The sequence below is a fragment of the Coptis chinensis genome, chromosome 8 (genome assembly GCF_015680905.1).
Source record: "Coptis chinensis isolate HL-2020 chromosome 8, ASM1568090v1, whole genome shotgun sequence".
NCBI classification, from domain to species: Eukaryota; Viridiplantae; Streptophyta; class Magnoliopsida; order Ranunculales; family Ranunculaceae; genus Coptis; species Coptis chinensis.
This window is the reverse complement of record NC_141463.1, coordinates 24610127-24745809: the sequence shown is the minus strand read 5'-3', so window position 1 is coordinate 24745809 and position 135683 is coordinate 24610127. Positions and strand designations below refer to the sequence as shown.

At 38.7% G+C, this 135683-nt stretch overlaps 3 protein-coding genes, 1 long non-coding RNA gene and 3 pseudogenes across 4 annotated transcripts; 6 read left to right on the top strand and 1 right to left on the bottom strand.

The window, feature by feature from the left end:
* The first annotated feature begins 23698 nt into the window (after positions 1-23698).
* LOC147480715 (APO protein 3, mitochondrial pseudogene) lies at positions 23699-24742 on the top strand (annotated as a pseudogene).
* Positions 24743-31994: 7252 nt separating this feature from the next.
* Positions 31995-32937, top strand: LOC147480714 (3-isopropylmalate dehydratase small subunit 1 pseudogene; annotated as a pseudogene).
* Positions 32938-36318: 3381 nt separating this feature from the next.
* Positions 36319-36822, top strand: LOC147480713 (uncharacterized). The gene has a single exon (XM_086578732.1). It carries the CDS (start codon positions 36319-36321, stop codon positions 36820-36822), a length of 504 nt encoding a protein of 167 aa, XP_086434858.1.
* A 79-nt stretch (positions 36823-36901) lies between these two features.
* On the top strand, positions 36902-38077 carry LOC147480712 (uncharacterized). The gene has a single exon (XM_086578731.1). It carries the CDS (start codon positions 36902-36904, stop codon positions 38075-38077), a length of 1176 nt encoding a protein of 391 aa, XP_086434857.1.
* Positions 38078-51929: 13852 nt separating this feature from the next.
* Positions 51930-52023, bottom strand: LOC147480711 (small nucleolar RNA R71; annotated as a pseudogene).
* Positions 52024-68497: 16474 nt separating this feature from the next.
* On the top strand, positions 68498-76738 carry LOC147480710 (protein disulfide isomerase-like 2-3). Its single transcript, XM_086576483.1, has 9 exons — positions 68498-68720; positions 68815-68973; positions 71420-71533; positions 73417-73574; positions 74259-74358; positions 74840-75016; positions 75110-75255; positions 76055-76201; positions 76358-76738. Exons 1-9 carry the CDS (start codon positions 68577-68579, stop codon positions 76530-76532), a joined length of 1320 nt encoding a protein of 439 aa, XP_086432609.1. The 5' UTR covers positions 68498-68576; the 3' UTR covers positions 76533-76738.
* Positions 76739-132618: 55880 nt separating this feature from the next.
* Positions 132619-133629, top strand: LOC147480709 (uncharacterized). Its single transcript, XR_015205042.1, has 3 exons — positions 132619-132898; positions 132990-133019; positions 133516-133629. It is a non-coding gene; the product is annotated as an uncharacterized LOC147480709 (long non-coding RNA).
* Positions 133630-135683: the final 2054 nt, after the last annotated feature.

Genomic DNA, 135683 nt, shown 5'->3' with positions numbered 1-135683 from the left:
CTCTCCCTCCGACGACTCTTCGCCCTCTAGATCTACCGAGGTGGCTTCTCCACCTCCAGTGGCCGTCACGGCGGCCCCCTCTACTTCTGGCCGTTTCCTTGCCCCTTTATTGCCGCCTTCTAGATATCGTAGGCCTAACTTAAGTGCGATTAGGGCTGCCTACGGTATTCCGGCCGGCATTTTTATTGTAACACGTGCCGTCCGTCACCCACTATCCCCACTTAGTGCCTCCGCGGCCCGGGTGTCTAGTTGTGACAGTAGGTCAGATCGTCGCCGGGCTGCGGCTCCCCCTCACCGTACTGGATGTGGAAGTGTGCAATCATTTCAACATCCCTCCCTGCCAAGGCATCGGCAACTTCTGGAGAATCATGTATGCCGCGAACTACTAACGGAGACGGTGACCCCGGATAACTTGCCGTGACCTTATCTCCCAATATTTTCTAAAGAAAAGTACCAAGGATGTGGGTATAGGATACCAATCCTTCTGTGTCCGCCCCCAAAAGAAAACGTTCTTACTCCGTGTCACCACCTCGGACAAACAGTGGCACCACTACCCACTGTACGTTTCCGGTGACTTCCTGCCTGCAGACCTCCCGGCAGGAGTAACACTCAACCACCTCGTTTTCCAATCTAGTGGTGAGTTTCATCCTCGTCCTTTCTTCTTTCGGCCTTTGGTCCGCTGACTAACCTTAGATTCTTGTTTGTGTTTCTTCGCAGGTTGGCGATCTGATTCCAAATCCCGCGTATACTCTGGCTACCTCTGTCCCATCTTCGACAGACTCCGCGATCTCGGTATTGCTCAAGCTGAACGCCTGAACGTTAACCCCTCTACTGGTACCCCTTTGTTGGAAGTTCCTCAACTCCGCGACTTCCTGGGTTTTTCTGCCCCTTTTTATCGTCCGCCTCCTCCGAAGGAACGTAGACCCAGAGCCTCGCCACCCCACAAAAACCGTTCCCGGTCTCACCATCGCCGCCGCCGACCTATTCGAAGATCACGTTCCACATCCACCGCCCCGTCATCTCTTGCTCCCCCTCAGGCTTCCTACCGTGCCATCTCTACTTGGGAAGATCAATTCACCCCTCCACAGTCCCCCTCCGCGAACATGGATCTCTCACAGATGAAGTTGTTTGATAGTGATGAGGACGAAGTAACCGAAGTCTCTCCCCCTATCGCTGCGGCCATTCCTGCTGATGGGCCGCCGACCAAGCGTCAGAGGACGGTAGGGTCCGAAGATCCCGTTCCCGCCGCCCGTGTGACCGAAGAAGATGCTCCCCCTCCTATCCCCCAGCGGCCAGGGAAAGAGGTTGCCCCTCCTGCCGACTTTGTCCCGGTTTTCAAGGTACGCCACCGCAGAGTCAATGTGGAGGATTCGGCTCTTGAGAACCCCGCTGTGGCGTCCTCCATCTTTTGCGGCTCCCACCTGCCAAAGGACCGGGCTTACGCTGATGCCGGTACCTTTGAACACCATCGTACTTCTCTGTATACAAACTGGGAGAAGGTTTTTTTTTTTTGACACCCTTGTCTCGCATTGCTTAGGTGAGCCTGAACATGTCGTATATGATCCGCGGCTTGTTCAGTGCCCGGTCTAAGGTAGATTCCTTGGAGAGAGAGATCAGTGGTCCTGACGGTCTGCGCGCTACTTGTGCACGACTTCAACAACAGCTAGACGCCGCCGACCTGGCAAAAACTCGAGCTCAGGATGAATTGAGAATCGCCGAGAACACCCATCAGAATTATATGGACTCAGTCAATGACCGCCTGAGCCAGCAACGCGCCTCTCTCCTCCAGCAGCACCAACGAGATACTGCGGCTCTTAAAGATCAGCACCAGGCAGATATGACTTCCCTCCAGGTCCATTACCGGTCCTTGGCGGACAAGAGAGTGGCCCGAAAGATCCGAGAGGAGCATTCAAGGCTTCTCCAGGAAGGCCGTCTCCTACCTGAGGTGCCGTCGATCCCCGCTGATGAAGATATGGGCACCGTGGGGGAGATGGGTACCGCGGTGGAAACCAGACCGGAAGGATCGGCTGGCGCTGGGGATGTTGTTGAAGATTTAGAAGAAAACCGGGAGGCTGTTGACGAAGCCCCTGCGGAGGCCGCTGCCTCTCCCGCTGATGATGCCGCTGATGTCTCCACTGAAGAGTCCCCTGTTGGCGATTTAGGCGATACCACCTTGGATGCACATTTGACTACTCCGTGAACTCGAACTTGCTTTATTTGTGTTTGTATCTGTTTCTGTATGTTTCAGTTGTGGCGTCCTTGACGTTTTTGAATACTGTTTAATTCCCTCCTTATGCAAGGAGTTTTGATTAAAATTGTAACTTTGTTGACATTGTGGCCTCCTACTGGTGGTACCCTATTTTCACATGTCATGTTTAACTCAAATGTTCGCCATCTCTATCATTGCGTGTATTCGATTCTAACTCTCCCCCCGCTCTCTCCACGGCCGGTGGGCCAACTAGGGCATTGCCTTGCCCCTATGTTTGATTCGGACCTCATGTCCGCGAAGGGCTCTCCCCCCGCTCTCTGTGACCGGCAAGCCGGATGGGGCATTGCCTTGCCCCTAAGTTTGATTCGGACCTCATGTCCGCGAAGGGCTCTCCCCCCTCGCTCTCTGTGACCGGCAGGCCGGCCGGGGCATTGCCTTGCCCCTAATTTTGATTCGGACCTCATGTCGCGAAGGGGCTCTCCCCGCTCGCGCGGACCCGGCGGGCCGGCGGGGCATTGCCTTGCCCCTAAGTTTGATTCGGTCATTTGTTAGGGGCTTCTCAAAAGTGCGGGCATTGTCTTATATAATATGTACATTTGTTAGCCTCAAAACGCCCCTTATATATGTGCGGACCCACGTTGCGGACCCGTTTTTCGGACATGAAATTTTTTCAACATTCTTACATTCCAAGGCCTCTCTATCTGTTTTCCATCCTCAGTCTGCAGTCGGTATGTTCCGGCTCCTCCAACACCCACCACTAAGTACGGCCCTTCCCAATTGGGTCCCAACTTTCCTTCGTTCGCCTTTTTAGTGCTTGCAGTGACTCGTCGGAGAACCCAATCGCCGGTCTGGAACCTGCGGATCCGCAGTCGGTTGCCATACTGTCTCCGCAGATGACGGTGATATTCCTCTAGCCTAATGCGTGCATTGTCTCGTCTCTCCTCCGCTAAGTTCAGGTCGCGAGCCAATATGCCCCAGTTCATCCCACTGTCCACTGCATTTGTGCGTGTAGTGGTTGCCATCATTTCTGAAGGGATCACGGCCTCGATACCATATGCCAATGAGAACGGCGTCTCCTTTGTGGTCGTCCGTGGTGTAGTGCGGTATGCCCATAGCACCTAACTTAGTTCATCAGCCCATGCCCCCTTGCGACCTTCCAGCTTTCTTTTAAGGTTGTTCATGATCGTCTTGTTCGATGATTCGGCCTGGCCATTCCCCTCCGGGTTGTATGGGGCCGAGAATCCCTGTTTCACATTATACGTCTGCAAGAATTCCCTCACTTTTGACCCCGTGAACTGCGTTCCGTTGTCTGCGACGATGGTGTGTGGCAACCCAAATCTACAGATAATGTTTTCCCACAAAAATTTGATCACTGCTCCTCCTTGACTTGCTGCAAGGCTACGACCTCCACCCACTTTGTGAAATAATCCGTCGCCCGCCAAAGATGAACCTTCTTTCCCCTTCGCCATTGGTAATGGACCCACTATATCCATGGCCCACATGGCAAATGGCCCGCAATTTGGACCGCGTTATGTAGCGGTTCTGGCGGCGCAAATATTAGCTAAAGCAAACCGGCCGACACTTCCCACATTTCTTAGCAAATTTCAGCGTCTCTCTCTTCATATGAGGCCGAAGTACCCTGCGTCAACAATCGGTGTGCCGTTGTTACGCCCCCGAATGGCTCCACGATCCGGCATGAAGCTGCCGGGACTTCTTGTGCTAAACTTGGTCCCAGGCATCTTAGCAGCGGTCCATCGAAGTTCTTTCGATACATTTCTCCCTCTACCAGAATATATCTGCGCGCCGTTTGCTCTAACCTCCTTCTTTCCTTTTCGTCTACCACCTCTTCTCCCTCCAAGAAATGTTTGATAGGGCTCATCCATCCCCTTTCCCCCTCCGCAGCTTGACATACTTCGACCTTTTTTTCAATGCTGGACCTCTCTAATTTCTTGATTCTTAAGGTTCTTTCCTCTGCTCCGGGCATTGCGGCCGCGACATAGGCAAGGGCGTCGGCATGCCGATTCTCCCCGCGGCCCAAATGTATGAATCTGATTTTTCCGAACTCGGCTGCTCTGCGATGCACCACTTCTAAATACTCTGCCATCCGAGCACACCTAGCAACGAATCCACCGTTCACTTGACATACTACTAGGTTGGAATCGAATAGGCAGTTAACTTCGCCCGACTCTAATTCCGCGCCATTTCCAACCCCGCGATCCACGGCTTCATACTCCGACTCATTATTAGTAGCCGCGAACCCAAGCCTCATGGACAACTCGATTCGGTCATTGTCGGGGGTAACCAACACCACGCCAATTCCATTTTGCCAGCGTCATTTGGCGGACCGATCGCGAACACTCTCCATCCGTTCCTTTTATCCGGGGATCCATCCCATCCGGTTCTCCTTCCAGTTCGGGCTCCATGAGCATCTCTTCCCCCCGTGGGGTCTTCTGCGGGAAATCTGCTAGAAACTCCGCTACCGCCTGAGCCTTCTCTGCGGTTCTCACTTGATATTGTATTCCATAGGAACTCAACATTACCGCCCATTTGAGCATTCTTCCAGATTTCTCCGCCCTCAGAGCCTGCTTGAGAGGCAAGTTTGTCACCACCACCACGGAATGTGCCTCAAAGTCACGGTTTCAACCGGCCGAGAATATCGGTGCGTTAAGGCATACTTTTTCCACTTTGTTTGTATCGTGTTTCCGATCCAAAGTGGTGTTTTTGCTTTGGAAGTACACCGGTCTTTCGACCTTGTCCACCACTCGAACGAGGACTGAGCTTACCGCATATTCGGACACTCCTAGATATAAGTATAACTTCTCCCCGGGTTCTGGCCGCGACAGCAAAGGCGCCCTTCCCAGGTACCTCTTCAACTCCTGAAACGCCTCTTCGCACTCGGTCGTCCACACAAAGTCTGGCGTCCTTCTCAACAACCTATATGGACCCTGCATTTGTTTCCAGACGACTTGGATATGAATCGATTCAAGGCCGCGACCCGTCCCGCCAGCCTCTGTACTTCCTTAACACCCGGGGTGACGGCATCTCTATTAGTGCCCGTATTTGATCGGGATTAGCTTCTATTCCTCGGTGGGTCACAATATAACCCAGAAACTTCCCGGTAGTGACCCCGAATGTGCACTTCTCGGGATTCAGCTTCAAATTATGTGCCCGCAATATGCCAAACGCGTCTCTTTCAACCCTCTATATGCTCTTCTTCCGACATGCTTTTCTACCATGTCATCGATGTATACCTCAATACCCCTTCCGCATTTTGCTCGCGCAAACATCTTCTCTCGGTCATTTAAACGAAGCCGGCATTCTTCAAACCAAATGGCATTCTTGTGTAAAGCAATATGTTCCCCCACTATAAACGCGAGGTCTTTTCTTGATCCGGTCCATACATCGCGACTTGGTTGTACCCCATCGAAGGCGTCCATAAAAAGAGAAAATTTTGAACCCCGCCGTCCGATCTACTAGCTCATCCACCAGCGGCGCATGGGGTAACCGTCCTTAGGGGCACTTTCGAGTTGACGTCCGTAAAGTCTACACACATCGCGGACTTTCCCATTCTTCTTTGGTACCGCGACTATGTTGGATAGCCGGTCAGAGAACTCAACTTCCGAATTATGCTGCTCTTTTTAGCCTCGCGACCTCATCAGCGGATCTCTTCTGCGATATCTCGGCCTAACATTGCGCATTTTCTGTTTCCACGGGCCTGGCGCCCTCCCTCATGTGGTGGTGACAAGCAAACTTCGGGGGTCCAACCACGTGCGGATCTCTTCGATTGTCCAAACAAAGACGCCCTTATTCTCTCGAGAGGAACCGCACCAATTTATCTTTCCCTCTTTTCGACAAATTGACCCTATCGATGTAACTTTTTCTTCTTCCCGGCTCCTATATTTTCGACTTCGATCTCATCCGGGTTTTTGTCTCCACCGGTGCCTCGGCCTCCTCTTACCAGCGGAGGCACAATCGTAATTGCTATGCCTGTCTTTTCTTTGGTTTCGAGGTCTCCCCCTCGTCCCCCCGAATCATCCTTTTCACCGTTCCTTGATGGCTATTCCGCGCTGTCACCTGGTCTCCGCGGACTTCATGCATCCCCGTCGGGGTGGGGAATCTAATTACCTGATAGTAGGTGGAAGGTACCGCTTTCATCTGATGGATCCATCGCCTGCCGAGGATGGCATTGTACTGCGAGTTCGCGTCCACAACCTTGAATCGTGAGAACACCGTCACGGGTCCTGTCGTCACCGGCAATAGAAGTTCTCCCAGTGGCTCGGTCATACTCCCATTGAACCCGTACAAGTTAGTCCGGGATGGCCTCAGTTGTTTCCGGCCTATCTTCATTTCTTCCATCGTTCCCACGAACAACAAATCCACCGCACTGCCGCAATCAATCAAGACCCTTTTCACCATATAATTTCCCATGGCCACCGTGATCACCAGCGCATCTTCATGTGGGACATCCACCCCTTTCAAGTCGGCGTCTGTAAACACGATGCTTCCTTTATTGGCCGCGGGCCATGGTACTGGCCGCGAGTACCCTACCTCCTCATTAACTTGTTGGATGCTAGCTGTCCGCCATATTCGATCCCGATGCGCATTGTGGCTCAAGATTTCCCCATTGAATATGACATTTATTGTCCCCAGAATTCGCCCCGGGCTTGGCAGTCGCTCCGCTTTCTCTTTCCCCTTAGTAAACTCCTTAAGCATCCCTCTCCCAATCATCTTCTGTACCATCCACTTGAGGGCGTAACATTCATTCGTTTCATGGTTCTCAGTATCGATGATATACCACAATCTGGTTTGCCGGTATTTCGTTGGGCTTGCTCCGCGGTCCTTCGTAGCCTTTTAAATCTTGTATCAACGGCAACAGTTCCTCCAACGGCCTGTCCACGGGTATCGGATCCACTTCTCGATACGGTTTCCGTTCTCTATATTCTCTCCGGCCTTCGACTCCACTCCTTTCTGACCGTGCAATGACACCCCCGCGTCCACCACTCTCCCTACCTGCCGACTCATACCTTCCGCGGTCCTTGCTTCGCTCTAAAGCCAGCACAGCTTTCCCTGTCTTCCTTGTCTCTTTCTGCAATGTGTCTTCATACCGTATATACTTCTCTACCCTCGGGTACAAGTCTTGTAATGGCGTGATCTCGTTCTTAGCCACCGATTCGTGCACTCGTTCGCCGCAGCCCCTCTCAAAGGCAATCACCGCAGATCCTCTCGCCCAAGTTCTCCACCTTCAAAGGTTTCGCCTTAAATCTGCACAAGAATTCCCTCATCGACTCAGCGGTCCTCGTCTTACATTGAACGGGGCCGCTATGTCCACCACCCTCCTTTTTGGTGTATGAAGTGATCCACGAAGGCTTGCTCCATCTCCGAAAGTTGTGTATACTCTTACCGGGCAACCTATAATACCGATCTCGAGGCCCCCCTTTAAGCTTCTTGCCGGGAACATCATGCACCGCAATCCGTCGCACTGGGTTCCCGCCACGGCCGGCATTTCTTTGCCGAAAGTGGTGGATGTGGTCCATTTGGGTCTCCCGTCCCATCATTACCTCTCAAACCTAAATTTTGGTTGAACCGCTTTTGGGACCTCCGCCTTCCAAAGCTGCGTCCGCCAATGGGTTTGCGGTTCAACCCGCCACCACCGGTTTTGCCGTCCGGATGTACCTTTTGCTTGCTCCCGGCTTGCTTTCGGATCGTTGGCAATCATCTCCTTCACTGTTCCCTAGTGAGCCCCGGCACCCCATTCTCCCCTCATTGGTTTCTCCTTCCTTCCTCTCACCGCGTTCCGACATCTCCTTTTTCGACTCCTCTACGGTTTCCCTCTCTCTTCGTAACTCCTCGTTCTCTTCCCTCAACTTCGCTACCTCCTCTCTTAATTGTCTCGTTTCTTCCGAAGACGAAGCCGCTGTCTCTTCCGCCCTGTGTTCTCCCCCATCATCTCCTACCGATTCAGCCACCTCCTCTCTGACCGGTGCTTTCCTCGGTCGCCCCACACCTCTCTTTGCTTTCATTGCCATATCCTCTACTGTTTAACTCTCTTTCGCTTCCCCACAGACGGCGCCAAATGTAAGAACACTATATACTACCCCCAACCTTCAATGTCCTCCAACCTCACCTCCTCTCCACTTCCTCCTTTCTTTTCTTCCCCTTCTTTTTCCTCTACACTGTTTCTTTTTATACTGCCCCTCTTCTTTTCCTACCCCTTGATCTCCTCTCATCCTTTGGTCCATCTTAGCGCATCTGTCTCTTAGGGTTCCGCGGACTAGCTGTCATGCCACCTGTTCTTCCTCTGTTAAGTTGTCTCCTATAGGACTTTGACCGCTCTGTCCCCACATGCTTCAGTACGGCCTACCCACTTTTGCAGAGCTGCGGCCCACATCCGGTGCTTCCTGCCTTCCCTTTCTTATACTACCTCGAGCCTGATCCTGTACACTCGACTCTGCCGCTTGTCCTACTTCGGTCCCCCTATTCCCATCTAACCTCTACTCCCTCATTCCGCCATGGCCGTTTGCATCGGTTCGTCGTCCAGCAATCTTCGTAATCACGAATCCTACCACTACAATATATATAACAAAATAACAAAATATATTATTATATTTTTATATATAACAAAATATAACAAATAACAAAATAACAAATAACAAATATAACAAAATATATATAACAAAATAACAAAATATATTATATATATATAACAAAATAACAAAAAAATAACAAAATATATTATATATATAACAAAATAACAAATAAAATAACAAAATATATTATATATATAACAAAATAACAAATAAAATAACAAATATATATATATATATATATATATATATATATATATATATTTTTTTTTTTATTATTATTATTTTTTTTCTCACAACATCTTATTGATTTGTTTACGTTATTTCATATGATCCCAACTTTCTCTTTTTGTCTTTCTTGAATAGTCTTCACACAAACTTGAACTTCAATTGATTTATTTAACTAAAAATTGCAAATAGAGAGAGAATGTAGAATAATTATACACCAAATAAAACAAATATAGAAAGAAATAGAGATTATAGGGAAAAACCATAAAAGGCAAAAATATGATATATGTAAGATTGAATTGTTGGCGTTATATATACTTGATTATTTGTTATAGGGTGATGAAGAACTTTAATAAGTTATGGAAGCGTGCTACTTTTTGTTAGAGAAGGCAAGGGAACCGAAGGAGTTTAAGTGTTTAACACTACTTTAACAAATAAAAATTGTTACATCTTTTTTAATTTTTTTTTCTCACAACATCTTATTGATTTGTATACATTATTTCATATGATCCCAGCTTTTTCTTTTTTCTTTCTTGAATAGTCTTCGCAAAAAGTTGAAACTTTAATAGATTTATTTAACAAATAATTGCAAATAGAGAGAGAGAGAGAATGCAGAATAATTTTACACCAAATAATACAAATATAGAAAGAAAAGATATTATAGGGAAAAACTATAGAAGACAAAAAAAATGATATAGGTAAGATTGAATTGTTGATGTTATACTTAATTATTTATTATGGGGTGATGAAGAACTTTAATTAGTTATGGAGGTGTGCTATTTTCTGTTGGAGAAGGCGAGGGAACCGAAGGAGTTTAAGTGTTTAACACTACTTTAACAAATAAAAATTGTTATATCTTTTTTATTTTTTTTCTCACACATGTTATTGATTTGTTTACGTTATTTCATATGATCCAAACTTTATCTTTTTTCTTTCTTGAATAGTCTTCGCACAAATTTGAAACTTCAATAGATTTATTTAACAAAGAATTGCGAATATAGAGAGAGAGAATGCAGAATAATTATACACCAAATAAAACAAATATTGAGAGAGAGAGAGCGAGATTATAGAGAAAAATCATATAGAAGGCAAAAAAATGATATATGTAAGATTGAATTGTTGGCGTATATATACTTGATTATTTGTCATGGGGTGATGAAGAACTTTAATTAGTATTGAAGTGTGTTATTTTTTTGTTAGAGAAGGCAAGGGAACTGAAGGAGTTTAAGTGTTTAACACTACTTTAACGTGATTTTATGGTTTCCAATTTGCCAATATAAAAACGTTTATCCAACAGTGAAAAATAAATGAAAAACAATAGTGGGTTTTGGTTTTAATTTTTTTCTTTATTTCCCCACTAATAAATCAAGAGTGCTGTATTGGGCGCCACTCATATTAGATCGGGCAGCCTCCGCCCAAGCCCAAACAACAAAGCCCAAACAATAAAGCCCAATACACACCCCCCCCCCACCAAATCGAAACCGGCAACAACCTACCATTACCGGCCGTCTCTTTCGCCCAAACCCTTCGAAACCCTAACCCCAAATTCGAATTTCAAATCTCCAACAAATCTCCAACAATTCGAGTGCTCCAAAACTTGATAGCTCAGAAATCTATTTCGTAAGCAATCCTAATCATTGTGTTGTACAGTTCTCAAGTAAAGGCGATCAAGGCGGTCCAATCTCGAAATAACAGGTACAGTTGATGAACAAAATTGCTGGTTGTCTTGTTCCATGATGGCCAAAAAATGTGCCCTTTGTTGATCTTGGTTTGTGGTCTAATTCGGACCCGATCAACAAAGTTGTTTTGAACTCGCAGGTATCCGTGCGTAGAAAGCAAATAAAGAGGAAGAGTTGAGGCAGGTTAAGGGATAGAAGGCATTAGACACTCTCTATCAAATAAAGAGTGTTGATTATACTGAAGAATTGATAGAGACGAACTACCAAACATCTGCGGAGGAATCGTCTTTGTGCCCATCTACAGAGGTACTTGTTGAATTTCTCCAAAAGCATTGTGTGCCCAACTATGGACTTGAGTGTCGTAATTTTTCTTTATTATCTGAGTTCAATTATATGAAACCATCGTGTTTAGCTGGTACAACGCAACTAATTGTCGCTGCAAAATGAAGATAAAGTTTGTTTATGGAGTAAAACTATAAGGAAGAAAATGTAAGAAGAGATAACAGGAAAAATTCAATAGTTAGTTAAACTGGTATTATAGCATGACATGTTCACTTATAGGATCTGTTGTGTCTTTTATTGATTGTGTGTATTCTAGGCTTCCATCTTTGTTGATATGTATTTGGGTTTCCTCGAATTTCCAAATATTGTTTGACACGGCAAGTCGGCAACAGTGTGGACTGAATAAGTTACGTTCTTTTTAGTTGAACGCATTTGGCCATTGGTGTAGGTGCATGTCATGCTAGTTCCATCTGCATTCAGAATGTGGATTAATGGCTTGAGTCATTGTTGTTTCATTATTGTTTACCTTGGAATAAAAACCTTGTTATATTGATTACTTGATGATTAATGGTGGAGAGCTAGAGATATTCAGTTGCTGAGTTATCTCGTGTTTTTGTTGTGAGGGTTAGTTGGGTATTATGTTTAGGACGTCATTGCTCTCTTTCTACTTGGTTGGTCGATAGCTAAGACAGATTGGGGTGGCTAGGAGGTTTTTCCTCATCAGCCCCGTCTCTAATTACTTTCACCATTTTGCTAGTGTAGTAAAACTGTACAGGTGTCAGGTGGCTAGAAGGTTCTTGCTCTTGAAAGCTCCTTCTCTTATTTACTTACTACATTGCCACCATTTTGAGCCCTTGCTTTCGTGTTGTGTCGGTTTTAGAAACTTATTCAGGAATTCCTTTTGGATAGTAGTCTTGCATGAGCATGAACACCTACTTAGTTTCACTTTCGGTCACGTAAGTCGGGGAGAGTTGAATTTTGGATGATGCTCTTTGGAGTAGTGAGTAAATATAACCTCCGTTAAAAAGTGCAAAGATCTTTATGCATGAATGACAAAGCGTTTTGCTATTCCATCAAATGCTTCGGTCAAAAATAGAATCAGTATATCATTGTCTTCAAGAATGACGAAGCAGAGGAGTATGTCAAGCTTGAATAAAAATTGTAAAATGAACTAGGTAAAAAGAGGTCGAGATTGTTGTGGTTCACTTGAGTATCGCTTGTAGAGATTAATGGTAAAAGAAAATAGTAAGTGTATTATGAAGTGTTCAAGCTTGGTGGAAAGTGTGTAATAATAGCTTACGTTTTTAGGTTGTTAATATAATTAAGTGATAGCTTCACTATTTGAAGAAATAACTATTTGTAAATTTGTACAAACAACCAATAAGATAAATTAAAAGGCTTGCCTTCATATCGGAGTGATGTAAGCCGTTGAAGGGCATTTCCTTGAAGCCTTAATGGAGATTCATAAGCTTTGCCTTCTCGCAAGTCATGGTGTAAGCCTCCTCTTGCCTTCTAAATAGTTGTGCATTCAATTAAATTTCGACAATACTTGATGGTACTTTCGGTTTTCAGAGGTATTAACTATTAACTCACCTATTAAGGAACAGTTTACAACCGCAATTATGTAATCGGTTCTCTCGGTTATGCATCCTTGTACACGGACACGCACCTTAGTTTCAATTCTTGATTGTGTGACATCTAAACTCTCGGGCAACTGGTTTCTACTCGACGGATCATTTGCGTGAAAGGCGGTTTGCACTGGGGTTGGGACTTGGGAGTTTGGGACATGGGGTTGGCCAATGCTAGCTTTCGGAATGCAAGTCTCGTTGAAATGTGAGGTCCTAGCCCGCCCAAACAAAGAAGAATAACCTCTGTATGGATTCAAATCCTTTTACCAACCTTAATAGTTGAAATGGAAAACTACCCTCAAAACCACAAATGAAGTAAAAACAAAGAAAGGTTATATTCATCCGATTGCGATTTGGATGTCCGATTTGTTTTCCTAAATCACGGTGTTGGACATCGAACTTGATTTTGTTACAATTCTTGGAAAATGACTTGTTTTCTTCTTTTTGAGTTTTCTTTTTTACGGTAATCAAGGATCACAATAAACTTCGTTTGTTCTGAAAATACAAATTCAGATTCAATTGTAAATTAGTTTTCGAAGCAATGTAAAATCAGATCTCATTGGAATCTAATTTTTGGTGCATTTCGATTTAAGATTGGCCCCAAGCTAAATATTTTTGTGGTATGGTTAGAACTTAGAAGAGGGTGACAATGTGTCATAGCATCAAGGTAATGCTGTTATCTGAGGCTTTCTCTTTTGAGGATCAATACATTAGGGTTATGTATCATAGATCAAAGACTACTTTTCGGATAGGTGACAAGCGAAATACATTAGGGTTATTCTCTTCTTTTGTCTGCTTCTTTATTTCTTATTTCCTTGTTTCTGTTTCTGGTGTAATCTACATGTTTGAGTTTGAGTTATATGTGCGGATAATGAATTTAGGGGGAAAGGTGCTAGTGGTTGGACTTTGCTAGGATTCTTAGTATTGCTAAATTAAGCCATCCTTGGTGATTTTGGTTTGCAAAAATTCAAGCCCAAGAACTTATTCGACTTTCTATGTAAAGAAACCTTTTTCTTTGATCATGAATGATGAATATGAAGTTACTACTTGGGGGAAAGCTACTTTGATCATGAATGATGTTATAAGAGAAGATACTTTTACCATTTTATGATTAGTGTTTCAGACATTACATTTACTCACCTTTCATAACGCTTATGTTCTTGAGTCTTGGCTAATGAGTAATGACCTTGATCACATGCGGCTTTTACAGTACTTGCTTAAGGTGCGGATCTGGGGAACAAACCTGAAGCGGTAAAGCATTATAGGTGAGAAGCTCTTTCTTTGGTTATCAAATTTTTCTTGAATGTACAATCAAGGTGGTTTTTTTGGGTGGTTTCCCCTATATTTGACGAGGGACAGTCAAGTTCATTTTGTTGTAGAGAGAGTCTAGTTATTTTGTTGTAATACTTGATGTACATAAATGGCGGTTCATACAGAAACAGTCTTATATATATATACATTTTGCACTGTCGTGTAAAAGTTAGGTTATATATACATATGGTTGTTGGAAGGATGTCATTATTGATTTCCAGGTTATGACAGGTTTTAAGTATACGAAATGTTGACCAAACAAAGGAAACTCTGCCCAAAATTCGATAGAATTTGGATAGCGTAACGCCTCATTCTATTTCTTCATATATACTTGGAGTTATCATAGCAAGCTTATAAGTCTATTAGTTTTACGACTGAGATGATCTCTTTTTTCTAGTGGTTTTCTTTGTACATTGTTTATTTAAATATGGTTTACTAATACTTGTTTTATTTTTCTTTGTAGCGATGGGTCCTCGATCAAAGAATGTGAAGAATGTAGCGAAAACTACATTAAAGGGTGTTAAGAAATTGTTTGGTGGCGGTTCCTCTAGCGGTGATGCAGTTGGAAGAAAAAGACATAGAGGGTGACGGCTTAACGGCATCAGCGCGTAGAGGGGACCATTTGGAAAAAGAGGTTCTTGAGGTTCCTGAGGTTGATTCGTTTAGTGAAGATAGTGTAGATAGTGTAGATAGTGATACTAATGTAGGTTTAGATGTAGGTTTAGACAAAGGGAAGAGTATAGTAGAAGAGGAGAGTGAGAGTGAGGAGGAGGATGAGCAGGATGATGATGTTGAAGAATATGTGGTAGAAGACGTACCACCAGTGGAAGAAGCACCTCCGGTATTGAATTTCGTAAGAAAATCCAATGATGATTTGGAGTTTCAAAAAGGTGTGTATGGGGGAGGCCCGTATGAGTCAGAGTTGTTGTATGACTATGCGGTGCATGTCGCTCGCGATGTTTGGGAGAGAAGGGTAATATTTTGTTTTTCTTGTGTACTTTGATTTTCTTTTACAAAATATTTTGTTTCGTTCATATATATCTAATGCGTGCTTTCGGTTGTTTCACGAGGATCGTGGGCGTTGAAGTGTGTTTCACACTTAGCGGGTTATCCCAATGGAATTTCAAAAATGAATGTGAAAGGTCTCCGAGATTTGCCGATGCGATTGAGAAGGATCGGGTTGTTTGATCTCGTGGAAGGTTATCACGAGCATATGGATCCACCATTGATCTCGGCGTTTGTGGAGAGATGGCATCCGGAGACCAACACCTTCCATATGCCGGTTGGGGAGATGATCGTGACTTTGGACGATGTTGTCCAAATGTGGAGTCACAGATTAGAGGAAGAGCGGTGTAAGGGACGATGAAATTTGAACTTACAACAATCGATAAATCTCTTACATCTTGGTGCGGGGCTCCCTATTGATTTGATTAGGGGAGGAGATGGAAGCTAGCAAGTTCACTTCAAAAGTAAGGCTAGAATTCATCCGGAAGCATTTTGCGAACAAGATTCATGATAGCCCTATATGTGACGTATTGGAATGTGGTAGAAGGCCTCGAAGTTTCCAGGGATGTTCAACGGATCGTTAGAGCTTTTTATTCATTTTTTCTTTGGATGTGCCGCTTTTATCGACAAGTCTGGGACCGGAGTGCCTATATGTTATCCGAGGCCGTTGTTGAAATTCAGTGAGATAGAAGAGTATGCATGGGGGTGCAAAGCAATTTTGGCGTTTTTTTATATAGAGGTCTCTCGCCACATGTAATGCGAAAGGTGAAAGGGTTACAGGCTATATGACTCTTCTACGAGGGTAAAATTTGAGTATTTTAGAGTTTATTTTTTTTTTTTTAATGTTAATTTTATTACTCTATCAATATGTTAACTATTTGTGTGTATATCTAGGCATGGATCTATGAGTATTTTTCGGTATTCATGGACAGTCCCAAATTTCAACTATATCTCGCCTCACCCGCGTGCTCATAGACACATCCCGCTCCACACTATTACGATAATAACGATGCATTGCAGTTTTATCGGCGATAATTGATGATTTGAATGAGTTCAATGTAAGTATTAAATTCAATGACAATTTGGTATTTAAGTTTGTTTATATTTATTTTTAGTAATTGATCATTAGAGTTGTTAATGACACATTTGATTTTGTTTCAGGGTTGTTTGGCATCCCTACAAAAATATCGAGAGATACAAACCCGATCGATGACATTGCATTTTTGAGGGATTGCTATGTTTTTCAACATTGTCGAGCTTTACTGCCGCAAAAGGTGGTGCGTCGGTTGGGTCACGTGCAACTTGTACCTAAAGATCCTCCAATGCCAAATTGGAGAACAAGAACTCGGCGGGGGACGGGTATGAGGTGATTTGGACCAATATTGGGCCACTTTTATCGAGTCGTCGGCAGAATCACGTGATCCAACTCGCAACCGAGGACCTATTTCATCTTATCCATGGAGTGTCATCAAAACTACATGACTTGGTATGCGAGGAATTCTCATGTAGTTTTGGTGAATCCCGAGCTTCTTCCTATTCATCCCTCCCCGGAGACACTTGCCTAACCGTTCACCGATTGTAAGTATTGTGATTTTTAATTGAGTTTTTCTAACCGCGTGATTTTTGCATTCGATTGGTAACTTATCTTGATTTTTCTTTTTTAAATTAACGGCGTCATCGATGAAACCAGTCGTTTGCTAGAGAGAGGTCCGCAATCATTTGGGAATGATATGCCAGAGGAAGCAAGGTCCTCCTTCGAACAGGCGTACAACTTGACTAGGTGCAAGTACATTGGTGGGCACTATAGTTGATTTGTTTCAGTTTAGGGTTTGTAACTTTGTAGTTTAGTTTGATGGATGTAATTCATACATTGATGGATATGATGTTTGCATGAATGTTTGAATGGAATTTAATGTTTAGGGTTAGGGTTTAATGTTTGAATGTAATTTGTTTCAGTTTAAGGTTTAATGTATGAATGGAATTTTATGTATGGATGAATGTTTGATATCTGATGTTTGAATGGAAAAGTGGAATTTGATGAATGAGAGTGTTTGATATTTGATGTTTAAATGGAAAAGTGGAATTTGATGAATATGAAAGTGTTGTAAAAACAAAACGAATTTTGAAAAATTTTGCTTCCAAACGACCCAGCCGCATCGTTTGGCATAAAGGCCAAACGACCTCAGCAGATCGTTTTGTATCAAAGCCAAACGACCATGGCAGATCGGTCTCTTTTAATCTCAAACGACCCACGAAGATCGTTTGTTCTAAAGGCCAAACGACATGACCATATCGTTTGGTCTAAAGGACAAACGACATGACTACATCGTTTGGTCTAAAGGCCAAACGACATGGCCACATCGTTTGCCCTTTAGACCAAACGATCCGGGGGTCGCTTTTGTATATAAAGCCAAACGACTTCACGTGTAGTTTCGGTCATTATTGACAACATACTTAACGTTATTTCAAATCACTTTCGATTGAGGTCGAATCAACTAGTCGATCACTCGATTGCCATCCGAATCAACTTAGTCGATCATTCGATTTCAAAATCACTCGATTGACGTCCGAATCAACTTAGTCGATCGCTCTATTTCCAAATCACTCGATTGCCGTCCGAATCAACTTAATCGATCACTCGATTTCCAAATCAAATAAAATAAAAGCCCTAATATTATTTCCAAATAACAAAAAATAAAATAAAATTACATTTGTTCCAAATTACATCAAAATATCAAATTACATCAATATATCACTTAGTCGATCGCCGATTTCAAAATCACACTCGATTGCCGTCCGAATCAACTTAGTCGATTACTCGATTTCCAAATCAAATAAAATAAAAGCCCTAACATTGATAACATAAAAATCAAATCAAATTACACTTGTTCCAAATTACATCAAAATACAAATTACATCAAAATATCATATCGACAACATTACAAACAACTTAGTCGATAACATGTAATCGTTGGTCTTCAACGAGCTCATTTTCCCATATTAAATTGGGAATGTTCAATGCCATAAATTGCAATTGCCTTCTTGTCCAAGGCCAAATTCCAACTTTCAGCAATATCATATCGAGCTCTAAGCCATTGGCGACATCGAGGAACCGGACAATCTTCAACAAGTTCAACATTGACAAAATGATTTCCACCAACATGTGCGCTTACCCAACACTTGGGTCACTCTCAGGATTTGCTTGGGTTCTCAGTGGCATGAGAAGGAGCTAACCGACGAGCTCCTAAATGCATAAGGACAACATTAAATCTTGAAGCAAATAAGTATCCAAAGAAAAGGCATGCTCATCCACTTATTTAAGGGTGCGAACCTTCTTCATGTAGGATTTCCTTCATCGAATAAAAAAACCTCACTTTGATTGTACAAAGTACAATAAAGGGGAGGTTGTCGAGAAGCTTCTTCGACAACTCCTTCTCATCTGTGGCCATTCTTTTGACTTCTTCCTAATGCAATGCAGAAAGCTCTATAACCGCGCCGTTTGCCATCGCCAACGTGGTCATGGACTCTAACAATGTATTTATGCATTTCTTCGGGGAATATCCAACCCGTAATCCTTAGGACCCTTCGCCTTTTCCAAAGTCTAAGCCATCTCTCACATTTCGTGGTGCGGACCGTTTTTGAGAGAAGGCTTATTTCGTGGTGTGGTTGTTTTTGGTGTTTTGGGAGAAGGTTTATTTCTTGGTGTGGTTGTTTTGGTGTTTTGGAGAAGGCTTATTTGTTGGTGTGGTGTGGATGTTTTGGGTTAGTAGTTTTGGAGAAGACTTCTTTCTTGGTGTAGTGTGGATGTTTTGGGGTGGGCGTAATGTTTGGTTGTGACGGAGACCCACTCTTCATGGTCACGTTGAGAATGTTCAAAATGAGATGGATCTCGCTTTGAAGAGTTATCATCTCCGGTTTGAAGCTTTCTCGCGCTGCAGCTACCTTTTCGGCCGACCTTTGGTTTTGCTTCCTCACGCGCGTTACTAGCCCATACTTTTCGGTACGGCAATCTCCATAAGCTTCCTAATCATAACCCCGCTCTTCTTCGTAAAACCATTGCAAACCTATTCATGAACAAGTCCATCGAAGGTGCAACATCGGGACCAACACCCACCGACACATTGGGAGAGAAGCGGACAATGTTTTCCAAAAGGGGTCGAGATATCAAAGGGATGGACCGCTCTTGCTCTTCAAACTCAATTAATTTATGAGCACATGGCAGTCCATGGCTCAGGCGTAAATAGCACCAACACCTTATCTCTCCATCTTTTAACACGCTTTTACGCTGGTATCTATTTCTTCAAATAACAAGTCTAAACACTTCGCGTGGAGACAAGGCCTCCGAAGTTCACTTAAACAAAGGAATCCGGTGGTGGTGCCGAAGTTACAATCATACTTCTCTCAAAGGTAGCTCTAATTTTGGACATCGGATCTCTAGAATCGGGTGGATTAAGCTAAACATACTCAAAAAAATCATGACAGTTTGCATTTCCTAGTACACGCTTCACCGAAAGCATGAGACCCTTCAACTCTTATTGGTCGTTGTACTCCCAAAGTGAATGTGTTGGTCGGTCCAATAACATACTTAATCGATCCCCGTGAGGAAACCAAGTCTCGCAAATAACAAACAAAATCGAGTACTCAACCCCGTAATATTTTTCCAAAGCATCCCATCTACGCTTTGGAAAATAACCTCTCGCCTTCGATTTGACTACGTTGTTCCACGAGAACGGGCCTTTCTACAAGTTCTCAGTAGTTGGAAAAATATCGTAACATTTTGAAAGGACGAAGTAGCGATATGCCATCTACATAGATGCTTGTAAAGCGTTAGGAAAAACTCGTCACGCCGCAAGGCACATCATCGTATAAGGCTAAGTCCTGTCGCCGACACCGATCACAGATGGACTTATGTCACCAAGCAAGCCACTAAAATGATGCAGGGCCCACTCATAGTAGATCGTTGTTTCATAATCGAAGCAAAGACGACACACGGTGAAAGATTTCCATGTTGAAGTCACCCCAACAAACCGCATGCGAAAAGGCCACCGACACCGTTAGTTTTGTAGGTAGCGCCTAACATGAAAAACTGTTGGAAAAGTCCGAGCCAACTTAACACCTTCCTCGATGGGCCCATAACAATCCCGTTATCTCCTCGGTATTCTCATCCCGTCTCAACTCCTCAAAATAATGTTCTTTTGCTAACAACTCACGCAATCTCTCAGAATTGTGTGAGACCGCTCATATCCAATTTCCTCACCCGCGCCTTGCGGTGTAGACTTGGGATATACTAGAGATGTTATCATGATACCTATTCTTGATGGAATCCAATATTTGTTTAGGTTTTATTCCACACTTACTCATCTCGACAAATACTTTCGAACTCGAACGGTTAGTCGAGTAGCAAATGCATGTCCTTCAAGGGTCTTCGCCAATGGATGGTTGTGAACACCATTGAAGCGACAATTTTCCAACTATATCGTGCCGCTGGTTGGAAAATACCTTTTAACTTAAATGGACATCCCGATTTCTTGGTTCCCCGACCTTCTCTTATTAGCCTTCTCTTCCTTCCTTCTTGTGTGACCGATACACACCCGAAGCACTTCGCAAGCCAAATTCAATCTTGCTACTTTCGGTTTCCTTTGGCACACTCCGACTTTTCAATGACCACAACAACATTAACTTGTATTCCTCTAGCGGTTGCCCAATCGATTGCCTCGCTCGCGTGTATGAAAGACCTAAACACAAAAAAACAACAACTATTATTAATACACTAATAAAATTATATTTAGAAAATTAAAAAAAAAAAATGAAATCAATGCCTACTCAATCATACCTCTTCAGAGTAAAAATTTCTGTTGTATCACTTAAAATCGGTTGACAATCCACATCATTCGAGTTTGCAGAAGATCGGTTCGAATATAGCGGCAAAAGAATTCTACATATAGAAGAATAAAACAAGAGTCTCAAACAATGCATTTAGTTTTAGTAGTTTCAAAGAGTCCAAACGACCCAGCCATGTAGTTCTATAGTGTAATGAAACGACCTGGCCATGTAGTTCTGTAGTGTAATGAAACGACCCAGCCATGTCGTTCCGTAGTGTTCTCAAACTACACCGCCATGTCGTTCAGAAGTGTTCTCAAACTATAGGCCCATGTCGTTTGATAGTGTTACCAAAACCCACCATGTTGTTTGGGCTCGGGTTTTGCATTCATTCATTTTGCATCCATTCATTCATTCATTCAATCAATCAAGTGTTTTGTATTTATTTTAATCAAGTGTTACCTCATTATTTAGGTTTGCATTTTGTCGTCGACGATTTCGAATTTCATTTGCTTTCGACTTGTCGATCTTCAAATTCTTCACCTTGACCTTCAACATTTTGTTCCACTTCTTCACTTTCAACATATCTTCTATTTTCTCCTTCTCTAATTTGTTGTTCTTCTCTAATTTGTTGTTGTACATCAAACATTACCTCAAATACTTCTTCTTCATCTTCATGTTCCATTTAGAGAAACTTGAGTGTGTAGAGAAACTTGAGTATGTAGAGAAACTTGAGTATGTAGAGAAACTTGAGTATTCTATGTAAACCCTAAACTCTAAACTGAGTGAATGAGTATTCTATATATATTTGAAATTTTGATATATTTCGAATAATTGAGTGAAATATATTTGTAAACCCCCCAAACTAGTTTATTATTTACAATTGAATAAAAAAAATGGAAAATAACAAGTTTAGATATAAAACAGATTATTATTTTAGATTTGGATAATTTAGTGAAATATGTTTGAAATTAATTTTTTTTTATGTCCAGATTTAAATTTGTAAACCCTAAACCCTAAACCCAAACCCCAAACCCCCAAACTAGATTATGATTCAAAATTTGAAAAGAAAATAAAAATAATAAGTTTATAAATAAAACAAATTATTATTTTGAATAATTAAGTAAAATTTGTTAGCATTTAAATTTGTAAACAACTCTAAACCCTAAACCCTAAATCTCAACCTAGTTTATGATTCACAATTTTAAAAATAAAATAAAAAATAACAAGTTTAGATATAAAACAAATTATTATTTCAAATAATTAAGTGAAATATGTTGGTATACTAAATTTCTAAACCTTGAACTCTGAAATCTAAACCCCAAACTAGTTTATGATTCACAATTGAAAAATAATAATAATAACAAGTTTAGATATAAAACAAATTATTATTTTATATTTTATAGCATGTTTGATTACATGTTTTAACTTGGTTATAAAGATACTATGTCATAACAGGATAAAGAGTGTAGAGTGCATGTAGTTTTATTGATGTAATTGTGTTGTTTCTAACCCAATTTTTAAATCGGATTTCAATTTTTCTAATTCAATTGAAATCGTTTGAGTGCATTTAGAATCGCTTTGAGTGCGTGTCCATCGCCGTTTGAGTGTACACTCAAACACGCGACCAAGTCGCTTTGAGTGTATACTCAAATTACATGTCCAAGTCGTTTGAGTGTATACTCAAAAACTACATGGACAAGTCGTTTGAGTGTTACTCACACTAACACACAAACTACGCCGCCATATCGTCGGCCATGTCGTTTTGAGTGTACACTCAAACTACGCCGCCATGTAGTTTGAGTGTACTCAAACTCGGCCATGTCGTTTGAGTGTATACTCAAACTACATGAACCTCGTTTGAGTGTTACTCACACTAACACTCAAACTACGCGCCATGTAGTTTGAGTGTACACTCAAACTACGCGGTCATGTAGTTTGAGTATACACTCAAACGACATGATGATCGTAGTTTGAGTGTACACTCAAACGACATGGCCGCCAGAAGTTTGAGTGTTAGTGTGAGTAACACTGAAACTACGCCGCCATGTCGTTTGACTATACACTCAAAACGACAGTTTGAGGTACACTCAAACGACATGGCAGCGTAGTTTGAGTGTACACTCAAACTACATGGCCGCCAGAAGTTTGTTGTTAGTGTGAGTAACACTCAAACGACTTGTCCATATCGTTTGAGTATACACTCAAACGACTTGGCCATCTAGTTTGAGTGTAACTCAAACTCAAAGTAACACTCAAACGACATGGTCATGTCGATGCGAGTGTACACTCAAACGACTATGAAGTCGTTTGTTTTTCACCGAAACGACATGGTCAGTGTTTTCGCTTACACTCAAACGACATGGTCATGTCGCTTTGAGTAAAACGTAAAAGTCGTTTGAATCACGAGCCTTGAGGGTTCGTTTTGGCAATACCGGTTGGAATTGCTGAATTGGCTTGGGCTTTGGGCTTTATGGCAAATTTGTAATATGGCAAATTTGTAAAATTTCTTTTTTTTTGAGGGGTTGCCCAATCCAATTTGATGAGTGCCCAATGGAATCAGCTAAATCAATAGTGGAGTAGTGGACAATGACTGGATTATATTGTGGGGGGCCCTTTGGGCTACGGGCCCTAAGCGGAGGCCTACTTTGCTATAAGGTTGAGCCGGCCCTGCGTAAATTGGATTGTCTTGGCAGGTTCTCCTACTGAAACCTCGAAGAACTGCATTGCAGTTTTGTAGGACATTAGTTTGAAAAAACAACTTTTCCCTCTGCCTATTTGATTGATGCATAGAAGGGTAGTTTCACAAATTTTCCGATTTAAACATAACTCTTCATTTCTTGCATTCAAGACAACTCTAACACTAGATGCAGATGGAGTGTTTGATCCTCTATAATCGATGTGCCAAAACCCTAGCAAAAGAAAAAATCGACAGAAACCCTATCCAACCCCATGAAATTTTTGATTCAAGAGCAAAAGAGGAAAGAGAAGCCGTGAAGTCCGAACCTTGTAAGATTCTTTTGAAAACGCTAAAAAATGGTTTGCTCGTTCCGAACTTGTCCAAGTAGCTCAACAAGTTTACCGAAAGCAAGAGAATCGCCCTCCACGGCCTTTCAAAGCTTGTTGACATCATAATCCCCGGCCAAACGCGTTGCAGATTTTGTTCAAGTTCACATTGGGAATGTAGGTCATGAAATAAGGACTTGTAGCGGTCCTAAAAGCGGATTTAGAAGTGCCGTTCATGTTTGGAAGAAAGGAAGAATTGAGGATGTAATCTTCTTTCCAGAATCGTTTTCACCTCTTCGATCGAGTTGGAAAGCCTCGAATACTACATGACTAAAGATCTAGGGTTCCTAGAATTCCAGCAGGTGGTAGAGCTATGTATTCAAGCCGGTGTGAATCTTAAAGATTATCACACAAAAAAAGAAACTAAACCCGCTCTACTCTATGGAGGGAAGGATTGTAGATTTTGAATCTGATATGAAAAGTGTAGATTGTCGGTTAGAGTCTAACAAAGACAAAGAACAAGAAGAAGATGTAGGTGAAGTTGATGATGACTAAGAAGATAATCTATTAATTGCGAAAGCAAGGTATTGAAATTTTGGTTTGAGATGAGGTCGAGCTAAGAAACCGATGGATAAGTATCAAGTCAGACTTGTGGTTACCGGCCCGTGAGGTTCAAGTAGGGCCAAAGGGGCATAAGGTAAGAATGTGTAGAGCTTCAAAGCACAGCCTCAGAATGGAATGCATGCTTGGCAAGAAGCTACTTTAGATGATTTTATTGGACCTAATTATGTGTGGCATGTTAGGGATGATGTGAGACTAAGTCCAAATGGTTTGTTGGTAAATGAGCTTTAAGAGGTATTATGGCAAGGCACCCCGCTGTGGTGGAGTTGTGTGTGTGCAGGCGGTGCACCCTGTTCTCGATGAGTATAGGAGTATGATGAGATTAGATGTGGTTCCTCCTGCCCCGATGAAGTTGATCTTGTTGCTTGATTCCAAGTTTCTTTTTAATGTGAAATATTAGTATCTTTTAGACAAAGGTAATTTAGTGAAATTTAATAGTCGCATTTTCCAACAGATTGTTGTGAATATTTTGGCCTAGTAAACATCTTGTTCTCGATGTTCTGCTTATCTATATATATATATATATATATATATATATATATATATATAAATATATATATATACACATTTAAAAGCTCATTTTCCTTTCCAATTGCCTTTTTAGTTCTATTGTTTCGACTATCTATTATGGATTTGGCTTAATTTTGAATGACTGCTTGAAGTGAAGTCGAATCTGGATCAAGTCAAATTTCTGAATCCTCTTTTAGTTTTGATGCAATCTCTTGCAAACTCGAATCCTCAAATCAGGTAACTTTTTTCTAATGGTTTTTGTACAAGAGTTAAGCGAGAACGTAAACCCTTCCAGATTTACAATAGTCAAAAGGCCCACTGAAGTTTCTCTTTCAGAGGATCCCCACATACCTTTGGTGAGTCACACAACTTAGAAAATGTTAATTTATTCTGCGCAAGTTAATAGGTGGGTCATTCTATATTGGCATTACAAAACATGTTTGTCATATATCATTTTGGTATTATGTTGGGTTAACAAAGTGAGTCAAATCAATATGGTCTCAGGTCATGGCGTAACGTGAGATTTGTATGTAGAAGTGCACACTTATGCATTTGGATATTGTGAAATATGATTACTTTTTATAATATGAACTGCTTTAGAACATAAAGAATACAAAAGTTTCCGGTTATATCTTATAGTAATGGAAAAGTAGGGACTTAAAATGTTTAACCATACCTCTTTCTTGAAATATTGGATTGATTTCTTATCGAGCATTTCTCATTTAATTTGTCAATGCAAACTTATGGTCTTGGTGATGCATATGTTCTTATGTATCTCTTCTAAATGTCTCAGTTATCATGGGAACAACGGACAAACCTTGAATTGCAGGGGCATGAGTTTGATAGAAATATAGGTGAGGGAGATATTACTGAACCTTTTATTTGACACTTTATACACATTATTTCTTCATTATTCTTGGTGCAATAGTGAAAGACTTCTAACTTTTTTTCTTTCATTTTTATTGGTGTCATTTTTTATTTCTTTTGAAATTTCTGAATACCATTTGTCATAATGTGCTTCTGTAAGTTTGTTTTCTCTCAATTATACTTTTAAAAGCTAATATTAGATTTGGTTTTATAACCATTTCATACATGGTGATATTAAGTTCATTGTATGTAATTGAGTTCAAGATATGGGTTTTAAAATTGTGTATTGTAGATTGGTGACTGCTATTGACTTCTCGGATAATGCCAAGTCGCTAACCAAAATTATAAGGATCCTATACATTGACAAGTGTCGGCTAGAAGGTATGCAAGAAAATTTTCAAGTTTCTTTCATTATAAGTTGTTTTTTTGAAGATTTTTTGATTGTTGGCCTACCTTAATGTAGATGATTAGGTAAGACAGAGAAAACGATATTGATTGTGCATGACACATTAGCTTAGCATGAAATACAGTTAAATGACATGAAGCACCTTGCATAAAAACTAAATCAAATAGAACATCATATAGAGTGGATCATATAGACAACCCATGCAAGAACAACTCAACATATCCCCAACACCTTATGTTTTTGTGTGCTTAAATGGGACTTGGCCTTTTGCGTTATGGGATCTACCAGGGCACTCCCTGTGGTTTATAGCAATTCATTTTCCATTAAGAACCTCTACCCTATTTTTTGGGTCTAATGACTCTAAGGTAAGGTTTCTTGTATTTTTAGCACATCTCAAAAGAACTTTGTGCATTGCCATCTTTATATTCCTATTTGGCCCATATAACTTTTGAACTGGGTTGACATAAGTTAAAGGTTGTGTGCTCCAGGACATGGAATACTCAGTGGACTATTATTTTTCACTCCATTGATAGTAAATATTCAGGTTAGATTGTATTCAAATTTGTTAGATTTATGATTTATCAATTCAAATTTTATTATATGGATGGTATTATTGGATTGTATAACGAACTCAGATCAGCTAATAGGGATTACACATTGATGTAGGTGCTTTATCATGCAACCATGGCGAAAAAGAGGAAAATGCAACTGAAGTGGTGAGATATGGAATGGTGGATGAAATGAAGGCAACTGTCAATACACCTGAGACATAGAGTGCGCCATTGTGAACGACAAAAGTGGAGAAGATGAGATGGAGCTAATTAAATATTTGCCCGAGGGATTAAGAAGGGACATCAAGCGATATCTATGCTTGGATTTAATCAAGAAGGTAACACAAATTACTGTGCTTTGATGTAGCAGTTGGTTTTGAAGTTTGTTACACATTGTTGAATTGTTTCCTACTCCATGCAGAATGTTGTAGGGGTTCTTGATGTTTGAACTTTTTATTTACGTGGCAGTCTCTCAAACTTACAAGTGCATCTGGCCGCCATCATAGTGATAGCTATAAAATAGGATATCTCCTTCACTCTATTGTTTCAAAAGATTCTTCTCTCAGCATATTTTTAGTCAAGCATTTCTATAACAGAAAATGTCTTAACTAGAGATGGAAGCCATGGATCCTTCTAAAAACATCTAAACCAGCACCCATGGCCTCAATATTAACTTTCTGCAAATAAATTGTCACGGTTGAAGCTTTCTGAGGATAACTTGCTTTCATGTTAAATTTATGTACATACTTAAAGCTTGAGTTTTGTTTTAACCATCGGTTCGTATTGATTCTAATCGAGTTATTGTGTGGATTTTGCCTCCATACGTTGATGATTGTATACTGATATATAATTAGAAGACCAATAAATTAAAATTAATTGTAAGCATTCAATATTGTCGTCAACTATGTATGTAGTATGTGTAATGCGCTGATTGAATTGTGTGTCATGTGTCTTTTATCTTTTTTGGGTATCATGTGAAATTGGTTTTACATGTTCTCTGAATTGGATATTGAATACCCTATAGCTATTATGTCTATCGAGTAGACACCATATAGCAATGCACAATATACATAAGTGGGTATTGTTGTAAAAGAAATAAGGTCTACATTGTTTTGAAGTAAATAGTATTTTATGGGGTTGTGCTACATGTAGAACTACTTGGAAGCCAGAAGGGCACAAGAATCTGTCTTAGAATGGTATATATAACTAGGGACTATCTATGGAGTTCGATTGAGTTGTCTAGAGAATTATAGGGTAATGAATTGACAATTGGATTTGTGACTTTAGGGATTTGGGATGATAAGAGTGAGGATTTGTGGATTGATCATCTATAACAAACCATGTGCTTATTATAAGAAGCGCTTGGGAACCTATTCAATTACATACTCATGCAATGGAGGCCCTACGAGATAATAGGAAGCATCAGGTGACATTGTTAGGGATACAATCGCTTGGAATTTGGGTCTTTTTGGTCCTGTATATATCATTTTGGGTAGCTTAGATCTCAAACATAAATCATACACTGTTGTTGGAAGCACTTTCAGAGACCAAATACCTATATATTAATGTGTCTAAGAAACACATAGATAATCCGTTCTAAACACTTGCAACTGACCACTACATCTTCTTCTCGAAGGAGCTGAAATATTTAGATTGGGACAACTCAAAGAAGTTATAATCACAGATGGCATATGGAATGACCTCATTAACTAATGACTAATTTAAGGTAGTTATTATATCATTTTGTAGATCACATGAATTACTACATCTTGTTTGAACTTTTGTATAATCACAAGCTCATCCAAAGTTGAAGCCTGCTTACTAAATCAACCAAAGGTAGACAAGTGAATAAGGACAACTAATTTCTTCCCTCCTTCAGGCAACTAACTTGTTATTTTTGCATTTTATCTCAACAAAAACATTAGCTGTTAAGTTTGCTTCAATTAACCATTAGGGTTATCTGATAGTTTTGTTTTTCCAAAGGACTGAAGACATTGATTTCAATGGGCACTAATAGTAAATTAAGTATCTATTTGCCTTATTTTACAGACCACACTCCAAATATTTGTCTTTGATGGTCTTCAAATATTAATCCCTGAGAGGCTTTTCTTGTGTGTTTTGGGAAAATGGGTATTTAAGACAATCTTGATTGATTTAGATACTACGCGAATCTATTGCCATTATGTTTGTTAGTTGTTCATGTAAATTAGCTGACTATATATGCTTTAATATCAAAAGCATTGTCATTGTTTAAGGCTCTAATTTCTAACGTTAATTAGTACATTAGACTACCAAGAGTTAACAATAAAATCTCAAGCTAATAAAAAAATGGCAGGTAATTCTGAGATATTAGCAGAAAATCCGAACTTTTGTTTATTAGGATTTAGGAAACCAGTGGATATATTTGACGTGCGAACTTACAGGTTATAATGCCCTCAGGCTTACCTTCGATGCCAAATGTAGATCACGAAGAGAACCAGGTGCTACATTCTTGATAAGATTCTGTGTCTGAAAGCATTGTTCAGGTAACCTTTTGGTGTAGTTATTCTCTCTTTAAACTTTTCATAGTGGTCACTTTGTTTTTTATCCTATTAACTCCTTGTTTTTTTATTGCATTAGGTGCTCAAAAATTGAAATCAGGAAGACTACAACAGCTGTCAAGCCCATGTCCGAGAAAAAGATTAAGAATATACAGAGGTATGCATATCTTTTGAAACTAAAATTGTGTGCACCATTTAATTCAATTAATCGCAATGGGCCTTTGTACATTTCTCCATCCACCACTTCTCACACTTTCCAAACAGCAACCAAGTGTCCTATCCTAATACAAATGCAGGTACAATAGATCAAATATCCTATACCAATAAGAAAGAGGATTGATATAGATTATAGAAAAAACCAAAATGCATAATTCCGAAACTCACATTTATTATAAATTCGAAAAAAACATAAAAAATAAAATAAAACTCTATAAACATGAAAAATGGGGTTTCTCATGGCTCCAACCGAGTAAAGTCTCAATTTACTCTCCAACTCTCATCTAAACGAGTTCATTCTCGTTTAGTCAGAGTCCATGAACAATTTGCAAATTAAGGTTTGATTGAGCGTAATGTGTTCTGATCCTTGATGACTTTTTTGCTCGATTGGTTTAGTTAGTTCAAAGCGGTGAATGCCTTTTTTTTAACATTTGGTTGTTACCAAGGTTGAATTTATTAAACATTAGGCTTGAAGAGCCAAAATATTATTGCATCGCCTTTTTATATTACAATAATGAACCTCTACTTCTACTATCTTTCTTTATTTACAAAAATAGTTGATATACTGCATGGATATAAACTTATGAGAAAAAAAAAACATGTTGATGGAAAACCAAGTGATTCCCGATTTTATAATTGTAAGGGCGTTAACATTGATGATAAAGAGAACGTAAGAGTCGTAGACACAACACTTGATTTAATATGTGAGATACTGCGTGAGACAGTTTGTTGTTACCATAGACAATTTGCAGGGATTGGGATTTTAGAATTTAGAATTTTTGATATGTTGCTTGCAGGTGTGACACCAAAACTGGAGGGAAATCCTAAGGGTGTCACTTATCTGTTGGAGTTTGTATGATTTCTAAAAGAATTCACTAGAGGGAGGGGCTCCAAACATTCCATTAACTGGGTGATGAACGTAATAAATTCTGCTTTTTTCAGTTAAGGTTTATGTTATGCTCTATTTCGGTTAGCAGTTGGCTTTTATTAAGATTTTATGCATTTGAATTGAGTGAATATATATGCTAGGAGATGGCGTATTAGCTTAACCAGTCAGAATTTGTTTTTACCAATGCACATAATAAATTTAATTTGAGTTCTGCTGAAGTAGGAGTGAGTTACAAAAAAGAATGTTCTGAACGTGTCAATTTCATTAGTTTCCTATGCCGGGTTCTCAATATTTTTGTTGACACATGTTTACATGAAGTTGTTAGATGTCTTTCAATATTTCCGACTGTAATGCAACTATGATATCGATGCTGCATTTTAAATTGTCTACAATTATGTGGAATGCTTTAACAAAAAACATGACGTTCCAATAGTTAATTACATTCTATGTATAGTGCTGGTTTTTTTCCTATATCTTCTCCATCCATTGCTTCTTCCATGAGGACCATTCACCTGTATTTATAATTGGTCATTTAAAACTTAATGTATCCTACTTCTTTTCCCGTTTTTTCTTTTTTTCCCCAATAATTATTGAAAAATGTACTATATAGCTGAAGTTAAGCCTTTTGGTGTCACTGTATAAATCACATTCCAAAATTTTCGATGTTAATAATTTGTGGATATGAAATCTCGTGATGTATTGATGTGGAATCATTCCAGTAAGAGATAGCTTAGTGTTTTCCTTTTCTACTTTTCATTTAGGACAACAATGAAATATGCTTGTTGGCTGCGGAAATTTGAAACTGAATGATATAAGCCTCTCCTTTGAATCCATATGAAGCTGCATCCAATCTATGAGCTGCACTCATTCTTGCATTTCTCACTATCATTGCAATTGCCTTACAATGTGTTAGTATTGTTTACTTTTTACGTAAATCTGATTTGGAACTTATTTTAAATGCTCCTAGTCTCTGTCTCTGTCTCCCGATCTGGATCTTTAGCTCAATGGAAGAGCACTTGAGTGTGGAAGTACAACTCAAGAGATGGTGGTTCAAATCCAATAAGTTCCTGTTTTGATAATGTGAAGCTTTCTCAAACATCTGCACTTTCATTTTAAAAATTGTCAAAACTTTGTCATAACAACAATGGTTTTATTTTTGTTATTTTTGATTGGGCTAGCTTTACACCACAAGTTTTCTCTGATTGCATATTAATGTTTGATTGCTTTTCTGAAAATTACAATTTTCTAAGTTTATGCTTTGTTGATTTGTTAATAGTCAGCACAGAATTGAAACTAGGGCAAAAGCATGTGAAATTCTTCTAATATTTTGTTACTCGATATTATTATGCACTGTATTTTCAGTTCAATTGTTGAATCAAAGGAGTTACGAAAATTCAATTCAATATTGAGTTCGATCGATTCCACCTACCATATGCTGATATGCTAATGTATAGGTGTAATAGGTACTAAAACTTTTGTGTAGCAGTTTTGGTAAGCTTTAGAGACTATGCTTAAAAGTTAAGAGCGTTGTGGTACATATTCTTCAGCATGCCTTTCCTTTTTTCTTATATTTCCACACGCCCTGTTGATAAAGTGTGGGGCAATGTATTCGATGCATATTGGGCATGTATTCTGTTTTTCTTTTTTCGTTTGTCTAAACGAAGCTAACATTGGTCCTTGAGCATTGCCTTATACTGACTTTTTTCAAAAGGTTTGCAGACAGTGAAAGAAAAGTTCATTCGTTGTCTGAAGCGATCAATCAATGGCAGCTACTTCAGCTTCAGTTTTCAATCCAGCATTAACTTCAAATAAGCACCCGAAAGAGCCATCGCATGTTGCGTTTATATCAAATCTTAGAATGTCCACTTCATGTTTAACCAAGTTTCAACTCAAACACCTCTCTCCCTCCTCAATCCCATCACAATCCCCACGAAACCCTATTTGTCCCGCCGCCAACCCAACATGTTCTCCGTCCGCAACCACTGCTACCACCTTCCATGGTCTCTGCTATGTCCTTGGTGATAACATCGATACTGATCAAATCATCCCTGCGGAGCACCTAACTCTGGTCCCTTCCAAACCTGATGAATATCGCAAGCTTGGATCTCATGCCCTCATTGGTCTTCCCTCTACTTATGAAACTCGATTCATTGAAACAGGTGAAGTCCAATCTAAATACTCTATAATCATTGGAGGAGAGAATTTTGGCTGTGGGTCATCGAGGGAACATGGCCCTGTTGCACTTGGTGCTGCAGGGGTCAAGGCGGTTGTGGCGGAGTCTTATGCAAGGATATTCTTTAGGAATTCAGTTGCGACTGGTGAAGTCTACCCATTGGAATCGAGAGGGGGAGGTTGTGTGATGAGTGTTCTAATCGGGTGATGTTGTTCTTGTTGAGCTTTGCGGAAAACCTTCTGATTAATCATACTACTGGAAAGGAATATAAGTTGAAGCCCATCGGAGATGCAGGGTCTATTATTGATGCTGGTGGGATTTTCGCTTATGCTAGGAAGACTGGGATGATTTCTTCTGCAGCACCTTCTTAAGGTTTTACTAAAGCCCATTGCTTTGGTTTCTATGGATGTTTACTAATGAGCATGAAAAATATTGGGTTCTGTTAGTTGCTCATTTTGGTGTTGTTCAGTTGTTCTTTGTTGCTCTTTTTAAGCTTTTGTTTACAGACTTCAAGGGTCTTGCTTTTTGTAATACTAAGTGTCTTTCATCTCAAAATACAATTTGTTTGTGTTTTTGTATTTTTGGATTAGATGCATAATAAATGCATTAGTTTGTATTTGTTCTGCCTATGCATTTTTCGGATTACAATTTCTTTGTCTATATATGTTCTGCATGTGCATGTATTGTTTCTTCACATTCTTGCCTCTTCTTTTGGATACTTGGGCTACATATATAAATTATTTCAAGTTTGGGGGATGCAGCTCTTAGTCTGTTACTGTTCTGTTGAATATATCAAGAGTCTATCAAGAGTGTATCAAGAGTTGTGATAAGGATAGATCATTCTCTCTAAATTTTGGAGAGATCAAGACAAATAGCCGTTGGATGGAGAAATTCCTTCTCGAGATCGAGGTTGTTGCATGGCCCACAACTGACAAACCACACCAAACCGTATGATTATGTCATCCAACGGCCGATATAAAGTGCGCACTAAATTTAGAGAGAATGATCTCTCATTATCATTTGCATATATCAAAATATATTGCCTTAAGTTATAAACATTGTTTAATGGTGGAAACATTGTTTAATGGTGGAGCAACAAATATACAGATTTTCATTCGATAATATAGAGTAGTTGGAGGTAAAATTAACTCAACTAAGGAGTGCACATGGGAAATAGAAAACTCAATTAGGTGAAGTAGTGAATATGTTAATCATTAGGTGAAGTGTCACCCTGTTTCTATTGTGATTCTCTTTGTAATCTTTAACCTGAGTGAAGTTGCTTAACTATGCTTTTTGGAATAGAAGTCAATGGGAGCTTAGTATCTCTCCCCATGATGAGTGCAATTCCCTTTCCCTACCGGCCTACCGCCGTACCATACAAAAATCAGATTATGTCCGAGTTGATGGAGTGTTGGAAGCCTTTGTCAAAGAACACGGCTCAGCTAATCCTGCAACTGTCTGTTTTAGTCAATATTTGAACCATACAAACATTTGCTAAAATGACTCCTCTTCCTTGGGATCATAATCATGTGTGAATTTTGAATTCGTATATTTATCTAACCATTTTGTATCTTTTTTTAAGAGTTTCGTTGTTGGTTCCAGATTTGGGACGTACTTCCCATGCTCTCCTAAGTTGGGAAGACTTGTGCTACTCTTATGAGGAAGGAGGACTTGGAATAAGAAACGTGGCAACTGCAAATCATGCGGCAAACCTTTGTCATATTTGGAATCTGATTAGCAACAAGAGTACCTTATGGGTGCAATGGATTCAGAAAAACAAGATTAAAGGGAGGACCTTCTGGCACATCCCAATTCCTAATGAGTGCTCCTGGAGCTGGCGCAATATTTCGAAAGATAGGATGCCAAGTTCATTGCTTCTCATGTTATAGGCAATGGGCAAAGCACTAGTCTTTGGTATGCCCCTGGCATCCTGCTGGTATTCTTAAAGACCAGTTTCCACTTGCTTTGATTCATGACTCTGAATGCGGACTTAATGCAAAAGTAGGAAACCTTACAGAGGATGGGTGTTGGAATATACCACGGCAGTTGCAAGTGAATTGTCCAGACTTGGCTGCTCAAATAGAAGAGGATGTTCAGTTGGGCTCGGGTGATGATGAGGTGGTATGAACGGTTTCATTACGAGGAGATTACCAATTAAAGGATACATATGAAGGCATTAGAAACACAAAGCAACCAGTGACTTGGCATACCATGGTGTGGTTCAGTAATAAGATTCCACGGTTGTCTTTCATCAGTTGGCTAGCATTGAAAGGAAAGCTGAAGACGCTGCACAGAATGAAATAATGGAAAGTGGTTCAGTCTGAATTGTGTTCTTTGCAATCATGGGGTGGAAACAGAAGAATATTTGTTCTTCCATTTTGTTTTCTCACAATATGTCTGGCAAGGTTTGATAGCTAGAGCTGGCTACAACAAACAGAGGAAGCAATCATGGCAGAAAGAGTTGGATTGGGTACAGGCTAAGAGCAAGGGGAAAGGAGGAAATCAGGATGCCTTGAGACCGATACTTACAGGTTTCAATGTTTCATATACTGGACATGGAGGGAACGAAACACAAGGATATTCCATAATAAATTCGCTACTGCAGCACAAGTGTTGGATCTGATAATGAAAGATGTCAAGACCAAAATACACTCAATCAAAATCAAAATGGATCGGAGGAGGGCCCCGAGAGAGCAAGGTTCAGGTCTATATGGAATAAAGACACAGAAGTAGACCTGAAATCCCAATTAAGTGTAAATGGCAAATGGTGAAAGAGGGAATGTTTGTTCTTAATACTGACGACAGTGTAGAAGGTACAAGGGGACAATGGGCAGCAGTTCTAAGAGACAGTAATGGCATTGTAGTTGCCACAACACATGGAGTTTCTGATTATAACTCAATAGCACTGGTTGAGATGCAAGGCCTAGAACTCGGACTCAAGCTAGCATTACTTCATGACATTAGGAGAGTGACAGTGCAAACAAATTCAGCGAATGTAGTATCTTTCGTACAGCAGGAAAAGTACCCATGGCAAGGCAAGTGTAGCGACCTAATTTATGATGGCCGACGGTCCGGCGGGTGATGGATTCAGAAAGAGGACATGCAGTGGGGTGAGAAGCATTTTATTAGGGCCGCGGACATAGGAGTCAAGTATGAAGGCTGAGAACCGAGGACTGACAGTGTAGAGCCGCAACTTGAAGGGATAGCTGACCTAGAATTGTACCATCAGGAAATGTGCCCAGCAGGAGCACGGGAAAAACCCTGGGGTCGTACGGGAACCCTCCACGCGGCAATCAATGGACCGAGAGATGGAGGGACAGGTGGATGGCCTAAAAGAGAGATGAGGGATTATAAATAGAACAGGAGAAGAGGATAGGAGGATAGGTCACAACATTTGGCGCCGTCTGTGGAGACAGAGAGTGGAAAATAGTGAGATGGCAAAAAAAAGAAGAGTGGGTCGACCAAAAAAGACGACGGTCGCCGAGATGGATGTGGAATCAGTAAGGAGTGAAAGGGAGGAGCAAGGTAGGGAAGAGACAGTAATGTCAGAGGCGGAGGAAACAAGGTTGTTGCATGAGGAGATAGCGAGGTTGAGAGAAGAAAATGAGGGGTTAAGGAGAGAGAAAGAGACAATAGAGGAGTCGGAAAGTCGGAAAGGGAGGTGTCGAGAGCAGAGAGAGAGGAGGAAGGGGGAACAGATGCGGAAGAACAGACGGTGGTGGGGCTCACCAAGGAGCAAGTCAGAGAAATGATCGCCAGCAATCTGAAGGCTAGTCTGGAATAGGCCAAGGGCATGGGAGGTGCGGCGAGTCAGGTGGTGGCAGGGTTGAACCGCAACCCACTGGCGGACTCGATCTGGAAGTCGGAGGTGGCGAAGAGGTTCAACCAGCCAAGGTTTGAGAGGTACGATGGGACTGGGGACCCCGCTGACCACATTCATCACTTCCGGCAGCAGATGCCATTGTGGCAGGAGCCGCGGTATGACGGGCTGAGATGTATGATGTTCCCGGCAAGCTTAAAAGGGGGAGCATCTGACTGGTATTACAGATTACCTTCTAAGAGTATTAATAACTTTCAGGAGTTGGAGCAGGCATTCATTGATCATTTTATACACCAGAAGAAGTGTGTTGTGGACATCGCGGCCTTGTTCAACGTAAGGCAGAGGTCCGCTGAATCGGTAAGGGACTTCTTGTGTAGATTCAAAGTGGAGACCTTGAAAGTGGAGAATCTGGACGAAAGGACGGTGGTGATAGCTTTCGAGAGAGGATTGCGTGCGCCCGGGAGCAAGGGTACATGAGTCGGTAGCCAAGAATGAGATTGCAACATTATAGGATCTGTACCCGAGGGTGGAAAAGTACATCAGGTACGAAGACACCATGCAGAAGGAGGTGAGAAGGCCAGAGAAGGCGGTGTTATCGCTGGAAAAGGGCGAGGGGTGTCGGCGATATGGGTCCTCGGACAAAGGGGGCAGCGGATACCGAGGATATTCGTCGCGGCCCAAGAGGAGCAGAGAAGAGGCTAGGAGGGAGAGTCTAGACAGAAAGCCCTATCGCGAGGTAGAGCAAGTGCCACTGAACAAGTTGTTGAGCAAGATACTACCGTTGATTCAAAATTTGCAGGGGTATGAGGGTCCGCGAACCAAACCAGTGGAGGTACAAGGCAAACCCTATTGTGCCTATCATCAAATACACAACCATGAGATGGACGGCTGCTATGCGTTAAGATGGTTGATTCAGAGGATGATAGGAAAGGGGTTGTTGAAGGAGTTTATAACAGAAGAAGAGAAGGTAGAGCAAGCACCGACCCAGGGGAGGATATTGGGGACGATCAACGTGATCTTCAGTGGAGAGGTATTGAGCCACAATGCACACCGAGACAGAATACGGCGGGCGGCGAGCATACAACAGGTCCATGAATCAGCAGGGCATTCGCGGGCGACCTCCTGGTCCACGAATGGAAGGGGAAGTATAATGTTCACCGATGCGGACCTTCAGGCCATCGATTCCCCGCATGAGGACGCGCTGGTGATCACAGTGGCGATGGGAAATTACATGATAAAGAGGGTGTTAGTGGACTGCGGCAGTGCAGTAGATTTATTGTTTAGAGGGACAATGGAAGAAATGAAGATAGAAAGGAAGCAGTTGAGACCCTCACCAACAAATTTGTATGGGTTCAACGGAAGCATGACAGAACCTTTAGGGGAGCTTCTGCTCCCAGTGATAACGGGACCCGTTACAGTGTTCTCGAGATTCAAGGTGGTGGACGCCGACTCGCAATACAATGCCATCCTGGGAAGGAGGTGGATTCACGAGATGAAAGCAGTTCCCTCTACCTACTACCAAGTGATTCGATTCCCTACCCCTATCGGGGTATATGAGGTTCAATGGGGATCGGTGTCGCCTAAAAAAACGATCCACCGAGTGATTGAAGAGATTGATCTGCAGATCAGAGGAAGAGACTTCGCGTTCCAGGAAGAGGCATGCATAGCAATTACAGTGCACCGTTGGGGAGAGGTCGGCGGAGTTAACAAAAGGACCGAAGACCTTGGATGAGATAGAGGTAGTGAATTTGGGGGAAGGCGACGAGGAGAAGTTCACATCAGTGGGGTCCAGTTTGTCTGAGGAATGGAAGGTTAAGTTAGTACAGTTTTTGTCTGACAATAAAGATGTGTTTGCGTGGACGATTGAGGAGGTCACCGGATTAGACCCAGAATTCGCATGCCATAGGTTATATATGAGGGAAGACGCTAAGCCAGTAAGACAGAAGATGCGAGGAATTAGACTGAAGTACGCCGAAGGAATTCGCGAGGAGGTCGCGAGGTTGAAGGTTGCAGGTATAATACAAGAGGTGTCGTTTACCGACTGGTTGTCAAATGTGGTCGCGGTGCCTAAGAAGAATGGCAAGGTACGTATGTGCGTCGACTTCACTGACGTGAATTCAGAATGTCCCAAGGACAGCTACCCCATGTCGAGAGTAGACGAGCTGGTGGATAGAACTGCAGGGTTTAAAGTGTTTTCCTTAATGGACGCATCAATGGGATATAACTAGGTTGCCATGTATGGGCCAGATCAGGAGAAGACAGCCTTCATGGTGGAAGGCGGTACATATTGTTATACGAGAATGCCGTTTGGATTGAAGAACGTCGGGGCCACATTTCATCGGCTAGGGGAGAAAATGTTTGAAAGCAAGATTCGAAAGGGGATTGAGATTTACATAGATGATATGGTGGAGAAGAGCATGTCGGAGGAAGAACATTTAGAGGGTTTGAAAGAGACGTTCAATATACTGCGGTCGTACAATTTAAAGCTTAACCCAGAGAAGTGTACGTTTGGCGTTACTATGGGGAAGTTTATGGGATACATAGTTACTTACTGGGGAATAGAGGCCAATCCCGAGCAGATAAGAGCCCTAGTGGAGATGTCGTCGCCTCAGGACGTCAAAGAGGTGCAGAGACTTGCAGGAATGGTCGCGGCTTTGAATAGGTTCATCTCAAAGTCATCAGATAAGTGTAGGCCGTTGTATCGGTTGCTGAGAAACACTCTGGATTTCGAATGGACTGCGGAATGCGAGGAGGCGTTCCAGGAGTTGAAGAGTTATCTAGGTAAGGCTCCTCTGCTGTCGCGACCGGAACAAGGAGAAAAATTATACTTGTATTTAGAGGTCACAGAGTATGCCATTAGCTCAGTACTAGTCAGAATTGTGGGTAAGTTAGAAAAGCCGGTGTACTTCCAAAGTAAAACACTGCTGGATGCCGAGACCCGGTATAGCAGAGTCGAAAAAGATGCCTTGGCATTGGTGTTCTCTGCCTTGAAGTTGAAACCATACTTTGAAGCACACTCTGTAGTGGTGGTGACAAATCTGCCTTTAAAGCAAGCATTGAAAGCAGAAAAGTCTGGGAGGATGCTGAAATGGGCAGTAATGTTGAGTTCTTACGAGATACAATATCATATCAGAATAGCGGAGAAGGCGCAGGCGGTGGCAGAATTCTTAGCAGAGTTTCCAACGGAGGATCCCACCTGGGGAGAAGAGATGATCATGGAGTCGGAAAAAATCATTGAACAGGACTGGTTGGACCCCTGGGATCGAAGAAATGGGTGGAGAGTGTTCGCTGACGGGTCAGCCACAGACACTTGCAGTGGGATAGGAGTGGTGTTGGTCACGCCAGAGAACAACAGAATGGAGTTAACCATCCCCGCGGCATCCAATAATGAAGCAGAGTATGAGGCGGTAATAGCGGGCATAAGAATGGCAGAGGATGTGGGGTAAAAGAACTGATAGTGTATTCGGACTCGAATTTGGTAGTGTGCCAGGCAAACGGGGGGGTTTGCCGCGCGATGCCCGCGGATGGTAAAATATTTGAAAGTGCTGCAAAAGAGGGCCACCAGGTTTGCAAAGATCAAGTTCATACATTTGGGTCGCGGCGAGAACAAACATGCCGATGCCCTAGCATACGTGGCTGCCACAATTCCTGAGTCTGAAGAGAGAGTGATAAACGTAAAGCGATTGGAGAAACCTAGTACAGAGGAAGTGGAAGAGGAAGGGGCTGAGATATGTTAGGCGGAGGAGGAAGAGGGGGGTTGGATTAAGCCCATCAAGAGTTTTTTGTCTGGGGACGTGGTGAAAGATAAAAAGGAGAAAAAGAGATTGGAGCAGACTTTTCGGAGGTAGGTACTGATAGAAGGGGAGCTGTATCGAAAGAATTTTAACGGGCCTTTGTTGAAGTGTCTCGGGCCGAAGTTAGCCCTAGAGGTGCTGGCGGAGTTACATGGGGGAGACTGTGGAAGTTACTCAGCGGGCAGAACAACGACGCATAGATTGATAATGCTAGGCTACTTTTGGCCACACATGAAGAGGGATGCCGTGAACTACGCTAAGCGATGTGAAAAGTGTCAGAAATTTGCTCAGATGATCTTTGCGCCAGCGGAACCACTACATAGTGTGTCTAGTCCGTGGCCTTTCGCAATGTGGGCAATGGATATAGTGGGTCCGCTGCCCATGGCTATCGGCAAAATGAGATTCATGTTGGCGGTCACAGATTATTTCACCAAGTGGATCGAGGCAGTGGCCCTACAACAGGTCAAGGAAGCTCAAGTGATAAAGTTCTTGTAGGAGAATATCATCTGTAGATTTGGGTTGCCATATATTATCATAGCGGACAATGGAGCCCAGTTCACCGGATCCAAAGTGCAGGCGTTTTTACAAGCATACAAGGTGAAGCAGGGGTTCTCAGCTCCGTACAATCCAGAAGGCAACCGGCAGGCAGAATCTTCTAACAAGACCATTATGAACAATCTCAAAAGGAAGCTAGAGGATAAGAAAGGCGTGTGGGCAGATGAATTGAGTCATGTTCTCTGGGCATACAGGCAACGTCTCGAACGTCAACCGGGGAAACTCCCTTCTCTTTAGCTTACGGAGTCGAGGCCGTGATTCCCTCGGAAATGGTGGCAGCCACAACGCGGACAAGAGCGGTGGAAACAGGACTGAATGAGAGCATACTGGCAGTGGATATGACTTTAGCAGAAGAGAGAAGAGACGCGGCGCGAATCAGACTAGAGGAATATCACCGCGGCCTTCAGAGACGTTATAACAAGGGAGTCAAGCCGCGACAGTTCAGAGTAGGGGATGCCGTGCTGCGACGAGTGACACACAGTACCAAGAGAGAGAATGACGGAAAGCTGGGACCGAACTAGGAGGGGCCCTATACAGTGGTCGACGTAGGAGGAGCTGGTACTTACAAGCTGCGAACAGCAGAGGGAAAAGTGCTAGAAAAGCCATGGAATGTGAGAATGTTAAAAAATTCTATGCTTGAATGTAATGAAAGTCCGTGAAGCGACATTAATAATCGGAGCTGTTTGTAAATATATAATACAATGGCACTTTTGGGGAGTAAATTTCGCCCTTACGCATAAATGTAACAGTCAGGCTAAACATGGTTTGAGGGAAAGAGATGCCCAAGGACGAGAGGTCCACCTCAAATTAGAGCCGCGGATCCGGGAGAGCCATCCGCGGAAGAAAGGCATACGCTGCACCCGGGGGCAAAGAGAGAAGCCCAGCGGTTGGCGAAGCCACTCCAAAAGAGAGGTCGCGGTGGGGATGAGCCCTTCGCGGACAAACTGCTCAAATCGTGTCCACGGCAGGTTGAGCTACCCCGATGGACCTCATAGTCTATGAGTGCCTGTGAAGTGAAATGAGATATTCACGAGTGAGAGGCTTGGGTCACACATGGGGGCAAGAAGAGAGAAGGCCCCAGTGTAGAGACTGACAAAGGGAGAGAGAGTAGAGATGGAAAGGGATGAATAGCAGCATTTCAGTCAAAACAATAACTAAAGCCAAGGGATCATACATATAATGTGGGGGAGTGAAACAGTTCCTAACCAAACAAACACACAAGTAAAAAAGAAAAGAAAAAATAATAACAATGGCACACTTAGTCGGAAAAGTTAGTTACAAGACAGCTAGTAAAATGACAGATAGCCAACATGGGGGCTAATCTAAGTTCGCAACAAGTCTTGGCCGAGGGTGCATGGTCGAGAGCACTCGAGGACATGGCCCGGGAGGTGGCCTCACAAATAGGGTCTTCGGGCGCCAGCAGATCGAGAGTGGCAACATCAACCGAAATCGAAAAAATCACCGGTCCATGGCAATTGGGATCGTGACAACTGGATCTTCTGACATGGGAGAGGGAGGTTTTTCTTGGAGGAGTCGGCCTTCTTTGATTAAACGTGCATGTTTGTCAGCGAGCTTCTTGGCCACACACTTGTCGGCTTAAGCTTTGAAGCTTATCCGCAGCTGCTCCATTTCTTGAGTGTGTTGCAGAAGGAGAGCGGCAGTATTCTCAGTGTGTTGGAGGACAAAAGCTTCCCGCTGCTTGCTCAAACGGTCATTCACTCCGTCCATAAAGTCCTGGTGGTAAGCTTCGGCAGTCCTTAATTCATCTTCAGCTCGAAGTTTGGCCATGTTCGCGGCTGCGAGATCAGCTTGAAGGCGTGCACAGGTGGTCCTTAGTCCATTGGGACCACCGACCTCCTTCTCTAAAGATTCCACAGTACCCAGGGAAAAGAAGAGGTCGCGGATCATGTAGGACATGTCCAAGCTCACCTAGCAACGAAGAAGCAGTCAGAACAATGGATAAAGCAGAGAGTGGAAGGTGTGGAAAGAGGGACATACCTTCTCCCAGCCGACATAGAGGGAGGTGCGATGCTGTTCAATGGTCCTAGTATCTGCATAAGCCAGGTCGCGGGGGAGATAGGAACCATAGAACATGGCTGAGGCCACAACAGGGTTTTCCAGAGCAGAGTCCTCCACATTGACAGAACGGCCGCGCACCTTGAAGGTGGGGAGGAAAATTTCCGGAGCCGCAGACCCGGGGAGAGATCGAGCAGTTTCCTTGCCAGGGCGCTGCATCTGGGAAGAGGGGTGAGGAGCCGCGGAAAGTCTTGCGGGAGGAGAGGATCTGCTGCGCTTGTGTGGGGGCTCTTCAGACGAGAGATCCGTGGACGTAGGGGGGGGAGCTGAGGCCGGGACAGCTTGAGAGTTGGGGACTTCAGTTACTTCATCGTCAGAGTCACTGTCGAATAACTTAATCTTGGAGACATCCATGGGGGAAGGCGGGGAGTCGATAGGAGGGGAAGTTGGAGGAACATATTGATCTTCCCAGTTAGCGAGGGAGAGGAAGGAAGAGGGTGTATATCGGCAGGACTGAGAAGGAAGGTGGGCAGTGGATTTTTTGACTATCTCCGCTAGAGCACGAGCCTTGGCCTGAGACTTGGTGGTTTTGCGAGTGAAGCCGCGACTACGAGGCTTACTCTTGGGAGGATGGGACGCGGATGGTGGAGGAGGTGAAGGCCGAGGCTTTTGTTCTTTGGGGGGAGGTGGACGATAGAATGGAGCAGAGTATTTACCCAAAGTATGCAGAGCGGGGTCTGTCAGTAAGGGGGTTCCGTGGGAGGAATCTATGCCGAGAACTTCAGCTTGAGAAGAGCCCAGGTTGTGGCTTTGTTCAAAGACCGCGGACTTCACACCGGTGTAAAAGTGAGATTTCGAGTCGGTCCTCCAACCTGCGCATAATAGAGAAATAAAGATAAAGAGTGAGTCCACCGCACAATCGATATAAGAAAGAGATGTAGTAAATCGAACTCACCGCGAGGCAGGAAGGTGAGATGATTGAGAGTCACTTCAGATGGAACATCCGCAGACAAGAAATTACCGGAGACGTACAGGGGGTAATGGTGCCAAGTTTTGTCTGAGGTGGTGAGTTTGAGGACGAAAGACTATTTACCAGGACGGACACAGAAGGAGTGATATCCAACGCTCACGTCTTTGGTGCTTTTGCGTATATAGTAGTGAGAAATTATGTCGCGGAGAACTATTCGGGGCTCCTGGTGGAGGTTGTAATGGTTTGCGGCATACATGATACGCCAAAAATTGCCTATACCCTGGCGGGGGGAATGTTGAAGTGGTTACATACTTCGACATCTAGTAGAAACAGCGGTGGCAACGAGACATCTAGGTCTGGGGGGAACCAAATGGGGGAAGTAAGTCACGTCAGGCACGTGCTCAAGGAGGATGTCGTCAGGTATACCATAGCCAACCCTAATCGCTTCTAGGTTAGGTCGACGGGAGCGTGGGGGAGGCGGCGGAAGTTTGAAAGGCCGCCTAGTGGTGGAGGGGGCCACGGTGGGATCAGACGGAGGAGAAGACGCCTCCGCATATGACTGCGAGAAAGTCGGACCCTCTGATTGGGAATCCGACATGGGGAGAGAGCTAAGGAAGATGAACAATTCACGAAAAGAAATGCAAAAGAGAAGAGGAAAGATTACCAACTTGATGCGTCAACCCAACAGCAAGAGCAAGCAAGGTATATAGAGAGGAAAGGTGAGAAGAAAACAAGAAAGGGGAAAGGGTTGAATGTAAAGAGGAAAGAGAGTAGTGTAGGAAGAAAGTAGGAAGTTCAAAAATGGCGTCTGGTGAGAAAGAAGAAGAAGAGTGAGGAATAAATGAGAAGGAGAGAGGGAGCGAGTGGAACTTGATGTGTGAAGGGGGTAAAAGGGGAGCGGAAACCAAGGAGCCGTCAGTTGAACCAGAGGATGCGTGACACATGGAGGAGCGGGAAACGAGGCGATCCGAACCAAGCACGCGTGGGACACATGTGCCAATAATAAGAAACCATGAAATAGAAGCCAAGAGAAAAAGCTGGCAAAATGGGTTCTCGAGCCCATGAACATTCAGGAGGTTCGCGGACTCGAGAGGGGGCATTGTAGCGACCCTATTTATGATGGCCGACGGTCCGGCGGGTGATGGATCCAGAAAGAGGACATGCAGTGGGGTGAGAAGCATTCTATTAAGGCCGCGGACATAGGAGTCAAGTATGAAGGCTGAGAACCGAGGAGTGACAGTGTAGAGCCGCGACTTGAAGGGATAGCTGACCTGGAATTGTACCATCAGGACACGTGCCCAGCAGGAGCACGGGAAAACCCTGGGGTCGTACGAGAACCCTCCACGCGGCAATCAATGGACCGAGAGATGGAGGGACAGGTGGATGGCCTAAGAGAGAGATGAGGGATTATAAATAGAACAGGAGAGGAGGATAGGTCACAACATCAAGCAGATGTTCAAGAGAATACAACATATGAGGAAGAGACTGGAACACTTCTCTATCATTCACATTTATAGAGAAACTAATAGACTCGCTGATGCGCTAGCAGCTAACTGTCCTAATGTTAGGTTTATTGAAACTATACCTCGCTTCTTCTTAGAGGATATCAAAAAAATTGTATATGAAGATGTTAGGGGGTGTGAGTATGTAAGAATCTAACAAGATCTATTTTTTTATTAATAAAAAGGGGTAGGGACCCTATAACAACCTCGCTTACCAACAAAAAAAAAAGGATTAAAGCGTAGTTGCAACTTTTTTTAAAAAAAATTTAAGCTAGGGTTAGGTGGACCCCTACCTGCATTAATCAACCAAATTGTACATATATGATACCCGCTACATCCTCCTCAACAAGATTATATAATTCTCTATCTAGAGGAGGACCAACATGCAAAATATCAATACCATGGTCCTGCAAGATGATCAGCGACTCTTGGTCTCCCGATATACATGAGCAAAATTACAGCTTTTAAATTTGGTCGAAATTTTTAAGATGTGTGTTAACACATCAAGACAGTTCCATGGTGGATTCGCCAGTTTAGTTATTATTTGGATTGCTAGAAGTGAGTCTGTAGCCACATCTACATTCTCGAAGCCCATCTCCATCCATCTGCACGGCCCAACCTCTATAGCTTTCAGTTCCTGGAATAGAACTAACCGCTCGCCCCCACTACCAGAAAACGCTGCCAGAACTTTGCCCTTTATGTTCATGATTGCTCCACCATGTCCTGTACCCTCTCCTGTTAGTGACCCATCAGTATTCAGCTTAACTCGTTCTTGTTTTGTTTAGTCACCCAACTCGAGCCCCTGCAGAATTTCAGAATAGACGACCATTCTCTGTTGGAATTTCTGCAATCAGTAACTATACCCAAAATATGCTTGATTCCATTGATGATCTCACGAGAATACGTGCAGTCAAAGTAGAGGTGATTAGAGAACTCCCTACTTTGCTGACACAAACAACAAGAGGAGTGAGAGAGTATCTTCTTTTGCACTAACCTGTCTTGGGTGGACAAACTATTGGAGAACAGTTGCCAATAAGTAAAGGAATGCCGAGGGATTACCAGTCGGCCCCATACCAGTCTCTGCCATTTTACTTTTTCCCTTTGTCTTCTCAAAGCTTGATATGCACTGTTTGAAGTGAAGGAACCACTGTGATGAGGAAGCCACACCACTCGGTCTCTATCGAGGTGTAGATTAATTAGTGTGCGCAAGATATCTTCTCTGAGGTTGTGACACTGCAAATCTTTCACTATTATATCCCATTCTCCACTTGTCAAGAGTTCCTTCACTGTCGCATTGGGAGGTAGCTGAATTTCTGCTACTGCTTGAGCATTGTTAATTAATGGACTACTACTACACCAAATGTCATGCCAAAGCAGCGTCTTCGCCATTTGAGATAGAGTATCTAATCAACTCTCTTGCTTCTTTCCAGCACTTCAAGATGTTTCTCCATGACCATGAGTAGTCAGCTGGAATCGGCATGGTCCACAAGTATTTATTTCTCATCTGATTCTCCCAAATCCAGTTGACCCAGACACTGCTATCTTGAACAACAACCCACAATGAGCACCCTTATTCTATGTTTCCATATTCATCATGCCTAAACCACCCTCCTCCTTAGTTTTGCATATAGTGCTCAAACTTGCTTGATGCACACATCTCTTAGCTTCTGTCCCACTCCAAAGGAAAGTGGTACATATCTTCTCCACTTGTTCAAGGACCGTTAATGGCAGAATGAAAGTTCGAGCCCAATAGATGTTTGGAGAGCTCAAAACCGACATAATCAATTGTAATCTACCTACATGGGATAAAAGTTTAGTTTTCCAATCCTTGATTCTACATGTTATCTTCTCAATCAAAGGTTGACATTCTTTGATACCCAGATGATTAGAAAATAGTGGGAGGCCGAGATATCTCACTGGCGGTTTCACAAATTCCAGACCCAGTAACTGAGCCAATATTGTTGCTTCTTGATGCTCCATGGCACCCGTCATGATTGTAGTCTTTTGAGAGTTGATTTTAAAGCCAATCGCTTCACTGAAGATCTGTAAGCAATCCCTGAAAGCTACAATAGAGCTTACTTCCCCTTTGCAGAAAATAAGGACATCATCAGCGAAGGCCAAGTGCGTCAACAAAGTCCTCTTGCATTTAGAATGGTAGCACATGAGTTTTGAAGCAATACTCTCCCTGATTACAATACCCAGAATTTCCATGAAAATCACAAATAGATAAGGGGACATGGGGTCACCCTGTCTCAACCCTCTTCCTCCAGCAAAAAACCCTTCAGGAGACCCATTCACCAAGACAGAATAGAATGGTGAGCTGATACACATATGAATCAATCGGCGTATCTTCGGGGGGAATCCAAATCTCTCAAGTAAGTAGAGAATAGATTGCCAACTGACCGTATCATATGCCTTCCTAATATCTAGTTTAATAGAACATCTGGGAGTACCATGTATTCTATTATACCCTCTCAACACTTCATGCGCCATGAGTATGTTGTCTTGTATAGATCTACCTAGTATGAAAGCAGACTGGTTCTCATGAACAAGGTCAGAAATCACCAGTTGCATTCTAGTAGTGATTACTTTGGAAACACACTTGTATATCGTGTTGCACAGTGCTATGGGTCGAAAATCTTCCACTTTTGAAGGATTGCTCACCTTTGGAATGGGCACAGGAAAGTTGCATTTATACCCCGCGACATCTTGAAGTTACTGAAAACATTTTGGACTGCATTTATGACATCGTCTCCCATTGTTTCCCAGCACTGTTTGAAGAAGAATGGATTAAACCCATCTGGTCCAGGCACTTTGTTATTCTCCATATAAAAAATTACCTTTCTTATCTTTGCACCCGTTACCTCGGCATCTAGAACATCACACAAAGTCGCTTCAATAGTATTCCAAACTTTCAAGTCCATGAAGAACTCTCTTTCCCTAAATGGTGATCTTTGCGATTGCCCAACATCCCGGTGAAGTAATCAACAATGATCCTGCCGCCACTTACGCCGTCCATGGATTTGTCTCCCCATTTTCATTGACAATAGTCCATATACCTTTCTTAGCTATTTTTTCCTTTAATGAATTGAAAAAATAGCTTGTGCATCCTAATAAGCCATCTATCATCCATTTTTCCTCGATTGGTCCATATCTATCGCTTTATGCTCTTGCAAGATTGATATATTTCTGCATGGCCTCCCTTTCTGCCTCTCCTAACATGGCATCATCAGACTTGTTTTGGAGCAAAATTTGAGCATCTTGAAGGTTCTACCTTGCTACATTTACTCTCTCATGTAAGTTGGAGAAGTTTCTCCGTGCCCATGGTCGAATCCTTTCCTTTAGTATCTTGAGTTTCTGCATCAAGTTGTACATCGGATTATTAAAGATTTATGTTGCCCAGACTTCCTCTAGCATAGTCTTAAACTCTGTCTGATAAACCCAAAAATTGCGAAATCTTAAAGGAGTGGGTTTTTTGGAGAAGTCGTTCCAAGTTAGGGTGTGTTTGGAAGTTTTCCTGTGGAATTGGAATTGAAAATATAATTCCAAGACTTACAATTTCAAGTAGTTAAAATTCCTTAAATTGGAATTCCTATGTTTGGTTGCACAACGGAATTCATTTCCAAATTCCACATAATATCAAATCAACTGTTTGGCCACTCAAAATTTCCAAACCAAAGTTGATATTCAAAAAAAAAATGTACTCTAAACCAACAGGTCTACAGACCAAATTTATTATAAACTTTATTTTTGAATGTTTAAACCTCCTCTTAAAAGTAGTATTCTAAACATTGAGATGCATCATCAACCATTCTTTCTTAAAATCATCCGGAAGCCCATAAAAGACGTGTTCCTTAGTCTTATCAGTTGCAAGCAAATCAACAATTCGTAGTGTTAGAGAACGATCAAAATCTAGAACTTTATTAACTTCTTGGCATAACTTGTTCACATCAACAGTGGGAAGACATGCACGTGAATTGGTCTCTACCATAAACTTCAATGTATCAGTCATGGAAGTCATAACTGCGGCAATGGCATCACCTGTGCGAACCTTTTTATTTGCAGATTGTTTCTCATCCGAACCTCTTTTCAATTGCTTGTCACTTCCTTCATTTTCGCCATTAATGTCCTCATGGCCATCATTCTCATTGCTGCCATTGTTTTCAACTTCTTCTCTTGCTTTATTAAGTTCTCCTCCTGTGTTAGTGATAAGAGCCCAAAACTGTAGTTTAACCTTGTAACAGTCAGACTATTAGACCAATTATGTGAGTAATAATTAAGAGTTAACACTGATTACGTGTTTTTATGCATTTCAGGCTTCAAAGTCCATTATGTACAGAAATGTGCCACTTTAGCGAGATAAAGGAGCAAAGGTCGGTTACTAAGGAGTTCCGTGATTAAAGTCCAAGATTCGAGAAGACAAACCTTTCTAAAGCCCGGTCAAAAGTTGAAAAGTCGACGCTGGGCGTAAATGAAAGACACAAAGTCGTGAGAACTTCCGGAGGCCGTATCTTTGGACTCAGACCTCGGAATAGGGCCTACCTTATGTCAAAACGAACGGCTCGGAAAGAGATTTCCAATGGTCCAAGCCTTGACCCAATCAGAGGAGCAAAAGTGGACGAAAAGTCTGCTGAAGACAACTGCAGCTGAAGAGGCCTTTCTGGACTGAAAGAATTGGGTTTTGGGCCTGATTCTCTGGCCCAAAACATGGCTCCAAGCCCATGCACGATTTTTGGATCTGAAAGTATAAAAACCAAAGCTTAGCTCTTTGTTAATGGTAGAAAGTTGGTAGAAAATTAGGGGTAGATAATTAGGTTAGAAAATAAATGTAGCTTAGTATAGAAAGTAGCCATTAGAATAGCTTCCAGATCTAGATTGATTGTTTTTAATTAAGTTTAGTTTCAAATCCAATTCTGGTTTTAGATTAAACTCCAGAATCAATTGTTCTTAATTAGTTTGATAAATAAAATAGCTATTTGTCAATTTCGATTCTTGTCATTTACATTTGTGTTAGATCTGATTTCATTTATTACTTGTATTCAATTCTTAGTTATTAATTAGATTTTAATTATTGTTTAATTTAGATTAGTAAATTTCAATTCTTTATATTATGTTTAGTTTTAATTTAATCCGAAATGATTGCGTAATGATTCTCGGCTAAACCTCCATTAGAGGGGGTTGAGAAGCCTTGATGAAAGCTTGATTCCGATTATCGTAGAGTCGTCGTAATTTCCTTTCAACTCTAGAAACAATTAGTTCACCATGAGAATGGGTTTAGTCGTTCACATGCTAGTTATGAATTGGTAGGAATACCATGTGTAATTAGGGATTAGGAAGAACCAATTGTTCTGCGAAGCAGTTCAATTCGGATTACGACGATTAAATTCGATTAATAGGATTAAGTCGAGTTAAGGTGGAATCAATCCCCCTCTAACTCCTTATCATAGATAAACGTAGCATTCCCATAGTTGTTCTAATAATCGACTAGTTGCATCTTGTGGGTAGTTGCATCGTAGTCTAGTTGCCTTTTCGTAAATCTCTCATTAGACCTTGAGTAGAGTAATTATACTAGGAAACATAACGTGCGGAAGGACTAGGAGTGGAACGAACTTCCTACTCAACTATGTTCAATAGAATTGAGAGTAGAACAAATCTTTGATAAGCAATATAGGCACGTAAGAGTAGTTTTAGTTTACTTACGTTTTGAGTTCATCGTTCATTTCGTAGGTAAACTATCAATTTTTACATTTATCAAATGGCGCCGCTGCCATCTTAGTTTCACTTTCGCATTGTTTTCGTAGTGTAAGTACTTTTCTTAAAGTCCCATTTCACCCACCCACCCCCTGGTTTGATTCATCTTTGTGGTTTTCGATTCAGCGTTGAAAAGTTAGGAAAAAACTACACCGAAGCGATCCAGGCCTATCTGGCGCCTTTTACCATAAACTGGAACACCGAGCGACCAGCCCTATGTGGGGCGACGCGCTATGATGAGACCAGCGCCTTTGCTAATTTTTCCGGAATTCTACAGTTTTGACTCGAACTTTGATTTTTCAAGTTTTTCAGTGTTCTAACTTGTTATAAACACTGAACCCGCGTAAGCAAGACGCTATTCATAAGCGAAGCAAGGACGCAATCAGGTATTCCTTTCTTCCACACCTCGCATCTCCTGTTAGAGGTTTATACTAGTATATCAGAATTGTTTGGAGTGTTGATGTGTTTAGCTAAGTTTGGTCTTAGCCTTGTATGAGGTTAAGGTCTGGCCGAACAAAAACACCGAACGTAATTGCACAACAACGTCAACAAACAAGTCTATCTAGTATACCACCCACTACACCTCTAGCTAATATTTCACACACACACCACCGATATAATGATCGAAGAAAGAGAGACTCCTCTCTCCTCGACTTCTACAAAGCCTTGGCGATAGCCCCAAATCTTGCATCGTTCTAGCAGACCCTGTGGGGATTTCGAATCCCCCAAATATTTTTAATTTGTTACCCGTTTTTCATGGATTAGACCATGAAAAACCTTATCAGCACATGCGTAGGATTGAACAAGTCCTAACAACATTCCACCATCCTACGGTTGGTGTGGAACAAATTAAACTAAGGGTATTCCCTTTCACCTTAGCCCGATAAAGGCGTCTTGTTAGCGCCCAAGCCTAATTACGTGGACTCGTGGGCTAAACTTGTTGACTATTTATGGAACATTTTTACCCACCCCTAAAGACGGATGAGATGCTTTCCAAGATTCATTTCTTTCGACAAAATCCTCATGAAACATTTTCAGAGGCTTGGAATCGTTTCACCGATCTCCTTATAGAGTGTCCACATCATAACTTAGCAAAGACACGTTAGTTAGGTGCCTTTTTCAAAGGACTTCTACACCACCATAAAGAAGTCCTAGACATAATGAATGGGGTAGTTTCTTAAGCAAAGGAGCCTCGGAGGCTTATAAATTTTTAGAGGATCAAACTAAAGCGAAATAACAACTGGGGGTAGTGACGATTACTCCATTTCCTCCGCTTAGTTCTTCTTCAATAGTTAAGGCTACCAAGTATGTTTGAGGTTAAATCAGATCTCGAGCTTAAAACTCTAATTGAATCCCTCACAAAAAGGTAGAGGCCATTTTACGTACAACAAAAGCCTATCCCGTCATGAGCGTAAATTCAAATCCATGTAGTTTCTGTTGGAGCCCCGAAAGCATCCGACTCCAATCGTCGCCCTATTGCCTATGAACGGGCTTGTTCCATTAATAGTGAACCTAAGCCCCTTGGAGACAAAATCCCAACTTCGGTTGGAGAAATAACCAACACGTCACACCTCCGTGGTACAATAATCAATATGTTAGGCCAACACAAAATTTTAACCAAGCTCCACCCACGACAAGGGCGTGGTCGAGGGGTAATTTTAATAATTATAACAACCAAGTGCAACCTCGACAAGGTCAAGCACAAAGTCAAGGTAGTTATAATAATTATAATGCTAATAGAGGTATCGTTAGGTAAATAATAATTATCAAAATCCACCCATAAATAATTCGCGAAATAGTTCCAAATCCACCACCCCGCGGACTACTACACCCACACAACCGGATCGTCTTGACACCTTCATACAAGTGAGCCAAAAAACTTTTCCAAACCATGGCTCAATCTAACGGCAATTTCTACAATCCGTTACTAATTTAACCCACCAGTTGGCTCAAGATAAAGCCCAACCCAAAGGTGTGTTTCCAAGTCACGAAATACCTAATCCTAAAACAACAAACTTAGCCTTTGAAGTAACCGATAATACTAGTAATGAATATGAAAATATAGGTGAGCTAAATGCCATCACCACTCTCCGTTCTGGCAGAGTGGTTGATAACAAAGTAACTATGCCTATAGTTACCCCACCAGTTGCCCCTACACCTGCTATTTTACAAGATACCGAAATAGAAACTGAAGAGCCTACCACTGTAGAGGTACCCGATTCATAACACAACCTAAGAAACGAGGAAGCCCGCGTTTAAACATCCGTGTGATACCATTGCTAAATATAGACAGAAACCACCGTTTACACAAAAAGTAGCCATGTTAACTAGGGATACTAATTATGAGGAGATTAGGGACGTTTTCAAGAATCTAACTATAAACCTTCCCTTCCTCGAAGCTATTAAAAAGCTACCACACCATGCTAAGTTTCTTAAGGAGTTGTGTACTACTAGGCGTAAGACCAATATACCAAAAGACGCCTTTTTAACAAAACAATTCCCAACTCTATCTGAACATAATGGAATTGTTAAGTACAAGGACCCTGGTCGTCCTACTGTACAATGCACCTTAGGAGATTCCTATACGACGACCACGTTATTAGACACGGGGGCTAGTGTTAACTTACTCCCGTTTTATTTGTATAGACAAATAGGTCTAGGCGAGATGCAACCCACTAAAATGGCGTTGCAATTAGTCGATCGGTTTATTAAGTATCCTAAGGGTGTCGTCGAAAATGTTCGGTAAAAGTTCAGGGATTTTTACTATCAGGCTGATTTTGTCATCATCATCGATATCGAAGTCGATTAGCGACTCTGTCCCGATAATTTTAGAGGCGTCATTTCACGGCAACGCCAATGCGCTCATTAATTGCCGCGATGGTTCAATGTCTTTTGGCCATCTTTACGTTGAAGTCAATGTTTTAAAACAAAGACACGGTTACCCGATTCGATCTATGGATGGAGAGGTTAGCATGATCGAGAGCTTTGCTCGAGATTATTTCAACAACACGTTCCACGATAATCATATGCCCAAATTTCTTTCCTTTGGAAGTTCGGACTCAACATTTCCATCCCTTCACTAGTCGATACACATATTACGGATGAGGAGGATGAGATAGATGACTTTCTCAAAGATGTAGAGGACTATCATAGTAACGAGGATATGACCAATCTAGATGAGCAATTCGATGAGTTTCTTAGAGCGGTGATAATTCACCCTATCAAGAACTACTTTCCACAACATCCACCTCGACTTCCCTCCTTCCACCCCTTTCAAAGGAATCTCGAAGTTTGCACTTTCGAGCCTTTAGTTTCTTCTGTGCTTCATAATTTTTTGAATCCACCTAGTAAACAAATACTTCAGAAGACAAAAGCGGTTGACACCTTCATTTTCAGACTGGAGACATTCCCTACCTACACTATGAATGAGTTTTGTGCTAAACCCACATCCTCATTTTTTTCATGTTTTCCTTCTACAACTTACCCATATCGACCATATTCTCCACAACCATTCACTCTTCTACACTTATTCACTAGGACACCCTCTCGTTCAAAAATGAAAAAAAAGGTGCATGCTAGGTTAAGTAATAGGGTTATCCGACTTCGCTTTCATTTTACTAGGTTGCGTCATAGGAAATCTTGGTGCTTGATTGTGTTTGAATATGTTTTCTGTAATATTTATTTATGGAATGATCCACAACTATTTTGGTTGTTGATATATGATAAACTGCATGTTCATACATATGTTTAGATAAAGTCTCGAGTATCTGACTATAAACGACTCAACTTTTGTGTTTGGTGCATTTCCTTTCATTTCCATATATTGGCGAGTGCACCATTAAGGTAACCGGGCCCTCCCTACGAGTGTGTGGCTGTAAGTACCGGATCCTAAATCCACGTTTAACATAATTCACGTTTTCCACTCTTGCATGTTTTTCTTGGATTTTTGAGTCATGTTTCTCTATGGGGTGAATTATGTCTTTCTTGCTCATTGTTTTTCCTTAAAAAAGTAAAAAAATATTAAATAATAAACATAGTAAAGTAGGAAGTCTCGGGAATCTGACTTTAAAAGACCCACTGCTAAAAACAAATTTTCTAAGCTTCGTTGTAAAAAATTTGTTTGGGGGTGGGGTGTTCGTGTTTCCGTCCTATAATGTTTATGTCCCATTACAGTTGCCTAGGCCGTTTAATTGTATTACGATCCGGGTTGACATAATCCATGAATTTAGAGTTCAATTGTTCGCATAACGTACGTCATGCACGCACTTCAAGGCGTTTTCCACTATCTTATATGTCATCCACGGTCGGAATAGAGTGTTTTATGGATCATTAGATTGGAAATTCTCTCCTGATCATTTCCATATCTCATTCACGAAAATCGGACTGGTAACGAAGTGGCAATTTTGATTTGAAGTTTCGCGAAAAAATCGAAAAATTCACAAATTTCGATTTGGGGCCCAACCCAACCACCAGCGCCTGAGCGGCGACTCTTTCTTTACCTTAGCCCAACAGTCGCGATCATCTTCTCAAAACCACCATTAACGCCACCAAAGCTCCAAAAACCTAAAACAAAATAAAATTAAAAAGAAAACGAAATTTACCCACGCCCACAATCCAAGACCCAACCCAAATCTACTCCAACCGCACCGCCAACAACCTCCACCAATTTACATCAACAAAAACCACAAGAAATCAAAATAAAATAAAAAATTTTGGTGCTGCCGCGCCACCACACCACCACCACCATCGTTCTTTTTAGTGAGGTGTCCCTCATTGCTTCCCCCTACCTTCTACAAACCTCAAACCGTATTCAAACTTCCAATGGCTCAACAACGCCGAATTTTACCAGAGCAAGCTTTTACTGGCGACCACTTCGCGCCGTTTTACGGTGACGAAATGATCAGTCAAGACTGGAATAGCTTGTGGTACTCGACTGAAGCCTATTACCACGAAGACTTAGTCCGACGGTTCTACAATACGAGGGAGTTAGAAGGGACTAGGATTTTTGTTGTGGTGGCGAAGAGGGGAAGGAAGTGACTACTGGGTTGTTGGCGGAGATTCTAGGCATTCCGCCTAGAATCCATCTGGATGTCACGTTGCAGGAGTCCCAATATAATGGGGTAGAGCCATTGATGAGCGTGGATAAGATTCTGAGAGGGAACTACAATCGCGAGATCGCATTGTGTTCGCCGAACATCCCCTTAGAACCAAACCACCGGGCGCAGCTTCGGTGGATTGGTCGAACGATCTGGGGAAGGAGAAGTGCGGCGACATCGGTCCGAATCTGCCTCCACATTTTATGGATACTCCAGAGCGAAGTACGAAGTTCGTATCTTGGAGTTTTGCTTAGCATGATTAGGGGAGCAGGGGAAGTCATTTGCACCTCTCCATGTGTTGATAACCAAGATCATCTTTGAAGTTGAGAAGCGGCATTTCAGCGTTTGATAGGTCTTACATCACCCTACACCGAAATCCTCGCATCTATAAGGAGTGTATCCAACGAGTTTGGAGGTTACCTGAGGATAGGGTAGAGGACGAGGAGTATGATGACAATGAGAATGTCGAGGAGGATGGGGGAAACGAGAATGCCTCAGAGGATGAGGAGGACTTGACTTGTTTTGATGCGGATGCCTTGGAGAGGTGCTGGTCAGACGCAGAACGCATGGCTGTGATTCATCGTGGCATGCGTTCGCTCAACACTATCTGCGAAGACCTCCGGACTCGACAGGCAACTATCCATCATAACTTTGAAATCCGATCCCAACGAGAGGACGAGCGGTGGGAACAGATGAGGGCCGAGCTAGAAGCCCAGCGCCAATTCCGGGCTGACATGCTTGCACGATTCCCACCTCACGGGGATTCTCCTTCTGAGGACACACCATCGAGGCACGAGCGTCGTCGCCGAAGGACGGATGGTGCTGGCCCATCGGGAGCTCAGGATCCATCTCCTGAGCGTGTGCCCTCCACTACCAGTACAGGAGTGATTAGGGATAGTATCGTTTGATTTTCTATGTTTATTTGTAGTTTCATTATTGTCATTTATTTTAATGTAAGTTTTATTTCCGTAATTTGAATTTTGTAGCGAAATGTACTTTGAATGAAAATTTTAATATAATGTGGTTATTTTCATTATGCGTGGTTGTTTAATATTGATCCCACCTTCCCAAATTGTTTGGGGGTGGTTTTATCTATTCCAGCATGATTTTTATATGACCCTCGTGTTAGAATTTATTGCGGAGTCAAGGTGAAGATATGGCCGTTTAGGCATATATATGAATAAGTATCATGGTAGGATGAAATCTCGATAAAATTGGTAGATTCTATCCTAAATTCAACCTAAAAGATACTAGGTTTGTTTTAGAATCAAGAAAATGAGTTGTTTACGTTTTCGGGTTTGGAAATTTTGGTATTTCCGGAAACTGCCGTAAAAACTTTTTGGCAACTTTCGGATCCGTTTTAGCAACTTAAAACCTATATAAACTTCATACATTCTACACTCACAACTCACAATACACCTAACCTCCATCACTCACCCTTCACTCCCACGAATCTCACGTTTCATCTCATTTTCCGAGTTTCAGCAACTCCGAGCGCACTCGCGCCCTACAGGAGCGCACTTGCGCTCTGCAATTTTTTCAGTTTTTGTCAGAGCGCACTCGCGTCCAAGGTGAGCACGATCCGCGCTCAAACGCTGGATTTCCAATACTTCAGAGCGCACTCGCGCCCTGCCTTCCGTGGACCAGAAAAATTTCCGTTTTCTGCGGGTAGTTTCCGGATCATTCGCAGCTATTCCAAAGCGTAATTTTGAGATGACATCTCCAACATTGATACCAGAACAGTCTTTCGAAGATTTGTTCCAAAGCACTACTTATGGTGCTTGGTTTCGCGAGGCGATCACATATGCTGGCTGGGAGCCGCTTATGGTAAGCCCTGATGCACTTTATTCTCCAACACTAGCATCTTATTTTTATGATAACTGCATTTTCTTTGAAAGACCAGATGGAGAACAAGTGTTCTCCATCAACATTGATAATGAACCAATGGAAATTACGGGGTTCTTGCTAGCATTTGTTCTTGGACTTGCTGCATTTGAAATACAAGACCCATGGTGTTATTGGGTAGATAATATGTATGTCTACACTTTACGAAGTTTTGCATGAGTTGTATGGCGGGCATTTTCGCGATCGAGGACCAAGGGGAATAGAGCGTCGCTTTGGTAGCTTTGTCCATGAACATAGGAACTGTTATGTTTTGGATCATGCTAAACATTTTAGGGAATGGTGTTTTTCTTCTGTGAATGATGCCACTTGCAGCGTTTTCCTTGCTTTAGCCACGGGACATATGTGTCATGACCTTCCACGAACCTTGATGTCTAGTTTAGCTCGATCCCATAGCATGAGGCATAAGTACCTTCTTATGCCTGTTCTGATTTCCCGTATTATGCTATGTTTCTTTCCTGTTTTTTGTTCACGTTTCACGGATTGGATTACGGTCGACACTGTACGACCCACCAATAGTATTATTCGATCTTTCCGTGCAATAATAGATGATAAATGGCGGGAAGCCTGGCAAATTATCATGGCATGGCAGGACGCAAAGGAACCTCACTTCTTTATGGAAGAAGAGGATGAGGAAGATGATGAGTAATGCGGGAGATAAGGTAAGTTTTCATTCTAGTTAGTGTCTGCTTATGTCCCAAGCAATTTTATTCTTGTTAACCCCATAATGGGTAGAACTCGTATAGAGTTGCGTCTGTTTGTGTTCCTATATTAGTACGTTCTAACTTTGTTTTGCAGATGTTCCTGAATTCCACGCGCTTCAATAGTATTTTTCCTACCCTCTTTATTTAAATGCTTTGAGGACAAAGCATACTTCTTGTTTGGGGGGGGGCATAGAAACACGTGTAATTAAGGCATCTGTTAGGATATAGATATGAATTTGTTTCTAGTTAAAATTTCAAAAATTCAAAAATATAAATAAATAAGTTATGCTATACACTTAGGAATAGTGGTATTGTTTTCTTTCTCTATGCTCTTAACAATCTAGAAATCTCACATAGCTTTTGCATCAGAATAATTTTTAGAAACTTAGGTTAATATGTAGGTAATAATCTTTGCATCTATCTATAAATATATTACATGAGTATCGATGATTGTTAAGGTAATAATCTTTGCATCTATCTATAAATATATTACATGAGTATCGATGATTGTTAGCAGTAAGTTTCTGAAATCTAGGCTAGAGTACTTATTCTACAAATCCTGTGAGAATATAGCCTAAAAGCCTTATATGATGAAATGAAACATTTGAGAAATGACATAAGGGAGAAGTAAAATCGGATAGAGAAATCACACGTCCACTTGCTTGATCACTATGCCATATCCTAAAGCGAGAATTTAGGCCCTCTTTGGATCGATATAGCCAGAAATTCAAACCTATGAATTATTTTTAAGCTAGTTAAGCCCCTCTGAGCCTTTCTTTAGCCTTTCATAAACCACAAATCTTTACCCTGTTACAAAACAAAACAAAATATAAAAAAAAAATCAACCTACCCAATTTAGATAAGTCCGAGAATAGAATGAGGAAGAAAGAAGAAAGAAAAACACATTGTAAACAAAAAGTTAGTTAATTGCTTGAGAAAATAAAGAAAAGAAGTTTCCATCCAAAGAAAAGAAAAATATAAATATAAATAAAATAAAAACTCCAAAAATAAAATAAAAGGGAGTCAAAAGCCAAAGAAAAGAAAAAAAGAAAAAGAAAAAAAAAAAGAAAAAAAAAAAAAAATATATATATATATATATATATATATATATATATATATATATATATATATATATATATATATATATGGCTAAGGATGGAAACAAAGTATAGAAGCAAAAGAAAATAACAAGGTTTTCTCTAAGTTACATAATATGAAGACTCTATTATCTCAGACTTGTTTTTTTTTGAATATCCATTTCCTTCCTTCTTAAACCATCTCCTAATCCCCGCAACACCTAATAAAGACCTCTAGCTCAATTAGGAATAGGTTAGTGTGATAGTAAGTGGCAAATGTGTTTGATCGACTCCGGCTTCCTTGTTGTCATTGAGATTGTAAGGTAAAGTGTGCCCACTGCACACTGGAGTAGTAAAACTTGAGTGGAAAAATCAGAGTGTTGTATCTTGACTATTATTGTGAGAACCTACTTAAGGACGCTATTCCGAGTTTCAGAAACGAACCTGCTAGACATTTCATAGTATTACTCATTATATATATGTTTATTGTAGATGATTGATTATTATGCATATATTAGCTTAGGGTTCGACTTGATTACTCTATATGCATTGCTAGTGAGAGGTATAGTGAATTTAGAGCATGAATAAGGAAACAATAGTTTTATTTCCTAGTCGTTATAGTATAGATGAAGTTTATGAGTACCTTCACTGGAAAACTCTCACGAGGCTATAACTCGTCCACTAGGGAATTCCTAGTGGTTTAAGGTCTTGTTCCATATGGTCAATGCAATCTCACTCAGCGAAACGAGAGTAGATAGAACTCCATTTTTTGGTTACTTATTCTAATTTCTCATCTTTGCTTGAGGACAAGCAAAATGCTGTTTGGGGGTGGTTTGATAAGAGCCAAAAACTGTAGTTTTAAACCAGAATGTGATCGGACTATTAGACCAATTATGTGAGTAATAATTAAGAGTTAACACTGATTACGTGTTTTTATGCATTTCAGGCTTCAAAGTCCATTATGTGCAGAAATGTGCCACTTTAGCGAGATAAAGGAGCAAGGGTCGGTTACTAAGGAGTTCCGTGATTAAAGGCTAAGATTCGAGAAGACAAAGCCTTTCTAAAAAGCCAAAAGCCGAAAAGTCGACGGGCGTAAACTTGACACACAAAGTCGTGAGAACTTTCGAAGGCCATATCTTTGGACTCAGACCTCAGAATGGGGCATACCTTATGTCAAAACGACTGGCTCGGAAAGAGCTTTCCAATGGTCCAAGCCTTGACCCAATCAGAGGAGCAAAAGTGGACAAAAAGTCTGCTGCAGCCAACTGCAGCTGAAGAGGCCTTTTTGGACTGAAAGAATTGGGTTTTGGGCCTGATTCTCTGGCCCAAAACATGGCTCCAAGCCCATGCACGATTTTTGGATCTGAAAGTATAAAAACCAAAGCTTAGCTATTTGTTAATAGTAGAAAGTTGGTAGAAAATTAGGGGTAGATAATTAGGTTAGAAAATAAAGGTAGCTTAGTATAGAAAGTAGCCATTAGAATAGCTTCCAGATTTAGATTGATTGTTTTTAATTAAGTTTAGTTTCAAATCCAATTCTGGTTTTAGATTAAACTCCAGAATCAATTGTTCTTAATTAGTTTGATAAATAAAATAGCTATTTGTCAATTTCGATTCTTGTCATTTACATTTGTGTTAGATCTGATTTCATTTATTACTTGTATTCAATTCTTAGTTATTAATTAGATTTTAATTATTGTTTAATTTAGATTAGTAAATTTCAATTCTTTATATTATGTTTAGTTTTAATTTAATCGGAAATGATTGCGTAATGTTTTCGGCTAAACCTCCATTAGAGGGGTTGAGAAGCCTTGATGAAAGCTTGATTCGATTATATCGTAGAAGTCGTCGTAATTTCCTTTCCACTCTAGAAACGATTAGTTCACCATGAGAATGGGTTTAATCGTTCACATGCTAGTTATGAATTGGTAGGAATACCATGTGTAATTAGGGATTAGGAAGAACCAATTGTTCTCAAAGCGATTCAATTCGGATTACTGACGATTAAATCCGTTAATAGATTAAGTCGAGTTAAGGTGGAATCAATCCCCCTCTAACTCCTTATCATAGAATCAACGTAGCATTCCCATAGTTGTTCTAATAATCGACTAGTTGCATCTTGTGGGTAGTTGCATCGTAGTCTAGTTGCCTTTTCGTAAATCTCTTATTAGACCTTGAGTAGAGTAATTATACTAGGAAACATAACGTGCGGAAGGACTAGGAGTGGAATGAACTTCCTACTCAACTATGTTCAATAGAATTGAAAGTAGAACAAATCTTTGATAAGCAATATAGGCACGTAAGAGTAGTTTTAGTTTACTTACGTTTTGAGTTCATCGTTCGTTTCGTAGGTAAACTATCAATTTTTACATTTATCAGTTAGCGCCAACTCCTTTTGCATTATTCTTTTGCATTATTCTTCCCAACAATAATTGCTAACTCATCATAGTTTGTGAGAGGCTTATACCTAAACCCTTTGGCATCGGGATGTGACTACAAATTATTTAACCAATATTTAAGAAAAAACACCTTGACAATAAAAGGCAAATTTATATTACTAAAAAAATTACCTTAACATAGTTCTCCCAAACATCATCCCTCACCACAATCATCTTGCGATTGTCATCCCACTCGAATCCTGATTGGTCTTGAAGCTCAGTCACGATATTAAAATTCTTAGTCCAAGTCTTTAAGCGAGCTTGAACATTATTCTTTGTCACTACTTTTCCACATTTTTCTTTGATGGCATCAATAGTTACAGTCCAAACAACAGGCTTCCAACCTTGTTCAGATATGTTTCCCTTTTGAACTTGGTCAAGAAACGTCTCAGTTAATACACGATCCATCTCAATTGTCCAAACCACATAGTTTCCTTTTGCTTTGGTGCTTTTTGGTTGTTCAGGTAATTAATTGTTCTCCATTTCTAACAGTTCAGAAGTTACATACAAAAATTATCATTGAGTTCCCATGCAACATGATGCAAATGCTTATTAATTAGAAATATAAAGAATACATAAATTCAATCCAAGAAACATTGCAACAAACCAAACATAGACTAGAAAATAAAACATTTTCAAGTAGAAAAACTATAAGACTAAGTCATTTAACGATTTCAATTCTCAAGTAGAAAAGCTATAAGACTAAGTCATCTAACGATTTCTCAATGCCATATAGTCAGCAAACATTTGTTGTGCCATCTGGTCCCTCATTACATTCCAATCATCATTGCCATAACGAATTTCAGTGATCAACTCATTTGTCTTTGGCCCTAAGATTTCCAACTCAATATCAACCTTAGCTAATAAAGGATCATCTGGATCTATGGTCATTATATAATTGTGAACAACACAACAAACAAGCACAATATTCACTTGCATCTCAAAACTATAAAATGGATCACTTCTTAGTATCGCCCATCGTTTTTTTATCAATCCAAATGTCCTTTCGATCACATTGCGTAGCGATGAATGCCTATGATTGAATAGTTCCTTAAAATTTTGTGGTCTTCTGCCTCCCCTCCATTCATTGAGATGGTAGCGAACACCACGATACGGGGCAAGAAATCCAGAGGCATTGGCATATCCCGCATCCACAAGGTAATAGTTACCTATTTAAAATGACAACACTTCATTAGTCGATCTATTTCTAATCAATATGTATATTGTCTTTTAATAGCAATTGGTAAAGAACATACCAATTGGAACAGGAAGTGGATCCTGCCTCCGTAATGCAGATTGTAGTACTCTACTATTTGCCGCAGATCCTTCCCAACCGGCTAAAACGTATGTGAACTTCATGTCCATTGTACATGCACCTAAGACATTTTGTGAAATTTGTTTCTTCCTATTACGATAAGCTCCTTGTTCTGCAAGTGGGACTTTTGCAGGGACATAAGTTCCATCTAGTGCACCCATGCAATCCTAATATCCCGTGTTGAAAAGTTTTAGATGAATAGGAACAAAACTTTTTGTTCCCACAAACAACACATATTTAAAAAATATAAATTTACCTTAAAATATGTAAATCTTGGATTCTCGGCAATTTGTGGATATGGAAGTCCCCTAGGTCGTCTAACAAGATACTTATACACACGTATTATTGCATTCAAAACTCGCTTAAAATGACTATGAACAACTTCCCCAGAACGATTAAAACCAAATTTCACTACTCGATTTCTTACATCATGTACAATGGTATGTAAAAAATATGCAATCTGTTCCTCTAGAGAGACAAACTTTGAATCTTGTATTCCTCCTTTTCGATTCAAAAAATCACACAAACTAAGAAATTGGGTTTTATTCATCCGTAACATGTTGCGACAATCGTTATCATTCCCATTAGTCAGCTTATTCATAAACTTCTCTCTTTCAATATCAAGATTGGATGTAGGAAATTTATCTATATATGTATCGTGGTACCATCCTATAGCACACAACGTTGTAGCCACACATGTAGCTACAACATCCATACTCTCATCGTCAGTATCGTATGTATGATCTTCCATCTATATTATAAGCATCAAATTATTCATCAATGCATACATGCAAAGAAAATGCATAAAAACATTTACTTAATAAGCATTGCAACAGTAAGCCATCGACTATGCTAGCTGCACTTATTTACTTTCCACTTGATTACGACACCCCCATTTTTGTTCCAATACATGATGGAGCTTGGCCATCAGATTTTTCCTCATTATGGTATAAGGAAGGACATGACACCACCAAAAAGTGATTCACAGTAATCTCACTGTCTCAAGAACTTCTCCTTGGATTATAAAATGGCAGCAGAGCAATTTGTTGACATTTTTAACATGAAGAGGCCCAACAATTACTTTGAGTTATGCCATCCAATTTGTACCTTCTTAAATTTAAAATAATAATAATAATGTGGAACTGTTTTTTTTTTTTTTTTTTTTTTTTGCATGAAACTAGTTGTTCTTTAAGTTACCATTATGAATAGACAAAACAAATAATGCTTTAGGCTTGTGCTAGTTGATCTTAATTAGCTGATTGGGCAAGTTATTTGATAGAGGTCTAGAAGATGTCTATTCGTCATAATGTCTAGATCAGTAGATAAAAAGGTTAAATGGGACATCTGATTTGAATTAGTATGTAGGATAAGAGATGTGTGATTGTTCTACCTAAATGAATGAAATGGTTATTTCATGACACTATTAGGAATGCATTTGATGCTTGTCATAACTAACTATATCGGTTGTACATCTCTAGTGTCTTAATAGCCAGTCAGGTGATCTCATCCTGAATAAAATGGTGAGTTCGTTCATCTTTACATGTCAAGAATTTCAATGAAGTTACTTTTACTTGTTTATTGGTCATGTTCATTTAAGATGATTCCATATTAAACCTTATGTTCAAAACAGTAAGCTATTAATACATAATCAAGAGAACTAGAAATTTAATATAAAGCATAAAAAGTAGAAAGAAAAAAGATACGAATTATAGAACTGTGCAAACAACAACAACAAGAATAATGAGGGATGAGAGATGAGAGATGAAACACCAACATAAACAAGTGAGAGAGTGCACACCTTGGACGAGTTGCAGAGAAAAAATGGACGAGTTTTCGACTAGTGTTGGTAGAGAGATCGAGTGGGATGTACGAGAGGTTTTAAAGAAGTAGAAAATATATCTTACTTGATAATTTTTCACCCGCAAGGAATTGTGGAATACGGAAATCTCAAGTTTCTGCCCTCATAGAAATTTGCGATTCCTTTATTTTGGGGTTTTGGAGTTTCCATTCTAGCGCACAAAAGGTTGCCAAACGAGATAACTCCTAATTCTTGGAAATATATTCTGAATTCTCCCCTTAAATCTAGCATTCCAAACACACCCTTAGCAGCATTGGAGAGTGATCAGAGACCCCTTGAGGTAAAAAATCAGCTATAGCTTGTGGATAACGAGTTAGCCACAAATTATTAACTAGGCATCTATCTATCCTCGACATAACTCTGGATGTTCCAATATATTTATTCCACCAAGTATAAAAGAATCTAGTATACTTGATGTCCGAAAGCCCCGCATTCTGTAAACATATATTAAAATCAGCCGCTTCATTCGGATGCATTGGTTCTCCACCTAATCTTTCGTTTGTAGTCAGTATGTTATTGAAATCCCCTGTTACACACCATGGCTTATGTACCGATCTTTGAATGACTAACACCTCTTTCCACAACTTTATCCTTTCTTGTAGAGAATTACTCGCATATACCACATTGAGTAAGAAATCTTCTGCCTCTGGAAGATAGGTAACCCTACAATGTATAAACTGTTATGAATCTGTTAAATGGACTACTTTAACAACATACGGATCCCAACAAACCTAAATTCTGCCTGACTGACTCTTGCCATAGTTGTTAGTATGCTCCCAGGAAGGGCAGCAAATTTTTCTTATGAGATCATACTTCGGATACTTAACTTTCGTTTCCAGTAAACCAAAGATACACAACTTCTTATCTACCCTCACCTTATTGATTTCCTTTGCTTTTAATAAGTCATTAGCTCCCCTCACATTCCAAATACAAATAGGACCTATCATTTAGAACTTAGGATGTTTGTTTTTTGAACCCTTGTGTCGCCCCCTTGCTCTTTTTTCCTTTCCACTTGATTCATTCGTTTTCTTTCCTTGATTCTTTGTCTCAATTCCATTCCTTGGAGTAGCCAGAGATTGTAGATCAGCCAGTGGAATATTGTTCATATCCTTAAAGTAGAGGGTTCCATCCTCTGATGGCTCCTCGACAGATAAATCCCCATTTCTAGTAGTTTCAAGGAGATTATTATACTCATTATGCTCTAATTCATAGTGCATTAAAGGGTTCGAGTTAGTCTGCATATCATCACTCTGCCTGCATGGTTGCAACTTTGTTCCAAGTTAAAAGAAGTAAATTGCAATTGTGCTTTGGTGAAAAAGAATAAAATATGGTTGTGCTATGTATAAGCAATTGAAGTCTTGGCATGGAGGGAAAATTGATCCAAGTATATGTGGTTTAACTTGTTCTAAAATTGATCTCAAGCTTCCCTTTACTGTTGAGTGGTCTCTAAGTTTTTCATCTTTTCACTTATTAATCTCTTGGATGTTGTTGCACTTTATATTTGTTTGGCATTGCTTTGATGTGATGATCAAAGTCATTCTATAGAAATTTCAGAGTTGATATGATAGGGAACAAGGGTTTAGAACGAGATTTCCTCAAATATCTATCTATCTATCTATCTATCTATCTATATATCTATATATATATATATATATATATATATATATATATATATATATATATATATATATATATATATATATACAAAATTGACATACAAAATTGACATACTAAATTGACATACGCAATCCTACATATCTACATAATGAACTAAAAACTGATTTTCTGAGGATGTGATCTCTACAACATGGAGATCACCTCCACAAAAAAATCAGCTCCTTTGAACATTTATAACCCTACCAAAAATTGAGTTCAAATTAGAAATTTATCTGACAGTCCAGAATTTTAACACTCTTTTGACAATACTAGACATATCCGATTAAGGTGATTTTTTGTGGAGATACTATCCATAGTAGGTAAGTCATCTCTACAAAAAATCAGCCCTTAGTTCAATATGCAAATCTATTTTTGGAATGCGTATGTCAATTTTGTATGTCGACGTAGCGAGCCCTATATATATCTCCACAAAAGAGGTATATATATATATATATATACTAGAAAATAGACCCGTGCATATGCACCGGCTCTTTTAAAAATTTGTTCAACAATCATAACAAATCGTGATTCCTGTTTTCATCGCTAACCTATTTTAATTTCCTAACAAATTGTTTTAATCAAGTCTTAAAAATCCATTTTAATTTCTTAACAAATTGTTTTAATTATGTTTTAAAAACCCGTGTTTTTTAATTGGGGGAGGGATACCATTTTAATTTGGAAATAAAGAGTTTTTATGCTACTATTTGAGTTTTGGTTTTAAAAAGAAAGGAGATTCCCGTTTGAAGTTGGATTCTAAAAGGAAAAGAGTTTCCTGTTTTAAATTAACTATTAAGTTGATGACGTGGAATTTTAATAGAGCTCGAAAAATACCCCTTGTGGGAGCTTTAACATTAAGACTATACCGCGCATACACCGAGCTCTTTTAAAAACATTTAGATTTTTTTTGTTAGAATGGGTAAGAGAACTCTCTAAGAGCATTTGCAATGCGAGTGATGAGGGGAAGTGATAAGTATCACCTACTTTCCTCTAAAAGTGCCGCGGCAATCTTTGGGTGATAAACTTCGGTGATAGTTTTCCGAAGTTCAAAACAAGGTGAAACCTTCCACCGAAGTTTAAACGACTTGTTAACCCGGACGGGATGTTGGATTCCGTCTCGTGTTTTTAAAAAAAATGGGTTTTTTTTTTGGACGGGATGTTAGATTCGCCTCGCATGATTTTTCGGTTTTTTTCGATTTTTTTAAAACGGGATGTTTTCCGAAAGTTTTTTTTTTTTAGACGAATCCAACATGGGATATTTTTTATCACCTTTGAGAACTCTCTACCGGGTTGGTGATGGGGGGTGAAAACCGGTGATAGAGGGGTGAAAACTATCACTTGCATTGCAAATCTACCCAAAAAAATAAAAAAAGATTCAAATGCTCACCCCAGCCCGTCAATATTTCTATGTCAGGCCTCTAGCGGGGAAAAGGGCCATGACACATAAATGTAGCACACGTGTCCTCTTCTCATTCGCTATGGTACGTGTAAATCTATAAACAACGTTCCCGTGGAATAATATAATAACCCGAAACGAAAGTAAGAGCTAAAACAAGTAGAAAGAAAAAGAGAAGAAATAGATCAGAAAATCGAGAAGGAGAATGTTGTTGTTAATAAAAAGATCACAAAAAAAAGTGTTAATCATTTCAACACTAATATCACTGTGTCTAATTCACCACGTCACTGCACTTTACGGACCGTCATCACCCGTACTTCAATTAAACCCAACCAATTTCAAGTCCAAGGTATGTATGTATCCAATTTTTTTTTTTTTTTTTTTTTTTTTTTTTTTTTCAAAATTAGAATTCAAATGTTGTCGGGGTTTTTTGTGATGGGCAGGTATTAAATTCAAATGGTGTAGTTTTGGTTGAATTTTTTGCACCGTGGTGTGGACACTGTAAAGCATTGACACCTATATGGGAAAAAGCAGCTACTGTATTGAAAGGTGTTGCTACTGTAGCTGCTCTTGATGCTGATGCTCATCAATCTCTTGCTCAGGTTTTAATATTATTCTTTTTGTTGTTAAATGAAAGAGTTTATTAGTATTTTAATATGATTTTGAACATAAGATAAGCGACAAACTAGGTATAGCAAGTTGAAGGTGGGGATTAAACCCAAAATCTTGGACCAGTAGGCCACTGAACACATTCATATGTATAAGAGAATAAGAACAAACTTAAAATTTAACATCTAAGAGACAATGTGTCTTATGAAGAACACTGAACGTCCTTTAGACCTTCCCATGATGGATCTACTCACCCGTGTTTCCTTGATATCTCAATTTTTCAATGCAGGCTTTCATTCATACAGATCATGACCAAGAAAGCAATATTAGTGCAAATAGGAAAGATTTTCATACTCGACTTTGATGAATAAATCAAAGTTTTCCCTCTCGACCGTCAAAAGTTTTAGAAATCACGTTCAATGTCAACACTACGCGAGCGGAGTGCCTGGAAACTTAATGGTTTGTTGAATCGTGAAGTGTAATGGACATGCCATTCTCTTTTGTAATTTCAAAGAGTATCTTAGGATCTCAGTATTTTTGGTTACTAAGACCAAATGTCTGATCCAGGTTATGTTACCCTCCCATTTTGGTTATGGTCTTATTTTCCCCAACTGCAAACACTGCAGTTTGCAAAATGTAGGTAACATAATTTTTATGCTAAGGAAGACTGCTGAAAGTATGTTTTCAGTACATTATCACTTCTCCCGTTACCCATGGGCCATGACCATGAGTACCACCACCCTAGATGTTTTCCCAAAGGGATTTTCCTATATATCAAACTCGGATTGTGTCCGAATCACACCAATAAATAATCCCAACAATATACTGGCATATTGACCCATTTGTCAACAACGCTGTTTTCTTGACTGAAATTACAAAAGGGATCCCATTACAAAAACATCTCCTATATTCACTCGGGGTTGTGAACAATAAAGAGACCACATTACTTATCAATCATTTGTCCTATTGGCAGGAAAACATCTACTCAAGTTATTTGAGAATGTACATTAAACAGACTTAATACATTTCTGTAAATCTCACACAGCCACTGCGATATCTGCCAAAAATTAGGGATATTATATTAATTATATTATTGTATTATGCCTCAATCCAGTATGTAAACTCAAGTTACAGATAGAAACCTCCTCAACAAGTTTGACACCAAAAAGAGCCAACACAATCTTGTTCCTCTTTCCTCCTTTACCTATCTCTGTCTCTTTCTCTCTCCTATTATGCAAATTTTAAAAGGAAATCTAAAGAAATCTAAATCTAAAGTGGCCCCAAATCTATATTTAAAAAAGATAAATGTTTAATTGAATTAACTATTTCTTCTCTCTGAGCACAATTTCAAACACAATTCCCATTCCTCAAACGCTACCACATACTAGTTTGAAACTGGGGATCCAATAAACTGTGCCCGAGAGAAAAAAGAGTAAATTCAATTAAATTTTAGTCTTTTTAAATATAGATTTGGGGCCAATTTTAGATTTAGATTAGATTTCTTTTAGATTTTCTTTGGAGAGAGTCCGGAAGATATGGCAGTGGTTGTGTGAGATTTACAGACGTGTCTTAAATCCTTTTAATGTATGTTCTCAAATAACTTGAGTAGATACTTTCCTACCACCAGGACAATTGGTTGATAAGTAATGTGGTCTCTTTATTGTTCCCAACCCCAAGTGAACCCCTAGTGAACATGACAGATTTTTTTTGTAATGGGACCCCTATTGTAGTTTCGGTCAAGAAAACAACGTTGTTGACAAATAGGTCAATGTGGCAGTATATTGGTGTGATTCGGACACAATCCGAGTTTGATATATAAGAAAGTCCTTTTGGGAAAACATCTAGAGTAGTGGTATTCATGGGTAAAGGGAGAAGTGATAATGTAATGAAAAACATACTTTCAGCGGTCTTCCTTAGCAACTCAATTACGTTACCTACATTTTGCAAACTGTGTGGTTGAAACTTCTTACTTCTTGCATGTATTCTCCTGTTATCTACTTCAGACAAAACCGTATATGGAACACTATTTAACGAAAAGTTTTCAAAATCTAAAAGATTGAAGTTGGCGTTGTTATTTTAATTTTTTTAATAATATTTATAGTAAAAAAATCTTGAAAATCAAAGTTAAAGGAATTTTTAACTTTCGCAAGAACATTGATTTTCAGCAAGTCTCGTCATCTGAACAAATCCGATGGTTCGTATGATTTATGGGAATATATTGGTGGTAAATCCATATTCTTAAAATTAAGACTTGTTTAAGAAGTTAATTTTTTATAAATCAATTAAATACACTACAAATGTTGAATGGATATGAAATGAAGAAAAAAGGAATCTTTAATCTTGACGTGTCGTGTGCCAAGTTTGAATCTTAGTTATCTGTCTTACTTCTTATTTATTTTTACTCTTACTCTGTTACCAATATTCATGTTATTTATACAGGAGTACGGAATCAAAGGCTTTCCCACAATAAAGGTGTTTGCACCGGGTAAGCCTCCAGTGGACTATCAAGGAGCAAGGGATGTCAAACCTATTGCTGAATTTGCACTCCAACAGGTTTAACTTGAGATATGCTTTTAATTTTTGAAACAGTACTTCATTTACCAGAATTCTTTTTTCCATTATTTCTATAATTGCTTCTTGTATCACTATCTAGGTGTATTCTTTTGAAAGGTATCTATATAATAAGGAAATAAAATTTTGGTAGGAAATGGGCAAAATTATAAGCAAAAGTTTGTATGCCAAGATGTACTCTGAATTCCTCAATGGCAAAAACAGAAAACATTGCATTTCTGAATTATCTAGAACTTTGAAACTGAAAGACACATGTTTTAAATCTAAATTGCTAAAACTTTGAGTGGCGTAACCTTTTGATTGGCAAATCTGCTTAACGGTATAGATGTATAGTTGGTATGGCAGAAAACAATTACTTGAGATCTCTCAAACAATATAATTGGGATTAATAGAAGAGTATTGATTTTTATATTAATAATTTGGTGAAAACATGTCCAGGGTGTGTATGACACAATTTTTTCGTTATACTTTTTATGTCAAAACTTGTTATCTCCTCTGCTTTCTTAAATAAATTGGTAACTTGAAACGGTTTTTCCCAGATATTTCTTGTGATCTACACTGCAAGACACGTGCTATGCATGTATCAAGGCTTGTGTTAACATGTTAGAAAGTGCAAGATTGACATGTTAAAACGCATGGTTACACACTTGCAGATATTACTGAGGCGAGTCATGAATGAAGGTTGTTAACATGCATTAAAATTCTGATGCCCTGAGGGTTTTGGGTGTTTGCACATATATTATTGAGGCTAGCCAGGAAGAACAGAATGTCGCTAGTTATGAACATCAATTAAAATTACGATGCTTTGAGGTTTAGTTAATTAGTTCTAAATCAAATACTTCAAAGACCTGAAGATCGATCTATGCTTAGCAGCAAGGCCTTTTAAGGAAAACCACGCACTTCATTAGGTGTTGGTATGTGGTTAAGTTGGGACATCACTGTTGGTAGAGTGCGTTGTCACAAATATTTACACAGCCTGACTATTTACTGAGTTAAACATGAAAAACTCTTTTTACTTATAACAAGCTAGTACTACACTACTACGTACTTTAAAAATGCCACTGATCCTACCACTTTACATTAGACTACCTACATCTCTTGCCCGAGTCCCTAGACATTCTTAGACTTTCATAATTCCCTTATTTTTTAGTTAAAGAAAAATACAGCGCACAATTTTTTTAAAATGAAGCTTTTCTACGGACATTAATCTCATGATGGTCTCAGTATTCAATTGGGAAAAGTAAATTATACCCAAAATTCTGTTGTTTTTCATACAACATAGTTTTTCACTTCTTGTCATCAAATTCTGGCATTGTGCTGACGTACTTGCAAGAGGAATGCTTATTGTTAACACATGTCATAGAATAATGCGTGCCAAGATTCATATGATTGATTGATGTTTAGAACTTAGTTTTTGAGGCATGCCTCAAAATGAGGCAGTGCCTAGTAGTAGTATTACTGAGGTGCTTGTCCAATTTCAGGGATTGGGATTTGTTAATTTCTTTTAAGTGGGATGCTCTTGTAAATTTAGGTGTAAGCTTTTTCATGTTGTTGTTTAGTAGCTTCATACTACCTAGGATCATATCTTTTGACTCCTAACTTGTTGTATGTTCAAAATTGAATAAATAAGTTCAGCTTCACTGAATGATAATAATAACAATAACAATAACGATCATAATAATTATTATTGTCATTGTTATTAAATTATTAGAATTATTGTAATAATAATTTGAAACCAGTTCAAATCATCTTTGATATCTACTTATTATAAAGTACATTCCATTTTCCTTTAATTTCCTCATTATGTTTAGAACTCCTTGTAATGATTGTATGTGAAGTTACTGAGGTACTGAAACCATGGGCAGATTAAAGCAACTCTGAAGGATCGTTTAAGTGGAAAGACGACTGGAGCATCATCTGAGAAAAGTGTACCAAGTGCATCTGTAGAGTTGGATTCACGTAATTTTGATGAGTCGGTCCTTAAAAGTAAAGAACTTTGGATCGTGGAGTTTTTTGCACCCTGGTAAGTGTTTTCCGGATGTTAAATTTGTTGGTTGAGTATTTGGTAAGAAATTTCGATCAGTTGGATGTTGAAATAAGCAAGTCCAAAGAAAAGCACATTCAACCAAATAAAATAATATAGTAATATAGTATTGTTGAAGTTATGTTTAACGGTTTGTATAATGATCATTTTCTTTATTTATTATTTTCTTTCTTTTACTTATTTATGTTCATGCCTAGCTGGAATTTCTGGATATAAATTTGAAGTGATATTTGCTGTCCTTGATTTGCCAGAAAATGACCTAAATATAAACGATTCTCTCTGAAAGTCTCCTTGCCCACCAATGTACTTTTAAAGTCAGATTAATACAAGTGACTAAGTGAGAATGAAGTTGGTATTACGACATTTCTACTTGGGGAGAAACATCATGTTGTGGAAATTGGAAAACCCACTCTCCAGAAATTCCAGAACAAGCAAAGTTCTACATCAGCCTTTTTGTTTTTCTGAAAAGTCATGGAAGGCGAATTTTACTTTTCCTTAATATATATATATATATATATATATATATATATATATATATATATATATATATATATATTTTGCACACAAGTAAGGTATTTTTCCTTAATAACTAAAGCTTACTTGTTTGACAAAATCCACTACTTTTATTGTTCATCTGTAATGCTATTTGGTTTTATTTGACAGGTGCGGACATTGTAAAAAGCTGGCACCGGAATGGAAGAAGGCTGCTAACAATTTGAAGGGAAAGGTTAAACTTGGGCATGTTGATTGTGATGCAGATAAGGTAAGAAACTTAGATATTGAAGTTATCCTGTCTTGGCATGGAATCCTGTTATACCATTTTTTCCTCTTCTTGTAATTAGTTGATCGACCGTTACACAATTTTCTCACAAACAGCAAAGATTTTCCACTCTGGTGATGCGTTGAATGTAGCTTATATATAAGTTTCTTCTTCTTCTGTCGCTAACTAAGCTTCAAAGTTGTACAGGTGCTCATTATACAGGAATGAACGTTCATGACTTAATTATTAGCTCGTAGTAGATTAATTATTCTTTGGAGTTCATCTCTTCACTATAGTGTGGTCATGATAGTCTATGACATCTCTTCACGGGCTTTTGAGCTCACGGTCCACACTTTACTTAAAAATAAAGCTGAATATCATTACCAAGGGATATGGCATACTTTCTGATCTTCTAAATTCACATTGTGAATTCCATGTACATATTAGTTTAATTGTGTAGTTTCTAACTAAATGATTCCACCAGTCTTTGATGAGCAGGTTCAACGTTCAAGGTTTCCCTACAATCTTGGTATTTGGTGCTGATAAAGATAGCCCATTCCCTTATGAGGGCACAAGAGCTGCCTCAGCCATTGAATCATTTGCACTGGAACAGCTGGAAACAAATGTTTCTCCTCCTGAAGTAACTGAGCTAACAAGTCCAGTAAGTAATTGTATCCTTTTATCACATTATAACTGAGGATTTGTGAAGTGATTACCGGTGTTTATTCTTCTTTTCCTTCTTTTCCTAATGTAGGCTTTGATGGAAGAGAAGTGTGGTTCGGCTGCTATTTGTTTCGTCTCTTTCCTCCCTGACATTTTAGATTCAAAGGCAGAAGGAAGAAACAAGTATGTGCAGCTGTTGCTGTCTGTTGCAGAAAAGTTCAAGAGAAGTCCTTATAGGTAAGTATTAAAGTCCACATTGTCAAAAACTTTCTCGAAAAATAGTTGCTACACAGCACTAGTATGCATTTCCTTGGAACTATATTTATTATTTTTCAGCAATTATTTTTCCATCTCCTGGCATTACCATGTTCGGAGATCATGTGCATTATGTGCTTCAAACTTTCTGTTAGTACTCAGTTTGAAAATAAGTATTGATCTGCGGGATGAAGTCCAAATGATTGTTGCTAATTTGCTTTAGATGTATCTTTACATTTTCTCCAAAGGGATTCTTCCCCATAATATCAAATGTGAGTTGTAAATTTTTAGCGTACCAAAGTTGGTTTGGTAGGCTGATCAAATAAAATTATTGGTTTAGTATAAACTAGGCCAAGTAGTATAATAGTACATTTCCAAATAGCTTACCTTATTCATCATATAAAGTTGTTAAACTGCATACCTGATCATGTTGCAATCCAGTTTTCTTGAAGCACTTGGATTTGACCAAATGTTCTACGTCTATATTCAACGTTGTCTATACCGCCCTGGGCTGTGGAGTAATTTTGTTTCTATGCCGCTAATGTATAATGAGCAATTGGTTCCTCTTCAGAATCAAAATCTAGGAGGAAACAGAGAAATTTCGGTATATTTAGAATCATAGACAACAAAGGCTTTTGTTTTATTACTATCATTAAACAAATTTGAAATGATTCACCTTAAATGTTTGAACTTAGCATGTCGGAAAGCATTAGCTGTAACAGGAAAGACTTGGTTTGGATGTCTGTATTTTAGTGGAATCTTATTGTAAGCCTTTTTGCAGCTATGTTTGGGCAGCCTCAGGTAAGCAGCCGGATCTTGAGAAGCGTGTTGGTGTAGGTGGTTATGGATACCCCGCTATGGTAGCGCTGAATGTGAAGAAAGGTGCTTATGCACCTCTTCGGAGTGCTTTTGAGCTTGACCAAATCATGTAAGTCATGGATTTTTTTTCCCCTTGTTTTGGTGTCAGATTGAGTATAGTTAACTTACTTCTTGATCATGGATCTTTTCCCCTTGTTTTGGTTTCAAAAATGGTTGATCTTAGTTATTATTTTTTAATGTTGATTGCATTGCATTTCTCTTTCAGAGAGTTTGTGAAGGAGTCAGGGCGTGGTGGGAAGGGAAATTTACCTCTAGAGAGTTCTCCCATGATTGTCGAGACGGAACCATGGGATGGTAAAGATGGTGAAATCATCGAAGAAGATGAATTTTCCCTTGAAGAGCTCATGGGTGGAGACACTGCTAGCAAGGACGAATTGTAATTGCCTGATCAAATTCGAGTAGAACGTGAGAATTGAGGGAACAACGAGAAAATATATTTATCACTACATAAGTGGATTCTTAGTTTTACTTTTTGTAGTTGCCGTTGTCATATGCAGAGTACCAAGCACGCTGGTCCTTTCATGTGGTAAAGAGGCAAGATGTATTTGAACTTGAAAGTTGGAAGTAAGACAGGCAATTTGTGCAAGTGAGTCATCGGAAGGTGTCTTATTTTATTTTTTTTGGGGTGAAAATGCAATGAATTTGTTCAATACAGAGTAGACAACAATTGCAGAAAGTTGAGCGTGGCACAAGTATGCAAGTCAGTTTGGTAAGCTAGATAACATCATGATCACAATCAATGGTGGTACAGGCAAGAAAGCAAAATCATGTACGATTCGATAACTGCATATAAAAGGCAGCACCCAATACTGTACATGCTCAAGGCACCCAACAATGTCATGACAATGTCATGAGGCCGATCACAATAATATGGTGATGGTTGTTGAGACAAAGTAAATCAACTCTAAATGAAATTCTTAATAGTACCCAACAAAAAACTAGGGGTGTGCATGGGTACCTAATTATCCGAATCGAACCGGAACCATTTATAGTGGGTCTGGGTCCTAAAATATTAGACCCAGTGGGTCTTTAAGAACCGACCTGATAAAGAACCGAAACCGTTAGAACCGAATAGTAAAAAACCGATGGGTACCCAAACTGAAACCGGAACCGATTAGTTTGATTTTGATATATAGAATTTAGTATTATATTACACTAAATAAAAACAAACCCAAACATTATTATTATATATAATATTATATATAGTCTATATTTGTTAGGTGTAAAATTATACTAAATATATATAACATTTAGCATAATAGTGAATGTGTATTATTAAATGTATCTTTTATAATTTTACATTAAATATGTGTATTATAAATATTAATAATAATGTTTACGTGTCACGCCTCTATCATTATACTATGAATTAACTTATGCCTTGTCTATATTAACTAATGCATGAGCGGTATGTGCTTGATATATTACATGTATATATATTAGATGCTTGACACGTGCAATGCTAACTAACAATTGTGGTATATGTGATATTTATTCTATATATGACGCATTACGTATAGTATAATATACATATGTTCGATTTAAAATATACACATACATATAATGTATGAGAATGTATTTAAAAATTTTAGATAACTTTCAAATATTATTATTGAATTTAGGACCATTACTTCTTATGAGAGGACAAAAATATCGATGACAAGTGTTATAGTCACCGTAAACCAACTTTTATATTGGTTATATAACTAAAAAATAATTTTAGCAATAAAAATGTATAACCCGATAAGGAACCGAAACCGGAATTGGAACCGACTTAATTAATGGGTATGGGTCTGGGTTTTCAAAATATAAGAAAAACCCGAAAGAACCGAACCTGATAAGAACCGCTAAAAATAGACCCAGAACCGACCCATGAACACCCCTACAAAAAACACAGTTTGTAAAAATGGTCAAAATGCTTTGACGCACATCACTGATAACCGATAAGTAAATCTTGTCTTACATAATAAAATAACGCGTTCAAGCAACAACAACCACGTGCATGTGCAAATGGCAAATTAGAAAATAACGCGTTCAAGCAACAGCCACGTGCATCTGCAAATGGCAAATTAGAAAAGGAGCGGTGAGAAGTTAAAAACATACAAATCCAGGTTGTTAAATTAGAAAATAGAAATAGAAAGTAGTGAAAATTAGTTAGCTTTAACTCCAAGCAAGTGTGTACTTCCATCTTCCCACTCTCTAATCTCACTCTCTATATTATATAAGAAACTCTCTTAGTTATTTCTCCTCTCTTGTTCTAGCGGTGAGAAGTTAAAAACATACAAATCCAGGTTGTTAAATTGGAAAATAAAAATAGAAAGTAGTGAAAATTAGTTAGCTTTAACTCCAAGCCAAGTGTGTACTTCCATCTTCCCACTCTCTAATCTCTCTCTATATATGTATAAGAAACTCTCTTAGTTATTTCTCCTCTCTTGTTCTATGTTTCGTTTTGTTCTTCCGAAAAAAAGAAAGCTAGTTTTCCTGTTAGTTTTAATTTTCGTTGTTGAGCAACAATATTAGTAAGTAAGATATGGCTGATGTTAAAGACAATGTAGCATATCCTGTTAATGGTTTTGGTTGTGGGGAAGTCTCTAAACCTAGGTTAAAACTTGTGCTAAAGAGGATTCTGTTAATACATTCTACGGCTGAAAACAGTGGGTCTCGGTCTCAAACGTCTTGCAATCCTGCATCTGAAGGATTGCACTAAGAATCTAAATCACTAGTGGCATACCAGAGCTTACCAGTTACAAGTCACCAATCTCTCTTTCAACCCATTGTTTCTAATTGGTGTGTCGTTTTTTGTTGAGTTTTAGTTCTTTTCTCGCCCACTTTTGGGGCATATCTATATCTAAGGTAAACAAGTTATGGAAGTAAAGAGGGATTATTCTTAGAGTCCAGCTACCGGAATGCAGGCGTTATCAGTTTGGTCGTCAGCTGGAGCATCATCATCAACCAGCCAAAGTAAGATATCGGATTTACAGGAAGCAATACAAAAACTCCGTGTCAATGAAAAAAAGGTAATAACGGCAAAATGTGTCAACCAGGATGAGAAGGGTAAATGGTTTCAAACGGCTATTTGCAAACTCTATGGTACACGGTTCTCACCTCTGGCAGATATTGCAGAGGAGCTACACCGTCAATGGCAGTCCAGAGGGGAGGTCAAAATTGACATTATCTTAAGGGGATATTACTCAGTTAAGTTTGAGGAGGCAGAATACTTACATGCCATTGAGAATGTACCATGGGAAGTTTACAATTTTCTGTTCTCCATGAAAGAATGGGAGCCCTTAAATAAGAATGACGAGCTAGGGTTCAATTTGGTAAAGTTTCGGATTCAAATTTGGGGGCTCCCCCTCGACCACATTAATGAGGCTAACATGAGAGAGATAGGAAGAAGCTTGGGAACAGTGATGGAAAACGATGAGAATTGCTCGGCCGAGTTTGTCGGTGGTTAAGGTCCGGACAGAAGTTGATATCAAGGGAAGACTAGAGAAAGATGTCGACTTCCAGATGGAGAAAGGGACGATCTACCCAATAAGCTACAAATATGAGAAGCTGACTATGTTTTGTTACTTCTGTGGGGTCATTGGGCATGACTACCATGGAATCTCAATCAAAGCACAACATGGAAGAACCCTAACGAAACTTGGTGGTTCACCGAAAGATGTCAAGCTGAACTATAAGTTCTTGCTCAAGGCAGGGATTTTCTTTCATGGACTATCGAGTATGCATAGGAAATCCATCACCTTTTTCGAAACGCCGAGGAAACCGCACTTTGGTGAAGAACCAGCTGGGGGAAGAGACAGGGAGGAATCTCTGATCTTGGTAGGGAGGCGTGGTAGCAAGGGTAACTTGGGGCAGGGGATGAACATGTGTCAACGGTGACTAGGCAGAGTACCGTTGGAAGTGGATCCAGAGAAACAGAACAGGACAAAGGTACCGAGGCACAGGATATATATAGCCGTTGGAGTAGGCTTAGAAGATAGGCAATCGGATGAAATGGGCTCAGATGTGGGTTCGAATCTAAGGGAGCCCAGCTAAGGCATTAGTGGGCTAGACAGGATGGAGGTGGACCGGAGTATGGGGGTTGAACGATTAGGCTTGGGTAGTGATAGGGGTAACAAGGATAATGATATAGTAACATGGAAGGCCCAGTCAATAGAAACAGAAAACACAAGTCCCACCATCTCACCTACTCCGGTCTTATCACCTCTCCGCCTAGAAGAGAGTATCGAGGGCATTAGTTCTCCTGAGTTTGGAATCACAGAAAAACCGACACAGCATGCTAGATTGGTCAAAGCAGGCAACAAGACCTACAAAAGGTTGGTTATGCGAGGAGAGAAAATGGGGAAGAGAGCGGAGATTAAAAGCACACCATACTCAAGAGCATCCTTATCTTCTGGTTTGGAAGAACTGAGTTTTAACTCAGATCTAGACTGTAAGAGGAAGATCACACATATGGAGGATCAAAGAGAAAATAGTGATGAATTGAGGGGGAAAGGGGTCAGGAACGTGATAAATAGATCTAAAAAATCTAGGATCTTTGCAGAAAAGATGAGGAAGCAAGGAAAAATGAACAAACTCATACCAAGGAATGCAACCATCATCTCTGTGTCAAGCGAATCAAGCAATGGGTAGGGAAATGAAGAAGGACAGATGGTACCAGCTACTGAGGGGTCAGAGGATCAGAAAGAAATTTGGTGGAATATGAATCGAGATCTGAAGATAGTGTCACCCAACCACTACCCTTAGTGGTAGATGACTCCATGGTGAGCAAATCAATGGCTTGGAGGCTGTATTTTTACAGGGAAGGTGGAAACTTTGGTAGTAACAATCCTGTAGAGGGAATGTCAGATGCAAAGGTGGTAAGCATGTCTCTGTTTAGTGGATCACAAGCAAACAGAGAAGAGGAAGAAGACTCAGGGTATACACAACAAGGGTTCGTTGTGGTTGTCCCAACACGTACAACCACCTACACTTCAATGATGCTTGCCCAAAACTGCCAGGGAATTGGTTCCCCCACGGCAATTCAACAACTAAAAGATCTGCTTCAACAGCACCAACCAGATATTGTCTGTCTCTCGGAAACTACAGTAAGTAATGATAGTATTATTAGGTTAAGTAAAGCTATTAAGTATGATAGTTGCTTCTCTGTTCCTGCTGCTGGCTTGAGTGGTGGTCTTGCAATGTGTTGGAAAGTTGGATGCGATTTTGAAGTGCTCCATGGTTTTTTTCTTTTATATATGGTTCTCCTGTTGCGCATATGAGAAAGAAGATTTAGGATGAGTTGCATGAGCTAGCACCTCTCATCCTAGGCCCTTGGATTCTTTTTGGGGACTTCAATGCTATAACTTCTCTGGATGAGAAAGTAGGAGGGAGAAGTATTTTTAATAAATACATGTTTGATTTTAACAGTATGATTAGTGATCTGGGACTTGTGGACCTTGGTTACAAAGGTCTAAAGTTTACCTGGAATAATAACAGAGGATATAAGGCCAATGTTCTCGAAAGGTTAGATAGAGCTCTAGCATCCACTACATGGATGACCCTCTTCCCTAATGCTGAGGTTAGAAATATGGTGAATGCTACCTCTGATCACCTTTCTATGGCTATTAGTCTAAATAAAAGGTTTTTTGACATGTGGCTCATGCATGATAATTGTAAAACTGTTATTGATAAAGCCTGGCATGAGGTTAGAGATATCAGACCTGATTGTAATGTTATTCACAAGCTGAAGGCTACTGAATCCTCTCTAAATGCTTGGAATAAAAGTTGTTTTGGGAATGTCTTTACCAACATTAAGAAAACTCAGAGGGAACTAGAAAGAATTTTGATGTGAGTTCCCTCTAGAGAGAATCATGAGAAGGCTAGATTCCTTAAGGCTTAGTTACTTAACTTGGTGGCTAAGGAAGAAAGCTTGTAGAAACAGAAGTCCACCATTCATTACATCAAAGAAGGTGGTAGAAATATCAAGTTCTTCCACCTCTCCACTGTATATAGGAGGAGGAAGAACATCATCCACAAGATTAAAGATGATGCTGGGAGTTGGAAAGAAGGAAGGAAGGATGTGGGAGAGACCATTAATGGTTATTTCCATGATATTTTTGCTTCTGATGACCACCTAAGCAATAATAACATTTTGGATATCTTCAATCCTTGTGTTTCTGATAGAGAGAATGACATCTTAACTGGTTGTCCAACTGATAATGAAATTTGGAATGTGATCAAGAGGATGGGAAGTTTGAAAGCCCCTGGGCCTGATGGTTTCCAAGGGGTCTTTTACCATAAGTGTTGGGACATTGTGGGACCTAGTATTTCTAATTTCATTAAGGACTTTTTTATAACTGGGATTTTAAACCCCAAGTTCAATGAAACATTCATTACTCTGCTCCCAAAGATCTCCAACCTTGATCACATTGCAAAGTTCAGACCAATCAGTTTATGCAACTATAGTTATAAAGTCATATCAAAAATTCTGGCAAATAGGCTTAAAGCACATCTACATAAGATTGTGTCGCCTTTTCAAGGGGATTTAATCAAAGGAAGAAATATTGGGGATAATATATATAGGCCTAGCCTGTGAAATTTTCCACAATATGAAGCACATGAAAACCAAGTAAAAAGGCTGGACGGCTTTAAAGCTAGATATGGCCAAGGCATATGATAGGGTACGGTTGAGTGGACCTTTCTTGACAATATCTTTAGAAGACTGGGGGTTTAGTGAAAAGTGGAGAAATCTCATTCTTCAATGCTTAACCATAGTCTCCTTTAGAGTTCTCTTGAATGGTACTCCCCTAGAAAGCTTCACCCCTGATAGGGGGCTGAGGCAAGGAGACCCTCTCTCACCTTACCTTTTCATTATTCTGTCTGAGGCCTTGTCAAGGATGATTGCTAAGGCTGAGGCTAATGGTGATATTCATGGCATCAAGATAAAAAGGAATTCACCTGACATTACCCATCTTATGTTTGCTGATGATTTGATCCTATTTTCAAAAGCTAGTCTGAAAGAAAAGGATTTTTTTGAAAGGACTCCTAAAGGAATATTGTGCTGCTTCAGGACAAAAAATAAATTATGAAAAATCTAGTATTTTTTGTAGCAATAATGTCCATAGTAGACACAAAATGATTTTGAAAAGGTTTTGGAAAATGAGGACTTTTGATAGGAAAGATAAGTATTTGGGGGTGCCCATTGCTCTGTCAAGAAAGAAAACTAAGGACTTTGATTATCTGGTAGATAAGGTCAATAATAAGATAAAGGGGTGGAGAGCCAAGGTGTTGTCTCAAGCTGGCAGAGCTATTATGATTCAAACTGTGGCTCAAGCCACCCCTTTGTATGTTATGGATACATACTTACTCCCTGTGTCAACTTGTGAAAAAATTGATAAGTATGTAGACAGTTTTTGTGGAATGAGACTGATGAAGCAAAAAGTGTGCACACCATAGGGTGGGAACATATTTGCACTCCTAAAGCCTGGGGTGGTCTTGGGTTTAGGAGAGCACATGACATGAACAAGGCCATGCTCTCTAAGTTGGCTTAGAAAGCTATACATGACCATGGGTCTTTATGGACACAAGTGTTCTATAATATATATGGCAAGAATTGGATAGACCAAAAAGAGGAACCTGATCAGCTCCCAAATGTGCATTTTATTACCCGTATATTGCTACATTACAGTCCTCTTACGCTTAACGAAAAGACAACTCATAGCTTTTACTGTCTTTTTCAGGTTAAAGAGTATTTCATACCACTTATCATAAAAGCTGCGTCTTAGCACCAAAAGGAGACTTAATCACGCTTATTATGAAGACCAGTAGCTATTATGGAAAAGTGCTAAAAAAGTCAAAGTCAACGGGCCAAAGTCAACAGTCAAAGTCATCAAATCAGAAGACCAAAGATGGAGGCCCTTATCTCAAATTATGAAGACTTTTCTCCTTACACCTACCTTGGTCATGAAGAAACCAAAAAGCAAAAGCAAAAGCAAAATCAAAAGTGAAAGGGTGAGGTGTCTAGTTTGTAATGGAGAAGGGCAAATCTATAAATGACAAAAGTAGGGGTATATAAACAAAAAACAAGGGAAAGAGAACTCATCGATTGTCTTAGGATTCAAACCATTTTGGTTTGTTTATTTTCTTGTCTAGTTTTTCAATTCATGTTTTTAATTTCTTGTTATTTTATTTTATTTCAATCAACTTATTATTTCCTTTTCTTTATTTCAATCAACTTATTATTTTCTTGTTCTTTGTTTTAATTTTCAATCTTGTTTGTTGCTTTTATTTCAATGTTTTAATCAATCTTCCCCTTTCATGTTTTCAAGTTATTTCAATACAACAATCAAAGCTTATAAGTTCATTAGCTTGGAACCGTTCTAATCCTACAAGAGTCTACCTTTCTTCTTCATATCTCCCTCACTCAAACTTTAAACAATTTAGGATGAACCTCAACTTCTAAAACAAAACTCTTTTGAAGTATACTTCCACCATAACTAAAACTTCAAATAGCGCTACCATCATGGATTAAAAGAGTGAGAGTGATTGGTTGAGAATCTAAGAAGGGAGCATCATTCTCATCTCTCCATTTATATATTTTTTTTCAATTTTTCGTCATTTCATTTTATTGTTTCTCTGTACTGATCTACTTTTTTACAAATCAGGTTGCGGGACAACAAAGCTGGAGAGGAGCTGATCAAACCGACAAAAACCGATGTCAAGCCACCGGCGCTGGCGGGCGACCACCCAGTCACTTCCAGTAAGGTGTATCCGATTTTTTGGTAGTCCAGTTCATTTGTGACGAGCATTTATACTCCAAGCCCGAATTTTGTAATAGAGTAGGAGAAAACAGTAGAACTTGTTTGTAATAGTTAGCGATAAAAAGAAAAACGGAAAAAAAAAAATGGTTTTTGATTGATTTCTTATGATGAACATGAGTGAAATTTGGTTTAAGTTTAATACTTACCAAGGGATTAGAGTTTTAATTGCCTTGGGAAGTTCAAGTGTGTGAGGCAAGTTATGGATCATAGCTTACGTACTTTGAATCAACTTGATAATCAACACTCTAAGTCCAATTGACTCTAGTTAATCTAGGTGATTAATCTAAAACTAGTTAACTATATTAGTATAATCTTAGTTTAGTTTTAAGTTTGAGCCCTTGAAGGCAAAGTTGTATAAATTGTCAAAAATCCAACTTGTGGGCTTTTTAAGTGGGCATTTATTGTAACTTTAAACAGGGTAAAGCTCGAAAGGTTAGGTCTGATTCTCATATCAAGCGCCAACCGACGTCACCTTCTCCTCAAGCAGCGTGTAAGCACGGCTTGAGAAGTAAATTATAAACCTCCTCGAAGCCCAAGTAAGAGGATACTTGTGTGTTTAAGCATGCTTACATGATTGTTTGAAATTTACTTTCTGCACTACAATTTACATTCGCGCATAAGGCTGAGCCCGAGACATAACAACCATTGGGAAGTCAATACCCAATGTAAGTAAATTGGACGTTGCTTGATTCTTGAAAGCCCTAGACCAAAAAAATTAATTAAAATATATCAACTAGAGCCCAAAGTTGTCACGCTCCTCCAAAAAAAGAGAAAAATATAGCCACGAGGATTTAGAGTAATCAGTTGTCAGATTCCGGTGGATCAACTACCTTCGTCACTCCCCTCCCCTAGATTCATCGTGAGTGAGATTCTTAGTAGCACACCACTTGGTGAAGTGACTGCCTACTCTTCTGAGACGTGTAGTAGAGCCATCCTAGTCTCGCGCCCAACTGTTCCTCTTAACAGGGCATAGTAAAATATAGACCAAAAGCAAAGTTTTCAAAACTCCATACTTGCAAAAACGAATTTCGATTGCTTGAGCATTCATTGCACTGTTTGCGCATATTAGGATAGTTTTGGGGTCTTACTAAAAGTGTATGATACTGCGTTCAGGCACTTCTAGTATTAGCAAGAATAAAACTTACTCACATAGGAGAGTTTGTCGACCTAGACAATCTCCTATTTCTATTCCTCCATCTCATAAGATGGCTGACGAAGTAGTGCAAGCTGAAGAGCCTCTCTCCAACTTTTACACACCGTTGCAAGATGGGTCTCCATCTTGTATACGACTCACACCGCTTATGAGCGATTTTAGGATTCCACCGAACATGTTCAATTTTCTACCCGTCTTCCATTGGTTAAAACACAAGTTACCGTATGAGCATCAACGCCGGATACATGAAGTATGTAATACTTTTCATCATCCGGGCGTCACCGACGATCAGGTTAAGCTATGAGTGTTTCCTTTCACTCTAGCTGGCAAGAGTCATGCTTGGCTTCTTTCACAGAAGGCCGATTCTTTCGATACATGGGAAAAGGTTGTGTTTACCTTCATGAAGAAGTACTTTCCACCGAAGAAAACAGAAAAGATAAGAAGCAAGATACAGTTCTTCAGACAGAGTCTGAGTGAGACATTTTCCGAAGCATGGGATAGATTCTCTTACCTACTCCATTCTTGTCCTCACTATAAACTAGAAAAATCCACTCTTGTCTAATGTTTCTTCAAAGGCCTTCTCCCAGAACACAAAGTAACCCTCGACATCATGAGTAATGGTAATTTTTTGGATAGAGGTGCAACCGAAGCCTTAACCTTTTTTGAAAACCAAGCTGAAAAGAGTACCCATTGGGGCGACATAAACAATTCCAGAATAGCCCAACCCATTACAACCAAGGCTAGCTAGTAGTATTTTTGAGGTGAAATCAGATCCAAAAATCAAAACCCTAATAGAAACCCTCACCAGAAAAATAGATGCCCTCATAACCAAACAAAAAGACTAAACCTTTCATCCTGTCATGAATGTAAATACCTTACCATGCAATTTTTGTCTAAGCTTAAATCATATAGATGCCACTTGTCCCTTGATCACAAACCTATCATCACTTCAACCAGAAGAAGTGTGTTCTTTCAATGTACCGAATGCACCGTGGAAACAACATCCAAACTTCGCATGGACCAACATTCCACAAAACCAAACACCACCAGGTTTTAACAAACCAACAAATACCTTCAGACAAGGACAAGGTACCTATAATAATAAGAACATAGTATTAGTTCCATCCCAGTTTAACCAGAACTAACAAAACCCATCTATCAACAACCAAAGAGACCTAGTTCCCATTACACCATCAACTAGTGTCCAAACAGATAAGCCCACTAATAAGCATCCAAAACTGTAATATGAAACCCCATTAAGACATATAAATTTGGTTAATTATGTGTTTAATAATCATGAAATAAATATATTTTCGTACTTTTGCAGGTATTCGCAGTAAACATGAAAATATTGGTTAAACCTGCGTTAAAGCATGGGGAACGATGTATATATGAATTCTTCCAAATTAGCCATGTAAAGCCCAACAAACCCACGTAAGCATCAAACTTCAAGCTCCTACCTCTAGAACCGGGACTCGAATGTGACAAGTGAGCTGCTTTCGGATAATCGTATGATGAACTCTACGATAAATGGGAAGTTGTAAAATTGCCAAAAGACTGGACCGCCATCGATTTTGACGTGGACCCACTATGCGGGCCCGCAAAATTTGATGAGTCATCAATCATGGAGCATGTCAAGACAAAAATGCCAAATTATTGGTGCAAAGTTGACACCTTACATGTAATTAATTAGATTAGGTGTTAATAGTGAAAAAAAGGCAAGGTGTCACTTTGTTTTAATGTAGTGGGTAAAAATGAAGTAAATGTGGGGAACAATCCATTTACTCCCTTGATTTTTTTTCCTTTACCATTTATTAATTTAGTTCCTTAGCCTTAGTTTTTATTTAGTTTTTGGTTTTGAAAAAAAAGCTTGTAATAGTTTTAATAGAGGAAACTTTATTTTCTTCTAGTGGAAATAAAATCTAAATGCAAGTGAGTTTTTATAGTTAGTTTTCTTTTTGTGCTCTCTCCCTCTTTTTACATTCTACATTAGTCATCTTTTAGCCCAAGGATCATGTGCTAAACCTCCCCTTTGTGGGGAGTTAATAATACTCATGTGAGGGAAAATCTTTGTTATTTGGTTTAGTAAGTTGTTTAGGAAGAACAACTAGACCTACATCCTATCCCAAAATAATAGTTGGTGTAGTGTCTAGTTAGGGATCAAAGTGATGAGCTTAGAGATAAGTCATTGCTTTAGTTCTACATGATAATATGTATGAGCTTAGAGATGAGTCATATATGTTAGGGATCAAATTTTCTTTTATTAGGACTTGTCTAAGAGTTTTAGGAAGATTAGATGCACTTACTAAAATCAAATAACAAAAGTTATCTTCACATGAGGAGAATTAACTATCTACTTTTGTTTTATTAAAATTTTATCTTGTCTTAGTTGCATGTTTACGTAACTTAATGTTTTAAATTTTTGTGTAGTAAAGAAACCAAGTATTTAGTATTTATACAATCATAGCTAAACTTACTCACTAGTTTCCTAAAAAAGTAAAACCAAGTTGTAAGTGGTCCTAAAATTTAGGTTGGTTCGAATCCCTACTCCAAACAATATGAACACGAAGATCGTGAGTAAGGAAAAATATCTTTGAATTCGCACTTTGGCCAAAGAAGATATTCAAATCTCTAATATAGCAAAAAGGTGAATATCAAAATGGCGCCGCTGCCATTCTAAAGACCCAAGGACGTGTGCTTGCAAACTAGAATTGCTCCAAGGGGAATCCCCCACGCTCATCCTTTCATATATTTCTTTTTCTTATGTTTTCTTCGTTGTTTTTTAAATTTCCTGTGTTTTTGTTACTGATCCGCATACTGGTTTTGGTTGTACTGACAGGTTCCAAATACTAGGACCTGGAAACTAGGCTACAACAACCACTAAGCTTACTGTAAAACATTTGGTCTGCTGTGCACGTTTCTTTTATTTGGTGGACTTGCGGGAAGCTTGCAGGTTCCAAATTTTTAATATTTTTGCATGCTTCACATGTATGTAGTTATTATGTCGTAGTTAATGGACTATATTTTGCGTATTAGTTTAGTAATATGCATGAATCATAATGAATACTTTGTGAATATATATATATATATATATATATATATATATATATATATATATATATATATATATATATATATATATATAAGTCACATGTTTAGCATATATATTACCGTATGAGTGGTTATTTTCATGTTTGCATATATAACTTAGGAGTTATACATAGTAATTAGGGTGTGTTTTGGTATTTTGGCCATAACTTTGGCTACGGTTCTCTGAATCACGCGTGTGAGCTCAATTCGGAAAGATCTCGACGGCGTGCACGCTGTCACCACCCAGCTCTACTTAGTGGAGGTCATTTTCGAGGTCACAATCAACTGTTTTCCCCTAAAAAATCATCATTTTAGAAAATTGTTTGTTTAATAAGTCGATTTTGTCATGAAAGAGGAGAACATTCCAACGATGGTTAAAATCTGAGTTGGGTAAGTTGTTTTTAAACCCTAAAGGGTGAAGTTGCTCTCTATATGACACTTGCAATCTCAATGAGTATTGACAAAATTGAATTATTATGCAATACAAGAGTCGTATTTTAGTCTAAGTAAAATACGTCGCCTGTTTAGTTTACGTTTTCACATATTAGTATATATATGCGTACGTATAATATTTTCACATGCTACCATATCTAAATACGTATGAGTAATTCAAATTTGCTTGTAACTGTAGATATACGTCTACGCAATATCGATTTACAAATTAGCGTACATATACGTATTACTGATGTATATTTGCCTGTACGTATGGAAATATTTATCGATGATATAACTTTGCCTATTCGTACAGCTATACGTATGAGTAGAGTATCTTCACATGCTACTGTATCTAGTATTGTATGAGTAGATCATATTTGTATGCTTGTATTTTCACCCTTGCATAAATCTTAAAAAAAAATAATAATAATAATAATTAAGAACGATCTTGTATAAATTTTAATTCCATAAATCTTAATCATATTCTAACGGTGTCTAGGAAACCTGACAGATTGAGGTTACTTAATTAGAACCGTGCTTGCACGGAAAGCCTCCCTCATATCTCTCTTGTAACCTGGCCGTTGGTTTATGCACACGTATTCCTCGCTTCACTGCTACATTAGCAGCAGCTTAGGCCTACGTTGTCCAACTCTAATACTTCAAGAGAATTATAAAACTCAAGTAATAATAAGTTCCTTCTGTAAATTAGATCTAATTTTATGCTTGTATGAGATTAAGGTTTGGTTCCACTAAAGAATTTGAACATACGTATCGTCGAAAAAAAATACGATAAGCAATTGCGCAAATTCTCACCTAAAAATTGTTCTTCTTCTATTAATTACCTTCATCAAGATCCTTCGTCGCTATTACCTTCTATCGTAATGGCCAACGATCCTCCACCAACTGAGAAGCCCCTATCGGACTTCTATACTGCATTACAGGAAGGACCTTCTTCCTGCATCAAACTTGAGGACATTGTCGGTGATTTTCGTATCCCGCCAAACAGTTTTTAGTTTGTTACCTATGTATCATGGTTTGGATCACGAAAAATCATACAATCATCTTCATAGGCTTCAACAAGTGGCCACAACATTTCACCATCCAGCCGTCTCTAAGGAACAACTCTTGCTTCGGCTGTTTCCATTCACTTTAGCGGAAAAAGCATCAATTTGGCTAGCAGGACAACAGCCACAATCCATAGACACATGGAATAAACTTGTTCAAGCTTTCATGCTTCAATTTTACACTCTGAAGAAAATAACTGAAATGCTTCAGAAAATTCAATTCTTTCGTCAAAATCCTCATTAATCCTTTATGGAAGCATGGAGTCGTTTTACTGATCTTCTTTTAAAATGTCCTCATCACCGACTAGACAAAGCTATCCTTGTTTGTTCATTCTTTAATGGTCTTTCTGATCATCAAAAAGAAACTTTTGATATAATGAACGGCAGTTGCTTCATGGACAAAGGAGCTACTGAAGCATATACTTTTCTTGAAAAACAAGCGGAAAAAGGTACACACTGGGGTAACACTGAGTCGTCTAGATCATCAAAGGATACTATAACAAAGGCTACATCTATTTTTGAGGTAAAACCCGATCCCGAATTAAAAAATTTGATAGAATCCCTAACTAAAAAAGTAGATGCCCTTGCAGTTCAAGTAAATGATCAACTCCCAAAACAGGTCATGAACGTTGACACATCCCCATGTGTTCTTTGTCTCAGTCCTGACCATCCTGATGCTTATTGTCCCTTGTTATATGCCTCCCCTTCTCAACCATCAGAAGAGGCATGTGCATTCAACATTCCTAATGCACCTTGGCGACAGCATCCGAATTTCGCTTAGCGCCAGAATAACCAACAGCTGGGGGCTCCTCCAGGTTTCGCTAATCCACCTGTTCGACCAACCAACAACTTTATTCCATACCGCCAAGGAAATTAAATAATCAACAATACCAACAAATTCAGAATCAATTTCAAAATACTTCGGATGCTAACTATCAAACCAACCGCAGCCTTGTTCCAGCCAATCCAAATCCCAACTATAATCAACAACTTCAAAGAATAATCGCGGATCTAGTACTGTTGTAACAACCTGCGCCACTCGTTACGGATAGGACAAGTGAGACTTTCTTAGCTTACATGAACCAACAATCTCAAATTTTAACGTCTATCCAACAATCACTTCAACAATTGGGGCAATAAAAGAGTCACAAAGGCATGTTTCCTGGACAAGCAGTTCCAAACCCTAAGCCAGCAAACACTGCCTTTGAACTCACCAATGCACCTGGTACAAGTACTCCCAACCAAGGTGAGGTGCATGCAATCACTACTCTTCGATCCGGAAAACTGTAGACAATCAAATACTTATGCCAGATGATCAACCAGAGGAATCCGACAGTTTAAATGAATCTATTTCCAATAATGAACCTACGGAGGATTCACCAAATACAACAAAGTCAACATCTCAGAATTTAGGAAACAAGCAAGTGGACCCCTTTGCCAAATTCCGCCCTAAGGCACCGTTTTCACGCGACGCTTTGGCAAAGAATAAACCCGATGAGAATTTTGATGAAATCGAGAGACTTTTCAAAATTTGACAATCAACTTACCTTTTCTCGATGCCTTAAAGCTATTTCCAAAACATGCAAAATTTCTAAAAGATATGTGCACCACAAAAAGGAGAACTAATGTTCCTCAACAAGCGTTCCTCACCGAACAGTTTCCATCCATCACCGAACACAATGATATAGTCAAATACAAGGACCCTGGTAGACCAACGGTTCCATGCACCTTAGGTGACAAATATATGGCTACTGCGCTACTAGACCTAGGAGCTAGTGTGAACTTACTTCCATATTACTTATTTAAACAACTAGGTCTTCATGAGCTGAAACCTACCACCATGACTCTACAGTTAGCCGATCGTTCCATTAAGTATCCAAAAGGAATTGTGGAAAACGTCCTTGTAAAAGTCCAAGACTTTTTCTATTCTGTCGACTTTGTTATTTTGGATACTGAAGTTGCATGTGATTCCATTCCTATCATCTTAGGATGTCCGTTCCTAGCAACTGCTAATGCTCTTATTAATTATAAGGATGGTTCCATGACCATGTCCTTCAGAAATCTTTCGGTCGGGGTAAATGTGTTCAAGATGATGAAACAAATTCCAGAGCCTGACATTGATGGTGAGGTGAACAGGGTTGATAGCATTGTGCACGACTATTTAACAAACACTTTTCCTGAAGATGAAGTATACCAATTTCTTTCCTTTAGCGATTCTGAATTTGAGGACGATGATTATACATAAGAAGTAAACGAGTTATTAGAGTCAATACCATTATTTGACCCTACGACCGTGATGTCCAGCGATTTGGATGAACATCAATCTGTTTACTCTATGGATGATGACTTTCCTCAAGAATCTTTAATACCCACTCCACCTGCCCCTGACTTAAAACCTCTTTTTTCGGAATTAAAATACATACATCTTGATCCAGATGGTAGTCATCCAATTATTATATCATCTCAATTGACTGATGATCAAGAATCCCATTTAATAAATGTCATTCAACAACACCGTTCTACTATTGGATGGTCCCTCGATGATATTAAGGGCATTGACCCTAATGTATGCACCCATCGCATACATCTTGAAGAAAATGCTAAGACGTCGCGTGAACCGCAGCGTCGTCTAAACCCAACCATGAAAGATGTGGTACGGGAGGAAGTTTTAAGATTACTCGATGCAGGTATTATTTACCCTATATCCAATAGTATTTGGGTGAGTCCAGTACACGTTGTTCTAAAGAAATCTGGCATTACAGTTGTGCGCAATGATAAAGATGAATGCATCTCATTTCAGTATTCCAATGAAATGGCGAATATGCATTGACTATCACAAACTTAATGCGATCACTCGTAAGGATCACTTTCCACCGCCCTTCTTCGATCGGATGCTTGAGCGGTTAGCCGGTCATGCATATTACTATTTTCTTGATGGTTATTCGGGATATTTTCAGATAGTCATAGATCCTGGCGATCAAGAAAAAAAGACTATCACCTGTCTTTTTGGTACATTTGCATATAAATGAATGCCTTTCGCCTTTGCAATGCACTGGTACTTTCCAATATTTGCATGCTTCACATTTTCGATGATATGGTTGAACGCTTTATGGAAGTATTCATGAACGATTTTTCAATATATGGAGATTCTTTAGATATCTGTCTATCAAATCTTGAAAAGGTCTTTACATGTTGTGAAGAGAAAAACCTTGTTTTTAATTGGGAAAAATGCCATTTCATGGTTAAAAAAGGAATAGTTTTAGGACATATCATTTCAAAAGATGGAATCGAAGTCGACAAAGCTAAGATAGAAAAAATTGCTTCACTTCCTATACCAAAAATAGTTTTCGACATTCGCACATTTTTAGGACACGCAGGTTTCTATAGGAGATTTATTCAAGATTTCTCAAAGGTTGCTCGACCTTTAACCAATTTCTTGCTTAAAGATGCCGTTTTTTACTTCAGTTTCAATTGCAAACAAGCTTTTGAGACTTTAAAATCCGCCTTAACTACCGCTCCGATAATTCAACCACCTGATTGGTCTAAACCTTTTGAATTAATGTGTGACGCGAGTGACTATGCTATTGGAGCTGTACTAGGGCAACGCCGAGAAGATAAGCCAATTGTCATTTACTATGCGAGTAAAATCCTTAATGAAGCTCAACGTAACTATACAACCACTGAGAAAGAGTTTCTCGCCATTGTATATGCCTTGGATAAGTTTCGTCCTTACCTAGTGGGTTCTTCCATAATTGTCTACACTGACCATGTGGCGCTTCGTTACCTATTAGCGAAAAAAGATGCAAAACAAAGGTTGATCCGCTAGATTCTCCTCTTGCAAGAATTTACTCTAGAAATTAGAGATAAAAACGGTTGCAAAAATGTGGTTGCAGATCATTTATCAAGACTTTTCAGTGATATTGATATTGATATTGATACTGATACCGAACCTATCTGTGATTCTTTTTCGGATGAACACTTATATTCCATTTTTTCGTCCCCCTGGTACACTGACATAGTAAATTACTTAGTTACCGAGGAAGTCCCTTCATCTTGGTCTCGTAATTACTGAAAAAAGTTCTTATCCACTATGAAATTTTATTTCTGGGATGATCCCTACCTCTTCAAGTATTGTTCCGACCAACTAATCCATCGTTGCATTTCTGACTGGGAACACAATGACGTGTTATCCTTCTGCCATGAACAATCTTGTGGTGGTCATTTTAGTGGTAAGAAAATAGTGGCCAAGGTTCTACAATGTGGATTTTATTGGCCAACACTATTTAGAGATGCACATGAGCATTGCAAAGCATGCAACCGCTGCCAGTAGCTAGGACGCATTACTTAACGTAATATGATGCCCTTAAATCCCATTTTAATTGTGGAAATCTTTGATGTATGGGGCATCGACTTCATGGGTCCCTTTCCAAATTCTCATGGTTTCCTTTACATACTGATAACAGTTGACTACGTGTCAAAATGGATTGAGGCATTGGCATGTCGTGCTAATGAACATAAAACTGTCGTTTTTTTCGTAAAAGAAAATATTTTCTCTCGATTTGGCGTTCCAAAAGCTATAATTAGTGATGGGGGAAAACATTTCTATAATAAAATTTTTGAATCATTAGTAAAGAAATATGGAGTCACGCACAAAGTGGCAACTCCGTATCATCCTCAAACCAGTGGCCAAGTAGAAGTTTCTAATAGAGAGATCAAATCCATTTTGGAAAAAACTGTTAATCCATCTAGAAAAGATTGGTCTCTACGATTATCTGATGCCTTGTGGGCATACAGAACAGCTTTTAAGACACCTATAGGGATGTCTCCTTATCGCCTCGTTTTTGGAAAACCTTGTCACCTGCCGGTTGAACTTGAGCATCGTGCTCTATGGGCCATCAAAAGCCTCAATTATAATACTAATGCGGCAGGCGCAAAGAGAAAATTGCAGTTAAATGAGCTTGAGGAAATTTGGAGTGATGCCTATGATCTCTCGAAATCTTATAAAGCCAACATGAAAAGAGTGCATGACAAGCACATATTGAGAAAAGATTTCAAAGTTGGTCAAAAAGTTTTGTTGTACAACTCAAGATTACACATTTTTCTAGGAAAATTAAAAACTTGATGGTCTGGTCCTTTCATTGTCTCTGCTGTCACCCCTTATGGGGATATATCTTTGAAAAACGTAAATGATGACAACGAATTTCAAGTAAATGGCCAACGCGTTAAACATTTTCATGAGTTGCGCTCTCCAGATGTCGAAGAGACTTTTCTCAAAGATCCAGTCTACACAGACTAATAGATTCACTGGTGTACTTCTTTCCATGTGATATAAACAGGGAAAGTATGCCATTAGGGTAGCCGGGCCCTATTCTATTTTCTTTTCTAAAAATCCCTAGAGTGTGTGGTTGCAAGTGTCGGAACCTTAGTCCACAAAAACTCTACTTCAGAACTGAGTATAAATGTCTTCTGTTAATCGAGCAAACGTGCCTTCTAGTAAACAATGGGTACCAAAAATTTCTACTCCTTTCTCTTCCCTTTTCTATTCTCTTCCTCGCGAACTTCAGCTCATTATTTGGTGTAAATCTCACCCATCTCAAATAGGTAATGGTCATAGTACTTTTGCTCGAAAGCGATGGGCGAAAAGGATGGGGTGGTGTATGAATTGTCAAACACCTTTCTGTCCAGGTCTTGATCTACTATCTGATGTGAGCCGGTATAAGGTATATTATTGTTTGACACCAACTCAGCAGGATAAACTTCGTCGTCGTCCCGTTGCTCCCACAGGTTGGGATTCGTCTTGAGGATCTGACGTTAAAATACTCACATTTGTCTTGAGGATCTGACGTTAAAAGACTCACATTAGTCTTGAGGATCTGACGTTAAAAGACTCACATTCGTCTGGAGGATCTGACGTAAAAAGACTCAACATGTATATACTCGTTTTTTTTTTTATCTTTCCTTTAGCACCAAGCATGGTGCCCAAAGAGGGTCGTGATATGCAACATCGGACATTTCCTAGTTTGTGCGGGCAATGGATTCCACCCAGGCCAACCCCGATCGGTTTTCTATGTGACTGTATTTCGGGGCGGTTTGAGGCTATACCATATGTACTAAGGGTAATATTATTATTAGACCATTGCACATTGGTCGGGGATGGGTACGATCCACGAACCCTAGGCCCCCAAAACATAAAGGTTAAGCCCACCGGGGCTGGATTGGTTAAGCCCAGAAAGTGACATGAAAGTTGATTTAAGATGTTTTGGTTTTTTTTTTTTTTTTTTTTATTGCTGGTGTTGTCGACACGTTCCTCTCGACTTGTACATTTGTATATAAAATTTGTAAATAAATAAAAACTTCTTAAAAAAATAATAATAAAAAAAATGGGGGGTTGCGTTCTGTTTTTACAAGATTCAACTCCCCCAAATAAAAATAAAAAGGTTTGAATATGCCTTAGCCATACTCCATTGGATGTCATTTTTAATGCCGATCATTTTCACATCTCATTTGTTCAATTTGGAGTTAAAATGAAGCAAAATTTCACGTTTGAAATTTCAGGACACTTCAGGACATAAGGGGAATTTCTGGAAATCATTTGGGTTTGGGCCAAAAATTAGAATCCGACCCAAATCACGAATCAAAATCCAACGGACTGATCCCAACGGTCAGATTTTCCATTATAAATCCAACTCTCCTCTTCCACTTTCACTCATCCCTTTCTCTCACTCTTCACAAATTCTCATTTTCTTAAACATAATGAATCCAATCGAGCGATGGGAAAAGGAGCAACGCGAGTGGGCTATCACAGTATTCGTGATAACAGTGTTTATCATTGTACTACTGTCACTCATGCATAACATGATCCAGAATATCTAAATCTATGTAACCGACAACTCTCTTTCCTTTTGTCATTTTGTATATTAGTATGGTGTGTTAAATAATTCTCACACATTTATACGGTTTATGTATTAAATGGAGAAGTTCCGTATTAATTATTTGTGTGCATTAGTTGTATTTTTACCTATAAAAAAAAATCAATCAACAACTAAGAAAACCATAACAAAGAAATTACCATCCAAATCTCACCAAAATAATTCTATCTCTACTCATGGTGTTCAGAGAAGATCGCGCACGCTACACGATATGCATAACACTTGTCACACACGCAGCTCGATTATTCTATCCATGTTCTATTATTGAGGTATGATCATAAATTCTGAAATTATGGGTAAGTCTAACTGCCATGTGAAACCTTCCCCCACACTTTCTATCATTTTAACATCTCATTAATTGTTTGTGGAAATCTGACATGAAAAGACTTACTATGGATACCCATTGTTGCTGTTCATAAAGGTCGGTGTAACAACAACACATGAGTCACTTGTGTTTTCATATATTAATTTTGGATTTAACTAAACTTGAAATCCTCATTGGTACAGACTCATAGATTGCCTATAAATCTCTTCTTTTCAGCCATTCTCTTTCAAGTATTCTTCACTATACTTCCTTCCGTAATACTTCCAAATGGATCAACCAAGAAAAATAATGCCTGAGAAAGACTACCTGAATTTTTTTGAAGATGGCCGGTTTTCTCCTTATTTTGACACTGAAATTGTACGTCGAGGATGGACGCCTTTTCTATATCATTCAGCAGCTGGTTATTCCCAAGAATTGGTTATGATGTTCTACCAATTTAGCGGAACTGAAAATGGAAAATGCTATTTCAATGCCTATGGATGACGATTGGAATTGACTAGGGAAATTATCTCCGACATACTTCAAATCCCAATGCATACCTAGGAGTTCCTTTTTCCAAAGTCATCATTTGATTCCGTCAAAACTTTACTACGAGCTACCATATCTCATGGAGAAGTCGGAAATAGACATCACGTTGTTCTTCAACGCTCTTTGAAACAGAATCAACGAGTTGTGCTCCACTGGTTGGGACACAATGTGGTAGGTACATCACACCAATCATAAGTCACAAAGTCTCAACTTCACCTACTTTGGGTTTTGCAGACTCAAAGGGATGATTTTTGTCTAATCCAACACCTCTGGAACGCGATCACCAGGAAAACAAAAAGGTCAGCACCTCTACCTACTTTAGTCACGCAGATTATGATGCGTTGGGGTTATCCAATAATTTCTCCAGAAACACCCCTTCAAAGAGCAAATATTAGTGTGCTCCAAACAAACTACTCCGTTGGTTTTTGGACTCTTGACACTCTGACAGATGAACAGAACGACCCAAGCTCAAACTCTTAACTTTTCTTTGATGAAAATGCCATGATAAACATTTTTAATCCCATGGAAGGCATTCAATTTCTTCATCCGCGGCATGCGGAACTATCAAGCTCGTCGAGGAATATCATCATTACAACTCTTAAGGAATTCCAAGAACGTCAAGCAATGCATGATGGTGAACAGAAGGAAATCTTGGAAAATCATTCTTAGTCTTGCAAAATCACGCTCTCCTAATGGAGAATCAAACTACACTCTTTGCCAGCCAAGGGGACATTCAGATGCAGCTCAGACAACAAATTGAAGAACTAAACACTGTGGTACGCGATATCGTCTCGGTAGCATCATAATAATGCATGATTTTTTATTGAATAAAAATGGAATAATAATACTAAGTGAATAAATAAATAATCGTATATATTATTACGTTTTTCGTCGTATTATTAATTTTGTTCTTACCTTTGTGTCTTCTTTTGTAAGAAATGCTTGCTATAATTATTTACGGTTGTGACTAACTAATTTTAACATGTGATTTGCAATGTCATTACAGGAGGGTTTATTTTCTTCCATACTCATTTATCCATCCAGTTGCCTTTCTCATTGCCTATTTCTTTACTTCATCCACCATGGCATCTTCATCAAACATTGCATCTTCATCAAACATGACACCTCCAAAACTCATTCCTGAGCAATTCTTTCAGTCTATGATGGATTCCAATACTTATGGCCATCTCTTCCGTGACTACATCACTAACATTGGGTGGTCTTCCCTAGTTCTTCAACCTGACCAAACTTATTCTCCGAGTTTGGCCGCATACTTTTATGCTAATATGGAGGACACACCAGCATTCAATCATGCGCATGGCTTCTACTTAGACGGGTTCACAATCGTAGTTGGTGACACACATCATATTTTTTTCTAAACAACAGCTTGCCCTAACTTTGGATCTTCCATATCATGAACCAGCCGCATCATGGCACTACATCTATCATAATTCTTACCATTCCTTTCAGTGGCAAGTGTTTTGCGAAACTTACGGTGATGGTCTTGAGATTAAACGAGAAGGAGATGGCCATGTACCATGGCGCGACATCACCATTCCCTTAGTAAGCATGACTATGAACATGGGGACTGCGATGTTGTTTATACTCCTGAACATCATGGGAGATTGACATTTTTCTACTGCTAATGAGGCTGCCTGCGTAGTATTCAGTGCACTGGCTCAAGGTCATACATTATTTAACATCTTAGGTTGTGTTATTGCCAACCTGAAACGAGCTCGCACTTTTCAGGATCAGTATATTCTTTTACCTGTAACCGCTTGCCGAATCATGAAGACATATTTCCCACAGTTTGCAGCTACTTTACATGACTGGGTCAAGGTAGATTCTATGTGCCCAGCAAATAAAATCATTCGCTCATTAAGGTTTAGGCAATAGAAATGTCCCACTCGGTACCTTAGGCATGTTCGTTGTTGCCCGAAGGATGAAAATATGAAGAAACATTTGAACAAATCCGGAGACAAAGAATGGGCAGAAATTTGGCAGACTATTATTTTTTGGCGCGATGCTAAGGAAATACATTTCCTTATTGAGGACACCAGACATACACATCCTGCTGGATGGTAAATTTGAGCTTGCCATTGTACATATATCTAGCTAAAAATTATGTTTCGTGTGCTATTGTCTTTCATTATTTCGTTTGCTATGTTTTGTGTGCTATTATACATTTCATTGTTCCTTTCTGTATAATATATTATGTTCTCCAACCTTTCTGTTCTAGCAATCTAGCCCTAATTTTGCTCACGGTTCTCAGGTAATTTCTCTCTTTATTTATTGATACTTCGAGGACTAAGCATCATTCTGTTTGGGGGTGCTTTTAACCTGTAGCAAAAATTAGACAAATTGTAGCATGTATATAGTTTTTATTTTCTTGTTAATAATTGTACTTAGTGACAAAGTCTTGTTTCTTTTTCAATGATGAAAATTGTCTAGAAATCTCACATTAGTATCTAAATTAGGATTCGTTTTTAAGAAACTTAAGATAATACGTATGCAATAGTTTATACATCTTTTCATGAACATTCATGTACTGAGTATCATCGAGTGTACATAGCAGTAAGTTTCTGGAACCAACGGTTAGTTACTTAAACGATCAATCCTGTGAGAATCTAACCAAAAAGCATCGATATGTGTGATATGTGAGTAATGACATAGAGGAGTAGTTTTTCCGATTAGAGAAAATCACGCGTCTACTTACTTGATCACCACCCGAACCCTAGGCGAGAATTTAGGCCTTCTTTGGATCGACATAGCTAAAAAAAAAATTTCTTACCTGTTACAAATTTTACCACTAGTCACTCCACTAAACCTTTCATCAAACCTTTCACTTTCACCAAAAATTCCTTACCCATCTATTAAACCAAATAAAAGAACCTACCTAAGTGATGGGTATGAGAAGTAGGATGAAATGTGGAAAAATAAAGAGAAAGACTTGTCCCAAATAAAAGTCGGGTTACTTGCTTTGGGGAAAGAAAAATAGAATAATGTTCTTAACTTAAAAAAAAAAAAAAATATATATAAAAAAAATATATATATATATATATATATATATATATATATATATATATATATATATATATCATTATCCAAAGGCTTAAGAACAAGGTTGGAAAACTCAGTTAGAAGAAGGAAAGAAAACAATGATTTCTCTAGTATAAATATCTTGAAGACCCTATTCTCTCATACTCGTAAATTTTGATTATCCATTTCCATTTTCTTCTACACCATCACCTAAGCCCCACAATACCTAATAAAGACCTCTAGCTCATTTAGGAGTAGGAAGGTGTGATAATAAGTAGTAGACGTGATTGATCAACCTCGGCTCCTCTGACTGCCATTGAGATGTGAGGAAACGTGCGCCCACTGCACACTGGAGTTAACGAAACCTGAGTGGAAAAATTTTGAGTGAATTTGTGTTTCGACACAGACCTATGAGAACCCATTTAGGTACGCTCTCCAAAAGATCCAGAAACGACCCTGCTAGTACATTTCAATGAAAATTTCACTGCATGCATGATCATATGTAGATGTTTTAATTATTGAATGCATATTAACTTAAGTTTCAAAGAAATCAATCCTCGTTCCCTGCTAAGGAGATGTATGGATATCTGAGATTAATTTAGGAAATGATTTTTTGTCACTAAGTCATTGTAGTATAAATGAAGTTTGTGAGTATCTTCTCTGTAAAACTCTCACAAGGCTATAACTCGTCCACTAGGGAATTCCTAGTGGTTTAAGGCCTTGTTGCATATGGTCAATGTAACCGCACTCTGCGAAATGAGAATTAGTTAGGACTACACATTTTGGCCACTTATCTGTTTTAATGTCTCTTATTTGCTTGAGGACAAGCAAAGTGCTGTTTGGGGGTAGTGTGATAAGCACCCAAAACTGTAATATTAAACCCCATTGAGACATATAAATTTGGTTAATTATGCGTTTAATAATCATGAAATAAATATATTTTCGCACTTTTGCAGGTATTCGCAATAAACATTAAAATATTGGTTAAACCTGCGTTAAAACACGGGGAACGACGTATATATGAATTCTTCCAAATCAGCCATGTAAAGCGTAACAAATCTGCACAGAAGCATCAAACTTCCGAAGCTCCTACCTCTTGAACCAGGACTCCGAATGCGACAAGTGAGCTGCTCAGACAATCATGACGATGAACTCTACGCATAGGTAGGAAGTTGTAAAATTGCCAAAAGACCGAACCGCCACTGGACTGCACATGGACCCACTATACGGGCCCACAAGATTTGATGAGTCATCAATCATGGAGCATGTCAAGACAAAAATACCAAATTATTGGTGCAAAGTTGACACCTTGCATGTAATTAATTAGATTAGGTGTTAATAGTGAAAAAAAGGCAAGGTGTCACTTTGTTTTAATGTAGTGGATAAAAATGAAGTAAATGTGGTTTGGTGTTTCATGTGGGAGGAAATGAGATTTCTCTCAAATGGAGAAGAAAACAAAACAAGGGGGGGACAATCCATTTACTCCTTTGACTTCTTTTTCCTTTACCATGTATTATTTTAGTTCCTTAGCCTTAGTTTTTATTTAGTTTTTGGTTTTGAAAAAAAAGTTTGTAATAGTTTTAATGGAGGAAACTTTGTTTTCTTCTAGTGGAAATAAAATCTAAATGCAAGTAAGTTTTTATAGTTAGTTTTCTTTTTGTTCTCTCTCCCTCTTTTTACATTCTACATTAGTCATCTTTTAGCCCAAGGACCATGAGCTAAACCTCCCCTTTGTGGGGAGTTAATAATACTCATGTGAGGGAAAATCTTTGTTATTTGATTTAGTAAGTTGTTTATGAAGAACAACTAGACCTACATCCTATCCCAAAATGATAGTTGGTGTAGTGTCTAGTTAGGGATTAAAGTGATGAGCTTAGAGATAAGTCATTGCTTTGGTTCTACATGCTAGCATGTATGAGCTTAGATATGAGTCATATATGTTAGGGATCAAGTTTTCTTTTATTAGGACTTGTCTAAGAATTCTAGGAAGATTAGATGCACTTACTAAAATCAAATAACAAAAGTTATCTTCACATGAGGAGAATTAACTCTCCACTTTTGTTTTATTAAAATTTTATCTTGTCTTAGTTGCATGTTTACGTAACTTAATGTTTTAAATTTTTGTGTAGTAAAGAAACCAAGTATTTAGTATTTATACAATCATAGCTAAACTTACTCACTAGTTTCCTAAAAAAGTAAAACCAAGTTGTAAGTGGTCATAGAATTTAGGTTGGTTCGAATCCCTACTCCAAACAATATGAACACGAAGATCGTGAGTAAGGAAAAATATCTTTGAATTCGCACTTTGGCCAAAAAAGAGATTCAAATCTCTAATATAGCAAAAAGGTGAATATCACCCACTGAAATAATGTTATCTGTCATGCAACAGCAAACCCAGATCCTAGCATCCATGCAACAATCTTTGAACTTGTTAGCCCAAGATAAAACCCAGAAAGGTGTGTTCCCAGGTCAAGCTATTCCTAATCCCAAACCAACAAACACAGCCTTTGAAGCAACAAGTGACGTGAACGAAGCTGGAGCGCTAAAACCTCTTTTTGAAAGATCCCATCTACGAGGATTAACTCCTCTTGTTCCGTTGTATTCCTTTCCCATTCCATTCCATCTTTTCCTTTAAAGGGATACATCAATAAGGTAATCGGACCTCTCCACTTGGAGGGTGTGGTTTAAGTGTCGGAGCCTTAGTCCACAGTATATCTTGCATATTCTTTGTAAAACACTTTTTACTCGTCGTTGGAGTAAGTGTGAACCTGTGGAGCGAGTATACAATTTTCCTTTCTTTATTTTACATTTCTTTTACAAAAATGTTTGTTTTATTTGTGCTATTAATGATAGATTCTCGATACATCAATAGTTAAGTGATTTTTTAAAACGGACAATGGATTTTACATAGACCAACCCCTAGAACAACGCAATCTAGGGGCGGTTTGAGATCAGCTTTGCTTACTAAGGGTCACCTATATCACTGAGCTATTCGCCTGGGTCAGGACATTCCATGTCTTGCGTAGTAAATCCCCCAACTCACGTAGCTGAAGCTCTGTATGTCTAGATTGGGTTCGCCACAGAGCCAACACGAAAGTTGCGTAAGAATATCTGTTATAACTTGTTTTAAAGTAGTACCATTTGAAATCACAACTTTTGAGTACGAGTTTCTTAAAACATCTCTCTATAGTTTTCAAAACCAGAAGATATAAAAAATGAAAGTTATACATTTAGAGTAACCAAAATGATACCGGACTAACGTATAATTTTATCTTCTTGGCAAAACCTCTATATGGATAGAGATATATTTTGAATGAGAAAACTAACTTAAAAAAAAATGTGGCGTTTCCAAATGATAATTAAACAAATAGAGTAACCCAAAGTGATACTATTCTCTGTTTAATTCTATCTTTTGCCTCCACCTCTCTTTTTGTCTCAAGAATCTGACGTTAAAAGACTGAAAATTTTCCAAAATTTTCAAAAATATTCCTTTCTTAAAAATCTTTCCCCTCTCGTTTAAATCTTTTTCCTTTCTTAATCTCTCTCGTTTCTGAAATGTTTTACAAAAATGTCTTATGTAGCAAACAAAAACCCTCCACCTAGCAAGACTAGATGGATTAGTTTCAATGATCGTGTGCAAGCACTTCCTAGAGAACTGTAGCTTAAGATATTGACACATATACCGAAAATCATTCCTGGTTTAGGTAAGAGTTCATACTCACGTAAGAGACGAGCTAAGAGAGATGGATGGTACTCGAATTGTCAAACATCAACTTGCCCTGGTCTTCAACCTCATAACAATTTAGTTTTTACGGTTTTATGTGCGACCACACTGCTTCATCATCGAAAGCACAAATTGAAGAGAGTAATTCACCCGTCGGTTGGGATTGACTCAAGTTTTCAAAAACTTCCAAGTTTTGGGGATCTAACTTAAAATGACCCACCTTTTTAAAATTTCTGTCAAACTTATTCAAAACCCAAAAACAATTAGTTAGAATTTTCTTTTTGTTATCTGTACATATTTCCCTACAGTTCCTGTACAGTTCTTTCCATTATTTGTTTCTCATATACTATTGGATGTGAGTGTATCCTATACCATTACGTTGCATTTTTTATGCTGATCGATTTGGTACCTCATGGGTCAAGATCGGACGAGTAATGAAGCATGGATCAGCTCTTGAAGTTGGCAAGGCACTGAGGACAAGATTGGAATTTCTTGATTTCATTTTGGCTTGGGCCAAAATTTCATATTCTTAAATGATGGCACATGCAAGGCACGTGCCATCAACCCTTTAAGCCCACACGACCGCCCACTTCCTTTCTTCTCCATCCCAAAAATCCCCAACCCTAGCCGCCCCACTCGACTCGCAATCACCCATATCCAACTTGCGATCGCAACCTCACCCATACACACCTCCACCAATTTTTTTCACAACCTTCCCCATTTTCAACCCCCATTCCAACAAGAAACCCCAATTTCATCAATCCCTACTCTAAATGGCTCGAGTTCTGAAAATCGTGCCGGAGCAAAATTTTCAAGACCTCTTCTATTCCGATCTGTTTGAAGTGCACTTCAAGGCTGAGATTAGAAGAAGATGATGGGAACCCTTGGTTTTGTTGGAAGATGCAGTTTATTCTCCCTCTCTTACTCTTTCGTTTTATACCTGCATAATTAGAGGGGACGGTTGTTAAGGATGGCCACTCTCTGGAGCTCACCAAAGATGTGGTGAATGGAGTTATGGGGATTCCTCTAAAGGTTTATGTTCAGACGAAACAGTCCCCAAATGGTAAGACCATCGACGTGATGATGGTAGATGTAGGGGTAATATTCCGTCCATGTCCTAAAAACACGTGGTATAGTGAGATTACACCGAATGATCATTATTAGAAAGAGAATGGAGCATAAGATAATGGCTCTAGAACTGATTTGGTCAATTCTGGTCAATTCCTACAAGTTTAGGACAGTTCCTTTAGTTTGACTAGTCAATTTCGCAAAGTAGTTTGGGAACTGGGCAGGTCAGTTCCGGAATTGGTCCAAAACTAGATGACGACCTTGTACAACTGTATTTCAGTATTAGAAGGACTCTTGGACGTGTTTAGAATAGGTGTTCCATTTATAGCAGACTTCTAGGTCTAAAGGCTTATTATGGAAACCTAGTCCAACTATGTCTCCTATAAACCTAGTCCATTTATAGCAGTTTATGTAGATACGCTTTGAACTAGAACACGGTGTGAAGACATCAGTAGAAGATTGTGGGATACTCAAAAAATCCCCAACATCTTATGGCGCCGTTTGTGGGGACGAGATGATATTTGTGATTTTCTTGTTTGAAGCGATAATCGAAATTTTTTGGTGAATGTTTTCTCCGAAAATATTGTTATTCAAGTATTAAGTAGTGGTGTGCATCGGATGCTTAAGAAAACAAATTTGTTAAGATTTGATATTTGCATCGCAGCCACTATTTTTTGCTTTCACTATTTCTGTTTGAGGTTTCACGTTGTGGATGCTAGGCCATGCCGAAGCGATCTTGATGAAGAGCTTTTGGTCACAGTCGTGTTTACACTAAGTGTGGCGGCAAGTTTTTAGGCAGCCATGGTCACGCTCTTTGTCTGCAGTAAGGCTTTTGCTTGCTCTGTACCTGTCGGTGTTTCACTTGACAGAGAAAACATGTACTAGAGGTAAAATTGACAATTTTTTTATTTTTTTATTTACTTTGTGTAAAGTTAAGCCCACGCCACCATTCCAACCCGACATATGGGTTTAGTTAGAAAAAATTATAACCGAACGAAACGCTCGAACGGTTGGGCCTTGATTCTCAAATCACGTGCCAACCAACATTGACTCCACCTCAAACGACGTGCAAGCACAGCTTGAGAGGTAATCTCTTAACCTCCTTGAATCTCCTGAAAGATGATACATTAAGTGTTACAAATCATGTTTGCTTGATTGTTTGATTTTAAATTTCACACTGTCTTTTAAATTTCGCACATAAGGCTAAACCCAAACCAAAATAACAACCATTGGGAGTCATGACCCAATGTAGTAATTGGACGCTGCTTGCTACTTGAGGCCTAGACAAAACAAAAATTAAAATCAATCAACTAAAGCCTAACATAGTCACGCTCCTCCAGAAAAAGACAAAAACATAGCCACGATGATTTAGATATTTCAGCTATATATATTATGGAGAAGTTTGTCCTTTTCAATGTTCCTAGCATATGAATCTTTATGCTGATTCTAGTCCCTTCAATATAACCCAAACTACAAGACGTGCACAGCCTTAACCCTGGAAAATGTGTAAGACATAAGATAAAAGAAGGGGGGGGGGGGGGGTGTAGATGTAACAACACGCTGATTTAAACAATTGAAGGCTTGAGCATCTTTTGAGTTTTGACATTGATATTATCAAGATTTTCAACAGAACTCTTGTATTGAACAAAATTAAAAAAGGAAAAAAACAAAGAAATATTAAGCCTTCAATTCAGTGGGGATGATTTGTTTTGTAGATGTAACAACACGCTGATTTAAACAATTGAAGGCTTGAGCATCTTTTGAGTTTTGACATTGATATTATCAAGATTTTCAACAGAACTCTTGTATTGAACAAAATTAAAAAAGGAAAAAAACAAAGAAATATTAAGAAAATGAGGTCGTCTACTCCAAGGTCGTCCTCATAGGGACGAGATCCGAGACCGTTGGATGTGTGATCTAACTGTCCGAAAATCAAGATGAGACCGTTGGATCACATGTCTGACGGTCCACATACCCTCATCCCTATGAGGATATCCTTGGGGTAGCTGGAGCCGGGGGGGGGGGATGATTTGTTTTGCATATGTAACAACACGCTCCTTTATGATTCAAACAATTGAAAGCTTGAGCATCTTTTGAGTTTTGACATTGATATTAGCAAGATTTTCAACAGAACTCCTGTATTGAATAGAATTAAAAAAGGCAAAAAATAAAGAAATATTAAGAAAATGAGGTCGTCTATCTCGAGGTCGTCCTCATAGGGACGAGATCCGAGACCGTTGGATGTGTGATCCAACGGTATGAAAATCAAGATGAATTTCATCTTGATTTTCGGTTGGATCACATGTCCGATGGTCCACATACCCTCATCCCTACGAGGATATCCTCAGGGTAGCTGAAGCCTCAAGGGGGGGAGGGGGAATGATTTGTTTTGCAGATGTAACAACACGCTCCTTTATGATTCAAACAATTGAAAGCTTGAACATCTTTTGAGTTTTGACATTGATATTAGCAAGATTTTCAACAGAACTCCTGTATTGAACAGAATTTAAAAAGGCAAAACACAAAGAAATATTAAGAAAATGAGGTCTTCTACCCCGAGGTCGTCCTCATAGGGACGAGATCCGTGACCGTTAGATGTGTTATCCAACAGTCCGAAAATCAAAATGAGTTTTATCTTGATTTTCAAACCGTTGGATTACACGTCCGAAGGTCCGCATACCCAGGGCCGGCTTTGGGGCAAGGCTATCTAGGCAGCCGCCTAGGCCCCCATAGTTGGGTCCAGAACAAAGGCCCCCAAGGTAGACAGTGAACATCATCTATTCATTTATTACATGGTCCAAGCCAGCCCAAACCAATACTTACATGGTCCAAGCCCAATAATTGAATCATTTATTCATGTAGATTATAAGCCCAACGATCTACATGGTCCAAGCCCAAAAACTAACTCATCACTCATTAGATTCTTAAAAATGACGAGGAATACATACGTTGGAATGAAAAAAATGCAAAGTTCTTTAACCCACTGATTTGCTGAATGCTGATGATATTTCAAGTTTACACCGAAAACCAAATTAAAAGCTTTTTAATTGAATAGGCCCCATATTTTATGCTCGCCTTGGGCCCCAAAGAACTCAGAGCCAGCCTTGCCCTCATTCCTATGAGGATATCCTCAGGGTAGCTGGAGCCTAAGAAAATTCCAAGAGGAAACTCACTCAACTTCTATGCAGATATTAACAGAATGTCGTTTCCCAGATGGCCAGATATCAGAGGCCAGTTATTGTTAGTACTTAGTAACTTATGTTTCTGCCTATAACTTGCTACAGAAGACCTAATCATTTACTGTTCTCAATTGTTTCCCTCTTTCTTGATTTTGTGCCGTCAAAATGTTATATAACTGCTTCTGCAATTATGCTCGCAACTGGTAATTTGAAGCCAAACATATCTCCATATTCTCCTTGACCAATAGATGTTCAGCTTTCCGTGCCTCTGCTGCAGAGATCTCTGAATTATTCACATATTCTTTGTTGCCCTGGATTTCTTGAAGACTAGACTTAAGCTGAATGAACAACAAAGATAACTCCAGTCAGTTTCTCGTTTATTTTTTTAAACTCATATTGTAAAAAAGTACTTCAAGAACCGTCATATAGCTGGAGTAAGGGAAAGCTAGAGCCTAAACATCCCTAGCAAAATAGTTCAGCTGGAAGCTTTTTTGTCCTATCCAACTACTGCAGAAAACCCTTTTCCCCCATATTGTTGACCTCATACGGCTCTTTACAACATAGAAACGCGTCAAATACTAGAAGAATATGTTCAAGAATATCAGCTGGTTTGCATGAATATTGAAATATACCTAGAAAAATCTAGAAATGAGGAAAGGTATATATATCCATAGATATGTAAAATCAAACAAAAGCAGACGCCTTTATTTACTGTAACGAAATGAAGGGAAGAGCATGTGCTCTTCACAATATCTTAAGCTATAGCTGATGGGTGCCTCAACTATGGTCTCCTATCTCATGTGTGTATCCAACGTTCACCTTCTAAAATTCAACAACCATGTCCCATACTCCAACTCTCACCAAACAATGAAACTTTAGTTTTCTGGAAGATAACAATAATTCCAAAGTAAAAGCAACTACTCTGAAAATGTCCCCTTAGAAAAAATATCTTAGTGATTATAAATTACTCTCAAGTCAGTACGTCTCGCAAACTGAACAATTGCAATGCTCGTCGTGATTCAGAAATACCCTTCAAAATTCACGTACATTCTCTAACAGAATTATTTTCTGAGGCTATTTACCTTTTTCATTCATTCTAGGAGAATATTATAACAGATGCTCTAATAACAATTCCAAATAAGAACTTGAAGAATAATAATCACCAATAAAGGTAGGAAAATCATCGCCAATATGATTTTCATTCAATTTTTTGTGACTCGTAATAACAATACCAAGTAGCAAATGCAACTAGTGCCGAATAACAAAACGATGGAATAAGTACAACCAAATTTTGTGATTCAAAATTACTTCAACTTGATACATCCCGGCGAACTCATCAACAATGACAATATGCTCGTTGTAATTTAGAAATGCCCTTCACAAAATCACGTGCATTTCTACAACGTAACTGTCCAAACAAGAAATACAAAATAAACAATAATAAATAAGGGGGTCAACTTTATCATCTCATAAAACTTCTCTTTCTCCTTCTAACTTGCCTCTATCTCCTCCACCTCACTCTTCAAAATCAACATTAAACAAACAAATTTATAAAATTACCCAATGTAATAAATTACCTGAACTGATGAGCAGATTTATTGTAATTGGTCTCATAAGCTAAGATTTTGAAGTTCAAGGAAGCGTTAATTTGTTCAAGAATGAGCCAACGTTGTTCCATGATTCTAATGTTGGATAGTTTTTTTTTTTGTTTTTTTGAAGGTTAAGCTAGGGTTAGGCAGACCCTCACCTGTATTAAGAAACCACCTAGTGTACAGCCTATTGGCTACCTCCTCTTTTACAATAATATCACTTCGAAGATCAAGAGGAGGTACGAAATACACTACATTCTCTTCTAAACACTTAGCTACTGTAGCTTGATGATCTGCAAGGCTATTTGTCTCCCTATAAACATGTATAAAAGAGATAATCTCAAAAAGAGGACACAAGCATTGAATGCTCAGAACAAGATTGAGGCAGTACCAAGGGGGGGCTTCAATCTTGTTAATGCACTTGACTGCATGTAAAGAATCTGAGGCCACCACCACTTGTTGGATAGTTTTGCTGATAAAAGTTGTGATTTCTTGGCTTGGTGTTCTTTTTCTGCCTGCACATCGTTTTAGAAATGGTCTAATTTTTGACAACAGGCAAACAGACAGTTAATATAATTCATAGAGCTTCAACCTTCATCATTAACAAGAAAGAACCTTATCTACAAATCAACGGATTCAATTCTACTATCCCATCGGAGCTCGGCCTATCTGGACTTGTCACTGAATTCACGTACTGGGGATCTAACCACTTCACTATCCAATCTCATAAAACTAGTGATACTAGGCATGTCTAGTAACTTACTATCTGGTGAAATTTCATCATACTTCTTTGCCAATTGGACAGAAATAGTTTCTCTGCAACTCCAGAACAATTCCTTCACTGGAGTCATCCCACCAGAGATTGCAGATTGACCAACCTCAACTTCCACTTCCTTTTCGCCAACTTACAATTTTACAGGTTCAATCCCCGCAGAGATTGGAACCCTTAATCTCATAACTCAGCTAGACTTTCGGTGAACAAGCTCACTGGTTCCATACCTGCTACAGTCGGAAATCTTACGTGGCTTGAAAAGTTTCAGCTATTTGACAATAATCTCAGTGCGTGGTTCCATTCCTCCAGAAATCGGCAACCTGACATCATTAACCATTCTTGATCTCAACACCAACCAGTTGCAAGGAGAACTTCCGGACACCATATCTCTCCTTGTGAATCTGAACGTTCTGCCATTGTTTACTAACCAGCTTTCAGGTCACCTTTCAAAGGATCTAGGCCAGGACATGTTATTGAGGGACGTCAGTTTTTCAATCAACAGTTTCTCAGGTGAATTGCCACCAATGTTGTGCAATGGTCTCTCCCTTATAAAGTTTAGAGCAAATGCAAATAACTTTACAGGATCCTTGCCAGAGTGCTTAAGGAATTGCTCAAGACTAAGAAGAGTTTGTCTCGAAGGAAACAAGTTCAGAGGAGACATATCAAAGGCATTTGGAGTTCATCCTAATCTTGTGTATCTAGATCTCAGTGAAAATGAACTGTCAGGTGAGCTCACGCTGGAGTGGGGAGAATATGAAGAACTCACTTATCTACACTTAGATGGGAACAGAATTTCTGGTGACATTCCCGCATAGATTGGGAAAATGACTCAACTGCGTGATCTCAGCTTATCATCAAATGAGTTGAAGGGAAACATTCCAACTGAATTGGGACAGTTAAGATTTTTACTAACCAGCCTTGTCGCACCCTCAATCATCTCTTTCTACTGCTACAAACCTGAGATTACATCTATGAATCTCACATAGCGTATCTTCTACTCAGTAATTTCTTGTTTCTTTGGGTGATATGCAGAGCTTGCTTACACAATGAAGGTGACAGAAAAATGTGATGTGTACAGCTTTGGAGTAGTAGCTCTAGAGGTCATGATGGGAAAACACCCAGGAGAACTCATCTCAACTTTATCCTCGTCGTCATCTGATGATGGAAGTCTTCTGTTGTTGGATGTACGTACTGGACGAAATAAGTGCAAATTTTGATATGTATAAATATACTTGGTTTAATTTTAGCGGGAACGATTGAAGGCCGACTGCAAATTTTGCACGATTGAGCCTTGGCTGGACCAGGACCCATTGGTGGTTCAATTGCTCTTAATACAGTCAGGGTTCTAAGTTGTAAGTTGTAAGTTATAACCATGAGGTCCAAAGTCCAAACTCCGAAAAGTCGTGATATTGATGAGACTTGAGAGTGAAAATGAAGATTTCCGTACTGAGAAAAAAGTGTTGGTGAGATGAAATTTACTTAAGTTTAGTTATGAAACTTTAATTTGTTGGAGTTATCCCTCACATGAGAAAGAAAGAGAGAATCTGGTATTGTTTGTGTGAAGAGGTTTGAGCAAGCGCGCGCTTAGAAATGGTCTTGCCCAAGGCTGCCTTAGAGAGAGAATTTTTTTCCAGCCCCCTTACGGAACAATACAAATCTATTGGACTTTTCTGAGAAAAATCGAAGAAGGCACACGCGCTCTCATGCCTAAACTTGTTAATTTCTATTTTTCTACAGTAACTGCGAAATTGCAATTTACTATAAAAACAGAAGTAAGGTTTGGAAAACCTAAGCCTTGAATAGAAACCCAATTTTTAGAGCAATAAAAAATTGAGAGAAAACCCTTGCAAAGAAAAAAACTTGTAAGGAGAGAAGAGTGATCTAGTAAGGTGGAGAGACTTAAGAGGATTGATTGTAATCTTCCTTCTTATACTTATAAAAAGATTAGCTCTTATGGAAATAGACATCATTAGCCGAACCACGGTACATCTTTTGTGTTGTGGTATGTTTTACTTTCTCTAATATTTATATTGTTTGTTTGTGATAGTTATATCCATAGTTTAGGTTTGTGGTTGTTGGTTGTAGTGAAAGATTAGATTTTTGTTTGGAGTAGTAGATTGTCCAAGTGCAAGCTATCTTAGTGGGATCGATTGGTATCGTTTTCCCCAACAAGTGGTATCGGAGCCAGGTTCGATTAAGCCCAACAAGGTTGTTATCCAAATCTTACCCAGAAGGTATTTGATAAAATTCCTGAGAGGAGGTTTGAGTTGAAATAGCTTGTAGAGATGGACCATTCTGTAAACACTCGCATGACTAGTCTAAATAGAGGTAACTACACTATTTGGAAAGCTATGATAGAAGACTTGTTCTATTGCAAGGACTTGGCACAACCCATTGAGAATGGAGGAGTAAAACCAGACGCAATTGCCGCGGCTGAGTGGAAGATGCTTGATAAAAAAGTGATTGGGTGCATTAGACAACGGATTAACAACAATGTAATTCGCCTTGTATCCCAAGAGACCACCGCTTTCAGCCTGTGAAAGACATTAGAAGACCTCTACGAGAAGACAAGAAAGGACGCAGAGAATAGCTCCTGTCACTCAGAGATCCTTATTACAGAAAAACAAGAGAGAGGCAAAAGCAGAAAACCATCTCATTCTAGAGCAGACCTCTTAAGAAAAACTTGTCGTGTAATCATTTCGGTATCCATGGCCACTTCAAGTATGAATGCGTAGAATTGAAAAGGGATGAGAAGACTAGTACTGTACATGAAGACAAGTTATAATTGAAAGAAAGCACCACCGGTAGAGACGCCACAGTCATAGCTTCAGAAGGTGAAGTAGGAATTGTGTCAAATGGTGACGAGTTATACTTGAGCACTTCATGCCAGGGTATAGAGTAGGTAGTAGATATAGGTGCTTCCTTCCACGTCACGAGAGTTTCTTCACGACCTACAAATCGAGTGATTTTGGTGAGGTGAAAATGGGCAACAATGAAGTCTCGAAGATTGTAGGAATTAGTGATGTTCATGTAGAAACCAATGTCGGCTACACCTTGACACTCAAGGATGTAAGACATGTCCCTGACATTCGGCTAAGCCTAATTTCCGTAGGGAAGTTAGATGATGATGACTTTCAAAACTCATTTGGTAATGTGGTATAGAAACTGAGCAGAGGTTCCATTATAGTAGCCAAAAGGAAGAAAAATTGCTCGCTTTATAAGACGCAAACTAGTTTGTGTAAAGCAGAGTTAAATGCGGCACAAGAAGAAGCTTCCTTTGAACTATGACATAAGAGATTGTGTCATATGGGAGAAAAAGGCATGGAAGTTCTTGCCAAGCAAAAGGCCTTGCCAAACATCAAAGGTACGCATTTAAATAGATGTACTCATTGTTTGGTAGGAAAGCAACACAGGGTGTCTTTCCAAAGATTCCCCTCTCACAGAAAGGACAATGTCCTTAAGCTAGTACACACAGACTTATGTGGTCATATGAAAGTAAAGTCCCACGGGGGAGCTTTGTACTTCTTGACTTTCATTGATAATGCGTCAAGAAAGATATGGGCATACAGTCTGAAGACCAAGGATGAAGTACTTGACATGTTTAAGACTTTCCATAACATGGTGGAAAGAGAGACAGGGAAGCCTTTGAAGTATATTCTCTCAGATAATGGGGGTGAGTTCATTGGGCCGTTTGAAGAGTATTGCAAGAGTCATGGGATTCGTCATGAGCAGACCGTTCCCAAGACACCGCAACACAATGGTATAGCCGAGAGGATGAATCGTACCATTGTAGAGAGGATGGTGTCTCACTCTAAGTTACCTAGAAGTTATTGGGTAGAAGCAATGTGCACAGCCATAGATGTGATTAACCTATCACCTTTGAAGCCTTTGAATAGTGATTATCCAGAGAGAGTATGGTCAGGCAGAGATGTTGATTATAGATACTTGAGGGTATTTTGGTGTAGGGCATTTGTTCATATTCCCAAGGATGAGAGATCCAAGCTTGATAACAAAGCTAAGTAGTGCATTTTTCTAGGTTATGGGGATGAGAAGTTTGGCTATAAACTTTATGATCCGATCAACAAGAAGGTAATCCGAAGTCGAGATGTTATGTTCTTGGAAGACCAAACCATAGCAAACTTTGAGAATGGTGAGAAACTAGAAGTTTTTATTGATGATCTTGTGGATTTATAGCTAGAAGTTCCTATTGTGGAACGTGTAAAAGGCATTGAGAATACAGAAAACCATGGGTTTGAAACTCATGATGATGATCATATTGCTCATGATGAGATAGAATCTATTGATATAGAAGATGCAGATGAAGTGCAAGAACCACCATTTGAGCAAGCAGAAGTGCATCCTCCTTATCCATAAGAAGATGGGGTAAGGAGGTCCGACAGAGAGAGACAAGCTTTAACCAGGTATCCATCACATAAGTATATTTTACTATATGATGGTGGAGAATCTATGTACTATCAAGAGGCTCCTGAAGGTACGGATAAAGAGAAGTGGTTGAAGGCCATACATGATGAGATGAATTCTTTGCATAAGAATCACACTTATGACTTAGTTGAGAAACCGAAAGAAAGAAACGTTCTCAAGAATAAGTGGATCTACAAAGTCAAGCATGAGAAGAATAATCCACATCCAAGGCACAAAGCTCACCTTGTTGTGAAGGGATTCGGTCAAAGGAAGGGTATTGACTTTGATGAAATTTTCTCTCCTGTAGTTAAGATGACTTCTATCAGGGTGGTATTGGGTTTGACCGCAAGTATGAACCTAGGGGTTGAACAACTAGATGTCAAGACAGCTTTTCTTCATGGAGACCTTGAAGAAGATGCTTACATGGACTAGCCAGAGGGGTTTGAGATCAAAGGCAAGGAGCACCTACTATGCAAGCTGATAAAGAGTTTGCATGGGTTGAAGTAGGCACCGAGACAGTGGTATATCAAGTTTGATTCTTTTATGGTGAAGCATAGCTACATGAAGTCCATTTTCGATCATTGTGTGTTTGTTCAGAAATTTCCAGATGGGGATTTTATAGTGCTTTTGTTATATGTGGATGATATGTTGATAGTTGGCTAGAATATCAACAAGATATCCAAGCTGAAGAAAGACTTGAGTAAGTCTTTTGAGATGAAGGATTTTGGTCAAGCAAAGCAAATACTTGGTATGCGGATCACTCGTGACAGAAAGAGTGGGAAGTTGTGGCTTTCTCAAGAAAGCTACATTGAGAAGGTGTTGAAGAGATTCAACATGGATCAAGCGAAGCCAGTCAGTTGTCCGCTTGGTGGCCAGTTCTGCATGACCAAAGATATGTGTCCAAAGGGTGAGCATGAGCAGAGTCAAATGGAAAAGATTCTTTATGCATCCGCAGTGGGCAGCTTAATGTATGCAATGATGTGTACAAGACCGGATATTGCTTTTGCCGTTGGTGTTGTAAGCCGATTTCTGTCAAATCTGGGTAAGGAGCATTGGGAAGGTGTTAAGTGGATATTGAGATATCTCAAGGGTACTTCCAAAGCATATTTGTGTTATAGTGGAAGTAAGACCTTGCTTGAAGTTAAGGCTACACAGATGCAGACATGGCAGGTGATGTTGACTCTATGAAGTCCACCTCCGGTTATCTGTTTACTTTTGTAGGGGGAGTAGTTTCTTGACACTCTAAGTTGCAAAAGTGTATTTCCCTATCCACTACAGAAGCCGAGTATATTGTAGCCACTGAGTGTTGCAAAGAGATGCTATGGATGAAAAGGTTTTTCGATGAACTAGGGCTAAAATAGAAATAATTTGTAGTTCTATGTGACAGTCAGAGCGCTATCCATTTGAGCAAGAATCCAAGTTTTCATTCTAGATCCAAGCACATACATGTGCGTTATCATTGGATTAGAGAAGTTCTCGAAGACAAGCATTTGTGCATTGAGAAGATCTATACCGACAAGAACGAGTCGGATATGATGACCAAAGCCTTACCAAAAGGTAAGTTTGATATTTGTTGTGCTACCGCTACAATGGTAGCACACTCCTCCTATTGATTTGGGAATGTATGGAGGTATCCCCCCTCACTGTTCGGGAGGGGGAGATTGTTGGAGTTATCCTTCACATAAGGAAGAAGGAGAGAATCCGATATTGTTTGTGTGAAGAAGTTTGAGCGAACGCACGCTCAGAAATAAAAAGAAGATAGTTTTTTTCAGCCTCTTACGAAACAAGTCTACTGGACTTTTCTGAGAAAAATCGAAGAAGGCGCACAAGCGCTCGAATTGGTCTTGCCGATAGTACGCACGCACTCATGCCTAAACTTGTTAGTTTCTATTTTTCTACAGTAACCGCGAAATTGCAGTTTACTATAAAAACAGAAGTAAGGTTTTGGAAAACCTAAGTCTTGAATAGAAACTCAATTTCAAGAGCAATCAAAAATTGAGAGAAAACCCTTGCAAAGAGAAAAACTTATAAGGAGAGAGAAGTGATATAGTAAAGTAGAGAGACTTGAGAGGAGTGATTGTAATCTTCCTTCCCATACTTATAAAAGGATTAACTCTTGTGGAAGTAGGCATCATTGGCTGAACCATGGTACATCTTTTGTGTTATGGTATGTTTTACTTTTTCTAATTTTTCTATTGCTTGTTTGTGATAGTTATATTCATAGTTTAGGTTTGTGGTTGTTGGTTGTAATGAAAGATTAGATTTTTTTTTAGAGTAGTAGATTGTCCAAGTGCACGCTATCTTAGTGAGGATTGATTGGTATCGTTTTCCCCAACATAATTTACCATTATTGTAGCAGTAAGAACTACAATGTAGTGTGGGATGACATTTTTTGGTGTTCTGTTAGTATAATATTGCCAAGAAGCCCATGATCCCATTGAAATCAAGGTAAAAAATTCATCGGGCAATGTGTTCTACCTAGGGGTGACTTCGGATCATATCAGATCAGATAAAGGGTTTTTTCGGATGACAATATCCTTTCCAAATCCGATCCAATTTTTTTTCGGATAGCAATTTTTTTTTCGAATTCGGAAAATCAGAAAGTTTTCAGAAATTTTAGAATCCACAAAATACAGAAGTAAATCGGAAATTTGAATTATATAATTGGATTCTCTTTTAGGATAACCATTTTTTTTAATCTAGTTAATACATTCATTTAGCAATCATTTTGAAATGTATTAATTCAGTAAACAACTTAGACCTTTTAACACGTTCATTCAACCAGTTTTTTCTTCATGTTAATGCATTAATTCAGTAAATAAAAAGATGGGAGAAATTGAGACATGTACTAGAATGACAATATTGATTTCTTGAAGTTGTGAGAGAGACAATGTTCTACTTCTCTAGGGTTTTTATTTGGTTTGTAAACCATCTGTAGTTTTAATTTAGTAACTATATGAAATAGACCGCTATATGTTAAAAATTCGAAAATTAATCAGAAATCGGATCAGATTGGATTTCGAAAACACATCTAATTCCGATTCAATTATTTTTCAGAAAAATTGAATATTGAAATTTTGGATATCGGAACAGAAATATCATTGCCAAATTATGAAAAATTGGGCTTTCGGAAAAAGATAGCACCACTAGTTCTACCCATGTTTTTGTGAGCGTATGTTCCATCACGAGTTTTGGACAATTTGACTTTTGTTTGACAGAATATATTCATCTTTTAGCGTTACTATGATTTCTAAGCATATATTTTGAAAAGTGCAATATAAGTGTGTTGAAGGTCGGTTTGAGTCTTGCCCTTGACTCTTTAGTTGGACAAGCACGTTTATTTGTTTCATAGGGGGCGATGGGTGTGGAGTTATACTGCGTAGCTATGTTGCACGGACATGGACACGGATATTGACGCAGACACGGTGACTTGACTATATCTAAAAATTAGGTCGCTGATGATAATCGTACTTTTGCACCTGTAAAGAACCCATTTCTTACACACACTCAAATACAACTGTTCAAATACCTTGCTCACGTACACGTTGCAATTTACTTTGAGCAAGAGTTTCGTCCCAAACCTAAGGGCTAGAACTTAATTAAGTTGAAAACCAAACGGAAATTTCTCTATAAAGAACTTATGTGAGCAGGATTTTACAAATATTATTTAAACTATTTTCCTAGGTGACTTAATATGCAAGTTACTAAAAATTGCTTTCCTAATTAAGAAATCAAATGGTTGTTAAATGAAGTAGTAAAAAGACATAGACTTTAATTTAGATATAAAGATTTTATTGAAATCCTTAAAAAGACATAGAAAAGATTAAAAGACTACTAATTAGACATAAAACATTGGGTGAATTTGAGTTATTCCCCCAAACTTATGTAGCATTTTGTGTTTAACCCCCAAATTTTGAATCATCACACTTAGACCCCCACTCCGTCTCAGACCTCTAACAGAATTGTTCATATTTTATGTAGGAGATTTTCTGAGTATCCCACAATCCTCTGCTGATGTCTTCACACCGTGTTCTAGTTCAAAGCGTATCTACCGAAACCAATAGGAGTATTTGATAATATGGACTGAACCACGAAGTGGCTGCCTACGTATCCTCTTTTAGGAATCAAGTCTGTCGTAGTTCTTTATACGACTGAATATCATACTGAGTGGGGACGAAGAGATGACCAGAAGTCAGCCTCCAGAGAGCCGCCTCTATATCTTGACCATTAGGGATTCGTCTCCCATTCTCATATTGTTGCCTCCTATATAGTGACTTGTGGAAAGCCCTAGAATAAGGTTTCCTTGGCTACTAAGAAACCATCTTCTAGCTAGGGTTTCCTCTTTCCTTGTCAAGATAGGATCAACATCAGAATAAAAGTTATCACATAGAAAGAGACATAGTTGGACTAGGTTTCCATAATAAGCCTTTAGACCTAGAAGTCAGCTATAAATAGAACACCTATTCTAAACACGTCCAAGAGTCCTTCTAATACTGAAATACAACTGTTCAAGGTCGTCATCCAGTTCTGGACCAATTCGGGCCCGACACGCTTGATTCGAACTACTTCCGCAGGCCGACTAGTTAAACTAAAGGAACTATCCTGAACTCGTAGGAATTGACCAGAACTAGCCAAATCAGTTTTAGAGATATTATCTTATGCTCCATTCCCCTTCTGATAACGATCCTTTGATGTAATCTCACTCTACCATGTGTCTTTAGGACACTGACGGAATATTACCCCTACATTTTCCATAATGCCCAAACTACCATTTCAAAAAAATTGTGGGAGCAAGTTGTGTCCCCCAATTAAACATGGCCCACTCCAATAACTTTGATTAAACCCCCTAACTTAGGGTTTTATTTTGCTTTTCACTTTATTTCCCATCTCCTCGCTTCGTTTGCTGAATTTCCAACATCCATTTCTTAACATTCATATCTCAACCTCGAAACAACTACTTCTTACACTGGAATCCACGATCTCGTACTCGAATCGACAATCTCACAATCATGGTAATTTTCATGTGCCTTATTTTCACACAATGATAATTTAGGGTTTTTCGTTATAAGGTTTTTTTTAAATTATATAATCAATGTCTGATAAAGTTTACTTTGTTTAGTTTACATAGTTACTTTAGTTTGTTTAGTTACATTGTAGCATCATGTTTAGTTACTTTGTTTCATGTTATATTGATATATTCATGATATGAATGGCTATTTTGTCAAAGTCAGTTTATTTCACTCAACTCAAACATATAATGTTTTAAAGTTGATAGCTTTATAATTGATAGCACGATTTTGAAGTTTGGTTGTTGTGTCTGATTGTTGTATGTTTTTACTGAAGAAGAGTATGGAAATGATTCAATTGCTGAAGAAGATGAACCAATACAACCAACTGTTAGGACACAAACAGTTAAGGATGATGATGTAATAAATATATTGGTTGAGAACACTTTTAATATTCTAACTGATGAGGGAGAAACTAGATCTGATGAAACATCAATTAGGTTGTTTGTAGGTTAGAAATGGGCTGATAGATACTTGTGTAGAGATTATATGAGGTTGTGTGCTATTAAAAGAAAATTTAGTATGAGGTTCGAGAAAAATAATTCTCTGCAGATTGAAGTTGTGTGTAAGGAGGAAAGTTGTAAATGGAAGGCTTATTGCAGGTGCATGACTAAGAGGAGTACATTTAGATTAAGAAGGTTGAATGATGTTCACACTTGTACAGCTGATAGAAAAGATAAAAACTCTATGGCAAATGCAGCTTGTATAACAAAAGATATTGAGAAAGACATGAGACTTCATTTCAAGAGCTACAAACCAGCTGATATCAAGGCAATCATGTGGAACATATATCAAGTTAAGATTAAGTATTGGCAAACTTGGAATGCCAGGAACTTAGCAATGGAAATGATTCATGGAAGTTATGATGAGTCTTATGCAAAGGTTCATTAGCTTTGTTTGCATATTCTCAGCTCTAACCCAGGTTATATTGCTAAATTATCTAGAAATGCTAACTACATGAGTTTTGAATGGGTTTGTATTGCTGTCAAAGCATGTTTAGATGGGTTTGTCAGTAGGTGTAGGCCTTTAATAGATCTTGATGGATATTTTTTAAAAGGGAAACATGAGGGTGTATGTTTGTCTGTTCTAGCATTAGATGGAAATAATTGATTGTTTCCACTAGGTTTTTTTATTTGTATTTTAGAAAACACTGAGAATTGGACTGAATTTCTGGATGTTATGACACTATCCTTGAACTTACATCCATCTAGACTGACCATAATTTCTGATAGACAAAAAGATTTAGGTAGTGTAGTTGCCATAGTGTTTCCTGAGTGCAATCAAAGATTTTGTTTTAGACACATGCTGAAGAACATGAAGACAAGGTTTAAGGGTCTTGAAGTGGAAGCATGGAATGCAGCAAAAGCATTTGGGGAAGCTGACTTTAATAAAAGTATGGAGTTGCTTGAGAAAAGATGTAGTGATGCCAAAGACTACTTGATGACTGAGGAGCCTAGCTAGGTTGTGGGAATGGTCACACTTTGACACTGAATGTAAGTCTGACAACCTCTCTAATAACTTCTCTAAATCATGGAATAATTTTATAATGGATGCTAGAGATAAGCCTATTGTGAAGATGGTTTCCAAGATAGTGATGTTACAAATGAAGTTGATCTATGATAGAAAGGGGAAGTTTGTAGACTGGAATGAGAATGATCTAGTACCAAGGGTGAAAGATATCTTAGTAGAAAGAGAGAATGCAATTGGTGACTATGAAATTGCTGGTTCAAATGAGGATAAGTTCTGTGTGACAACATTGGTGGATTGTTGATTTGGTACAATTAAGTTGTACATGCAGAGAATGGCAAGTGTGTGGAATTCCTTGCATTCATGCTGTGGCTGTTATTAAGCCAAGGAGAGACATTTGAACAGAGTAAGTTTAAATTTGATATGTTCTATTGCAATTTGTTGTGTTAAATTACATTATTTATTAATTGCAATTTGTTGTTGTACTTGTTTTTAGATTATGCAGTCCTTTTTTCACTATTAGAGCATATATAAATGCACATAGTGGGCACATAACTCCGATGGTTCATGAGGATGATTGACCAAAGGTAATTCTTATTCTAATTTTCAATTCTTTTAATTTCTAGTTCACATGTACCCTTTATTGATTGAGTATGGGCACCCATTGAGTATTGACATGTGTTTTGTTTAATTGATGCAGCCTGTAGCTGCAGATTATGTTTATCCTCTAGTTAAACATAGACAACCTGGAAGGCCTATAGTTAATAGGAGAAGGGGTGCAGATGAAAATGAGAACTCAGTTAAGTGTTCTAGATGTAGTGTACTTGGCCATAATATAAGAGGGTGTCAAGGAGGTGAAGTGGGTGGTAATGTTGTTAGAGGAATAAGGACTGGAGGAAGATCAGGTAGGCCAAGAACAAGACCACTTCCAAATCCATTCTTGCAGGCACCAATCAACCCTGAAGATGGAGCTCAAGTTGCAGAGGCAGTAGAGGAGGAAGAGGCAAGGGCAACAGAGGTAAAGGAACTGAAAATGTCAATGGAGGAGGTAGAGAAGAGACTGAAACTGTTAATGGAGGAGGCAGAGGAGAGGCTGAAACTGTTAATGGAGGAAACTGTTAATGGAAGAGGTAGAAGAGAGACTGAAAATGTTAATGGAGGAGGTAGAGGAGAGACTGAAAATGTTAGTAGACGAGGTAGGGGCAGCAAAGGAGGAAGAGGAGGAACTAAAACTGTTAGTAAAAGAAGGGGTAGTAGAGGAGGTAGGGGCATCAGAAGAGGAACTGAAAGTGTGAGTAGAGGGGGAAGGGGTAGTAGATGAGGAATATGGGTACTTCTAATAATGCAACTGAGACCTCATTTGCCTATTCCTAGCCCAGTTAGTCACAACCATCTCAGTCGGAATCTCCAACATAACATACTTCAAATGCCAGACCTCTATTGGTGATACCTGCTATACCTCCCATCCAGCCACAACAACAAAGAAGGTACTTCAGGCATGAAGAACCAACTGTGAGGAGATACCAAAGCTAGGTAATATCAAGCCAAGCCTCATGCTCAGTTAATGAGAGACCAACAAAGAGAGCAAAGAAATAGTCATGTTTATGGTGATGGTGCATAGACAACCACAAGGACAATTGTGAGGTCATATATCCTTCCAATGGTTCAAATAGCCACATTGAAAGCAACCAGTAGCCTGAAAAGAGAAAAACATAACCTTCAAATAATGTGCTAAAATTATGTTATTAACCCTTACTCTTTGTAACTAATTTGTAATTAACCCCAAAAAACTAGACGACAAAAAATGAGGAAGGAAGTTCTAATCAAGAACCCAATCAAGAACAATAATAGTAAAGACCCTAATAGTAACAACTAAAGGGTCAAAAGTGATACTTATCTCAAGTGACATCTTAGCTGGTTCACCACCACCCATTAGTTGTTGTTGGAGAGAGAAGCGAGCTGGAATTTATATTGTTGGGGAAGAAAGGAGTCACCAAATATGGGATAAGTCAAAGAGGACGTCAGAACTTTCTAACGGCTCTTTAACTTTCTAACAGCTCTTTCAAAGGGGTAGTTTGGGCATTATGAAAAATATGAACAATTATGTTAGAGGTCTGAGACGGAGTGGGGGTTTAAGTGTGATGATTCAAAATTTGGGGGTTGAACACAAAACGCTACATAAGTTTGGGGGGATAACTCCAATTAGCCCTAAAGCATATTACAAACTTAATTTAACAAAACCAAAAACTATAAAACATGGAAACTTTATACTCCGAACTAAAACTAGCTAATGGAGCAAAAATTATTTCTTGCTCTTGAAGCCTCCTTTTTATAGCAAGAGATTGCTCTCATTTTCTTTGCATCCCACGTGAATTTCCACCATCCAACTGCATCCTTAAATGAGAAATCTTGATTTTTTTTCTAATCAAGACATTAAGCCACCTAATTAAGCCACAGATCAGGACTTTTGTGCCAAAATCAAATAAATTTGTTTGTCTTCTAATCATGCCACCAATTAGGACTTTAATTTTGTGCCAAAGTTATGCACAAAAGTTTTTCATGGTTTTAATGCAACTTGATTTGTACGGAAGCTTAACGTGTGAGCTTGATCACCAAATTTTATGGGTCTGTACAGTGGGTCCCTCAAGCTTCGACCAGTGGCGGGGTCCAAAAGTTGACTTTGTACAAAGTCCTGCCTATGCGTAAAGCTCGTCGTGCTGATCATTCTGATGGTTCACTTGCCGCCATTGGAATCTAGGTTCAGAAGATATGGGCTTATGGAGTTTGATGCTTTTCAGCACCTTCATCTTGTTCTTACTTGAATTTGTCCTTTTTGCTTTCCTAGGCTTTACTTGGGCTTCACATGGGCTAAATTGGGAGACTTCATGTAGACACCCTATTCCGTACTTAAATACTGGCTTTTATCCTTATTTTCTCATTGATTGCTCAAACCTACAAAAGCATGAAAATACAATTATTTCATGATTATTAAACACATAATTAACCAAAATGTCATGTCTCTACGGGGTTTTATATTACAGTTTTGGGTGCTTATAAGCTGACGCGACCTGGACGCATGTATTAAATAATATATATAATACTATTTTTTTAAATAATAGATCATTATAAACTAATTCATGGGTATTTTCAGTGAAAAAAGGGCTTCAACACAACTCATGATTGGTCAGTTTTATAAATAGAATGGCCTAAGTTATAACGACCCAACTAACTAAAATAATTGGCCCAAGTTACAATATACAAGGCCAAGCCCATATTGGTGTGCTAATAAGTTAGAAACCATAACTCTCTAAACATAAGCTATCATTGTTGCGGCCTACTCTTGGCAACTTGCTTTATTTTTCTAATGGTGTCAGCAATATCTGTTGAGCATAGGAGTATAGGACGAAAGTATTTCTTCTTATGGTAGTGAGCAATTCTTCTAATGGCAGTGTTCCAAGACTACCAAAGTTTGAGATATCATTTATTCAAGCAGTAGATGGAGAAGGATAGTTCAAGACATTATCTTATTTTAGCTTATCTTCTTTCTTTTTTGCTTTCTTTTATGATTTTGACCGCGTCCTAACTTTGGTTGACCGCGTCCTACATGCGTCCTGACCTACGTCCAATTGCATTGACCGCATCTTGACCATGTTGACCGCGACAGACACGCATCCGTGGACACAACACTTTCATAGGTGCGTCCGTGCTTTAGAGCTGCATAGTGTTCAAACTTTCAAATAGTTCCTAACACAAGTGCAAATTTTGCACCTTGGCCCAAAGGTGGTTCATGTGGTGCAATCTAGGGCAGCCCAAAGGTCCAAGCCACTGCAATCATGGGCGTTCTTTGGATATATATGATTCCATTTCTTAAAATTCAGACTGATAAAATACTCATTTAGTAATACCAAAAAGATGCAATTACCTATAAATAAATAAAAAAAATGCCTTTACGCTTTGTATACTCATGGTGACCAATGTCTTGTGTGTATGAAGAGCTGCTTTGACGCTTTTGGAGATTATGTAACATAATGCAAGAACTTTTCAGGGTTTAAATACATGCATGATCATGTACATGACATTTTATATGATGGGGTCTAGCGTGCTGGTATACAAGTGAAAAAAGAAGCTTCTGTCAACTTCCTCATTGACCCTAGAGAAGGTAGATCAACGCTTCGCCCTGCAGATATCTTGATATATAAATGGTCTAATGGAAAATATGCATGTGTGGATGTCACAGGAGTATATCTTTATGTTGGTTTTGGTAATAAAGTTTTTGGAGTAGGGCAAGTAGCTATTAGTGCAGGTACAACGAAAGTAGAGAAACATGAAAGAGTATGCATAGCTAACCAACACTGCTTTGTCCTGTTTGCATTTGATACATTTGATTTTTTTAGCTCCAGATACGGTTGAGTTGCTTAGAAGGGTACAAAAAGTGTTAGACAGCAATATGATGGCAACGTAATATTTCTCATAAATATGTGTTTAGGGGAATTAGGTTTGATATTCATAAAGGGCGAGCGGCACAATTTGTAGCGCGCTTTACCTCTAAATCATTTGTTTGATTTATTTTTCATATCAATAAATATATTTTTTTATGGGGGAAAAAAAACTATATATATAACATAACCATAACTATATATACAACTAAAATTTTGTGGAGATGATATTTATGGTGAGTATATCATATCCACAGAAAATTAGGGTTGAATTCATTTTCTAAATTAAGTTTTACTTATGTACTTATTTTAAGTTAACTTAAGTAGCTACTTTTTAGAGAACGACTAATAGTTTTTTTCTAAAAAGTAGCTACTTAAGTTAATTTAAAATAACTACGTAACTAAAACTTCATCTAGAAAAAGAATTCAAACCTAATTTTTTCTGATTATGAAACACTCACCATAAAAATCATCTCCACAAAATTTCCGCTCATTTGGAAACCTCTAGCATAGATAAAAGTTGTTGTCATAATTAAAAGGAAATCTAACGATCTAGAAATGTTAAGTTTTTGCAATTATTTTTTGCCAATTTTAGAGATTTCCAAATGAGCTTAAATTTTGTGGAGATGATATTTATGGTGAGTATATCATATCCACAAAAAATTATGGTTGAATTCATTTTATAAGTTAAGTTTTACTTACGTATTTATTTTAAGTTAACTTAAGTAACTACTTTTTAGAGAAAGACTAATATATAGTTTTTCTCTAAAAAGTAGCTACGTAAGTTAATTTAAAATAAGTACGTAACTAAAACTTCATCTATAAAATGAATTCAAACCTAACTTTTTTTTATTATGAAGCACTCACCATAAAAATCATCTCCACAAAATTTCATTTAATTTGGAAGCCTTAACATAGATAAAAATTGTTGTCATCATTAAAAAGAAATCTAACGGTCCAGAAATGTTGAGTTTTTGCAATAACTTTTGCTAATATTAGAGGTTTCCAAATGAGCTAAAATTTTGTGGATATGATATTTATATCGTGAGTATATCAGATCCAAAAAAAAAATAGGGTTGAATTCATTTTCTAAGTTAAGTTTTAGTTATGTATTTATTTTAAGTTAACTATAGTAGCTACATTTTAGAGAGGACTAATATATAGTTTTTCTCTAAAAAGTAGCAACTTAAGTTAACTTAAAATAAATACGTAACTAAAATTTTATCTAGAAAATGAATTCAAACCTAATTTTTTGTGGTTATTAAGAAATCACCATAAAAGTCATCTTCACAAAATTTCAGCTCATTTGGAAACCTCTAACATAGATAAAAATTGTTGTCATCATGAAAAAGAAATCTAACAATCCAGAAATATCGAGTTTTTGAAATCATTTTTTGCCAATGTTAGAGGTTTCCAAATGAGCTAAAATTTTGTAGAGATGATATTTATAGTGAGTATATCATATCCATAAAAAATTAGGGTTGAATTCATTTTCTAAGTTAAGTTTTACTTATATACTTATTTTAAGTTAACTTAATTAGCTACTTTTTAGAGAATGACTAATATTTAGTTATTCTCTAAAGAGTAGCTACTTAAGTTAACTTAAAATAAGTATGTAACTAAAATTTAATCTAGAAAATGAATTCAAACCTAATTTTTTGTGGATATGATATACCCACTATAAATATCATCTCCACAAAAATCATCTCTAACATATAAAAATCATCTCTAACATATAAAAATCAAACCTAATTTTTTATGGTTATGAAACACTCACCATAAAAATCATCTCTACAAAATTTTAGCTCATTTGGAAACATCTAACATATATAAAAATTGTTGTCATCATTAAAAAGAAATCTAACGAGTCTAGAAATGTTGTGTTTTTGCAATCATTTTTTGTCAATGTTAGAGGTTTTAAAATGAGCTAAAATTTTGTAGAGATGATATTTATGGTGAATATATCATATCCAAAAAACATTAGGGATGAATTTATTTTCTAAGTTAAGTTTTACTTACGTACTTCTTTTAAGTTAATTTAAGTAGTTACTTTTTAGAGAAGCTTGAAAATGACTCACAACAACAATGAAAGGAGTATTATTGCCAAAATTCATTTCTCAAACCCATTACGTAGCAGCAACAACAACAACAACAACAACACTAACACTAACACCAACAATAACAACAATTCAATTCCATTTGTAACCCTAATCTTAAAAAAGACATTCTCTAAAAAGTAGCTACTTAAGTTAACTTAAAATAAGTATGTAACTAAAACTTTATTTAGAAAATGAATTCAAACCTACTTTTTTTTGTGGATATGATATACTCACTATAAATATCATCTCCACAAAAAATCATTTCTAACATATAAAAATAATCTCTAACATATAAAAATCAAACCTAATTTTTTGTAGTTATGAAACACTCACCATAAAAATCATCTCTACAAAATTTCAGCTCATTTGGAAACCTCTAACATATATAAAAATTGTTGTCATCATTAAAAATAAATCTAACGGGTCTAGAAATGTTGAGTTTTTGCAATCATTTTTTGTCAATGTTAGAAGTTTTAAAATGAGCTAAAATTTTGTGGAGATGATATTTATGGTGAATATATCATATGCACAAAGCATTAGGGATGAATTTATTTGCTAAGTTAAGTTTTACTTACGTACTTCTTTTAAGTTAACTTAAGTGGTTACTTTTTAGAGAAGCCTGAAAATAACTCACAACAACAATGAAAGGAGTATCATTGCCAAAATTCATTTCTCAAACCCATTACGTAGCAGCAGCAACACCAACAACAACAACACCAACACCACCAACAACAACAATTCAATTCCATTTGTAACCCTAATCTTAAAAAAGACTTTGAAATTCAGACCCATTAAAACATATTAACAATCCAACCAAAAAAACCCTAAATGAATCAGATCAATGTTTCAAATCAAGAAAGCCCAAATAAAAGACTTTGCATCAATATAAGAATCAAATAAATAAATGAGTACCTGTTGAGAAAAAGGGATTGTTCTTCTACCTCCTCCGATTACGACGACGGTGGCGGTAAGGTGCACGATGGTGAGGCTGGTGCACCGGAGCGTGTTTCATGTTGTAATGTGTTTCTAACTCCCTCGCTGATGCAAAACGGTCGAAGCAGTTGGACTCCGGACAACCATATCTGTAGTCGTCGTCATGTGATTCCATGTGACTTTTCCAGCCATTACACCTCGTGAACATATTTGAGCAAATGTTGCACGCATACGGTGAGCCAACTTGGTTTCGATTTGCAACAGTGGTAACAAAAGCCTCCATGTTTGCATTGATGTTTGTTAATGGTGGATCTAAAAACATGAAAGAATAGATTGTTTTGGTTTTCTTGAAGAAGAAGAAGAACGAGAGAGACGATGACTGTTTCTTGTTTCTTTTTTGAATGAGAGGAGAGAGAAAAACGAGCTCAAATGACTCTGTTATAACTTGGGCTCCATTTTGAGGTTCACTCCTTCTTGGCCCACATTGACCTGGAATCAGATGATTTTGATTTCTAATGTCTACTCAATTTTGCTAATTAACTAGAATTCGCCATCAGAACGATTCTTACTAGCCCATATGGCATTATGTTCTTGTATCCCTAATGAAGAACAAATTAAAGGTGTTGACCTTACTTGTTAATTAGCAGAGCAAGAGATCTGTGTACATTACATCTTGCTAGTTTATAGGTATTTGTATTGATTGCAAGATACTTGTTGGTCTGTGGGCTTAAAAGAGTCCAGGCCCGTTACTATTGTTTTTGGACAGTACTTATTTGAAGGCTGGCTATGGCCTTTCTTATTCTCACCTAAAGCCAGAGGCAAGGTTTACGAATTCGCACTGTTTTTTGAATGTTTGTTTTTTAGCTAGTTAAAAGTGGTAGACCCTTTTATGGTATATTTTTGTTATTTTTAAGTGCCAAAAGTGTATGATACACAACAGTAAACTAGTATTAGTTTCTATTTTCTTTTTAGTTCTAGTATTAGTCTTATATGTCTAAATAGGTTATGAGTTATAGTTTATGCATTATCATACTTATAGTAATATTTCTATTTCAATTAGCATTGTAAACTCTATAAATACATAACAAGTTTTGTAAACAATTCATTCAATTATTCAATATTGATCTATCTAAAAACAATAGTTTTGCTACTGCTTCTAATATTATCAATACTTAATTCTAATATATTCTCATAACACAATCTATAACATAGATGAGTCACGAGGTCGTTTCACTCTTGTTTCTCCAACACTCAATGAACAAACATAGAAAATAACTAATCACTAATGATGAGAGTAATATGATATAAAAACAGTAAATCTAAGGTGCTAAAACAGTGATTTAAAGATGAGAGAAAGATATAGAGAAGGTCAATCCACCACGCGGTTCGATTTTCTATTAGTTTAGTCATCAAATCGCTTTTCTTGATCCTTAGCAAACATCAAGTTATCTCTAATCATGGATTTACTAGTATGAGAGTTTAGCTCCCCCACAAATCTCTTTGATGGTGGCTCTAAACTCTAGTTCATCGTTATGAGTTCTATCTCTAGAAACTCACAATGAAGAACTTGAAGCTCTTAAATTAACAACAACTACGTTAACTGCCAATCATCCTCACATAACTTCATTAATCCCTTCTATTGGAGGTTTAGCCTTGTGTTATTGGATTAATTAAACTAATGAGAGAAGAGAAAGACATAATAAAGTAAAGACAAGAATTGAAATTTAACTAAAGCTTTATTGAAGAAGGTTTAATGGAGGCTACAAGAATAAACCCTAATTACTTAACCCTAAACTATTATATTCTAAACTATACTAAACTAATGAGGGAGTAGCCTAATTAAGTTTAGCCTTAATCTTCTTTATATAGGAGAGGATTAGGGTTATATTTTCATGCATAGGCCTGGAGGCTAGACTTTGGGCCTCTAATGTGAGCCCAAAGTCCATTAGGTTAAGTCTAAAGGGGCTATGACTACTAAAAATTACTTCAGTAACCTTTTTGTCCACTTTTATAGCTCTGATTAGGGAAAAGCTGGGTCTGTTTGAAATCTTATTCCGATCCGGTCGTTTTGACATAAGGTAGGTCCAATTCTAAGGTATGAGTCTGTCGCCCCAAGAAATCCCGACCGACTTATTTGACTTCAAACTTCCTTTGGTGAGCTTGCTTTTGCTTTTTTCTTTTGATTTTAAACATGTAACTCTTCTAACAATCATCTTGACTTATTTTCCAACAAAATGGTGTCCCTAAGACTTTTACCAAATACAGCTGAAAACACATAAACAATACTAACTCTTATTTATTATAAACATAATTGGCCTAAGTAGAATATTATTAAGGGGTTTAAACCATAGTACAAAATATCGCGATATATCGCGATATATCGTGATATATATCGAAAAATCAGAAATGGGCATCGAAATATCGCGATATGTAATTGGATAAATACAAATACAAATATCGACGATATTTATGGATATATCGTGATATTTCGACGATACAGTGGGTATATCGTGGGTATGCCTGCTCTTGCTGATTTTAATAAGTTTGAAGCTGATATTCGTGGTGAATTTGGTATTGGTTCTGCTGCTCAATTTGGTTATGCTGATTTAAGGTTTGTGGAGGTGTGTTTTTTTTTTGTTTTTTTCAAAAATGTTTCACTATAGACTTATAGTTGTAGTGGATGTTATATTGTTCTGTTTCTTGGTTTTGTAGGAAGGCTGTTCATGTGAATGAGAACTTTAGGTAACTGTTCTAAACTTCCAATTGTTATTGAAATTTCATTATTTTTAATTTGTTTGTTATTTGTTGTTAGATGCCTGTTTGTCTGTGGTATTAAGCATATAATTAAGATGTGTTTGTAGCTTCACTTCTCTGTTTGGCCTAAAGGTTGATAATGTTAATACTCAATAGGCCACATTTTTCGTCTTCATCATGAGATTACCCAAGTCTGAATTTTTCAGTGACAGATCGATGCAAAACCACTAGAAGTTAGAGAATTTATAGGAGATGATTATTTTGTTATGATTGTTATCGATACTCCTTGATTAAATTTAGTTCCAGATTGAGATATGAGTCCTAGTCTAATTGGAATGCTACCATCGAATGTCTTGTTGCGAAAATGGCTGGGCAAATTGTTCCCATTCTACGTGCTTGATTTTTAATAAAAGGAACCTGTTAAAGTCTAAGCTGGATAGCAGTTCTTGATGCTAATTTGTCATATTACAATTTTCCAATACAGGCGGGCGAACTTCACATCTGCTGATATGAGATAATCTGATTTCAGTGGCTCAACATTCAATGGAGAATATATGGAGAAGGCTGTTGCTTTTAAGGCAAATTTTATAGGTATAGCTTCTTGCAGTTTAAACTCTGAATTCCAATTTGTATCATCTAATTAATCCTTTAGAACCTTACACCACTTCACTTTTCGCGAGCTCTCTCTTTTTCAAAATTCTTGTGTGATAGATAAGATTTCCCACTCTTCATATGCTTATGACTTCATCTCATATTGACTGAAAGAAATCTATCATATGCATCATTTTCAAATAAATTGTCACTTGGTTGAACTGTGGAGAACATGCATAGAGACCAGTCTTGTTTTGATTACTTGCTGCCGGAGGATCTTGATTTCCATTACCTGTTAAGATGGTAAACTAAATAATCACTTCAACAAATCAATCTCCTTTGTCTTTCTTTGAATTATTTTATCATTGTGGCATTTGTTAGTTGTCTCTTGTTTATTGTGAGATCCTTAATGTTTTCGGTCTCTCGTAATCTCACAGTGCAGATTTGAGTGACACACTTATGGATAGAATGGTAATGCTTGTAATCTTTGGTAGTATGAATCATAGTACAAAATAACAACCTCTATTGAAGGATGTAAAATCTCGCTTCAACCAAAAGGGCTGCAATATGTTGTAGATTGCCCGATCAAGATGATGGATGTGGTTTATGGCAGTGATGGGGAGGATATTAGTGGGAGCATGGTTTTGGCAAGTGATATGATGTAATTGAACACGTCCTGACAACTGATGAAGTGGATTGGAGTTGTGTTGGTCGTCTCCTGAAGACGTTAGAGTGTTGGATAGACTCTATATAAAAGGCATCTATGGACATCGTGGTCGCAGGCCTTCATGCTCTTATCATGGATTCAATCACAACAAAAGATATAATAGATGCGCTATATGATTGAACGCTCAGTGCAAGTGCAACAAGTATTGTAATATGTAGAAAAAAAATTCAAGATTCATTGTTAAAGAATGAAAAGTCAATGTAATATGTAGGAATTTCGAGGTGTATTTTTTGAGTATTAGAGAGTAATTTATATTAAAAAGTATGATATGGAGGGAATAATATATTTATATATATTATGCACGGTCCAATGTTAATCGAGGAAAACTCATGGAAGATCGTTATAACATAACACCTTTGTCTAGAATCCAGGTGATAACCTCCGAGGACTCATGATAGATCGTTACAACATAACACCTTGTCTAGAACGAGGTGACAACCCCGCACATGCACGCTAACGGGCAATAACGCCAACTGGGTCTGTTGAAGTTAAAGTAAAGCATCGATCCGTTTTTATAAATACACCGCCTAAAAGCTCATTTATTCTCATCAAGACAGGGACTTGAGCTTCGATGAGTGGGTACTTACCTATAAAATGAGGAGAAGAACAACGCCCGACTTAATTCAAGTTCATCACAAAATCTGATTTCGTCCCAAAAGCGAAGCTTACCAAAACTCGACCCATCACAATCTTCTCCATTATTCACACTTGTTTGATCAAATTCAACCTTTATAATGACCACATTCAAAGAAAATATAGATATTTATCGATATTTGTGGATATTTATCGATATTTGTCGATATATTGCGATATATCCACGATATTTGCAGTCATAAATACCCACACATAGTCTGTCGATATTTGTTGATATTTGTCGATATATCCACGATATTTACAGATGCCCAAATGTAATATATCCCCACACAGGGGGATATATCCACGATACATATCCATAAATCAGAGGTCGATATTTTGCCATATCCCGATATTTTGTACTATGGTTTAAACTACACTTTTGGGTGCTTATCAAATATCAAACAATTTATTAAATTTTATAGTATCTTTTACTTTTAAATCGTTTCTGCTTCGTCAATTGGTATCCAGCTTTGGTTCAATGGCTCATCACATCATGATGATGTTGAAACGTGTTCCCACGATGTAAATAGTGGAGATTTCATCACTGAAAGTGTCTTGATTCATCACATTGATCAACCCATAGACAAACTTCGTTTGGAGTTTCGAAACATCGCTCAAGAGATCGTTGTCACGACGCTTCAAACAAAAGAGAAAGAGCAAAACAATCGGGTGAAGATGTTGACAACACCGATCGTCTT

Bases quoted from the DNA above. Each gene is read 5' to 3' on its own strand.
- LOC147480712 (XM_086578731.1), top strand. From the start codon at position 36,902: ATGCAGAAGGAGGTGAGAAGGCCAGAGAAGGCGGTGTTATCGCTGGAA.
- LOC147480710 (XM_086576483.1), top strand. From the start codon at position 68,577: ATGTTGTTGTTAATAAAAAGATCACAAAAAAAAGTGTTAATCATTTCA. The intron at 68,721-68,814 runs GTATGTATGTAT...TGTGATGGGCAG, and splicing joins CAACCAATTTCAAGTCCAAG to GTATTAAATTCAAATGGTGT. The intron at 74,359-74,839 runs GTAAGAAACTTA...TGATTCCACCAG, and splicing joins TTGATTGTGATGCAGATAAG to TCTTTGATGAGCAGGTTCAA.
- LOC147480713 (XM_086578732.1), top strand. From the start codon at position 36,319: ATGGGAGGTGCGGCGAGTCAGGTGGTGGCAGGGTTGAACCGCAACCCA.